The following is a 144,179-nucleotide window of genomic DNA, read 5'->3' on the forward strand; positions in this document are numbered from 1 at the left end:
AAGCATCAGGGAAATACAAATTGAAACCACTTTGAGATGTCATCTCACCCCGGTTAGACTGGCTATTATCAGAAAGGCAGAGAATAACAAATGCTGACGAGGGTGCAGGAAAAGAGGAACCCTGCTACAGTGTTGGTGGGACTGTAAATTAGTGAGGCCATTATGGAAAAGAATATGGAGGCTCCTCAAACAACTACAGATAGAACTACCATGTGACTTGGTAATCCTACTGCTGTGTATATACCCAAAGGGATGAAAATCATCATGTGGAAGGGATATTATGTAAATATTTTTATGGACCACAATTAAATAAAATAGGAAATCAAACAAAATAAGAAAGTAGCCAAACTCTCCTCCATTATACTTCCTCATAGACGGAATATTATATGTTAGCCATTATTCTAAGCACTTTTAAATATTTATTCAGTCTATTTTTACAATAATTGTTTAAGGCAGGAACTATTATTTCTCATATTTTATAAATAAGGAAGTCGAGGCACAGAGGATTGAGCAATTTGTCCAAGGTTATTTAGCTAGTAAGTGGTAGAGTGAGACACAAACTCAGGAACTCTGACTCCAGGGTCTGAGTTCCTGATTACTGTATTATATAAACATCTAAATAGTTTGTGAGTTAAAGAAATAAAAATGAAATATCACAATGTGTAATACTACAACCTAACAAAATCACTACATATTAAAACTAAAGTTACCTCTGAAGCAGTTCTCAGAAAGGAGTTTATAGCTTCATGTATTTCCTAGAAAGTAATAAATGAAGATTTTAATTCAAGAAACTTGAGAAAGAATAACAAAATAAGTCCAAAGAAAGTAGAAGCCAATAATAATATAAATTAGTTGAAATACAAAAGAAACCTAAAACAATAGAAACGTTATTTTTAAAAAGTTTAGATCTTTGAAGAATTAATTTAGAAATTATACCTTTACCAATCATGATCAGGAAAAATCAGAAAGACACAATAAACAATCTTGAGCAAAAAGCACCACTACCTGACTTCAAAATATGTTACAAAGCTATGGTCATTAAAACATGTTACTGGCATAAAATCAGACACATGGACCAACAGAACCGAACAGAGGACCCAGGAATCAACCCAGGTATGTACAGCCAACTGATTTTTTGACAAGGGTCCAAGAACATACATTGGGGAAAGAACAGCCTCTTTGGTAAATAGCACTGGGAAAGCTGAATATCCATATGCAGAAGAAAGAAACTGGACCACTATTTCTTATATATACCAAAATCAACCAAAAATGGATTAAAGATCAAAATGTAAGATCTGAAACTATAAAACTACTAGAAAAAAATAGGGGAAACACTCCAAGACATTGGCCTGGGCAAAAATTATATGAAGAAGACTTCTAAAGCACAGGCAGCAAAACAAATATAGACAGATGTGATTACATCAAACTAAAAAGCTTCTGCACAGCAAAAGAAACAATCATTAGGTTGAAAAAGCAACCATCAGAATGGGAAAAAATATTTGCGAACTATTCATTTAACAAGAGGTTAATATGCAGAATATACAAGGAACTTAACAGCAAAAAAATAACCAGATTAAAAACTGGGCAAAATAAGAGCTGAATAGACATTTCTCAAATGAAAACATATAAATGGCAAACAGGTATATGAAAAAAGGCTCAACCTCACTAATCATCAGGGAAATGCAAATAAAAATCACGGTGATACATCATCTCACCCCACTTAGAATGGCTAGCATCAAAAAGACAAAAAAATACCAAATGCTGGTTTGGATGCAAAGAAAAGAGAAGTTTTATAAACTGTTCGTCGAAATGTAAATTAGTACAGCCACTATGGAAAACACTATGGAGATCCCTCAGAAAAACTAAAAAAAGAACTACCATATGATCCAGCAATCACACTGCTGGGTATTTATCCAAAGGGAAGGAAATTAGCATACTGAAGAGATATCTGCCCCCGCATGTTTATTGCAGCACTATTCACAATAGCCAAGATATGGAATCGAACTAGGTGTCCACTGACAGATGAATGAATGAAAAAGTGGTATACACCCAATGGAGTAATACTCAGCCATAAGAAAAAAAATTAAATCCTGTCAGAAAGTCAGATGAACCGGGAAGATGTTCTGTTAAGTAAAACAAGTCACTCACAGAAAGAGAAATGCGTGTTCTCACTCATATGTGGGAGTTAAGGAAAAAGAAATTGGGCTTATAGAAGTAGAGAGTAGCGCTGTGGTTACTAGAGGCTGAGAGGGAGTACAGTGAGATATTGGTTAAGGTATACAAAACCACAGCTAGATAGGACAAATAAGTTCTAGAGGTCTACAGTAGTGCTAGGCATCCAAGTTAACAATAATTTATAGTATGCTCTCAATTGGCTAGGAGAGCTCAAATGCTCTCATAACAAAGAAATGATAAACTTTTGTGATGATGAATTATGTTCATTACCCTGATTTGTTCATCACACTTAGTGGGGACTAAGCTTCAAAGAGTCTGGAGGGACATTCAATCCACTGCAATTATCATGATCAGACCAGCAAGAAATAGAAAGTTTAGTGGAATTATAATCCTAAAATATAGAAATGGCAGTGCTTTATTTTCTAATTTTTTATAGTTTGATTTATCCATATTTATGGGGTACAGAATTGACTATCAGTATTTGTGTACAGTATATGACAATCAAATCAATATTATTAGCATGTTCATCATTACAAATCATAATTACTTTTTGTGTCCCTTACCCAATTACTCCTTAACCACTTTCCCTCTTCCCCTTTCCCACCTAGTAACTATAGGTCTGTTCTTTATTTCTGAAAGTTCAATGTATAATCACAGTCTCTCTTTCTTTCTTTGTTTCTTAACTCCTACTTATGAGTGAGGACATGCAGTCTTTCTCTTTCTGTGCCTGGCTTATTTCACTTAATATAATTTTCTCCAAGCTAATCTATGACGTTGCAAATGGCAGAATTTCCTTCTTTTTATGGCTGAGTAGTATTCCATTATATATATATATGTACTGAATTTTTCTTATCCAGTTATCTGTTGCTGGACATTTACATTGTTCCATATTTTGGCTATTGTAAATAGATCTGCAATGAAGATGGCAGTGCAGGAATCCCTTTGACATGATGATTTCAATTCCTTTGGGTATATACCCAGAAGTGGGATTGCTGAATCTTATGGCAGTTCTCTCTGTAGTTTGAGAAACCTCCATACTGTTTTCCATAAGGGCTGTACTAATTTATAGTCTCACCACAGTGTAGAAGATTTCCCTTTTCTCCACATCCTTGCCAGCATTCTTTACTCTCAGTCTTTTTGATAATAGCCAGTCTAGCTAGAGTGAAATGATACCTCAGTGTGGTTCTGATTTGCATCTCCCTCATGATTAGAAATGTTGAACATTTTTTCTTGTATCTGTTGGCCATTTGTATGTTTTCCTTCGAAAAATGTCTATTTAGTTCCTTTGCCCATTTTCAAAGTGGATTATTTGTTTTTATACTGTGAAGTTGAGTTCCTTGTATATTGTGGAAATTAATATTTTATCAGATGTATGGTTTGCAAGCATTTTCTCCCAATAAGTAGGTTTCTTCACCCTGTTGATTGTTTCCTTTGCCATGCAGAAGCATTTCAGTTTGATATAATCCCACTTGTTTATTTTTTCTATTGTTGCTTGTGCTTTTGGGGTCTTACTCATAGTGTCTTTGCCAGTCCTGCATCCTGAGTGTTTCCCCTACATTTTGTTCTGGGAGCTTTATAGCTTCAGGTTTTACGCTAAAGTCTTTCATCCATTTTGAGTTGATTTTGGTATATGGAGAGAGGTATGAGTCTAGTTTCATTCTTCTACACACGGATATCCAGTTTTCCCAGCACCATTTATTGAAGAGGCTGTCTTTTCTCAAATGTATGTTCTTGGCACCTTTGTCAAAGATCAGTTGGCCATAAATACCTGACCATAAGTACCTTTGATCATGGGTCCTCTGTTATGTTCCATTGGTCCATGTGTCTATTTTTATAACTGTACCATGCAGTTTTGGTTACTATAGCTTTGTAATATAATTTGAAGTCAGGTAGTGTAATGCCTGTGATTTTATTTATTTATTTATTTATTTATTTATTTATTTATTTATTTATTTTGCTCACAATTGCTTTGGCTATTTGGGGTCTTTTGTAATTCCATGTGAATGCTGAGATTGTTTGTTCTATTTCTGTGAAGAATGTCCTTGGCATTTTGATGGGAATTGCATTGAATCTGTAGATAGCTTTGGGTAGTATGGATATGTTTACCATGCTAATTCTTCCAATCCATGAACAAGGAATGTCTTTCTATATTTTAGTGTCCTCTTTAATTTTGTTCAGCAGAATTTTGTAGTTCTCCTTGTAGAGATCTTTCACCTCTCTTGTTAAATTTACTACTAGGTATTTTATTCTTTTTGTAGCTATTGTGAATGGGCTTGCTTTCTTGATTTCTTTTTCTTCTTGTTTATTGTTGGTGTATAAGAATGCTACTGATTTCTCTGTATTAACTTTATATCCTACAACTTTACTGAATTTGTTTATTAGCTCTAGCAGCTTTTCTGGTACAGGTTATGGGTTTTTCTATACATAGAATCATGTCATCTATGAACAATGACATTTTGGCTTTGTCTTTTCCAATTTGGATGCTCTTTATTTCTTTCCCTTGCCTGATTGCTCTGGCTAACACTTCCAATACTGTGTTGATTAGGAGTGGTGAGAGTGGGCATTCTTGTCTTGTTCCTGCTCTTAAAGGACGAGCTTTCATATTTTCCCCATTGAGAAAACCCATTGGCAGTGGGTTTGTCATATATGGATTTTATTGTGTTGAGATCTTTTCCTTCTATATCTAATTTGTTGAGAGTCTCTATCATGAAGTGATGCTGACTTTTTTCAAATGCTTTTTCTTCATCTGTTGAGATAATCATATGGTTTTTGTCCTTGATTTTGATGTGATGTATCACATTTGTTGATTTGTATATGTTGGACCATCCTTGCATCCCTGGGATGAATTCCTCTTGATCATGGTGTATAATTTTCTTCATGTGCTATTGTATTCTGTTAGCTAATAACTTGCTGAGGATTTTTGCATCTATGGTCATCAAGGATATTGGCCTGTAACGTTTCTTTTTTGTTGTGTCTTTGTCCGGTTTTGGTATTAGGGTGACACTGGCATTATAGAATGATTTGGGGAGAATGGCCTTTGTTTCAATTTTTTGGAATAGTTTGAGAAGAACTGGTGTTAAATACTCTTTAAATATTTGATAATCCAGTGGTGAAGCTGTCTGGTCCTGGACTTTTCTTTGCTGGGAGACTGCTGATAACTACTTCAATCTCATTGCTTGTTACTGGTGTGTTCCAGCTTTCTATTTCTTCTTGGTTTGGTCTTGGTAGTTGGTATGTGTCCAGAAATTTATCCATTTCCTCCAGGTTTTCAAATTTGTTGGCCTATAGTTTTTCATAATGGTCTCTAATGATTCTTCATATTTCTGTGGTATCAGTTGTAATGTCTCCTTTTTGATTTCTGATTTTTGTTACTTAGGTCTTATCTCTTCTTTTTTTAGTTAATCTGGCCAATGGCTTGTCTATTTTGTTAATCCTCTCAAAAAACTAACTTCTTTGTTTTGTTTATTTTTTGTATCATTCTTTTGGTCTCTATTTCATTTAGTTCTGGTCTAATCTTAACTACTTCTTTCCACCTACTAATTTTGGGATTGGGTTGTTCTTGCTTTTCTTGTTCTTTGAGATTTATTATTAAGTTGTTTATTTGAAGTCTTTCTATTCTTTTGATGTAAGTACTTATTGCAATAAACTTCCATCTTAGTACTGTTTTTACAGTATTCCATAGGTTTTGGTAAGTTCTACTTGTATTTTCATTCATTTCAAGGAATTTGTTTATTCCTTGACTTATTTCTTATTTAACCCACTGGTCTTTCAGGAGCTTGTTGTTTAATTTCCATGAATTTTTATAGTTTCCAAAGTTTGTTTGTTGTTAATTTCTAATTTGATTCAATTTTGGTCTGAAAATAACTTGACATGATTTCAATCTTTTTAAATTTGTTGAGACTTGATTTGTCACCTAACATGTGGTCTATCCTGGAGAATGATCCATGTGATGAGAAGAATGTATATTCTGCTGTTGTTGGATGAAATGTTCTGTATATATCTGTCAAGTCCATTTGGTCTGAGGTGCTGTTTAAATCCAATATTTCTCTGCTGGTTCTTTGTTTAGATGATTTATCCAATGCAGGCAGTGGTGCATTAAAGTCCCCAACTATTACAGTGGTGGGATCTATTTCTCCCATTAGATCCAAAAATAGTTGTTTTATATATACGGGTGCTACGATGCTGGGGGCATATATATTTATGGTCTGTAATTACCATAATTAGACCAGGAAGAAATAGAAAATTTACTAAAATGACAATCCTAAAATATGGAAATGGGATCCTGAATTGACTTCCGATCAAGATGACAGAATAGACAGTATCCAGCATCACCATTTCCGACAATCAACCAATTTACAACTATTAGAAAGCAATGACTGCCAAGCTGGGGCCACTAGAGCTCAGGGGAAGAGGAAGAGAGACCTACAGAGTTTATGAATGCAGGAGGAACCACCATGAGATAAAGAAAGGACTGTTCTGACCATTTTGGGCCCCAACCACTTCAAGGCTGGCCCTGGTGAACACATAGAGCGAGAGCTGGCAAAAGCAGCTGCTATGCCCTTTGTATGAAGTTGCAAGGAGACTGCAGGGGAGAAGAGGGCCTTGGTGGTCACCAGGTCAGCAATACCACTTAGGAGCCACATAGGAGCGAGGGGCCATAGACAACTGAAATAAAGGAGCCACTCAGAGGCCAGTGAGACATCACAAGGGACCAGCACATGGCCCATCCCATGGGAAGTGTTTGGAGTACAGGCAGTAGGGGAGATTGACCCACTGGGGGAACATTGGAGTAGAGCACAGACAGCTGATCTGCCCTCCAATCAGCGCAGGCCCACTCATGGGAGACTGGTCAGGAATATAGAACTACAGGGGATGCAGTTTGCTGAGAAGACTCAGGCCCAGACCAGAGTTTCCATACAACCCAGGTGTACCATATCTCACAAGACTTGGAAGTGCTTACAGGGTCAACAGTTAAACCCTGAGCTGCACAAAAAGCCTTTCCCAGAGAATCAGCAGCAAAGCAGCAATTTAGCTCAACCACAGGGCTCCAGTGCTGGTTCCCACAGGAAGTTCCCCCATTTTAGAAATAATCAAAAGACAACAAATTAGTTCCAGTGCAGAGTTTAAGTGGTGAGAATAGTGAATGATCAAACACAGAACTGAAAGTAAAAAAAAAAAAAACAGAGATAAAGTTCTGGTATTGACCAGTAAAGGTCTAAGACCACCAACGAACACCTATAACACCTAGAAAGACCGAAAACACCCTGGCTCCCAAGGCAGGTCAGGCAGGCACTGAGGGCCTCAGCCACACCCCTCCAACATCAGCATCCAGCCCAGCTACAACCACCAGGCCACCACTGGAAGCACCTCAGCCTTCGAAGGCAGAGTATTAGGGGGCCGAGGGCCTCAGCTACACCCCCAATGTCAACATCCAGCCCAGCAATGACCACTGAGCCATCACCAGAAACACCCTGGGCTCCCAAGCTGAGATGGTGGGGCATCGAGGGCATCAGCCATGCCTCCCGAGTCTGCATCCAGCCCAGCAATGTCCAACAAGCCACCACTAGAAGGCCCCTGGACTCCCCTGTTGGAATGAGAGGGGTGACACAGGCCTCAACCACACCTCACTCTCCCTCCTTCTTCCTCTTCCCACCCTATCTCTCTCCCTTTTTCCATCTTCCCCTCTCCCCCAACTGCTCTGCAACAACTTAGAATGTAAAAATAATAATAATAAATTAATTAATAAATTTAAAAAGAAAACATATACATGGAAATGGGAGTGTTGAGAAACCTATTCTTAAAAAAAAAAAAGGCATCAGTCTCAGAACACAGAAAGGTGTAAAATTTCCCCAGCATTTATAGAGGTTGTTAATTGCAAACCTTTGGTACCAAAAATAGACAAACTAGGAAAGGTAATTATCAGCCAATAATGAACAAAGGAAAAAATAGTAAATTGAATGCAACACTATATAAAAAGACCAAATAGGGTTTGCTTTAAAAACATAGGAATGAGGCGGTATGAAGATGGCGGTGGCTGCGGCGGTTGGTGCGGAGTAGCTGAGGTGGAAAAGGCAGCCACTGGGCCTCAGGCAGCCGGGAAACTTGTGGATCTTCCTCTCGCCATCTCTTAAGGGAGGACCATTGCTGCTGGCTGGTCGTGGGGGCTGACCGCCACTTTGGCCCCGGCAGGAGAGGCTGCCTCATTTACAGGCAACAGCTTTGAAGTGTGGAGCAGGAAAAGAACTGTTTCTTAGCTGCAAAAGCGAGTCTCTAAACAGGGCACTTGGCACCAGGGCTGATGTGGATGCAGACAGGATCCCGGAGGCCAGGGTCATGCTGAAGGCAGCCTGCTGCCCTATTCAGGATTCGAGGTTTCAGGCCGGCATAAAAGAAGATTCCTGGGAGCGCCGGAGCCGCACCGCGGGACAGACTGAACAGCCGAGGCGGCAGCGGCCTGGAACGGGGAAGGCGACAAACCAGAGGCAGAGAGTGAGTGCCCGACCTGGCACAGCCCTGTGAGTGACCCTTGGCTTAGCCCTGCTCGGGGGGCTGACGCCCACCCGGCTTCCGCCTGCATCACCGGTTCACTCACCGCCCCGGGGCTGCCTCCATTTTCCGAGGTGCTGGCAGCTCCGCCCGGCTCGGCCCCTCACTGAGCCTTCCCACTTGCTTGCCCCGGCGTGGGGCTTCCCGGGGCCTGCGATCCGGCCTCCCCTCCCACTTCCTCCGCGGTTCTCTGGTGGGGCTGGTGGCGTGGGGTGGCCCCGACCAGTGTTGGGAGGGCAAGGAAGTACGGGCGGGGCCGACTGTCACTCCACCACACCCTGGACTGCAGCCACGGTAAACTTCCTGTTACTGGGAGGCAGATACCATCTCTGCGGCCACCAGTTCAGAAAAAAGCCTAACCAATTTCTGGTTGGGAATAGTGTGGTAGGAGAGTTCCCAGGTCCACTTGAACCTGCTGGAGAGCTGGCTGCACGTGGGTGCTAGATTTGGTCCATGCCGGGGGGATACAAAGGTGAACAAGTCCGGAGAAAGATCTACACAGTGCAACAAAGGCACCCAGAGCGACCGGTCATCTGTACCTACCAGAAACCAGGTAGACTTCCTGGGCGAGGCAGTGCTGAACTGGGTCTTGAAGGCCCAGCTGATAGAAAAGGGTTGCAGAAGACACGTCCCAGCCCAGCACACTGTGCACAGAGTGGGGAGATGTGCGGCCAGGGAGGCGGAGACTCGACAGAAAGCACACGCCCTGCGGGGTCACCACTGCACGATCCAACAGCCCGGGCCAGAGCGCAAGGAACAGGGAGAAGTCCTGCACGGGAAGTGAAAGCTCAACAGAGATCACACACCCTGCGGTACGTGACCCACCAGCCCAGCAGAGTCCAAGCTGACCAGAAAGGTGGCTCCCAGGAGAGGCCCAAGATCCAAGGCAACCATACACACAAGGCACTAGAGGTCAACTGAGCAGTCACGGAAGTAGCCATACGAAATTGGCAACCACAGCAACATCTTAGTTAGTCATTAGTCTCAAACCAGTGGACTGTGAAACCCCTGCCACAATGAATAAACATCAAAAAAAAGATACCAGAAATACAAAAAATCAAGAAAGTACAGCACCAAAAGTTAATAATCTCAAACTCTAGATCCTATAGAACAAGAAGCCCTTGAAATGACTAACAAGGAATTTCAAGTGATAATTCTAAGGAAACTGAATGAGATACAAGAAAATTCAGCTAGACATCATGATGAAAAGTATACAGGACCTGAAAGAAGAAATGTACAAGGAAATCAATGTCCTGAAAAAAAATGTAGCAGAACTTGCTGAACTGTAGAAGTTATTCAGTGAAATAAAAAACACAACGGAGAGTTTAACCAGCAGGCTTGTCGAAGTTGAAGAGAGAACCTCTGAACTTGAAGATGGGCTGTATGAAATAACACAAGTAGACAAAAAGAAAGAAAAAAGAATCAAAGACATTGAAGAAAATCTGAGAGAGATATCAGAAAACCATAAGCGCTCAAATATCCGAGTCATGGGTATCCCAGAAGAGGAGAAAAATGGAGATTCCATTGAAAACATATTCAACAAAATAGTGGCAGAAAATTTCCCAGGTATACAAAAAATCACAGATCTTCAGATCTGGGAAGCTCAATGATCTCCAAACTTATTCAACCCAAAAAGGCCTTTTCCAAGACATGTTATAGTCAAATTGGCAAAACTCAAAGACAAAGAGAGAATCTTAAAAGCTGCAAGAGAGAAGCATCAAATCACCTATAAGGGAGCCCCAATCAGGCTAACATCAGACTTTTCATCACAAACCCTAAAAGCTAGAAAGGAATGGGATGATATATTCAAAATACTAAAAGACAAACATTGCCAGCCAAGAATACTCTACCCTGCAAGGCTATCCTTCCGAAATGAAGGGCAAATAGTATATTTCTCAGACAAACAAAAACTGTGGGAGTTCACTACCACACGACCACCCTTACAAGAAATCCTCAAGGGAGTACTAGGTTTGGTTCCTGAAAAATGGCTACGACTGCCATAAAAACCCAATAAAAATCAAAACCCACTAGTATCATAAAAATGGCATCCATGAAGAGAAAACAAGCAAACAAAAACACTATCTACAACCTAAGGAACCAAGAAACACAGAAACCAAACAGTAAATCAGAAAGCAAGGAACAAAAGACACCTAAGACAACCAAACAACCAATAAAATGCTAGGAATAAATCAACACCTTTCAATAACAACTCTTAATGTAAAAGGCTTAAATTCCACAATCAAAAGACACAGACTGGCTGACTGGATCAAAAAGCAGGACCCAACTATATGCTGCCTACAAGAGACCCACCTCAGCCATAAAGATTTACACAGACTAAGAGTGAAAGGATGGAAAAAGATTTACCATGCAAACAGAAATGAAAAACGAGCTGGAGTAGCTATTCTTATATCTGACAAAATAGACTTTAAACTAAAAACCATAAAAAGAGACAATGAGGGACACTACTTAATGATAAAAGGACTGATCCATCAAGAAGACATAAAAATCACAAATATGTACGCAACCAATGTTGGAGCAGCCAGATTTATAAAACAAACTCAATTAGACCTAAAGAAGGAAATAGACACTTATACCATAATAGCAGGGGACCTGAACACCCCACTGTCAATATTAGACAGATCATCTAGGCAAAGAAGCAGTAGAGAAACACAAGATCTAAACAAGACTCTAGACCAATTGGAATTGGCAGATATCTACATAACATTCCATCCAACAACCTCAGAATATTCATTCTTCTCATCAGCACATGGATCATTCTCCAGGATAGATCACATATTAGGTCACAAATCAAGTCTCAATAAATTCAAAAAAATTGGATTTATCCCATGTATCTTCTCAGACCATAATGGATTAAAACTAGAAATTAATAACAAACGAAACTCTGGAAACTATACAAACACATGGAAATTAAACAGCATTCTACTTAGTGACATATGGGTCGAAGAAGAAATCAAGCAGGAAATCAAAAAATTTATTGAGACTAATGAAAACAATGATGAATCATACCAAAACCTGTGGGATACTGCAAAAGCAGTATTGAGGGGGTAATTTATTGCATTAAATGCTCACTTCAGAAGAATGGAAAGATGGCAAGTGAACAACCTAACACTTCACTTTAAAGAACTAGAAAAACAGGAACAATCCAAACCTAAAGTTAGCAGACGGAAAGAAATCATTAAGATCAGAGCAGAACTGAATGAAATTGAAAACCAAAAAACAATTCAAAACATCAATGAATCAAAAAGTTGGTTTTTTGAGAAGATAAATAAAATTGACAAACCATTAGCATGGCTAACAAAAAAAGAAGAGAGAAGACTCAAATAACAAAAATTAGAAATGAAAAAGGCGATATTGCAACTGATTCATCTGAAATACAAGGAATCATTCGAGACTACTATAAACAACTATACGCCAACAAATTTGAAAATCTGGAGGAAATGGATAAATATCTGGACACACATAACCTCCCAAAACTGAACCATGAAGACGTAGAAAATTTGAACAGACCAATAAAAATAAAGAAGATTGAAGCTGTTATCAGAAGGCTCCCAACAAAGAAAAGTCCAGGACCAGATGGATTCACAGCAGAATTTTACCAAACATTCAAAGAGGAATTGACACCGATTCTTTACAAACTATTCCAAAAGATTGAAACGGACGCACATCTCCCAATCTCATTCTATGAAGCAAACATCATCCTGATACCAAAACCAGGTAAAGATATAACCAAAAAAGAAAACTACAGGCCGATATCCTTGATGAATATAGATGCAAAAATCCTCAGTAAAATACTAGCAAACATAATACAGCAACACATACCTAAAATTATTCACCACGATCAAGTGGGATTCATCCCAGGGATGCAAGGTTGGTTCAACATATGCAAATCAATAAAAGTGATACACCATATCAATAAACTCAAACACATGGACCATATGATCATCCCTATAGATGCTGAGAAATCATATGATAAAGTTCAGCACTAATTCATGACAAAGACCCTCTATAAGTTAGCTATAGAGGGAAAGTATCTCAACATAATTAAAGCCATATATGACAAACCCACTGCCAATATCATCCTGAATGAGGAAAATCTGAAAGCTTTTCCTTTAAGAACAGGAACTGGACAAGGATGCCCAGTCTCACCACTCCTATTCAACATAGTGTTGGAAGTACTAGCCAGAGCAATCAGAGAAGAGAAGTAAATAAAGAGCATCCAGATTGGAAAAGATGAAGTCAAACTGTCCCTCTTTGCAGATGACATGATCCTGTATATCGAACAGCCTAAAACCTCTACAAAAAAACTCTTGGAATTGATAAATGATTTCAGCACAGTAGCAGGATAAAAAATCAACACACAAAAATCAGTAGCATTTCTTTTCTCCAATAGTGAACTTGCAGAATGAGAAATCAAGAAAGCCTGCCCATTTACAATAGCCATCAAAAAAATAAAATACTTAGGAATTGAGTTAACCAAGGAGGTGAAAAATCTCTATAATGAGAACTACAAACCACTGCTGAGAGAAATTAGAGAGGATACAAGAAGATGGAAAGATATCCCATGCTCTTGGATTGGAGGAATCAACATAGTGAAAATGTCCATACTACCCAAAGTGATATACAAATTCAAAGCAATCCCCATCAAAATTCCAAAGACATTTTTCTCAGAAATGGAAAAATCTATCCAGATATTTATATGGAACAATAAAAGACCACGCATAGCCAAAGCAATGCTGAGAAAAAAAAATAAAGCTGGAGGCATAACACAACACTACCTGACTTTAAGCTATACTACAAAGCTATAATAACCAAAACAGTATGGTACTGGCATAAAAACAGACACACTGACCAATGGAATAGAATAGAGAATCCAGAAATCAACCCACACTCTTACTGCCATCTGATCTTTGACAAAGGCACCAACCCTATTCACTGGGGAAGGGACTGCCTCTTTAGCAAATGGTGCTGGGATAACTGGATATCCATATGCAGGAGAATGAAACTAGAACCATACCTCTCACCGTATACTAAAATCAACTCAAAATGGATTAAGGATTTAAATATACACCTGAAACAATAAAACTTCTTAAAGAAAACATAGGAGAAACACTTCAGGAAATAGGACTGGACACAGACTTCATGAATATGACCCCAAAAGCACAGGCAACCAAAGGAAAAATAAACAAATGGGATTATATCAAACTAAAAAGCTTCTGCACAGCAAAAGAAACAATTAACAGAGTTAAAAGACAACCAACAGAGTGGGAGAAAATATTTGCAAACTATACATCTGACAAAGGATTAATATCCAGAATATATAAGGAACTCAAACAACTTTACAAGAAGAAAACAAGCAACCCAATTAAAAAATGGGCAAAAGAGCTAAATAGGCATTTCTCTAAGGAAGATATACAAATGGCCAACAGACATATGAAAAAATGTTCAACATCACTCAGCATCCGGGAAATGCAAATCAAAACTACACTGAGATACCATCTGACCCCAGTGAGGATGGCTAAAATCCAAAAGACCCTGAACGATAAATGCTGGCGAGGTTGCGGAGAAAAAGGAACTCTCATACATTGTTGGTGTAACTGCAAAATGGTGCAGCCTCTATGGAAAATGGTATGGAGGTTCCTCAAACAATTGCAGATAGATCTACCATACGACCCAGCTATCCCACTGTTGGGAATATACTCAGAGGAATGGAAATCATCAGGTCGAAGGTATACCTGTTCCCCAATGTTCATTGCAGCACTCTTTACAATAGCCAAGAGTTGGAACCAGCCCAAATGCCCATCATCAGATGAGTGGATACGGAAAATGTGGTACATCTACACAATGGAATACTACTCAGCTATAAAAACGAATGAAATACTGCCATTTGCAACAACATAGATGGACTTTGAGAGAATTATATTAAGTGAAACAAGTCAGGCACAGAAAGACAAATACCACATGTTCTCACTTATTGGTGGGAGCTAAAAATTAATATAAAATTCACACACACACACACACACACACACACACAAAAGAAAAAAACCGGGGGGGGGGGAAGAAGATATAACAACCACAATTACTTGAAGTTGATACGACAAGCAAAGAGAAAGGACATTGTTGGGGGAGGGGGGGGAGGGAGTGAGGTTTTGGTGATGGGGAGCAATAATCAGCCACAATGTATATCGACAAAATAAAATTTAAAAAAAATAAAAAATAAAAAATAAATAAAAACATAGGAATGAGCCAACATTAGAAAAATCTATTAATGTACTTCACCCCTAACCAATTACAGAATTAAAGCATATAATTACATAAATGGATGTAGAAATGGAACCACCTGAAAATTTAACAGCCTGTTCATGATAAACTTGCAAACAAACCAGTAATAGAAGAGAACTTCCTTATTCTGATAAAGGGTATCTCTGCCAGAGACATATAGCAAGCATAACTTTTAAAGGTGAATGATACATGAGAAACATTTAAATTAAAATATGGCAAAAGAGAAAAATGCATCTATAACTTCTAGTATTTAATTTTATATTTCATAACCAAATGCAATAAGAGAAATAAATGAGATATAAAAATCATAATGGAAAAGACAAAACTGCCAAAATATGCAGATGATGTAATCATTAATATATTTTGTCCCTTTTCAAAGAAAACTCCATTCGCTCCAGATTTTATCAGCGTTTTTCAGCCTAAACTGATCTTATTCCAAATAAACATAAATAGAAATCATTTTTTAAAAATCAGCCAATTTTTAGTTCATAATTTCAGTATCTGGGTTTTCTTTCCTTTCTCACAGGTTTCAACTCTATTCTATTTCTAATTTCGATAAGCTATAGATTTAAATAGAGCTACCAAAGAAACTGTGAAGAAGGGACATTGTCAAATAAGGTCCAAGATCAATTGATTATTTCAAGGTCTTGATAAGACGTGCTACTTTCCTTCAGCTGCTCCCTAAAGGATTTCAAACATTTTGAATAAGGTTTGCATTGGCCATTCTGAAGAAGTGATAAATATACTATATATTGATCTCTCAGCTGTGGGACTCTGGATCTTAACGGCTTATGAGCTCAAGTATTCCAGTTTCTCCTGGGTAAATGTTTGAGGGCCTTGAAAGAGATTATGTGGAATTGAACTGAATGCCTGACAACTATTCCATGCTTGTCCAGTCTCTCCCAGTTTCCTGGACTTGTCAAAACAGCACAATAAACCGTCTTGCTTTCAAGTATTCACTTCTCAGTATCCTGGTACTTACATAGGGAATCTTTCCTGTGTTTTGAATCTCTAAGAGAAGGTCATAAATTGGGCACCAGAATGAGGAATTACTGGAGAGCCAAAATCCCAAGGGAACCTTGATACCTGATTATCCTCCAACCTTTGGGAAGGCCTATGTCGAGCTCACATTATGAAAGGGAAACAAGGCTGAGTCTGCTGACTGACTAAATGCTGGGAGAGAGGAAGAGGGGGCTATAGGAACAACCCCATTGAAAGCCTTCCTTCTGCTCTTCCTCAAGGAGAAGGTAATACACAGTGATGCACAGATAGTGCAAAGCCACCAGAACTGGCATGCTACATCCCCAGTTTCTGCTATATTCCATGTACTGGCAGGTGAGAGACATGAGTTCAATGAGTATTTGTTGAAGGAATCAATAAATAAATGAGTCACAGGTCCCTAGAAGGGACCTCAGAGATGGATCCTTCAGCTCTTAGGGCAGAGAGACCCTGGGGTGTGAGTCTTGCCTAATGAAGATGCATCCTTAAATGTGATTGGGTTCTGGGGCCCTCTCTGTCAGATGATTTTGAGGCCTTCTTCACCCACTAAGCAGGGCAAGGCCATGTCCTGATGTGAAGGCTTTGTTCCTGTGGAAAACCCCTAATTGTCTAAGTACTATCTATGTGATTGGGTTGATGAGCCACTTTTCTAATGAGATCCCCAGGCATCATGGTGTTTGAATCTTGCTATTACTGCCTTGGGGACACTCACTGTGGCCTTGGGGAGACAGGCCCCGGAGTCCTGGGGCATAGGAGAACGGTCCTCTCTGACAGCCTGCAATCCAGACTTAAAGGGACAGAGCTATGGAGAGACACAGGAGAGCACGGCGCCACTTTCTCTATGTCTGTTACTCCCAGATGTGACCAATCCAGGAGACGAATTAAATGAAAGACCCTTGTGATTTCTGTTTTTCTTCCCGTCCTCTCCTTCGGAAGATTCTGAGTGCTGTGTCTGCCGCAGCACGACAGGAGTCCTGGAAATCATGGTTTCCAGCTTCTCTCTGTTGAATTCTGAATGAGCCTCAGTTCTGCCCACTGAGGTGTAAGTGACATTCCACAACTCAGTGAAGCAGGCATTCTCGTTCTGTCACTGAATATGGCCTTACGCCCCTTTTCTCATGGGACACCACTTTTTCTGTTTCTTTTATCTCCCAGGAATATTGTCAAGTGGAAAAACTGAATATACAGTGGTGCCCTAACAATTAGGGATCAAAAAGCATAAATACTGAGAAAGTCACCCAGAAAATATTATTTTCTCTAAGAATATTAAAAATAATATTTTTATATAAAAGTAATATTTTAGAAGAATATTATTTTCACCCAGGAGCTCTAGCCTTGGAAAATTTCAGGTGGAGATCTCAAAGCCTATCTGCCTTATACAGCCATATTTCCATGGAATCCTCTCATCAGTCCTCTGAGGTAGATATTAGTACTCTCTGCAACTGACAAGTGAAGAAACTGAAGCCCGAAGAGACGAAAGACATTTCCAAGGTAACACATGAAAGAAGTGGAGCTGGGGTTTGATCACAGAGGGGTTTAATCACAGACCACCCCCAAGCCATCCCTGCACATTTCAGAATCTAGAGCAGGAAGGGAGGTGGGTGTGGAAAATGAAGATCGGACTTTGCAATCAATACTGATTAGAGAAATTAATGACAATAACTATCTATGATCATGAAAAAGAGAAAAAGAAAAAGAGAGAGAGAGAGTGTGTGTGTGTGTGTGAGTGTGTGTGTGTGTGTGTGTGTGTGTGTCTGTGTGTGTGTGTGTTTGAGTGGCCCTAATATACAAGTAGAACCCAGTGTTATGGAGAGTGGGGATGGGGAAGAAAGATTAAGGGAGGCAAGCAAAAATTTAATGTGTTGTTTGACTGTTATGTATCAAGAACTGCACTTGGCAATTTACATACAGTAATTCATATGCTCTCCATAGCAACACTATGGAGTAGATATTATTATTCTCATGATTTTATAGATGAGCAAATGGAGACAAATGGAATGAGCAAAGAAAATCAGGCATTCCTCCATTCACACAGGGGTTAAAGCCAGAGATTTCTATAAACTTAAATATTTTGTGTTTTTTGTCACTGTTGTCTTATAGTTACTAGTATTTCTATCCCATAAAAAGTTTCAGAGCCTTTATTGAGTAAAGGCAGGAAAATAGAAGAAACCACCCTCCACACAGTAGAAGAGTAACTCAGGAATTGAAATATTTGGGGGCCATAGAAGGGAAACAAGACTGAAAAAAGAGTTGGCTCTGGACTATGCAATGTTCTGGGTTTACACAGCAGACTCCCCTCAAGGAAAAAAAAACGGTGTCTCTCTCACTGCCTTATTCCAGACATTAGCCACCTTGAATTTGGACTGTGAGAGAAGGCAGTGTTTTCTACCTCGATTTACCAAATGGAAGCCCTTCAGAACAGAGTTGGAGCTAGCCTATTACCTCCCAGGAGTGTGCTTCACATAGTGATCTGTTCCTGGCTTGAAATAATTCACTCTTTAGGTGTATCCCTTTACACTGGGCTTTTTACACATAATAGGCCATTGCCAGTTTAACCGGGTGAGTTTGGATAGAGTTTCAGGGCTGTGCACACTCTTTCTAGTGGCTTCTCTGGCCTGCATTTCCTTCTAGCCAATCTAGTTAGCGGGTTCCAATACAGACAGTCTCCATCTCACAATGGTTTAACTCTTACAAGTTTTCATCTTTACAGTGGTGTGAAAGTGATATGCATTCAGGAGAAACTGTACTTTGAGAACCCACATGACTATTCTGTTTTTCACTGTCAGTTCAGGATTTAATAAATAACATAAAATATTTAACACTTTATTAGGAAATAGGCTTTGTGTTAGATGGTTTTACACACTTAAGGTTGACTAGGTTAAGTTATGATGTTTGGTAGGTTAGGTATATTAAATGCATTTTCTGCTTAATGATATTTTTGATTTGTAATGGGTTATTGGGAGCTAACTACATCTTAAGTAGAGGAGAATCTGTACTCCCTGTACGTATTTACTCCCTCCTCCTGCCTCACTATATCTGCCCCCAGTACCAGGTCCCTGAGAAACTTGAAAGATCTTTCAGCATTTGGCCAGTGGCTGAATGTTGAGAGCTTCTGAAACCCAGAGATGCAGCCCTTTTGAGTCCCTGCACATGTCTACTGATGACCCTGGACCAGCCTACTATTTCTAACCTCAAAGCTCAACCTTCCCACTTCATCTCTTTCAGACACAGATTCTCCTCAATGCCAAAACCCAATTTCACAGCGGTGAAGGAGTTTACCTTTGAAGGTTTCTCCATTTTTGAGTGGCATCACAGATTCATCCTTTTTGTGGTCCTTTTGGTCTTGTACATGTTGACCCTTGCCAGCAATGCTATCATCCTGACAGTTATCTACCTCAGTCGTCAACTTCACACACCCATGTACTTCTTTCTGAGCGTGCTGTCCATTTCTGAGACCTGTTATACTGTGGCCATCATCCCACGAATGCTGTCTGGTCTCCTCAGCCCCCAACAAGCCATCTCCATTCCAGACTGTGCCACCCAGCTCTTCTTCTATCTCACTTTTGGTGTCAACAACTGCTTCCTGCTCACAGCCATGGGGTACGACCGCTATGTGGCCATCTGCAACCCCCTACGGTATTCAGTCATCATAGGCAAAAAGGCTTGTGTACATCTGGCGAGTGGATCCTGGATCATTGGCCTGAGCACAGCTATAATTCAGGTGTCTTCTGTGTTTAGCCTGCCCTTCTGTGATGCCAGTGTCATCTCCCACTTCTTCTGTGATATCCGTCCCTTAATGAAGCTCGCATGTGCTGACATTACCATCAAAGAACTTATCACTTTGCTCATCAGTCTCTGTGTCCTTGTTCTGCCCATGGTCTTGATCTTTATCTCCTATGTCCTGATTGTCACCACCATCCTTAAGATTGCATCTGCTGAAGGCAGGAAAAAGGCCTTTGCTACTTGTGCCTCACATCTCACAGTGGTCATTGTCCACTATGGCTGTACATCTTTCATCTACTTAAAGCCCAAATCCCAAAATTCTCTTCAGGACAGACTTATCTCTGTGACATACACTGTCATCACCCCCCTGCTGAATCCTGTTGTTTACAGCCTGAGGAACAAGGAGGTCAAGGATGCCATGCTCAGAGCTTTGGGCAGAAAGCCTCTCTCCTAGGTACTGCTCAGTCTCTTAGGTGATGTTTCATAGTGATAGAGCCAATGATATAAGAGATAGTGTGAGGGCACCAGGTGCCTCATTTGGGAAGCATCTGAGAATGAGGGGAACAGAGTGAAACAAGAAAGGAAAATATCAATAAAAGAAGAGATGGATGGATTTGCTAAGGCATACAGATGGGTTTACCAAGTTTGATAGTAATCCAATAAGATAAAGCATATCCATGGACTGTAGTATAATGTTAGACATTATTCCTGTTACTCTTGGCATAAGGTACTCTAAACCAGCAGAGAAGGTGAGAAGAATATATAATAACATATCACAGGAATTTATGTAAACTGAACCCAGCCTCAGCATGAAAATTAGGGCACTAAAATGGCAGATTGTCCATTGTTTACACATGACACTTGTGTTTTTTGGTGGCTGGCCAGTACAGGGGTCTGAACCCTTGACCTTGGTGTTATAACACCCCACTCTAACCACCTGAGCTAACTGGTCAGCCTCTACACATGACACTTCTAATGCTACAGTTTATACTATAGCATTTTAACAAAAAATCCTTTCCTTTAATTATTTATCTTGCGCCTATTACTACATATATGAACTCTAGACAGCTACGCCAGACACAGACTCTGATCGTCAGTTTACAAGCTGGTTAGGAAGCTTAAGCAAAAACCATAAAAATGTCTTCCTCCATATTTGAGAATTGCATAAAAAGAGCCCCCATCTTTTATACCTCGTCCCCTCCCCCAGACACCCTGGGTAGTATAATGTACTCTGTTGTTGCTCTGCCCAGACCTTATTTGCTGGGCTGGTGCACCTATCCCCAGTCGATGTGAATGTTGAAATGCTAACTTCTCATAGTTGCCCTTTTCTATGAGAATTGCCATTGTCCAAAAGGGAGCTAAGGTAACACATACCCCATAGACCATAACAAATGCTTGAATGACACAGAAGGTACAAAGGCCACTTGCCTTGCCTCAAGATGTACCAACTCTAGGGTACAATTCTAGAGCCCTCCATTAAATCAGGCTCAACTTGGACTCCAGCTACGACTACCTCCTTGCTTAGTCCTTCCCCTGTCCACACCTGCTTCTCTCACTCCCCTTTCTCTGAGGGTACTCCCTTTAATAATCACTTGTACCCAAGACCTTGTCTCAGGCTCTGCTTCTAGGGAATATAACCTGAACAAGGCTGTGTCCATGTCTATCGGGCAATCACTGAGTGCTCTCTTTGCCTCTGTTGCACTTAGAACAGTACCTGGTACATAGTAGATACAAAATAATCATTAAAACAAAGAAGGAAGGAAGGAAAGAAAAAGGAAGGATGACAGCTGTGGGCAGCTAATCTAAAATACAATTAGCATCAGCAGGCAGCCCTTTTCCCTTTTTCCTTTTATTATTTTAATACTTTCAGGCAATTGTTTATTCCCTTTCTGACATCCCCTTTGGGCACATTTATTGAAATATAAATTTATTTATTTAGTTCCTTTGCCCATTTTCAAAGTGGATTATTTGTTTTTATACTGTGAAGTTGAGTTCCTTGTATATTGTGGAAATTAATATTTTATCAGATGTATGGTTTGCAAGCATTTTCTCCCAATAAGTAGGTTTCTTCACCCTGTTGTTTCCTTGCCATGCACAAGCATTTCAGTTTGATATAATCCCCTTTATTTTTTCTATTGTCGCTTGTGCTTTTGGGGTCTTACTCATAGTGTCTTTGCCAGTCCTGCATCCTGAGTGTTTCCCCTACATTTTGTTCTGGGTGCTTTATAGTTTCAGGTTTTACACTAGTCTTTCATCCATTTTGAGTTGATTTTGGTATATGGAGAGAGGTATGAGTCTAGTTTCTTTCTTCTACACACGGATATCCAGTTTTCCCAGAACCATTTATTGAAGAGGCTGTCTTTTCTCAAATGTATGTTCTTGGCACCTTTGTCAAAGATCAGTTGGCGATACGTACCTGGCCATGAGTACGTTTGATCCTGGGTCCTCTATTATGTTCCATTGGTCCATGTGTCTATTTTTATAACTGTACCATGCAGTTTTGGTTACTACAGCTTTGTAGTATAATTTGAAGACAGGTAGTGTAATGGCTATGATTTAATATATTTATTTATTAATTTTTCATTTTTTTCTTAATTTTAATTTGTCGATATACAATGTGGTTGATTATTGTGGCCCATTACCAAAACCTCCCTCCCTCCTCGCTCTCCCCTCTCCCTCCCAACAATGTCCTTTCTGTTTGCTTCTTGTATCAACTTCAAGTAATTGTGGTTGTTATATCTTCTTCCCCTGCACCCCAGTTTGTGTGTGTGTGTGTGTGTGTGTGTGTGAGAATTTATTTATTTATTTTTAGCTCCCACAAATAAGTGAGAACATGTGGTATTTCTCTTTCTGTGCCTGACTCATTTCACTTAATATAATTCTCTCAAGGTCCATCCATGTTCTTGCAAATGGCAGTATTTCATTCGTTTTTATAGCTGTGTAGTATTCCATTGTATGGATATACCACATTTTCCATATCCACTCATCCGATGATGGACATTTGGGCTGGTTCCAACTCTTGGCTATTGTAAAGAGTGCTGCGATGAACATTGGGGAACAGGTATACCTTCAACTTGATGATTTCCATTCCTCTGGGTATATTCCCAACAGTGGGATAGCTGGGTCATATGGCAGATCTATCTGCAATTGTTTGAGAAACCTCCATACCATTTTCCATAGAAGCTGCACCATTTTGCAGGCCCACCAACAATGTATGAGAGTTCCTTTTTCTCCGCCACCTAGCCAGCATTTGTCATTCAGAGTCTTTTGGATTTTGGCCATCCTCACTGGGGTCAGATGGTATCTCAGGGTAGTTTTGATTTGCATTTCCCGGATGCTGAGTGATGTTGAGCATTTTTTCATATGTCTGTTGGCCATTTGTATATCTTCCTTAGAGAAATGCCTGCTTAGCTCTTTTGCCCATTTTTTAATTGGGTGTCTTGTTTTTTTCTTGTAAAGTAGTTTGAGTTCCTTGTATATTCTGGATATTAATCCTTTGTCAGATGTATATTTTGCAAATATTTTCTCCCACTCTGTTGGTTGTCTTTTAACTCTGTTAATTGTTTCTTTTGCTGTGCAGAAGCTCTTTAGTTTGATATAATCCCATTTGTTTGTTTTTCCTTTGGTTGCCCGTGCTTTTGGGGTCGTATTCATGAAGTCTCTGTCCAGTCTTTTTACTGAAGTGTCTCTCCTATGATTTCTCTAAGAAGTTTTATTGTTTCAGGGTTTATATTTATTCTTTAATCCATTTTGAGTTGACTTTAGTGTATGGTGAAACGTATGGGTCTAGTTTCATTCACCTGCATATTGATATCCAGTTATCCCAGCACCATTTGCTAAAGAGGCAGTCTGTTCCCAATGTATAGGCTTGGTGCCTTTGTCAAAGAACAGATAGCTGTAGGTGAGTGGGTTGATTTCTGCATTCTTTATTCTATTCCATTGATCTGTGTGTCTGTTTTTATGCCAGTACCATACTGTTTTGGTTATTATAGCTTAGTAGTATAGTTTAAAGTCAGGTAGTGTTATGCCTCCAGCTTTATTTTTTTTGCTCAGCATTGCTTTGGCTATGCATGGTCTTTTGTTATTCCATATAAATGTCTGGATAGTTCTTTCCATTTCTGAGAAAAATGTGTTTGGAATTTTGATGGGGATTGCATTGAATTTGCCTATAACTTTGGGTAGTATGGACATTTTCACTATGTTGATTCTTCCAATCCAAGAGCATGGGATATCTTTCCATCTTCTTGTATCCTCTCTAATTTCTCTCAGCAGTGGTTTGTAGTTCTCATTATAGAGATTTTTCACCTCCTTGGTTAACTCAATTCCTAAGTATTTTATTTTTTTGGTGGCTATTGTAAATGGGCAGGCTGTCTTGATTTCTCTTTCTGCATGTTCACTATTGGAGAAAAGAAATGCTACTGATTTTTGTGTGTTGATTTTTTATCCTGCTACAGTGCTGAAGTCATTTATCACCTCCAAGAGTTTTTTTGTAGAGGCTTTAGGCTGTTTGATATATAGGATCATGTCATCTGCAAACAGGGACAGTTTGACTTCATCTTTTCCAATCTGGATGCCCTTTATTTCCTTCTCTTCTCTGATTGCTCTGGCTAGTACTTCCAACACTATGTTGAATAGGAGTGGTGAGAGTGGGCATCCTTGTCCAGTTCCTGTTCTTAAAGGAAAAGCTTTCACCTTTTCCCCATTCGGGATGATATTGGCGGTAGGTTTATCATATATGGCTTTAATTATGTTGAGATACTTTCCGTCTATACCTAGCTTATAGAGGGTCTTTGTCATGAATGAGTGTTGAATTTTATCAAATGCTTTTTCAGCATCTATAGAGATGATCATATGGTCCTTGTGTTTGAGTTTATTGATATGGTGTATCACATTTATTGATTTGCATATGTTGAACCAACCTTGCATCCCTGGGATGAATCCCACTTGATCGTGGTAAATAATTTTACATATGTGTTGCTGTATTCTGTTTGCTAATATTTTAGTGAGGATTTTTGCATCTATATTCGTCAAGGTTATCGGCCTGTAGTTTTCTTTTTTTGTTATATCTTTACCTGGTTTTGGTATCAGGATGAAGTTTGCTTCATAGAATGAGTTTGGGAGATGTGCGTCTGTTTCAATCTTTTGGAATAGTTTGTAAAGAATCGGTGTCAATTCCTCTTTGAATGTTTGGTAAAATTCTGCTGTGAATCCATCTGGTCCTGGGCTTTTCTTTGTTGGGAGCTTTCTGATAACAGCTTCAATCTCCTTTATTGTTATTGATCTGTTCAGATTTTCTATATCTTCATGGCTCACTTTTGGGAGCTTTTGTGTGTCCAGAAATTTATCCATTTCCTCCAGATTTTCAAACTTGTTGGAATATAGTTGTTTATAGTAGTCTTGAATGATTCCTTGTATTTCAGATTAATCAGTTGTAATATCGCCTTTTTCATTTCTAATTTTTTTTATTTGAATCTTCTCTCTTTTTTTTTTTAAGCCATGCTAATGGTTTGTCAATTTTATTTATCTTTTCAAAAAGCCAACTTTTTGATTCATTGATCTTTTGTACTGTTTTTTGGGTTTCAATTTCATTCAGTTCTGCTCTGATCTTAATGATTTCTTTCCGTCTGCTAACTTTAGGTTTGGATTGTTCTTGTTTTTCTAGTTCTTTAAGGTGAAGTGTTAGGTTGTTCACTTGCCATCTTTCCATTCTTCTGAGGTGAGCATTTAATGCAATAAATTTCCCCCTTAATACTGCTTTTGCAGTATCCCACAGTTTTTGTTATGATGTATCATTATTTTCATTAGTTTCAATAAATTTTTTGATTTCCTGCTTGATTTCTTCTTGGACCCATTTGTCATTAAGTAGAATGCTGTTTAATTTCCATGTGTTTGTATAGTTTCCAGAATTTCGTTTGTCATTGATTTCTAGTTTTAATCCATTGTGGTCTGAGAAAATACATGGGATAATTCAAATTTTTTTGAATTTGTTAAGACTTGATTTATGACCTAATATGTGATCTATCCTGGAGAATGATCCATGTGCTGATGAGAAGAATGAATATTCTGAGGTTTTTGGGTGGAATGTTCTGTAGATATCTGCCAAGTCCAATTGGTCTAGAGTCTTGTTTAGATCTTGTGTTTCTCTGCTCATTCTTTGCCTAGATGATCTGTCCAATATTGACAGTGGGGTGTTCAGGTCCCCTGCTTCTATGGTATTAGTGTCTATTTCCTTCCTTAGGTCTAATAGTGTTTGTTTTATAAATCTGGCTGCTCCAACATTGGGTGCGTACATATTTATGATTGTTATGTCTTCTTGATGGATCAGTCCTTTTATCATTATGTAGTGTCCCTCGTTGTCTCTTTTTATGGTTTTTAGTTTAAAGTCTACTTTGTCAGATATAAGAATAGCTACTCCAGTTCGTTCTTCTTTTCTGTTTGCATGGTAAATCTTTTTCCATACTTTCACTCTTATTCTATGTGAGTCTTTGTGGGTGAGGTGGGTCTCTTGAAGGCAGCATATAGTTGGGTGCTCCTTTTTAATCCAGTCAGCCAATCTGTGTCTTTTGATTGGGGAATTTAAGCCTTTTACATTAAGAGTTGTTATTGAATAGTGTTGATTTATTCCTAGAATTTTTTTGATTGTTGTTTGGTTGTCTTAGGTGTCTTTTGTTCCTTGCTTTCTGATTTACTGTTTGGTTTCTGTGTTTGTTGGTTCCTTAGGTTGTAGATAGCCTTTTTGTTTGTTTGTTTTCTCTTCATGAATGCCATTTTTATTATACTAGTGGCTTTAGATTTTTCTTGGGTTTTTATGGTAGTGGTAGTTATTTTTCAGGAACAAAAACCAGTACTCCTTTGAGGATTTCTTATAAGGGTGATCGTGTGTTGGTGAACCCCCGCAGTTTTTGTTTATCTGAGAAATATAGTATTTGCCCTTCATTTCGGAAGGATAGCCTTGCAGGGTAGAGTATTCTTGGCTGGCAATGTTTGTCTTTTAGTATTTTGAATATATCATCCCATTCCTTTCTGGCTTTTAGGGTTTGTGATGAAAAGTCTGATGTTAGCCTGATTGGGGCTCCCTTATAGGTGATTTGATGCTTCTCTCTTGCAGCTTTTAAGATTCTCTCTTTGTCTTTGAGTTTTGCCAATTTGACTATAACATGTCTTGGAGAAGACCTTATTGGGTTGAATACATTTGGAGATCGTTGAGCTTCCTGGATCTGAAGATCTGTGATTTTTCCTATACCGGTGAAGTTTTCTGCCACTATTTTGCTGAATATGTTTTCAATGGAATCTCCATTTTCTTCCCCTTCTGGAATACCCATGACTCAGATATTTGAGCCCTTAAGGTTATCTGATATCTCTCTCAGATTTTCTTCAATGCCTTTTATTCTTTTTTCTTTTTTTTGTCTGCTTGTGTTATTTCAAACAGCCCATCTTCAAGTTCAGAGGTTCTCTCTTCAACTTCCCCAAGCCTGTTGGTTAAGCTCTCCGTTGTGTTTTTTATTTCGCTGAATAACTTCTTCAGTTCAGCAAGTTCTGCTACATTTTTTTTCAGGACATTGATTTCCTTGTACATTTCCTCTTTCAGTTCCTGTATACTTTTCCTCATTTCATCATGATGTCTAGCTGAGTTTTCTTGTATCTCATTCGGTTTCCTTAGAATTATCAGTCAAAATTCCTTGTCAGTCATTTCAAGGGCTTCTTGCTCTATAGGATCTAGAGCTTGAGATTTATTATGTTTTGGTGTTGTACTTTCTAGATTTTTCGTATTTCTGGTATGTTTTCTTTGATGTTTATTCATTGTGGCAGGGGGTTTCACAGTCCACAGGTTTTACACTATTGACTGACTAAGATGTTGCTGTGGTTGCCAATTTGGTATCACTACCTCAGTGACTCCCTGTTCCTTGCGCTCTGGTCTGGGCTGCTGGGATGCGCTGAGGCACCGCAGTGCGTGTGGTCTCTGCAGAGCTTCCCCTTCCCCTGCAGGATGTCTCCCTGCTCTGTGCACACTAGGCCGGGCTTTAGATGGAGCCCGGTGGGGGTGGTGAAGCCTACCTGCTGCTGGATTGTGCGGGAGCAGCGTGGACTCTGTAGAGTTCCCGCCTCCCCTGCTGTACGTCTCCCCGCTCTGTGTGCACTGGGCTGGGCTTGGAATGAAGCCGGGTGGCGGCAGCGAAGCCTACCTGTTGGACCACACGGTGGTGGCCATGCAGGGCGTGTGGTCTCCGTGGAACGTCTGCCTCTCCCGCTGGACGTCTCCCTGTCTCGGCCGTGGGTTGATTCGCTTCCAGCTCCAGGGACGGGCGGGTGGGGGCGGGGGTCAGAAGCCGTGGTCACCGCTGCACCCCGGGGTGACACACGCCAGCTCAGGCCTCCATGTTTCCACCTCTGTGGCTGCGGCTGCGACACGGACTGCGGCGCACCGGCAGGTCATGTGAACGGGTTGGGGGAAGATTCCCAGTTCTCAGTAGGGTAAAGACACCCTTTCAAAGCCGTTCCTTTGCGCCGATTCTGCTACAGCTGCATCTGGCACGGGCCTCAGGCTGCCTCTACTCCTGGCGGAAAAGCGGCAGGCAGCTCTCCTCTTCCGCCATCTTGACCTCCAGTCTCTATTTATTTATTGATTTTGCTCACAATTGCTTTGGCTATTTGTGGTCTTTTGTAATTCCATGTGAATGTTGAGATTGTTATTTCTATTTCTGTGAAGAATGTCATTGGCATTTTGATGGGAATTGCACTGAATCTGTAGATAGCTTTGGGTAGTATGGATATGTTTACCATGCTAATTCTTCCAATCCATGAACAAGGAATGTCTTTCTATATTTTAGTGTCCTCTTTAATTTTGTTCAGCAGAATTTTGTAGTTCTCCTTGTAGAGATCTTTCACCTCTCTTGTTAAATTTACTACTAGGTATTTTATTCTTTTTGTAGCTATTGTAAATGGGCTTGCTTTCTTGATTTCTTTTTCTTCTTGTTTATTGTTGGTGTATAAGAATGCTACTGATTTCTCTGTATTAATTTTACTTCCTACAACTTTACTGAATTTGTTTATTAGCTCTAGCAGTTTTTCTGGTACAGGTTATGGGTTTTTCTATACATAGAATCATGTCATCTATGAACAATGACATTTTGGCTTTGTCTTTTCCAATTTGGATGCTCTTTATTTCTTTCCCTTGCCTGATTGCTCTGGCTAACACTTCCAATACTGTGTTGATTAGGAGTGGTGAGAGTGGGCATTCTTGTCTTGTTCCTGCTCTTAAAGGACGAGCTTTCAGAATTTCCCCATTGAGAAAACCCATTGGCAGTGGGTTTGTCATATATGGATTTTATTGTGTTGAGATCTTTTCCTTCTATATCTAATTGTTGAGAGTCTCTATCATGAAGTGATGCTGACTTTTTTCAAACGCTTTTTCTGCATCTGTTGAGATAATCATATGGTTTTTGTCCTTGATTTTGATGTGATGTATCACATTTGTTGATTTGTATATGTTGGACCATGCTTGCATCCCTGGGATGAATTCCTCTTGATCATGGTGTATAATTTTCTTCATGTGCTATTGTATTCTGTTAGCTAATACCTTGCTGAGGATTTTTGCATCTATGGTCATCAAGGATATTGGCCTGTAACGTTTCTTTTTTGTTGTGTCTTTGTCCGGTTTTGGTATTAGGGTGACACTGGCATTATAGAATGATTTGGGGAGAATGGCCTTTGTTTCAATTTTTTGGAATAGTTTGAGAAGAACTGGTGTTAAATACTCTTTAAATATTTGATAATCCAGTGGTGAAGCTGTCTGGTCCTGGACTTTTCTTTGCTGGGAGACTGCTGATAACTACTTCAGTCTCATTGCTTGTTACTGGTGTGTTCCAGTTTTCTATTTCTTCTTGGTTTGGTCTTGGTAGTTGGTATGTGTCCAGAAATTTATCCATTTCCTACAGGTTTTCAAATTTGTTGGCCTATAGTTTTTCATAATGGTCTCTAATGATTCTTCATATTTCTGTGGTATCAGTTGTAATGTCTCCTTTTTGATTTCTGATTTTTGTTACTTGGGTCTTATCTCTTCTTTTTTTAGTTAATCTGGCCAATGGCTTGTTTATTTTGTTTATCCTCTCAAAAAGCTAACTTCTTTGTTTTGTTTATTTTTTGTATCATTCTTTTGGTCTCTATTTCATTTAGTTCTGGTCTAATCTTAACTACTTCTTTCCACCTACTAATTTTGGGATTGGGTTGTTCTTGCTTTTCTTGTTCTTTATTATTAAGTTGTTTATTTGAAGTCTTTCTATTCTTTTGATGTAAGTACTTATTGCAATAAACTTCCATCTTAGTACTGTTTTTGGAGTATTCCATAGGTTTTGGTAAGTTCTACTTGTATTTTCATTCATTTCAAGGAATATTTTTATTCCTTGATTTATTTCTTATTTAACCCACTAGTCTTTCAGGAGCTTGTTGTTTAATTTCCATGAATTTTTATAGTTTCCAAAGTTTGTTTGTTGTTAATTTCTAATTTGTTTCAATTTTGGTCTGAAAATATACTTGACATGATTTCAATCTTTTTAAATTTGTTGAGACTTGATTTGTCACCTAACATGTGGTCTATCCTGGAGAATGATCCATGTGAAGAGAAGAATGTATATTCTGCTGTTGTTGGATGAAACGTTCTGTATATATCTGTCAAGTCCATTTGGTCTGAGGTGCTGTTTAAATCCAATATTTCTCTGCTGGTTCTTTGTCTAGATGATTTATCCAATGCAGGCAGTGGTGCATTAAAGTCCCCAACTATTACAGTGGTGGGATCTATTTCTCCCATTAGATCCAAAAATAGTTGTTTTATATATACGGGTGCTACGATGCTGGGTGCATATATATTTATGGTCTGTAATTACCATAATTAGACCAGGAAGAAATAGAAAATTTACTAAAATGACAATCCTAAAATATGGAAATGGGATCCTGAATTGACTTCCGATCAAGATGACAGAATAGACAGTATCCAGCATCACCTTTTCCGACAATCAACCAATTTACAACTATTAGAAAGCAATGACTGCCAAGCTGGGGCCACTAGAGCTCAGGGGAAGAGGAAGAGAGACCTACAGAGTTTATGAATGCAGGAGGAACCACCATGAGATAAAGAAAGGACTGTTCTGACCATTTTGGGCCCCAACCACTTCAAGGCTGGCCCTGGTGAACACATAGAGCGAGAGCTGGCAAAAGCAGCTGCTATGCCCTTTGTATGAAGTTGCAAGGAGACTGCAGGGGAGAAGAGGGCCTTGGTGGTCACCAGGTCAGCAATACCACTTAGGAGCCACATAGGAGCGAGGGGCCATAGATAACTGAAATAAAGGAGCCACTCAGAGGCCAGTGAGACATCACAAGGGACCAGCACATGGCCCATCCCATGGGAAGTGTTTGGAGTACAGGCAGTAGGGGAGATTGACCCACTGGGGGAACATTGGAGTAGAGCACAGACAGCTGATCTGCCCTCCAATCAGCGCAGGCCCACTCATGGGAGACTGGTCAGGAATATAGAACTACAGGGGATGCAGTTTGCTGAGAAGACTCAGGCCCAGACCAGAGTTTCCATACAACCCAGGTGTACCATATCTCACAAGACTTGGAAGTGCTTACAGGGTCAACAGTTAAACCCTGAGCTGCACAAAAAGCCTTTCCCAGAGAATCAGCAGCAAAGCAGCAATTTAGCTCAACGACAGGGCTCCAGTGCTGGTCCCCACAGGAAGTTCCCCCATTTTAGAAATAATCAAAAGACAACGAATTAGTTCCAGTTCAGAGTTTAAGTGGTGAGAATAGTGAATGATCAAACACAGAACTGAAAGTAAAAAAAAAAAAAAAAAAAAACAGAGATAAAGTTCTGGTATTGACCAGTAAAGGTCTAAGACCACCAACGAACACCTATAAAACCTAGAAAGACCGAAAACACCCTGGCTCCCAAGGCAGGTCAGGCAGGCACTGAGGTCCTCAGCAACACCCCTCCAACATCAGCATCCAGCCCAGCTACAACCACCAGGACACCACTGGAAGCACCTCAGCCTTCTGAGCCAGAGTATTAGGGGGCCGAGTGCCTAAGCTACACCCCCAATGTCAGCATCCAGCCCAGCAATGACCACTGGGCCATCACCAGAAACACCCTGGGCTCCCAAGCTGAGATGAGGGGGCATCGAGGGCGTCAGCCATGCCTCCCCGAGTCCGCATCCAGCCCAGCGATGTCCAACAAGCCACCACTAGAAGGCCCCTGGACTCCCCTGTTGGAATGAGAGGGGTGACACAGGCCTCAACCACACCTCACTCTCCCTCCTTCTTCCTCTTCCCACCCTCTCTCTCTCCCTTTTTCCATCTTCCCCTCCCCCCCAACTGCTCTGCAACAACTTAGAATGTAAAAATAATAATAATTAATTAATTAATTAATTTTAAAAAAAACATATACATGGAAATGGTAGTGCTGAGAAACCTATTCTTAAAAAAAAAAAAAAAAAAAAAAAAAAAAGCATCAGTCTCAGAACACAGAAAGGTGTGAATTTCCCCAGCATTTATTCAGGTTGTTCATTGCAAACCTTTGGTACCAAAAATAGACAAACTAGGAAAGGTAATTATCAGCCAATAATGAACAGAGGAAAAAATAGTAAATTGAATGCAACACTATATAAAAAGACCAAATAGGGTTTGCTTTAAAAACATAGGAATGAGCCAACACTAGAAAAATCTATTAAGTACTTCACCCCTAACCAATTACAGAATTAAAAGCATATAATTACATAAATGGATGTAGAAATGGAACCAGCTGAAAATTTAACAGCCCGTTCATGATAAACTTGCAAACAAACCAGTAATAGAAGAGAACTTCTTTATTTTGATAAAGGGTATCTCTGCCAGAGACCTATAGCAAGCATAACTTTTAATGGTGAATGATACATGAGAAACATTTAAATTAAAATATGGCAAAAGAGAAAAATGCATCTATAACTTCTAGTATTTAATTTTATATTTCATAACCAAATGCAATAAGAGAAATAAATGAGATATAAAAATCATAATGGAAAAGACAAAACTGCCAAAATATGCAGATGATGTAATCATTAATATATTTTGTCCCTTTTCAAAGAAAACTCCATTTGCTCCAGATTTTATCAGCGTTTTTCAGCCTAAACTGATCTTATTCCAAATAAACATAAATAGAAATCATTTTTAAAAAATCAGCCAATTTTTAGTTCATAATTCCAGCATCTGGGTTTTCTTTCCTTTCTCACAGGTTTCAACTCTATTCTATTTCTAATTTCGATAAGCTACAGATTTAAATAGAGCTACCAAAGAAACTGTGAAGAAGGGACATTGTCAAATAAGGTCCAAGATCAATTGATTATTTCAAGGTCTTGATAAGACCTGCTACTTTCCTTCAGCTGCTCCCTAAAGGATTTCAAACATTTTGAATAAGGTTTGCATTGGCCATTCTGAAGAAGTGATAAATATACTATATATTTATCTCTCAGCTGTGGGACTCTGGATCTTAACGGCTTATGAGCTCAAGTATTCCAGTTTCTCCTGGGTAAATGTTTGAGGGCCTTGAAAGAGATTATGTGGAATTGAACTGAATGCCTGACAACTATTCCATGCTTGTCCAGTCTCTCCCAGTTTCCTGGACTTGTCAAAACAGCACAATAAACCGTCTTGCTTTCAAGTATTCACTTCTCAGTATCCCGGTACTTACATAGGGAATCTTTCCTGTGTTTTGAATCTCTAAGAGAAGGTCATAAATTGGGCACCAGAATGAGGAATTACTGGAGAGCCAAAATCCCAAGGGAACCTTGATACCTGATTATCCTCCAACCTTTGGGAAGGCCTATGTCGAGCTCACATTATGAAAGGGAAACAAGGCTGAGTCTGCTGACTGACTAAATGCTGGGAGAGAGGAAGAGGGGGCTATAGGAACAACCCCATTGAAAGCCTTCCTTCTGCTCTTCCTCAAGGAGAAGGTAATACACAGTGATGCACAGATAGTGCAAAGCCACCAGAACTGGCATGCTACATCCCCAGTTTCTGCTATATTCCATGTACTGGCAGGTGAGAGACATGAGTTCAATGAGTATTTGTTGAAGGAATCAATAAATAAATGAGTCACAGGTCCCTAGAAGGGACCTCAGAGATGGATCCTTCAGCTCTTAGGGCAGAGAGACCCTGGGGTGTGAGTCTTGCCTAATGAAGATGCATCCTTAAATGTGATTGGGTTCTGGGGCCCTCTCTGTCAGATGATTTTGAGGCCTTCTTCACCCACTAAGCAGGGCAAGGCCATGTCCTGATGTGAAGGCTTTGTTCCTGTGGAAAACCCCTAATTGTCTAAGTACTATCTATGTGATTGGGTTGATGAGCCACTTTTCTAATGAGATCCCCAGGCATCATGGTGTTTGAATCTTGCTATTACTGCCTTGGGGACACTCACTGTGGCCTTGGGGAGACAGGCCCCGGAGTCCTGGGGCATAGGAGAACGGTCCTCTCTGACAGCCTGCAATCCAGACTTAAAGGGACAGAGCTATGGAGAGACACAGGAGAGCACGGCGCCACTTTCTCTATGTCTGTTACTCCCAGATGTGACCAATCCAGGAGACGAATTAAATGAAAGACCCTTGTGATTTCTGTTTTTCTTCCCGTCCTCTCCTTCGGAAGATTCTGAGTGCTGTGTCTGCCGCAGCACGACAGGAGTCCTGGAAATCATGGTTTCCAGCTTCTCTCTGTTGAATTCTGAATGAGCCTCAGTTCTGCCCACTGAGGTGTAAGTGACATTCCACAACTCAGTGAAGCAGGCATTCTCGTTCTGTCACTGAATATGGCCTTACGCCCCTTTTCTCATGGGACACCACTTTTTCTGTTTCTTTTATCTCCCAGGAATATTGTCAAGTGGAAAAACTGAATATACAGTGGTGCCCTAACAATTAGGGATCAAAAAGCATAAATACTGAGAAAGTCACCCAGAAAATATTATTTTCTCTAAGAATATTAAAAATAATATTTTTATATAAAAGTAATATTTTAGAAGAATATTATTTTCACCCAGGAGCTCTAGCCTTGGAAAATTTCAGGTGGAGATCTCAAAGCCTATCTGCCTTATACAGCCATATTTCCATGGAATCCTCTCATCAGTCCTCTGAGGTAGATATTAGTACTCTCTGCAACTGACAAGTGAAGAAACTGAAGCCCGAAGAGACGAAAGACATTTCCAAGGTAACACATGAAAGAAGTGGAGCTGGGGTTTGATCACAGAGGGGTTTAATCACAGACCACCCCCAAGCCATCCCTGCACATTTCAGAATCTAGAGCAGGAAGGGAGGTGGGTGTGGAAAATGAAGATCGGACTTTGCAATCAATACTGATTAGAGAAATTAATGACAATAACTATCTATGATCATGAAAAAGAGAAAAAGAAAAAGAGAGAGAGAGAGTGTGTGTGTGTGTGTGAGTGTGTGTGTGTGTGTGTGTGTGTGTCTGTGTGTGTGTGTGTTTGAGTGGCCCTAATATACAAGTAGAACCCAGTGTTATGGAGAGTGGGGATGGGGAAGAAAGATTAAGGGAGGCAAGCAAAAATTTAATGTGTTGTTTGACTGTTATGTATCAAGAACTGCACTTGGCAATTTACATACAGTAATTCATATGCTCTCCATAGCAACACTATGGAGTAGATATTATTATTCTCATGATTTTATAGATGAGCAAATGGAGACAAATGGAATGAGCAAAGAAAATCAGGCATTCCTCCATTCACACAGGGGTTAAAGCCAGAGATTTCTATAAACTTAAATATTTTGTGTTTTTTGTCACTGTTGTCTTATAGTTACTAGTATTTCTATCCCATAAAAAGTTTCAGAGCCTTTATTGAGTAAAGGCAGGAAAATAAAAGAAACCACCCTCCACACAGTAGAAGAGTAACTCAGGAATTGAAATATTTGGGGGCCATAGAAGGGAAACAAGACTGAAAAAAGAGTTGGCTCTGGACTATGCTGTCCCGACCCGCGGGATATTCAACGCAGACCCTGGATGGGGGAGTGGGAATTGGATGGGACAAGAGACGCGAGAAATGGAGACAAGACAGTATTCTGATCAAGTCTCGTTTATTAGCCAGAAGGTCACAGCTTATGTAGACAGCAGGAGGGAATCAGTAGATAAGGAAGTATGCAGAAGTTTTCTGGAAAAAATCACAGGGCAAATCTTTCCAGGAAATGGAACATTTCTCAGCTATCTAAAGCAAAGCAGCAGTGATCTATGCCTATGGCTGTGCAAGCAGTAAGAAGAGAAAAAGGAGGAAAGGTCACAGCATTTGTATCTTTAGTGTCAGAGGGCTATTGGCAGGGCTTCATGACCCTGGGCAGGGTATGACCGGGCTCTTTGGCCCCGGACACTATGCAGTGTTCTGGGTTCACACAGCAGACTCCCCTCAAGGAAAAAAAAACGGTGTCTCTCTCACTGCCTTATTCCAGACATTAGCCACCTTGAATTTGGACTGTGAGAGAAGGCAGTGTTTTCTACCTCGATTTACCAAATGGAAGCCCTTCAGAACAGAGTTGGAGCTAGCCTATTACCTCCCAGGAGTGTGCTTCACATAGTGATCTGTTCCTGGCTTGAAATAATTCACTCTTTAGGTGTATCCCTTTACACTGGGCTTTTTACACATAATAGGCCATTGCCAGTTTAACCGGGTGAGTTTGGATAGAGTTTCAGGGCTGTGCACACTCTTTCTAGTGGCTTCTCTGGCCTGCATTTCCTTCTAGCCAATCTAGTTAACGGGTTCCAATACAGACAGTCTCCATCTCACAATGGTTTAACTCTTACAATTTTTCATCTTTACAGTGGTGTGAAAGTGATATGCATTCAGGAGAAACTGTACTTTGAGAACCCATATGACTATTCTGTTTTTCACTGTCAGTTCAGTATTTAATAAATAACATAAAATATTTAACACTTTATTAGGAAATAGGCTTTGTGTTAGATGGTTTTACACACTTAAGGTTGACTAGGTTGAGTTATGATGTTTGGTAGGTTAGGTATAATAAATGCATTTTCTGCTTAATGATATTTTTGATTTGTAATGGGTTATTGGGAGCTAACTACATCTTAAGTAGAGGAGAATCTGTACTCCCTGTACGTATTTACTCCCTCCTCCTGCCTCACTATATCTGCCCCCAGTACCAGGTCCCTGAGAAACTTGAAAGATCTTTCAGCATTTGGCCAGTGGCTGAATGTTGAGAGCTTCTGAAACCCAGAGATGCAGCCCTTTTGAGTCCCTGCACATGTCTACTGATGACCCTGGACCAGCCTACTATTTCTAACCTCAAAGCTCAACCTTCCCACTTCATCTCTTTCAGACACAGATTCTCCTCAATGCCAAAACCCAATTTCACAGCGGTGAAGGAGTTTACCTTTGAAGGTTTCTCCAATTTTGAGTGGCATCACAGACTCATCCTTTTTGTGGTCCTTTTGGTCTTGTACATGTTGACCCTTGCCAGCAATGCTATCATCCTGACAGTTATCTACCTCAGTCGTCAACTTCACACACCCATGTACTTCTTTCTGAGCGTGCTGTCCATTTCTGAGACCTGTTATACTGTGGCCATCATCCCACGAATGCTGTCTGGTCTCCTCAGCCCCCAACAAGCCATCTCCATTCCAGACTGTGCCACCCAGCTCTTCTTCTATCTCACTTTTGGTGTCAACAACTGCTTCCTGCTCACAGCCATGGGGTACGACCGCTATGTGGCCATCTGCAACCCCCTACGGTATTCAGTCATCATAGGCAAAAAGGCTTGTGTACATCTGGCAAGTGGATCCTGGATCATTGGCCTGAGCACAGCTATAATTCAGGTGTCTTCTGTGTTTAGCCTGCCCTTCTGTGATGCCAGTGTCATCTCCCACTTCTTCTGTGATGTCCGTCCCTTAATGAAGCTCGCATGTGCTGATAATACCATCAAAGAACTTATCACTTTGCTCATCAGTCTCTGTGTCCTTGTTCTGCCCATGGTCTTGATCTTTATCTCCTATGTCCTGATTGTCATCACCATCCTCAAGATTGCATCTGCTGAAGGCAGGAAAAAGGCCTTTGCTACTTGTGCCTCACATCTCACAGTGGTCATTGTCCACTATGGCTGTCCATCTTTCATCTACTTAAAGCCCAAATCGCCAAATTCTCTTCAGGACAGACTTATCTCTGTGACATACACTGTCATCACCCCCCTGCTAAATCCTGTTGTTTACAGCCTGAGGAACAAGGAGGTCAAGGATGCCATGCTCAGAGCTTTGGGCAGAAAGCCTCTCTCCTAGGTACTGCTCAGTCTCTTAGGTGATGTTTCATAGTGATAGAGCCAATGATATAAGAGATAGTGTGAGGGCACCAGGTGCCTCATTTGGGAAGCATCTGAGAATGAGGGGAACAGAATGAAACAAGAAAGGAAAATATCAATGAAAGAAGAGATGGATGGATTTGCTAAGGCATACAGATGGGTTTACCAAGTTTGATAGTAATCCAATAAGATAAAGCATATCCATGGACTGTAGTATAATGTTAGACATTATTCCTGTTACTCTTGGCATAAGGTACTCTAAACCAGCAGAGAAGGTGAGAAGAATATATAATAACATATCACAGGAATTTATGTAAACTGAACCCAGCCTCAGCATGAAAATTAGGGCACTAAAATGGCAGATTGTCCATTGTTTACACATGACACTTGTGTTTTTTGGTGGCTGGCCAGTACAGGGGTCTGAACCCTTGACCTTGGTGTTATAACACCCCACTCTAACCACCTGAGCTAACTGGTCAGCCTCTACACATGACACATCTAATGCTACAGTTTATACTATAGCATTTTAACAAAAAATCCTTTCCTTTAATTATTTATCTTGTGCCTATTACTACATATATGAACTCTAGACAGCTATGCCAGACACAGACTCTGATCGTCAGTTTACAACCTGGTTAGGAAGCTTAAGCAAAAACCATAAAAACGTCTTCCTCCATATTTGAGAATTGCATAAGAAGAGCCCCCATCTTTTATAACTCGTCCCCTCCCCCAGACACCCTGGGTAGTATAATGTACTCTGTTGTTGCTCTGCCCAGACCTTATTTGCTGGGCTGGTGCACCTATCCCCAGTCGATGTGAATGTTGAAATGCTAACTTCTCATAGTTGCCCTTTTCTATGAGAATTGCCATTGTCCAAAAGGGAGCTAAGGTAACACATACCCCATAGACCATAACAAATGCTTGAATGACACAGAAGGTACAAAGGCCACTTGCCTTGCCTCAAGATGTACCAACTCTAGGGTACAATTCTAGAGCCCTCCATTAAATCAGGCTCAACTTGGACTCCAGCTACGACTACCTCCTTGCTTAGTTCTTCCCCTGTCCACACCTGCTTCTCTCACTCCCCTTTCTCTGAGGGTACTCCCTTTAATAATCACTTGTACCCAAGACCTTGTCTCAGGCTCTGCTTCTAGGGAATATAACCTGAACAAGGCTGTGTCCATGTCTATGGGGCAATCACTCTGAGTGCTCTCTTTGCCTCTGTTGCACTTAGAACAGTACCTGGTACATAGTAGATACTCAATAATCATTAAAACAAAGAAGGAAGGAAGGAAAGAAAAAGGAAGGATGACAGCTGTGGGCAGCTAATCTAAAATACAATTAGCATCAGCAGGCAGCCCTTTTCCCTTTTTTCCTTTTATTATTTTAATTCTTTCAGGCAATTGTTTGCTCCATTTCTGACACCCCCTTTGGGCACATTTATTGAATGTATCCTAGGTAGTAGGCATTGTTTTAAGTACTTTATTCACTTAATCCTTACTAGAAATCTATCAGGTAGGTATTCTGTTATTTTTACTTGACAGATGAGGAAACTGAGACCTGAAAGATTAAGTAAATTTCTTAAGGCCCCACAGCTAGAATGTGGCAGAATCAAAATTTAAACACAGGTAATCCAGCCCCAGGGTCTGCAGTTGTATAATAAACTCATGATAATTGTTTTAACCAGCATCCTCCTTTGTAATAACTAAACTAGACTACTCAATATTACTCGGAGAAGAAAAAGCTCCTAAAATCATGGATTTATACATATCTCAAATTGTATTCGGAATGTCCTTGGACTTGGGAAATCAGTCTGGAAGTTCTGAAATTGTGTATTGTAGTATACTTTTATTTCTCAAATCTCTTGGCATGTCTTTCTCCAGTCAATACAGCTACAAAGAGGAAAGGAGAAAAGAAGTCTAAAGTGAATCAAAGGCTACCAGGGAATGATAGGTCTTGGGATCCATCAGATTACTAACCTCTGTTCCTATTCTCTTTCCTACAGCTCTTGTTCACCCTGACCCCCTTCCCCGAACCAATGACCTTGAGTAGAAGATACTTAAACACTATGGTACTGGAGACAAGCACAGGTTTTAAACCCAGAGAGACATGCTCCCAGTCATATTTCACCATTATAAGCATGTATTTTAGGGAAAGTTACCTAACCTCTCTGGGCTTTGTTTCCTATCTGCATGGTGGGACCGACAATATCAACCTCCCAGGCTCACTATGAGGAGTCAGCAATGCTATGGGCATAACATTCCCTGGCAGATGGAAAGCAAAAGTAGCTGTTCGTGCCTCCTCCCCCCTGCCCCCCTCATCCCCCCAAGACACACATCGCTCCTTAGGTCACTCTGAGGTCAACATCAGGTCATCCTTGATATGGACGTAGAGCTCCAGCTTTAACAGGATTCTTATTTGTAGAGTGAGTTCCCTGTTCCCAGGAGGTCCTGACTTTTAAGTGGGCTTCTCCTATAGTCCCTGATCCCATGTTCTAGTAAAAGGAACCTAACTATTCTTTCAGAATCTTCCAGGTATTACTTTCTGGATATACCCGCCATGTGTTAGTAAACCACTCAGCATCTGTCTGCATTTCTCCTCCAGATTTCCTTCCCCAGTGCTCTACTTACTTACTGGCCTACCAAATACATCTCATAGTATTATTGCCTCTTCTCTCCTAGTTTGCCTTAGAGTCAATGCCAGGAGTCCTAGGGTTCCTGTATGCATCAATCCTCATATGCAGTCTGTGTAAATACTCACAAAAGCTTGTGCAACTATTTCTGAATATACCACAATTCACTTGAAAGCACCAATCACTAAATTGATAGTTCGATTCTTCAGCCTTTTTTTGTCTTTCAATAGGTATAAATAGTACTATTATTATTGAATTATTATCAGGTTGGAGAGCCATGAAATACTTTGAAATTAAAAAAGACTTTTTACACACAGAAAAGTTGGATACCCCAGCTCTAGGTGACAGAAACAGGGTAGAAGAAGTACGGGAGGAGACATAACTTCAGGAACTTACGTTAAATCTGTTGTGAGCTCTATTCAGGCTCTGGAAAGTCCCGCTGACAATTCCAAAGCATTCTTAGGAGGTCCAGGCCTGGGATACTAACCTAAATCAAATGCCGTGAATGAACTCTAGTAAGAACTACAAGATTCCAGCCCCCAAATGAAGCAGCCTACAGAACTAGGAAAGTTTACCGCAGCTTCATCTCCATGTCACACCTCATGTGTTCATTTCTTTCTAGCACCAAATCCCAATATATTTACTATTGATGGCAGAGCGGGCTTCTTACAGATCTCTCAACTGTAAAATGGAATAAGATTCCTGACTTCATAGGGTCACTTTGAGGATTAAGTGAGACAAAAATCTGTGAAAGTGTACAATAAATATTAGTTGCCACTGAGCTGAACACCTCTCCTTTTCACCAGGCACCACACCCAAAATCTTCCTAATTTGTCACAAAGCAATGACATCATAAAGCCTTGAGCTCTTTTGCCCAGCTCTACTCCTTTCCTGTTGAGGTCCCATAGCCACCAATCATATCTAATGATGGACCATTAATATAGAGATCATTTTATTTGATTCATCTATTTCCATAGGAAGCTTTACATATTTGTGAATAATCAGGGAGCTGGCATGAATGAACCCAATGAAAATAGTTTACAAAATGATTGGTTCTTTCCTCTCCTTTGATCTACACATTGATTCAGTTACAAGCCCTATTGACTTGCCTCAAATGTCTCTCACATCTGTCCGTCCTCTCTGGGCCCATTGCCACCTCTCTAGATCATTATCTCTGTTACATCAGCAGCTGGTTTTCCTGCCTCTCTTCACCAATCTCAAATCCATCTTCACACTGCTACCAGATGTATCCATGAAATCCCATTGCTGAGTATGTCTTTTTCTAACAAGGAGGCAAAATCACCAGATAGACAGGAAAAGAGCACATGGTGGCTGGTGGTGAAGAAATTCATTTCCTTAAGAGGCCAGTTCTAAGGAATTTTGAAGTCTATAAGCAGGAGGGATAAGTGAGAATCACGTGAGAGACCCTTAAAAGTGATAAAATCCAAATACTCTAAAAACCTTTTGTAATCTGGTCTCACTTTACCTACACAACGCAATTTTCTGTAACCAACCTGAGTCTAATTGAAGATGTTTCACTCACCTGTGATATTCATTTCAGTTTATTACAATTGCCTATTGCCTGACATAAACCATGAGCTCCTCAAAGCTCGGTGCAACATCTCATTTATTTTGCATTCTAGGCAACTAGCACAGGGCCTGGCATGTACTAAGTGCTTGAAAACTGAATGGGCACAGCATGTTAGACTGAAAAAAAATGCTTAAGAAGCAATAAACTGAATCATGAAAAGTTTTCAGCGGGAAGTAAATTTGGAGTTGGGTCTTGACAGACTACTAGAAGTCTGCCCAATGGAGAAGGGAAGGAAATTCTGGGTAAAGAGGAAGGAATGTCCAAAGGCTCATCTGTTTCCTAGCCCTCAAGAGAGGATCCTTGGGTCTAAAGACTGTGTACTTCCAATACAGAATGTCAAAGGGCAAAGACAGGCAATATGAACTGCCTCTGCAGATCCATGACCACATTTGACTATTTTTATTCCAAAAACAAAAAAAAACAGATTCTTACACAGGGTACAGTTACTGTCTATAAATAAGAGGGACTAACTTTCCTGAAATTCAAATTGGTATGTCTCTAAGCTTGAGCTGCCTAGATTTGTCATTATGGATTTCTAAGGCATAGCTGTAAAAAAAAAAAAAAAATGAATGAAAAAAAGAACACAATGTGCTTATTCAAATACATATGTAAAACTCAATTAAATAAACCAGCTTCCTCTAATGTTGTCTTATTTGAAGCAAAAACTTCCCCTAGGTTCCCAAAGTGCTACCCCTGGGTTTGGGTAAATGAGCCCTACACATAACAAGCCCCCAGGTACCTGCTGTTTGCATCTTCCTTGCCCCAGGATGGTTCTCAGAGTGTCTTCAGGGAATGACCACCTAGAAGCCCAACTGGCTGACGCTTGGAGAGCATCTTCTCTGCCTTCAAAGACTTTTCCACACACAGTGGCTTGCTGAGAATGCCTATGATTCCCAAGGCTGACCAGTGGGTTTTTTTTTTTTTTTTTTTTGCTACAGTGTGTTTATCTACTGCCTGCTTGGCCTCAGCCCCTGTCACAGGCCCTCTTGGTCACCTTGCTCTTCCCTGCATCTGCACATTGTGGCCAACGGAGACCAACATCTCAATCTTTACTCCTTGACCTTTTCCCACCCAGCTTGCCTGTTGTTCCTTAGTACTAGGCAGAATCATATAAGTGCTCTTTAGTAAAGGGAATAAAACAGGACTTGTTGAAATGGGCTGACTTTGATTTACTGTAGTATAACAGTTCTTATCACAGCTGGGGAGGCCTTCATAAGGATATTTGCTATTCCTTGCCTTGCTTTCCTTTGAAGAATTATAGGCTTCCAATGGTAGAGGATGCTAACTAGGTCATAATAGCTATTCTTCTACCTCAAAACAGACAGACTTCAGCCAGATCAGATGACATTCTAGCCCAGTGTGTCTCAAGAGAAACTCTATTGGTATTTGGAATAGGACAATTCTTCCTTGGGTCGGACTGTCACATGTATTGCAGGACATTTAGCATCATTAATTGCCAGTAGTAACTGTGCCTATCATTATAACAATCAAAAGCTCTGCAAAGCATTTCTGATATCACTGTAAAGGTGCCATACTACCCATGGCTGGACTACTGCCTACTTTATACTCAGAAGCCTCACAGAAGATAAACGTCTTTAGACACATATTTTAGTGTCAGATAATTTTCGTTATTAGGAAATATTCTCTATTGCAGCTTTACTCCCTTTTAGCATTCTTAGTGTAAATGATTAACAGCTGGTCATCAACTTCTTTTAAATAGATTTTTATAAACTTGAAGAAAATGTCCATGCCTACTAACCTTCATCACTGATGTGATTTACTTTATGCAAAAAATCTCTTTCTGAATATGAATAAGCAAATCAGAACATAATTTAAATACCCTACAGGAGCTTACTGTTTAAAGAGACAAAAATGTGAAAAATTACATAAATTGGACTGATTCCCATCCTTCAACAAAATGATATATCTTTAGTGTAGTTCTTTTTTTTTTTTTTTTATATTCAGGGTCTGCTTTTGCTTTGGGTGAGGGACACTTGAATTTGCTGCATCTTTCCTGATATAATTGCTTATGTCTGCAGAGTAGGTGTATGCCTACTCACAAAGTTGTATTGACTGTAAATTTGCCTTCTAGTTTAGGGAAGGTGAAGATCTAGCCCAGTTTATAACATGCGTTAATCAGTGCTGTGAACTCTCAGCAGATTTCCATCATTCAGACAGCAGTGGGGAGAGCTTGGTGGTTGGTTACGATTTGCCTTTTCTTTCTTGAAAACAAGATGAACCTTTCTGCGTCTACTTTGCTTTTTACTTCTTAAAGGATGTGCAAGGAGGATTCACACTCTTGAAGGAAAAGTCTCTAGTTCGTCCCTCAACAAGTCATTTTCAAGCATCTAATTCGTGCATCATCCTGAGCTAGTGAGATATGAAAAGATGTAAAAGGTATTATTAGGTCTCTGAGTGTTTGTGTGAGGAGAAGCAGGAATGAGAGGTATAAAATAACCCAAATAAATGTGAGAACATCAGAGTATAAAATAATTCTGTGGAAGACTGAAAACTTGCATTGGTCTCTAAACCATGGGGAAGAATTAAATAAGAGAAAAGGAGAAAGGCCATTCCAGATGTCAGGAAGGAAGAGTAGGAGTGAAGTAGAAACATGTATAGTTATACAGTGAGAATAAAGAGACTATATGATTCTGGGATGCGTAGGAAATTGTAATAGATGGCCACAGAGTGAAAACATTTTAAGTAAAGCTAAATAAACTCAGGGATTAATCTGAAACCACCAGGACGTGTATCTCCGGATTTATATGTGAGAACTAAGTTCAATCAATTTCAGAAATGTGCTTAAACTGCTTTAATGAAACCATGTCACTTTCATTCTTCTACATTTCGGATTTGGTGACCACTCAGTGAAGAGAGAGAACTACACTCTTATCACTGAGTTTATTTTACAAGGTTTCTCCAGCTTCCATGAGCACTAGCTCATCCTTTTCATGGTGTTTCTTGTACTATATATCTCAACCCTAACAGGTAACGTAATCATTGTAACCATCATTTGAATTGATTGTCATCTTCACACACCCATGTACTTCTTCCTTAACGTGCCGTCCACTTCAGAGACTACATATGTATTGGTCATTCTCCCAAGGATGCTCTCCAGCCTCTTAGGTATGGGTCAGTCCACATTAACAGCAGGTCGTGCCACACGGATGTTCTTTTCCATAACCTCTGGCATCACTCACTGCTTCCTGCTCACAGAAATGAGATATGACTGCCTTGTGGTCATCTGCAACCCCCTGAGATACACGGTGACTATGAACAAAAGGGTGTGTGCTCATCTGGTGTTGGGGACTTTCATCATTGGGCTGATTGTGGCAATGATACAGGTGACATCTGTATTCAAGCTGCCCTTCTGTGCTACAAGGTGGCCCACATCTGACCTGTGATGAAGCTCTCCTGCATTGACACCACTGTCAATGAGATCTTTGCTTTGATCATCAGTGTTTGGTGCTTATACTTATGGGCCTGTTTTTCATCTCTTATGTTCTTATCATCTCCACCATCCTGCAGATTGCTTCAGCTCAGGGCCAGAAAAAAGGCCTTTTCCATCTGTGCCTCCCGCTTCACTGGGGTCATTGTCCACTATGGCTGTGCCTCCACTGCCTACCTCAAGCCCAAGTCAGAGATCAAGGCCAGATGATCTCTGTGACTTACACAGTCATCACCTCCCTACTGAACCCTGTAGTGTACGCCCTGAGGAACAAAGAGGTCAAGGATGCCCTGTGCAGGGCTATTGGTAAGAAGCTTTCTTGACAATTAGGGGAGAGTTCCCCTGAGGCTCTTACCATCCAATCTAGGCAGGAAGATGAGGAATAGAGTCATATGCCCTTGGCTCCTAGAGATCTGCCCTTCAGGTAGGATGCAAAAAAGAGAAATAGTAGCATCATACAACTAAGAGTCTGAAGCTTTCAATAAAGGTCTTCTATGAAGCATCAGCCCTATTTCTATGGATAAATAGACAAACATGGATAAGATATGTCTGAAGAAAAGGTCAGGAAGCAGTGTGGGCCAAGGATGTTTTACTGACCTTTTGGTTTCCTTGTGAATGTCCACCTAATGAAGACAGTAGAGTGCCCCTTTGAGAAAACAAACTCCGGGGTACACTTTAAATTTTTTCCTACATGCCTTTCTTCCTATTTAAGATCATGAAGGTCTCTCAAACTAGAATCCCTACTGGAATTTGTTTACATACGACATATCGAGGTTAAGTCACTGCGTGGACAGGGAGGGTGGCTCAGGATGAGATAGCCCAGGGGAAACAGATTTTCTCTCCTGTCTGTTTTTATTCACCCCAGGCTCTAGCAAGACTTCTTTTTAAAGACAGTGATCACAAAGATTTCAATTAAAGATCCTGGCAATGCAAGATCATGTCAGTCATAACGACAAGTGTGTTGGGGGCACATTCCACGATCCTCCTGGGTCAGTTCAACAGTTGTTAATTCATAAAGTATATAATGAGCAGAAGCAATGAACTAGGCTTTGTGCTGGATCCTGGTGAAATAAAGATGAAAAAGCCTGGCTCCAGGAAGCTAAAAGTCTAGTGACAAAGAAAGACATTTAAAAATGTGGTTTCAATGCTTTATGATAAGTGTTATATACAAAAGATTAAAAGAGAACTGAGAGAGAGACTCTGTTGGAGATATCAGGGAAGTCTTCAGAGAGGAAGTGATCTGTGATCTGGACTGGTTTTTTTTTTTTTTTTTTTTTTTTGTCTTTTTCGTGACCGGCACTCAGCCAGTGAGTGCACCGGCCAGTCCTATATAGGATCCGAACCCGGCGGCGGGAGCGTCGCCGTGCTCCCAGCACTGCACTCTCCCGAGTGCGCCACGGGCTCGGCCCTGGACTGGTTTTAAAACACTGATGAGAGATTGTCTGACAGACAAGATGGGGAAAAAGAATTCCAAAGAAAAGAAACAATACAGCTACAGGTATGAAAGCAAGAGGAGTGTGCAGGGAAAGAAAAAAGATTCTGTGCATTCACTCTAGATCATGAGGGGAGAAATGGAAGGAGATTCAGAAGAGTAGGTTAGGGTCAGATTGTGAAAATCTTGTATGCCAAACTAAGGAAATTTGGCTTTAACTTTTAGACAATGGGAATCACCCAGGACTCAGACAAACCAGGATTCAGATTATGAGGCATCTATGTGAATACTTGACCACATTTAGTCCTTAGTTCCCCTGAGACATCTAAAAAGCTGTATGGAGCTATAGACTCCAAGCCAAGAAAATCATGGGAAAAAGGGAATGTGACTAAGATATTTGGAGGAAATACACAGAAATAATTATGTACTTAAATCGAAGTTGAATCAGATAGTCAGAAAGAGCATGGAAGAGAGGCTGACCAAGGTGTATCGGGTAGATTTGGGCTTTAAGGTGCAGATAAGCACTCAGTGATGGAAAACAAGGACTTGCTGTCAAGTGAGTGACTAGGCAGGACCTAAGACCTGGAGGCACCACAACCCCAGGACAAACCTTTCATTAGAACTAATGGGTGGACCTATTAATCAGAAAAGCCTTCAAAAGAAGATACAGAGACCCAAAGGGCACATGTGTCTGCACTCCAGACCATAACAGAACTGCCTGGCCCTCTCTCAGAATTAGCAGAGGCAATGGAAAAAATAAAACCATACCTAAAGTTCTACAAGAACATAAGATAGCCAAAAGTAATTAAGAAAAATTGTTAACTGGCAAAGAAAAAACTGAATAATTAAATGCAAAGCATTGCAGGCCAAGATTTCGACAACCATTTGATAAACATTCATGTAATCTTTACTATATGCCAGATTCTATGCTAGACAGAAAATGTCAAAATAAACTTTGTGCTATCCCCTGAATAAAGGAGTTCCCAGTCTTGCAGGGGAGACAGGCTTATGAAGAATTCACCATAATGCGATATGGTAGAGAAGTGGACAAAGCATGATTACTATTTAACGAAAAAGATGTAAACGTTTCTCCTGATCTGTATAAAGCTAAATCTCATCAAGCCGAGAATGGCTTTGCATGCTGGAGTTCAGTGAAATAAATGCCTGTTATCTGGACAATAAGGCTGCTTTAACCCACGTGTGAGGCCATCGCCTAGGCCAAGGGCTATGTGGCCCCGATGGGCATCACTCAGAACACTTTATCACCATAGCCTTCTAGAACAAGTATCATCCACATTTTTCAGAAACCTTGTTAGAACAGAATATCCTAACAGTCAGACATTATGGAATCAAATATTTTCAACATCCCGTCTCACCCCATCAAGGAAGTGACTTAAAACTTTTTCTCTCCTGCTGAACAACAGTTCCAGCCCCTCACAGAATATTTGGCTGGATCAAGAGGAATACCCTCCCTTCCTTGGGATTATTTTGGTTACTACTCATCTTCAGTTTCACTTCACAGTAAACACCTCTTCCATACTGTGGCCCCTTTCCCCTTGAGAAGGCCCATTCCTAACCATTATCTCACTAGGTCCTCTGAACAATCCAGAGGGAGGCAGGGATAAGGCTCTCCATTATACAGACAGTAATAGTAAGATAGAAACAGGGGTGAAGGCAGAACTTGATTTTTTACTAGTTGACTGGCATTTTCTGTCTACCCAGAGTATACCATCACTCAAGAGTAACTCACAGTTCAAACAATAATGTAGTAGAGAACTCAAGCTAAGCAAAATTCAATTCTCCAGGGCTCAAACTTCCCCAATAAAATGAAACCTCATTCCCAAGCCTCATTCGAGAGAGGGAAATCTGGATCCTGTATGGAAGGACCACCTGGGATTCTCACTCTAGCCAGTGGAGACCTGAGAGGAAGAGCATCTCCAGCACAGCTCAAGCTGGAAAGTCCTATTCTCGAATCACCAGCTAAGATTTTAGGGGACATGAATATCCACCTTATCCAATGTTAAAGCAAATTGTAGAAAAGCATTTAGAGTTCCACAAGCAAACCTGGCCCTTACTTAAATGGATTTAAGAACTCAGTAGAGACCGAGTTGTGTTACATCCAGTATCAGGTGCTGGGAATACAGTGGTGAATTAGGCTAAGTGCCTGGCCTCTGGACAGGGAGATAGACATATGTATATATACACATTATGCTAATTTTGGCAGACTAATAAATGCTTAACTAGAGCTTCAAATGACAGTGGGAACATAGAAGAAGGAAATATTTAGTTCCAATTAATGTGTTTAAATTATAAGTAAAGGAAAACACATCTATCCTCAATCATATATCAAACCCTACTAATAACAGAAGGTGAGACCATGCACTAGAGAGATTTGAGGTCTCTATGGTGGTCCATGACTCTTCTTTGGAAGAAAGCCTCCAGCAACTATTATTTCCACAGGAGCCACCTTATATTTCAGAAAGCATGAGCACCTCACACACTGCCAGTAAAGGTGAGGTCAGGATGTGTCAAACGCCTTTGCAATATTCCTTTGGGGCACCTTCTCCCTCTTCTTCTAAGGCCCATAGACATATATTTCTGAGATATATGTAAGCCCAAAGGGAAACCTATATACCTGGAGGGGACACAATGCAAATAATCCAGTACCCCTGAACTAAGATGGTGGCTGATGATTCAACTACAAAAACCTCATGAAATCGAGTCAGGAAACTTAAGTGACTCCACTACGAAAAGAGAGCTAGTAAGTGAGAGAGCCAAGGCTTGACTCCAGCCTACTGACTTCAAGTCTTCCCATTCCTTATGTTGCAGCTACAATGTGGGACTGGTAAAAATGAGCTCCTACCCGAATTCCACACTGGGAACCCAGCATTCACAAAAAGAAAACTCTCCTTTAAGGAAAGTAGATTTGGCCAAGTATATAGAAAGCTCTGCCCAATAGGATTAGGAAAATAGAGGAAGGATATTTGTTTTTCTTTGATGATGGAATTGAGTTTCTTACCAAAGACTAGAAAGTGGATGTTGTGGTTTCTAGATGTCACCCTAAAAGCTTCCATGGATCCTCAAGGTAGCTGCAGGATAGACTGTACTCTAACCAGAGTCTGGACTTTCTTCCTGTCTGCTCATTCTCCGTTTCCAGGCCATCTCGTTTTTTCCTCATTCACTTCTGGACCTTCAGCCTCAACAACTCTCTCACTCTTGCCCTGGAAATGAACTTACTGTAGGCCCTTATGGCCCATGGATCCATAATGCAATGTATTAGCAGCATCAGCATAGTTTATCAACTTCTTTTATTTGATCCTCACCATAGGCCTGTGATATCAGCAGAGGCAATATCATTTGTACTTTATCTGTTAGGAGACTGTGGCTCAGAGGAGATAGGTAGCCTCTGGTAGATAATCAGCTAGTGATTGTCAGAATTTAAACCCTGTTAGTTGCCCCAAATTCACCCTCTTGCATTGTTCTTTTCTTGACTGATGTCACTTTCATATATTTTGTAGAAACTGAGGTTTAGCTCTAGCATACCTCCAACCTGATAAGCCAACCCTTCTGGATTTAAATAGTTTCTGCTTTCCTTGGCAATGACAGTAGGCATGTCCCCAGGCAGCTGTGTTGTTCCACTACAGTGGCTCAGTGAAAGGGGAGATTTTTCCTGTCCCAGCTTGCCTAAATATAAGGGCTCCCTTTTCCACCCTGCTCCGACTTTCTGCTAATCTTCTTCTTCTACAGCCTCTTCTATCCTAGAGGCCTCACGGTTGCCTTTGATCTTTTATGAGGGACGTCTACACAGGTGTTTTGGATGGGAGAATTGCTAAGCCATTATTGATCAATGAGCTCCCAGCTGAATGTTGTCAATAAACCTAATTAATCAGCAACAGAAAGGACATCTAGCTTTGCAACTTGCTTTCTAACTCTCAGGAGCCTCCCTACATTGCTCAGACAAGACTGGTCAGTGTTTCATTGCTAATTTCATTCCTGTACGGTTCCTCCCTTTGACCTTGACCAACCCAAAGAGATTTCTCTAGCTTAGGAAATTAGAAAATATGCTAGGTCTGGATGCAAATCTTTCTATCTCATACCTTTTAGAACTTAAAAGTGAAGGATTTTCCACTTTTATATCTGTAGTACTTTAACAGTCACATTATTCAGCTTTTGGAGGAAGAGTGGTGCTCTTGTGGCCTCTTCTTGAATTTGCTGACGATTTCAAATACTTATTTGGGGAGAGAAGAGGAGCTGCACTTTTCGCCACCGGCACTTAAATTTTCCATCTTTTATTAAGCAGGGAGAGTTGGAGAGGCTGCCTCGTTTACAGGCAACAGCTTTGAAGTATGGAGCAGGAAAAGAACTGTTTCTTAGCTGCAAAAGCGAGTTTCTAAACAGGGAACACGGCGCCAGGGCTGCTGTTGAAGCAGCCAGGATCCCGGAGGCCGGGGCCACGCTGAAGGCGGCCAGCTGCCCTATTCAGGATTCAAGGTTTCAGGCCGGCATAAAAGAAGATTACTGGGAGCACCCGAGCCGCGTCGCGGACCGACTGAGCAGCCTGAGGCGGCAGCGGCCCAGAACGGGGAGGGAGCCGCCAACCTGGCACAGCCCTGTGAGTGACCCCCGACCCAGCCCTGCTCGGGGTGCAGATGCCCGCCCAGCTTCCGCCTGCCCCACTGGGCCACTGACCGCCCCCGGGGCTGCCTCCATTTTCTCATGTGGTGGCAGCTCCGGCCCTGCTCAGCCAAGCCTGTGCTCCTTGCCCAGCTCGCCTCCTCACTGAGCCTTCCCACCTGCTTGCCCCCGCGCGGGGCTTCCCGGGGCCTGCGGGCGGCATCCCATCCCACTCCCTCCACGGTTCTCTGACGGGGCTGGTGGCGTGGGGCATCCCTGACCAGCGTCGGGAGGGAAAGGAAGTATGAGCTGGGCCGACTGTCACTCCACTGCACCCTGGGCTCCGGCCCCTGGTAAACTTCCTGTTACTGGAAGGCAGATACCATCTCTGTGGCCACCAATTCGGAAAAATAACTAACCGATTTCTGGTTAGGAATAGTGTGGTTGGAGAGTTCCCAAGTCCGCTTGAACCTGCCAGAGAGCTGACTGTGGGCGGGCACCGAACTTGGTCCACGCCGGGGGGGATAGAAAAGTGAACCATGTGCTGCGGGCTCCTCCCCCGAGGAGCTCACGCTCTGGTGTGGGAGATAAGACAAGTACACAAATAACCGCAATACCAGGAGGAAGGTGAAAAGTCCCTAGAAAGATCTACACAGTGCTACAAAGGCACCCAGAGCGACCGGTCGTCTGTGCCTAGCAGAAACCTGGTAGACTTCCCGGGTGAGGCTGTGCCGAGCAGGGTCTTGAAGGCCTAGCTGATAGACGAGGGTTGCAGAAGACACGTCCCAGCCCAGCCCAGTGCGCACAGAGTGCGGAGACGTCTGGCTAGGGAGGCGGAGACACGACAGAAACCACAAACCCTGTGGGGTCGCCACTGCACGATCCAACAGCCCGGGCCAGAGCGCAAGGAACAGGGAGAAGTCCTGCACGGGAAGTGAAAGCTCAGCAGAGACCACACACCCTGCGGTACCGCCCCGTTATCAAGCAGCCCAGAAGAGTCCAAGCTGACCAGAGAGGTGGCTCTCTGGAGAGGCCCAAGACCCGAGGCAACCACACACACAAGGCACTAGAGGCCAACTGAGCAGTCACAGAGGTAGCCATACCAAATTGGCAACCACAGCAACATCTTAGTTAGTCAATAGTCTCAAACCGGTGGACTGTGAAACCCCTTGCCACAATGAATAAACATCAAAAAAAGATACCAGAAATACAAAAAATCAAGAAAGTACACCACCAAAAGTTAATAAATCTCAAACTCTAGATCGTATAGAACAAAAAGCCCTTGAAATGACTGGCAAGGAATTTCGAGTGATAATTCTAAGGAAACTGAATGAGATACAAGAAAACTCAGCTAGACATCATGATGAAATGAGGAAAAGTATACAGGACCTGAAAGAGGAATTGAACAAGGAAATCAATGTCCTGAAAAAAAATGTAGCAGAACTTGCTGAACTGAAGAAGTTATTCAGCGAAATAAAAAACATAACGGAGAGTTTAACCAGCAGGCTTGTCGAAGTTGAAGAGAGAATCTCTGAACTTGAAGATGGGCTGTTTGAAATAACACAAGCAGGGCTGAGCCGGTGGCGCACTCAGAAGAGTGCGGCACTGGGAGCGGGGCGACGATCCCACCGTGGGTTCGGATCCTATATAGGAAGGGCGGGTGCACTTACTGGCTGAGTGCCTATCACGAAAAAGGCAAAAAAAAAAAAAAAAAAAGAAAAGAAAAGAAATAACACAACCAGAGAAAAAGAAAGAAAAAAGAATGAAAGACATTGAAGAAAATCTGAGAGAGATATCAGACAACCTTAAGCGCTCAAGTATCCGAGTCATGGGTATTCCAGAAGGGGAGGAAAACGGAGATTGCATTGAAAACATATTCAACAAAATAGTGGCAGAAAACTTCCCAGGTACAGGAAAAATCACAGATCTTCAGATCCAGGAAGCTCAACAATCTCCAAACGTATTCAACCCAAAAAGGCCTTCTCCAAGACATGTAATAGTCAAATTGGCAAAACTCAGAGACAAAGAAAGAATCTTAAAAGCTGCAAGAGAGAAGCATCAAATCACCTATAAGGGCGCCCCAATCAGGCTAATGTCAGACTTTTCATCACAAGCCCTAAAAGCTAGAAAGGAATGGGATGATATATTCAAAATACTAAAAGACAAAGATTGCCAGCCAAGAATACTCTACCCTATAAGGCTATACTTCTGAAATGAAGGGCAAATAGTATATTTCTCAGACAAACAAAAACTGTGGGAGTTCACTACCACATGACCACCCTTACAAGAAATCCTCAAGGGAGTACTAGGTTTGGTTCCTGAAAAATAGCTATCACTGCCATAAAAACCCAATAAAAATCAAAACCCACTAGTATAATAAAAATGGCATTCATGAAGAGAAAACAAATAAACAAAAACACTATCTACAACCTAAGGAACCAACAAACACAGAAACCAAACACTAAATCAGAAAGCAAGGAACAAAAGACACCTAAGACAACCAAACAACCAATAAAATGCTAGGAATAAATCAACACCTTTCAATAACAACTCTTAATGTAAAAGGCTTAAATTCCCCAATCAAAAGACACAGACTGGCTGACTGGATCAAAAAGGAGGACTCAACTATATGCTGCCTACAAGAGACCCAACTCACCCATAAAGATTCACATAGACTAAGAGTGAAAGGATGGAAAAAGATTTGCCATGCAAACAGAAAAGAAAAATGAGCTGGAGTAGCTATTCTTATATCTGACAAAATAGACTTTAAACTAAAAACCATAAAAAGAGACAATGAGGGACACTACTTAATGACAAAATGACTGATCCATCAAGAAGACATAACAATCAAAAATATTTACGCACCCAATGTTGGAGCAGCCAGATTTAAAAAACAAACTCTATTAGACCTAAAGAAGGAAATAGACACTAATACCATAATAGCAGAGGACCTGAACAGCCCACTGTCAATATTAGACAGATCATCTAGGCAAAGAATCAGTAGAGAAACACAAGATCTAAACAATACTCTAGACCAATTGGAATTGGCAGATATCTACAGAACATTCCATCCAACAACCTCAGAGTATTCATTCTCTCATCAGCACATGGATCATTCCCCAGGATAGATCATATATTAGGTCACAAATGAAGTCTCAATAAATTCAAAAAAATTGGAATTATCCAATGTATTTTCTCAGACCACAATGGATTAAAACTAGAAATTAACAAAAAACGAAACTCTGGAAACTATACAAACACATGGAAATTAAACAGCATTCTACTTTATGACATATGGGTCCAAGAAGAAATCAAGCAGGAAATCAAAAAATTTATTGAAACTACTGAAAATAAGGATACATCCTACCAAAACCTGTGGGATACTGCAAAAGCAGAATTAAGGGAGAAATTTATTGCATTAAATGCTCACCTCAGAAGAATGGAAAGATGGCAAGTGAACAACCTAACACTTCACCTTAAAGAACTAGAAAAACAAGAACAATCCAAACCTAAAGTTAGCAGATGGAAAGAAATCATTAAGATCAGAGCAGAACTTAATGAAATCGAAACCCAAAAAAGAATACAAAGGATCAATGAATCAAAAAGTTGGTTTTTTGAAAAGATAAATAAAATTGACAAACCAATAGCATGGCTAACAAAAAAAAGAAGAGAGAAGACTCAAATAACAAAAATTAGAAATGAAAAAGGCGATATTGCAACTGATTCATCTGAAATACAAGGAATCATTCGAGACTACTATAAACAACTATACGCCAACATATTTGAAAATCTGAAGGAAATGGATAAATTTCTGAACACACACAAGCTCCCAAAACTGAACCATGAAGACGTAGAAAATCTGAACAGACCAATAACAATAAAGGAGATTGAAGCTGTTATCAGAAGGCTCCCAACAAAGAAAAGGCCAGGACCAGATGGATTCACAGCAGAATTTTACCAAACATTCAAAGAGGAATTGACACCGATTCTTTGCAAACTATTCCAAAGGATTGAAACAGACGTAAATCTCCCAAACTCATTCCATGAAGCAAACATCATCCTGATACCATAACCAGGTAAAGATATAACCAAAAAGGAAAACTACAGGCCGATATCCTTGATGAATATAGATGCAAAAATCTTCACTAAAATACTAGCAAACAGAATACAGCAACACATACCTAAAATTATTCACCACGATCAAGTGGGATTCATCCCAGGGATGCAAGGTTGGTTCAACATACGCAAATCAATAAATGTGATACAGCATATTAATAAAGTCAAACACAAACACCATATGATCATCTGTATAGATGCTGAAAAAGCATTTGATAAAGTTCAGCACTCATTCATGACAAAGACCCTCTATAAGTTAGGTATAGAGGGAAAGTATCTCAACATAATTACAGCCATATATGACAAACCCACTGCCAATATCATCCTGAATGGGGAAAAGCTGAAAGCTTTTCCTTTAAGAACAGGCACTAGACAAGGATGCCCACTCTCACCACTCCTATTCAACATAGTGTTGGAAGTACTAGCCAGAGCAATCAGAGAAGAGAAGGAAATAAAGGGCATCCAGATTGGAAAAGATGATGTCAAACTGTCCCTGTTTGCAGATGACGTGATCCTATATATCGAACAGCCTAAAACCTCTACAAAAAAAACTGTTGGAATCGATAAATGATTTCAGCACAGTAGCAGGATACAAAATCAACACACAAAAATTAATAGCATTTCTTTTCTCCAATAGTGAACATGCAGAACGAGAAATCAAGAAAGCCTGCCCATTTACAATAGCCACCCAAAAAATAAAATACTTAGGAATTGAGTTAACCAAGGAGGTGAAAAATCTCTATAATGAGAACTACAAACCACTGCTGAGAGAAATTAGAGAGGATACAAGAACATGGAAAGATATCCCATGCTCTTGGATTGGAAGAATCAACATAGTGAAAATGTCCATATTACCCAAAGTGATATACAAATTCAATGCAATCCCCATCAAAATTCCAAAGCAATGCGGAGCAAAAAAGTAAAGCTGGAGGCATAACAGAACACTACCTGACTTTAAGCTATACTACAAAGCTATAATAACCAAAACAGTATGGTACTGGCATAAAAACAGACACACTGACCAATGGAATAGAATAGAGAATCCAGAAATCAACCCACACACTTACTGCCATCTGATCTTTGACAAAGGCACCAAGCCTATTCACTGGGGAAGGGACTGCCTCTTCAGCAAATGGTCCTGGGATAACAGGATATCCATATAAAGGAGAATGAAACTAGATCCATACCTCTCACCGTATACTAAAGTCAACTCAAACTGGATTAAGGATTTAAATATACACCCTGAAACAATAAAACTTCTTAAAGAAAACATAGGAGAAACACTTCAGGAAATAGGACTGGGCACAGACTTCATGAATACGACCCCAAAAGCATGGGCAACCAAAAGAAAAATAAACAAATGGGATTATATCAAACTAAAAAGCTTCTGCACAGCAAAAGAAACAATTAACAGAGTTAAAAGACAACCAACAGAGTGGGAGAAAATATTTGCAAACTATACATCTGACAAAGGATTAATATCCAGAATATATAAGGAACTCAAACAACTTTACAAGAAGAAAACAAGCAACCCAATTAAAAAATGGGCAAAAGAGCTAAGTAGGCATTTCTCTAAGGAAGATATACAAATGGCCAACAGACATATGAAAAAATGCTCAACATCACTCAGCATCCTGGAAATGCAACTGGAAACCACGCTGAGATACCATCTAACCCCAGTTAGGATGGCTAAAATCTTAAAGACTCTGAACGATAAATGCTGGCGAGGTTGCGGAGAAAAAGGAACTCTCATACATTGTTGGTGGGACTGCAAAATGGTGCAGCCTCTATGGAAAATGGTATGGAGGTTCCTCAAACAATTGCAGATAGATCAACCATACGACCCAGCTATCCCACTGTTGGGAATATACCCAGAGGAATGGAAATCATCAAGTCGAAGGTATACCTGTTCCCCAATGTTCATTGCAGCACTCTTTACAATAGCCAAGAGTTGGAACCAGCCCAAATGTCCATCATCAGATGAGTGGATACGGAAAATGTGGTACATCTACACAATGGAATACTACTCAGCTATAAAAACGAATGAAATACTGCCATTTGCAACAACATGGATGGACCTCGAGAGAATTATATTAAGCAAAACAAGTCAGGCACAGAAAGAGAAATACCACATGTTCTCACTTATTGGTGGGAGCTAAAAATTAATATATAAATTCACACACACACCCACCCACACACACACACACACACACACACACACAAAATAAATAAATAAAAATAAAAAGTACAAATCTTTTTCAAAATTTCTCAATTTTAATTTTTTCTATTGTAAAATAATATAGACAAAAGTTCACAGGGTCCTCAATAATTTTTAAGAGCTGATACGTTTCTCATGATCAAAAAGTTTGGGAGAGTACCAGTCTTCTAAGAGTCAGCCTTAACCCATTAATATAAACAGGTAATAAAGCGCTAAATAAATATCACTTGAATAAAGGAGTGAATAAAAGAATTGATATACTAAGACTTGGAGAATACAAGTCAAGTTTCAATTAGATAATGTGTATAAAATTTCTAGCACAGTGCTTGTTACACAGTGAATATTTAATTTATTATGATTGTCTTCTTCATTGATTCTAGTACAAAAACCACGAGGCTTAGAACTCGGAATTTGACAGCAGGGTCCCTGTGTGTGTAAGCTTTGGATAGGAAGACATCCTAGGGTGCTAGTAGGGTTAGTTACCATGAGCTCTACCATGATGCATGTAAATATGTGCCTCTAGCTCTTGGAAGAATTTGGGATGGGTCTGGTTCACACTAGACACAGTGGGGCTGGCTCAGTCTAGGATCCCCTGTGTTGGGTCCCACCTTGTAATAACTCCAGAATTTATGTCTTAAACACTCTTTTGGTTAGACCTGAGTTAGGAAAGTGAAGGTATTCCAGCCAATAATAGAAGTCAGTGTCTTTAGCCTTTCAGACAATCCAGGAGTGAATGAAGACTCCGGGGGAGGAACTAGGCATTCATTTATTTCTAGTATCACTTTTCATACCTATGGTCATAATTGCAGCATAATATTCTATAGGTTGTGCAGTGCATGACAGTGCCACATCCAAGGAAGTGCCATTCACATCTCAGAGATCCAAGATTTATAACAATTTCCAAAGAAAGGACAGTAAAATTATTATGGCAAACTTGGACAGAAGTGCCTGGAGGAAGAAATGCTTTCTTCCTTAAATGCACAGAAGCACCCTACAGAGCAGTGACAGTCCTACCAAAACTATTCAATGATGGCCTTCCCTTTGCTCAAGAAGTTTCTGCTTCTCAGAACCCTATTCTTTATTTTTTTTTTTTTTTTTTTTTTTTTACAGCAGGTTTTGAGGTGGTCCTGAGACCTTCCCTTTTTTTTTTTTTTTTTTTTAAATTTTATTTTGTCGATATACATTGTAGCTGATTAATGCTCCCCATCACCAAAACCTCCCACCCTTCTCCCTCCCCCCCTCCCCCCCAACCATGTCCTTTCTGTTTGTTTGTTGTATCAACTTCAAATAATTGTGGTTGTTATATCTTCTCCCCCCCCCCCCGGTTTGTGTGTGTATGTGTGTATGTGTGTGTGTGAATTTATATATTAATTTTTAGCTCCCACCAATAAGTGAGAACATGTGGTATTTCTCTTTCTGTGCCTGACTTGTTTCACTTAATATAATTCTCTCGAGGTCCATCCATGTTGTTGCAAATGGCAGTATTTCATTCGTTTTTATAGCTGAGTAGTATTCCATTGTGTAGATGTACCACATTTTCCGTATCCACTCATCTGATGATGGGCATTTGGGCTGGTTCCAACTCTTGGCTATTGTAAAGAGTGCTGCGATGAACATTGGGGAACAGGTATGCCTTCGACTTGATGATTTCCATTCCTCTGGGTATATTCCCAACAGTGGGATGGCTGGGTCGTATGGTAGATCTATTTGCAATTGTTTAAGGAACCTCCATACCATTTTCCATAGAGGCTGCACCATTTTGCAGTCCCACCAACAATGTATGAGAGTTCCTTTTTCTCCGCAGCCTCGCCAGCATTTATCGTTCATAGTCTTTTGGATTTTAGCCATCCTAACTGGGGTTAGATGGTATCTCAATGTGGTTTTGATTTGCAATTCCCGGATGCTGAGTGATGTTGAGCATTTTTTCATATGTCTGTTGGCCATTTGGATATCTTCCTTAGAGAAATGCCTACTTAGCTCTTTTGCCCATTTTTTAATTGGGTTGCTTGTTTTCTTCTTGTAAAGTTGTTTGAGTTCCTTATATATTCTGGATATTAATCCTTTGTCAGATGTATATTTTGCAAATATTTTCTCCCACTCTGTTGGTTGTCTTTTAACTCTTTTAATTGTTTCTTTTGCTGTGCAGAAACTTTTTAGTTTGATATAATCCCATTTGTTTATTTTTCCTTTGGTTGCCCGTGCTTTTGGGGTCGTATTCATGAAGTCTGTGCCCAGTCCTATTTCCTGAAGTGTTTCCCCTATGTTTTCTTTAAGAAGTTTTATTGTCTCAGGGTGTATATTTAAATCCTTAATCCATTTTGAGTTGATTTTAGTATATGGTGAGAGGTATGGATCTAGTTTCATTCTCCTGCATAACGATATCCAGTTATCCCAGCACCACTTGCTGAAGAGGCAGTCCCTTCCCCAGTGAATAGGCTTGGTGCCTTTGTCAAAGATCAGATGGCAGTAAGTGTGAGGGTTGATTTCTGGATTCTCTATTCTATTCCATTGGTCAGTGTGTCTGTTTTTATGCCAGTACCATACTGTTTTGGTTATTATAGCTTTGTAGTATAGCTTAAAGTCAGGTAGTGTTATGCCTCCAGCTTTATTTTTTTTGCTGAGCATTGCTTTGGCTATTCGTGGTCTTTTATTGTTCCATATAAATGTCTGAATAGTTTTTTCCATTTCTGAGAATAATGTCTTTGGAATTTTGATGGGGATTGCATTGAATTTGTATATCACTTTGGGTAGTATGGACATTTTCACTATGTTGATTCTTCCAATCCAAGAGCATGGAATATCTTTCCATCTTCTTGTATCCTCTCTAATTTCTCTCAGCAGTGGTTTGTAGTTCTCATTATAGAGATTTTTCACCTCCTTGGTTAACTCAATTCCTAAGTATTTTATTTTTTTGGTGGCTATTGTAAATGGGCAGGCTTTCTTGATTTCTCCTTCTGCATGTTCACTATTGGAGAAAAGAAATGCTACTGATTTTTGTGTGTTGATTTTGTATCCTGCTACTGTGCTGAAATCATTTATCAATTCCAACAGTTTTTTTGTAGAGGTTTTAGGCTGTTCGATATATAGGATCATGTCATCTGCAAACAGGGACAGTTTGACTTCATCTTTTCCAATCTGGATGCCCTTTATTTCCTTCTCTTCTCTGATTGCTCTGGCTAGTACCTCCAACACTATGTTGAATAGGAGTGGTGAGAGTGGGCATCCTTGTCTAGTGCCTGTTCTTAAAGGAAAAGCTTTCAGCTTTTCCCCATTCAGGATGATATTGGCAGTGGGTTTGGCATATATGGCTTTAATTATGTTGAGATACTTTCCCTCTATACCTAACTTATAGAGGGTCTTTGTCATGAATGAGTGCTGAACTTTATCAAATGCTTTTTCAGCATCTATAGAGATGATCATATGGTCCTTGTGTTTGAGTTTATTAATATGGTGTATCACATTTATTGATTTGCGTATGTTGAACCAACCTTGCATCCCTGGGATGAATCCCACTTGATCGTGATGAATAATTTTTCGTATGTGTTGCTGTATTCTGTTTGCTAGTATTTTAGTGAGGATTTTTGCATCTATATTCATCAAGGATATCGGCCTGTAGTTTTCTTTTTTGGTTATATCTTTACCTGGTTTTGGTATCAGGATGATGTTTGCTTCATAGAATGAGTTTGGGGGATTTGCGTCCGTTTCAATCTTTTGGAATAGTTTGTAAAGAATCGGTGTCAATTCCTGTTTGAATGTTTGGTAAAATTCTGCTGTGAATCCATCTGGTCCTGGGCTTTTCTTTGTTGGGAGCCTTCTGATAACAGCTTCAATCTCCTTTATTGTTATTGGTCTGTTCAAATTTTCTACATCTTCACGGTTCAGTTTTGGGAGCTTGTGTGTGTCCAGAAATTTATCCATTTCCTCCAGATTTTCAAATTTGTTGGCGTATAGTTGTTTATAGTAGTCTCGAATGATTCCTTGTATTTCAGATGAATCAGTTGTAATATCGCCTTTTTCATTTCTAATTTTTGTTATTTGAGTCTTCTCTCTTCTTTTTTTTGTTAGCCATGCTAATGGTTTGTCAATTTTATTTATCTTTTCAAAAAACCAACTTTTTGATTCGTTGATCTTTTGAATTGTTTTTTGGTTTTCAATTTCATTCAGTTCTGCTCTGATCTTAATGATTTCTTTCCGTCTGCTAACTTTAGGATTGGATTGTTCTTGTTTTTCTAGTTCTTTAAGGTGAAGTGTTAGGTTGTTCACTTGCCATCTTTCCATTCTTCTGAAGTGAGCATTTAATGCAATAAATTTTCCCCTCAATACTGCTTTTGCAGTATCCCACAGGTTTTGGTATGATGTATCATTGTTTTCATTAGTTTCAATAAACTTTTTGATTTCCTGCTTGATTTCTTCTTGGACCCATATGTCATTAAGTAGAATGCTGTTTAATTTCCATGTGTTTGTATAGTTTCCAGAGTTTTGTTTGTTATTAATTTCTAGTTTTAATCCATTGTGGTCTGAGAAGATACATGGGATAATTCCAATTTTTTTGAATTTATTGAGACTTGATTTGTGACCTAATATGTGATCTATCTTGGAGAATGATCCATGTGCTGATGAGAAGAATGAATATTCTGAGGTTGTTGGGTGGAATGTTCTGTAGATATCTGCCAATTCCAATTGGTCTAGAGTCTTGTTTAGATCTTGTGTTTCTCTACTGATTCTTTGCCTAGATGATCTGTCTAATATTGACAGTGGAGTGTTCAGGTCCCCTGCTATTATGGTATTAGTGTCTATTTCCTTCTTTAGGTCTAATAGAGTTTGTTTTATAAATCTGGCTGCTCCAACATTGGGTGCATACATATTTATGATTGTTATGTCTTCTTGATGGATCAGTCCTTTTATCATTAAGTAGTGTCCCTCATTGTCTCTTTTTATGGTTTTTAGTTTAAAGTCTATTTTGTCAGATATAAGAATAGCCACTCCAGCTCGTTTTTCTTTTCTGTTTGCATGGTAAATCTTTTTCCATCCTTTTACTCTTAGTCTGTGTGAATCTTTATGGGTGAGGTGGGTCTCTTGTAGGCAGCATATAGTTGGGTCCTACTTTTTGATCCAGTCAGCCAGTCTGTGTCTTTTAATTGGGGAATTTAAGCCTTTAACATTAAGAGTTGTTATTGAAAGGTGTTGATTTATTCTTAGCATTTTATTGGTTGTTTGGTTGTCTTAGGTGTCTTTTGTTCCTTGCTTTCTGATTTACTGTTTGGTTTCTTTGTTTGTTGGTTCCTTAGGTTGTAGATAGTGTTTTTGTTAGCTTGTTTTCTCTTCATGAATGCCATTTTTATTGTACTAGCGGGTTTAGATTTTTCTTAGGTTTTTATGGCAGTGGTAGTTATTTTTCAGGAACCAAACCCAGTACTCCCTTGAGGATTTCTTGTAAGGGTGGTCTTGTGGTAGTGAACTCCCGCAGTTTTTGTTTGTCTGAGAAATATACTATTTGCCCCTCATTTCGGAAGGATAGCCTTGCAGGGTAGAGTATTCTTGGCTGGCAATCTTTGTCTTTTAGTATTTTGAAAATATCATCCCATTCCTTTCTAGCTTTTAGGGTTTGTGATGAAAAGTCTGATGTTAACCTGATTGGGGCTCCCTTATAGGTGATTTGACGCTTCTCTCTTGCAGCTTTTAAGATTCTCTCTTTGTCTCTGAGTTTTGCCAATTTGACTATGACATGTCTTGGAGAAGGCCTTTTTGGGTTGAATACGTTTGGAGATCGTTGAGCTTCCTGGATCTGAAGATCTGTGATTTTTCCTATACCTGGGAAGTTTTCTGCCACTATTTTGTTGAATATGTTTTCAATGGAATCTCCATTTTCCTCCCCTTCTGGAATACCCATGACTCGGATATTTGAGCGCTTGAGGTTGTCTGATATCTCTCTCAGATTTTCTTCCATGTCCTTGATTCTTTTTTCTTTCTTTTTGTCTGCTTGTGTTATTTCAAACAGCCCATCTTCAAGTTCAGAGGTTCTCTCTTCAACTTCGACAAGCCTGCTGGTTAAACTCTCCGTTGTGTTTTTTATTTCGCTGAATAACTTCTTCAGTTCAGCAAGTTCTGCTACATTTTTTTTCAGGACATTGATTTCCTTGTATATTTCCTCTTTCAGATCCTGTATACTTTTCCTCATTTCATCATGATGTCTAGCTGAGTTTTCTTGTATCTCATTCAGTTTCCTTAGAATTATCACTCGAAATTCCTTATCAGTTATTTCAAGGGCTTCTTGTTCTATAGGATCTAGAGTATGAGATTTATTAACTTTTGGTGGTGTACTTTCTTGATTTTTTGTATTTCTGGTGTCTTTTTTTTGGTGTTTATTCATTGTGGCAGGGGGTTTCACAGTCCACCGGTTTAAGACTAATGACTAACTAGGATGATGCTGTGGTTGCCAATTTGGTATGGCTCCCGCCGTGACTGCTCAGTTGGCCTCTAGTGTCTTGTGTGTGTGGTTGCCTCGGGTCTTGGGCTTCTCCGGGGATCCACCTTTCTGGTCAGCTTGTACTCTGCTGGGCTGGTGGGTCACGTACCACAGGGTGTGTGATCTCTGTTGAGCTTTCACTTTCTGTACAGGACTTCTCCCCGTTCCGTGTGCTCTGGCCCAGGCTGTTAGATCGTGCAGTGGCGACCCCACCGGGTGTGTGGTTTCTGTCGAGTCTCCGCCTCCCTGGCCGCGCGTCTCCCCCCTCTGTGCACACTGTGCTGGGTTGGGGCGTGTCTTCTGCACCCCTCGTCTATCAGCTGGGCCTTCAAGACCCTGCTCAGCACCGCCTCGCCCAGGAAGTCTACCAGGTTTCTGCTAGGCACAGACGACCAGTCTCTCTGGGTGCCTTTGTAGCACTGTGTAGATCTTTCTCGGGTCTTGTTCACCTTTGTATCTCCCCGGTATAAACCGAGTCTAGTGCCCGCCTGCAGCCTGCTCTCCGGCAGGTTCAAGCGGACCTGGGAACTCTCCTACCACACTATTCCCAACCAGAAATTCGTTAGGCTTTTTTCCAAACTGGTGGTCGCAGAGATGGTATCTGCCTCCCAGTAACAGGAAGTTTACCGGGGCCGGAGTCCAGGGTGTGGTGGAGTGACAGTCGGCCCGCCCGTACTTCCTAGCCCTCCCAAAACTGGTCGGGACGCCCCACACCCCCAGCCCTGCCAGAGAACCGTGGAGGGAGTGGGAGAGGAGGTCGGCCGGCAGGGTCCGGAAAGCCCCGTGCCAGGCCAAGCAAATGGGCTCAGTGATGGCCGAGCAGGGCGGAGCTGCCCGCACCTGGGAAAATGGAGGCAGCACCGGGGCAGTGAGTGGCCTGGTGGTGCAGGCGGGCAGCCGCGTGGGCATCCACCCCCCGAACAGAGCTGTGCCAGGGATCACTCACAGTGCTGTGCCAGGTCGGGCGCTCGTTCTGTCTCTGGTTTGTTGCCTTCCGTGTTCTCGGCGCTGCCGCCTCGGGCTGTTCAGTCGCGGCGCCGCTCGGGCGCTCCCAGGAGTCTTCTTTAATGCCGGCCTGAAACCTCGAATCCTGGATAGGGCAGCTGGCCGCCTTCAGTGCGGCCCCAGCCTCCGGGATCCTGGCTGCATCCACAGCAGCCCTGGCGCCGTGTTCCCTGTTTCAAGACTCACTTTTGCAGCTAAGAATCAGTTCTTTTCCTGCTCCACACTTCAAAGCTGTTGCCTGTAAATGAGGCAGCCTCTCCTGCCGGGGGCAAAGTGGCGTTGAGCCCCCACGACCGGCCAGCAGCAGCAGTCCTCCCTTAAGAGATGGCCAGAGAAAGGTCCACAAGTTTCCCGGCTGCCTGAGGCCCAGTGGCCACCTTTTCTACCTCAGCTACTCCGCGCCAGCCGCCGCAGCCGCCGCCATCTTGAAACCTCAGAACCCTATTCTTTAGAAAGAGCAAGAGACAATAATAGGAGAACAAGATCCAAATTCTGACTCTACAACTGTCTATTTTTATGTGCCTGGGCAAATCAATTCTACCGATATGTGCCCTAGTTTCTTCATTTACAAAACAGGGATGACTACCCTGCAGGGTTCACTGAGGATCAAGTGAAATCTTGTATGTGAAGGTTTCTTATAAACTGTCAAATGGTATACAAACATAACAAACTTACTATACACATGGTATTAAGTCCCAATGTTTACACCCAGTGGTAATAGCAATGTAGGAAATGAAGGAGCACTAGAGAGGAGAAACAGCATAGAGTCACGGCTCACTATGTGTTTCATGGGGGTGAGGGTGATGCCTAATCCAATGAAAGAAGAACCAGCAAACTTGGGCCAAAGTTTGTGAACAAATAAAACCATGAGCGGAAAAAGGGGGTCTAAGGGAAAACTGTACAAGGAACAACTAAATGGATACATCCCAGTTTCCCCTCTGAATGTTCCCTGGCCTCAAAGCAGAATAAAATTTCCGGATTTTTTAAAAGTTGTTTTACACAAATCTTTCCTTTATTTTTTCCTGTTTGGCAAGTAAGGACTGACCAAACATTTAGGCTCTTTTACCTGGTATCGCTGGAATATAACAGACATCCGAGAGAAGGTATCTCCAGTGATGACATTCCAGCAGCAGGCTTCTTAGGAGGCTCTGTGGTACTGTGGAGAACCACAATGTCCTGACTGCCAATGCTTTGGAGGAATGAGTACATAAAGAGAAGCCATAAATACTGCATGTATTCACATATATGTGGGAGCTAAGAGAGAAAGAAGGGAGGAAAGAAAGACCACAGTAGTGCGTTAGACTTGCACAAGGAGAGCACATTCCTTGGGCTACAAAGTGGAGTGGGGGGTCAGGGGGGAGGAGGAGGGAGGTTGGGATAATTGGGTGGGGGACACAGGGTACAAATGCAGTTTGTAGTAATGGGTATATAGCCAATAAGAATCCGGCCCTCACATCATGGGCACGAGGGGTGACAATCAGGTTTGACTCTCATGAATATTCATAACTGATTAAAAAAAAGGAGAAGCCATCACTATCTGATGCACCGGGGGTTGAATAGTTCCTTCACCATGGCTCTGCACAGAGCATCTCTGACTTCCTTGTTCCTTAGGCTGTACACGACAGGGTTCAGCAGGGGAGTGATGGCAGTGTAGGTCACTGAGACGAGTCTGTCCTGCCCCAGGGAACTCTGAGACTTAGGCTTGAGGTAGATGATGGAGGCGCAGCCATAGTGGATAATGACCACTGTGAGGTGGGAGGCACAGGTGGCAAAGGCCTTCTTCCTACCTTCAGCTGAGGCAATCTTGAGGGTGGTGGAGATGATGAGGACATAGGAGATGAAGACCAAGCCCATGGGTAGGACAAGGACACAGACACTGACTACAAAGTTGATGATCTCATTAACAGTGGTATCTGTGCAGGCCAGCTTCAGCAGGTATCCCATGTCACAGAAGAAGTGGGAGATGACAAAGGCATCACAGAAAGACAGGCCAAACACAGATGTCACCTGGACAATGGCCATGACCAGGCCAATTTTCAGTGACTCAGATGCCAACTGGACACAGGCTGTCTTACCCATGATGACTAAATACCATAGGGGGTTGCAGATGGCCACTTAATGGTCACATTGCATGGCCACAAAGAGGAAACAGTTGTTGACTGCACAGGTGGTATAGTTGAAGAGCTAGGTGGCACAGCCTTGGATGGAAATGGACCCATGAGGACTCAGGAGGCCAGAAAGAAAGTGGGGAATGATGGCCATAGTATATCAGTTCCCAGACAGGGAGAGCATGCTTGGGAAGAGTTCATGGGAATATAGTGATGATGGTCCATTTAAATGATGGTCATGATGATGCTGATGATGATATTGCCAAACAGTCAGCAAATACAAAGTTAGAAGAACAAGAAAGAGGATAAGCCTGTGCTAATACCCAAATCTAGAGACACTTTCAAAGAGCTCAGTCATGGCAGCAGAGTTTGACTGACACTGAGGAATGTCTGAATCTGAAAGAAATGCACAATGGAAAAGAGAGTTTTGTTAATAAATCAAGAAATTTCTTATGATTTACTGAATTGAGAGCAGGGATCAGAGGGAGGGAAAGTTTCAACATAAAGTGAACAGTGGAATTACTAACTGCTCTACTAGACCATTAACGAGGTGGGTCCAGGTTAAAGAGGAGGCAGGTGTTGAGCTGGCCTGGCATTAAGCTCCCTCTGTTCTCATCCTTGATTGTGGCCTTTGAGGACACAATGAGGAGGCAGAGACACAGTGAAGGATGATGGCTATCTGGGATTGATCTATTTCTATCTTCCAGCATGAATTGAAAGCACAGAGGGTTCCAGAACTGGTGTTCTCTCCAGATACCCAGAGTCCTGGGCATTCCTTTCCTCAGTACTACTCCTTTATGTAGGGGAGATGACTAGCATAAGGACAGGCTTGGGAGGGCAATTCAGGCTATCATATTGGCCATGTTTCCATAAATGGAAGTCAATGTTTTAGTTTTTTATTTTTCCCAGTTATCGCCATTATAAACAATTCTACAATAGAAAACTTTGTAAGCACTTCATTTCACACACAAGTGAATACCAGGAAGTGAAAATGCAAAGTCAAAGGCTATGAGCATTTTCAACTTTGATAGAGTGCCATGTTTTTCTCTATAAAATTTTTACCAAGTGGTCTCTCACAAAGAATATGTCAAAATGCAATTTCCCATTGTCATGCCTCAAAAAGGAAATAGACTGTAATGGCAGGCAGTTAAAAGCACGGACTCTGGAGCCACACTGCCCAAGATTGGATCCTGTTTCCTCCAGTTCCTAACTACATGGCCATGGGCAAGTTACTTAACTTCTCTGTGTCTTAGTTTCTTTAACTCTAAAATTGGCTTAATGACAGCACCTTCTTCACAGAGTTGTTGTGAGGATTAAACTAGTTAATATATCAAAGTGCTTAGAAAAGTGTCTGGCACCTATTAAATGCTATACTTGTCAAATAAACTCTAAGTGTATGTAAAGTTTGAGGCATACCACCAGCAGAGATTCTAACGGTGAAGTGCTTAACCAGGAAGGCTTCCAATGATAATTTATAGAGAGAATTGGAAGCTAAAGATAAAGGGCAATTTTGCATCTATGTAATCAATTGTATAACTTATTCAATGTGGTTATTTAATTAGCTCCTCTTTTTCCTCTGCGGTATTAGCAATAAAATTCACAACTGATCTTAAGGGAGAGAAGAATCCCAAAGAAGAGCATTAATTCATTTATTCGTTCATCAAATATTTCTTGTTCCCTTACTATGTGTTAAGGTCTATGGATTCAATGGCTAGTATATACTAATTGCTCTATAATTATTTACTGAATGAACAATGAATTGGAAAGAGTCTCTTATGTTAAATAACTCACATCATTGGAGGAGAGTGGTAAATGGGAATGACAGTACAGACTAAGGGGTGCTATGATGGATATCAGTACAGAAGGCTATGGAAGCATAAAGAATGAGCACCTAACTCAGTCTTCGGGTAGGAGAATATTACAAAGGAGGCATTATCCAAGAGAGTAAAGGAAAGGTGAATGATGCATGTGTCTCAGGGGACATCAAGTTAGAGGAATCCACATTCATAAGAGCCAGATGAAGCAGCAAGAGAATCACTACAGCCCAGTGGTTAGGTACAGAGACCCTGGAGACAGAGGGCCCTACAATTGACTCTTATTTCACCTTGGGCAAGGTCTGAACCTCTCTGTAACACACTTCCCCCATTTATGAAAAGAATAACATTAGTGCTTAACTCATAAGAATATTGTGAAGCTCAAATGAGTTAATGAATAACTAATGAACAGTGACTGACACATGGTAACATCTCAAAATTTGTTGGCCTTGCTTACTACTATCCTTATTAGAGAACATTAGAGTGGTTCTGAATAGACCTAGAGCTGTGTGGTTCATAGCAAATTTAAAGAGGCTGAATCTTTGGGACGTGCTATAAAGAAGAAAAAGAAACCCAGCTATGACCCTGGGATTGAAAAGTATCTTGGTGTGTGGCATTTTCAAAAACACAAATGTTGACTTTGATTGAACTGAATATGTCATCATGTACTTACCAGTATTGTGTGATCTGAATGAGACTATATTAGCTCTGTTCACACCATTCATAATTGTATTGAAGTGAATCACATCCCTTTTCTGCTTCTGCCACTGCAGACTTCAGAGTGTCTTCTTATCAAACTACTTACACTTGGGAGCCCTTGCCACTCTCACTAGGGCATTTCCCCAGCCCTTCCCTGGACCTTCTCTAGAAGCATGGATGAAGAGTTCACCTGCACTCCATGAAGGTGACCAAGAATTTGCATGAGGGTTCTTGCTTTTCTTTTTACGGCTACCTGGTTAAACTCGTGTCCTTTTTTAAAAACCTTTTAGGCTTATGTACTTAGAAATATTCCACTGCGGTTTCAAATTTCACTTTCTTTTTATTAATATCTTAGAACACTTTGTGATTTTAGCATTCTCAATGCCCTCTTTTTCTAATGCTTACTTTTGCATTTTGTTACTGAAACTTACCTGTCTGTTCCTGCCAGCTGCAAAGAGATTCCTGCCATGTATTTCCATTGACTGCGTATCTTCACAAACTTTGAGGCTTCTATCCATTTTCATCAAGATAAGTAACCATTTATCTATACATTATTGTCTATATCTGTCTATAATAATAAACATTCTTCATTATTTTAATGGCTCAAATGTTGGAGCTCTTCCAATTTTTTCAAACCAAAAATACATTGTTATTTTCAATACAGCAAATGGTTCGTATAGCCTGTTAAGGAATGTATCTCCCTCATTAAAGCCATGCTGCCTTTCTCCCATAGGTGATGCCTAATGAGTTTAGATTTTATTACAAAGGCCAGTATCCCCATCCACTGTCACACACAGTACATCTTCCTTCCCTTTTAGCTTTTGCTATACATGTTTGAACTGACTGTGACAATTCTTCGTGGGTCTCTTGCATTTCTGCACATATTGTTGACACAGACACTGACAGCTTTTGATCTAGATGGTTATTTCAAGGATATGTGTATAGTGAACAGCCTTGGAAGATAGAGATAATATCTCCTTCTGGAGCAAACAGCAGGCAGACTTACTGAACACTATAGCAAATTCAGGTCCCTAAGCCAAGAATTCCACTTTTCTAATGCAACTCACTGTGGTGAATGCACCTGCCCCCCACCATATTAAAGTGAAATACTGGACCTTTACTTTTTCCAGGGAGATTTACAAACTGAAAGGGAAGTGTTATGTAGAAAATGAGGGGATTAAAAAAATTCCACACACCAAGTAGAGAAAATCCCTCCCAACCCAGTCTTCTCCTCCTTTGTTTTCCATAATCCTGGCAACAAGGTCTACAGCCACCAGAAGAACATGAGAGCAATCTTTCCTGGGGAAATGGAGAATCTCAGGAGACTACACCTGTAGATACTGACATCTGAAGCATTTGTGTGCTTCCCAGTGAAAAACTACTTGTCATTTTATTGCTCTGTAAAGTGCTCACAGACATACACCCAGAACTTCCAATTGGCTTATTAGAGCTTCTTTCTTACATATGAATGTAAAACCAATGTGGTTCTTAACATGAAAAATCACACTGGAACAAACAAACAAACAAACAGAAAAAATATTTTAAAATGAAAAAAACAAATAAATAAAAAGGAGATGCAATGCATGAAAGAAGATATATATATATATAGATATAGATATAGATATAGATATATATAGATATATATAGATATATATATATATATCTCCATGTGTATGTATACATATGAGTATTTAATATCCTCAAAGTGATGGGAGAAGAGAGTGTGTCCATAAAGTAAAAGTAGATTTATATAAAAAGAAAAATTTCGAAAGTAAGACAATTTCTTTCTTTAATAAGTTCACAAATCAATAGAGAATTTTGAGGAAGTCTTCCAGAAAGTGTAGGAAAATAGAAAAAAAAGTTAGAAACAAAGAGACACAATATGTTATGTGAGGACTGATAAAGAGGTATAATGTCCAACAAATGAGTTCTGGAAGAAAGAAATAGAGAAAATAGAGGAGAACCAACATCAATCAAAATAACATTTTAAAATGCTGACGAACATGAATTTCCAGATTGAGTGACTAGCATAGTGGGGGAAAAAATAAAAAAGAACACACACTGAAGGCCATCCTCATGCGAAATCAAAACTCTAGGGATAAAAGAAACTGCCTAAAGCTTCCAAAAAAGAAAGGCAGAAGGACACATCATATTAAAAAAACTGAGTTTTCAATAAAATTAGACTTCTTAACAACTACACTGGAAGACAGAAAACAGCAAAGCAATGCCTTCAAAATTATGAGGGTAAATTATTTCTAAGCTAAATCAATACACTCAGCGAACTATTCACAACACATGTGGATATAATAAACCTACTTTCAGAGAAGTAATATTTCAAGGAATTTACATAACCCATTCATGTTCTCGGGAACTTATTGAAGAGGTGCTGGACTCTATCAAAATCAGGGATCCAGGAAAAAGGGAAGCTAACACAGGTGAGAGACGAGAGAATCCCAGAATGCTGCTGGTGAAGAAAAGCTCCAGGATTGTAGCCCTATAGCAATTCTAGAGAGCAACCCAATCCAGACTGGAGAAGGGGGAAAAAGAACTCCAGAATAGTGGTCTTAAGATAAAAACAAATTAAATAAAACAGAGAACCCAGAAATCAATCCAAGTACTTAAGCCAAGTGATCTTTGACAAAGGCACCAAAAACATACATTGGAGAAAAGACAGCCTCTTCAAAAAATGGTGCTGGGAAAACTGGATATCCATGTGTAGTAGAATGAAACTGGACCCATACCTCTCACCATATACCAAAATCAACTCAAAATGATTTAAAGACTTAAATATAAGTCTAGACTTAAGACTTAAATGTAGTCCTAAACTACAAAAATCCTAGAAGAAAACATGGGGGAAACACTTCAGGATGTAAGATTGGGCAAAAACTTTATAAGACCTCAAAAGCACAGGCAACAAGAGAAAAAATAAACAGATGGGATTATATCAAACTGAAAAGCTTCTGCACAGCAAAGGAAACAACCAACAAAATGAAAAGAAAACCTACAGAATAGGAGAAAATATTTGCAAACTATGAATCTTGCAAGGGATTAATATCCATAATTTTATATACAAGGAACTCAAACAACTTAACAGTGAAAAACTAAAAACCCAATTAAAAAATGGGCAAAGCTAAAAAGCTTCTGCACAGCAAAAGAAACAATTAAAAGAGTTAAAAGACAACCAACAGGGTGGGAGAAAATATTTGCAAAATATACATCTGACAAAGGATTAATATCCAGAATATATAAGGAACTCAAACAACTTTACAAGAAGAAAACAAGCAACCCAATTAAAAAATGGGTAAAAGAGCTAAGTAGGCATTTCTCTAAGGAAGATATCCAAATGGCCAACAGACATATGAAAAAATGCTCAACATCACTCAGCATCCGGGAAATGCAAATCAAAACCACATTGAGATACCATCTAACCCCAGTTAGGATGGCTAAAATCCAAAAGACTATGAACGATAAATGCTGGCGAGGCTGCGGAGAAAAAGGAACTCTCATACATTGTTGGTGGAACTGCAAAATGGTGCAGCCTCTATGGAAAATGGTATGGAGGTTCCTTAAACAATTGCAAATAGATCTACCATACGACCCAGCCATCCCACTGTTGGGAATATACCCAGAGGAATGGAAATCATCAAGTCGAAGGTATACCTGTTCCCCAATGTTCATCGCAGCACTCTTTACAATAGCCAAGAGTTGGAACCAGCCCAAATGCCCATCATCAGATGAGTGGATACGGAAAATGTGGTACATCTACACAATGGAATACTACTCAGCTATAAAAACGAATGAAATACTGCCATTTGCAACAACATGGATGGACCTTGAGAGAATTATATTAAGTGAAACAAGTCAGGCACAGAAAGAGAAATACCACATGTTCTCACTTATTGGAGGGAGCTAAAAATTAATATATAAATTCACACACACATACACCCATACACACACAAACCGGGGTGGGGGGGGAAGAAGATATAACAACCACAATTATTTGAAGTTGATACAACAAACAAACAGAAAGGACATGGTTGTGGGGGAGGGGGGGAGGGAGAAGGGAGGGAGGTTTTGGTGATGGGGAGCATTAATCAGCTACAATGTATATCGACAAAATAAAATTTAAAAAAATAAAAAATGAAAAATAAAAAAAATAAATAAATAAAAATAAAAAATGGGCAAAGGAGCTGAATGGGCATTTCTCAAAGGAAGACATCAAATGGACAACAGATACATGAAAAAATGGTCGACATCACTAAGCATCAGGGAAATACAAATTGAAACCACTTTGAGATGTCATCTCACCCCGGTTAGACTGGCTATTATGAGAAAGACAGAGAATAACAAATGCTGACGAGGATGCAGGAAAAGAGGAACCCTGCTACGGTGTTGGTGGGACTGTAAATTAGTGAGGCCATTATGGAAAAGAATATGGAGGCTCCTCAAACAACTACAGATAGAACTACCATGTGACTTGGCAATCCCACTGCTGTGTATATACCCAAAGGGATGAAAATCATCATGTGGAAGGGATATTATGTAAATATTTTTTATGGACCACAATTAAATAAAATAGGAAATCAAACAAAATAAGAAAGTAGCCAAACTCTCCTCCATTATACTTCCTCATAGACGGAATATTATATGTTAGCCATTATTCTAAGCACTTTTAAATATTTATTCAGTCTATTTTTACAATAATTGTTTAAGGCAGGAACTATTATTTCTCATATTTTATAAATAAGGAAGTCGAGGCACAGAGGATTGAGCAATTTGTCCAAGGTTATTTAGCTAGTAAATGGTAGAGTGAGACACAAACTCAGGAACTCTGACTCCAGGGTCTGAGTTCCTGATTACTGTATTATATAAACATCTAAATAGTTTGTGAGTTAAAGAAATAAAAATGAAATATCACAATGTGTAATACTACAACCTAACAATATCACTACATATTAAAACTAAAGTTACCTCCGAAGCAGTTCTCAGAAAGGAGTTTATAGCTTCATGTATTTCCTAGAAAGTAATAAATGAAGATTTTAATTCAAGAAACTTGAGAAAGAATAACAAAATAAGTCCAAAGAAAGTAGAAGCCAATAATAATATAAATTAGTTGAAATACAAAAGAAACCTAAAACAATAGAAACGTTATTTTTAAAAAGTTTAGATCTTTGAAGAATTAATTTAGAAATTATACCTTTACCAATCATGATCAAGAAAAATCAGAAAGACACAATAAACAATCTTGAGCAAAAAGCACCACTACCTGACTTCAAAATATGTTACAAAGCTATGGTCATTAAAACATGTTACTGGCATAAAATCAGACACATGGACCAACAGAACAGAACAGAGGACCCAGGAATCAACCCAGGTATGTACAGTCAACTGATTTTTTGACAAGGGTCCAAGAACATACATTGGGAAAAGAACAGCGTCTTTGGTAAATAGCACTGGGAAAGCTGAATATCCATATGCAGAAGAAAGAAACTGGACCACTATTTCTTATATATACCAAAATCAACCAAAAATGGATTAAAGATCAAAATGTAAGATCTGAAACTATAAAACTACTAGAAAAAAATAGGGGAAACACTCCAAGACATTGGCCTGGGCAAAAATTATATGAAGAAGACTTCTAAAGCACAGGCAGCAAAACAAAAATAGACAGATGTGATTACATCAAACTAAAAAGCTTCTGCACAGCAAAAGAAACAATCATTAGGGTGAAAAAGCAACCATCAGAATGGGAAAAAATATTTGCGAACTATTCATTCAACAAGAGGTTAATATGCAGAATATACAAGGAATTTAACAGCAAAAAAATAACCAGATTAAAAACTGGGCAAAATAAGAGCTGAATAGACATTTCTCAAATGAAAACATATAAATGGCAAACAGGTATATGAAAAAAGGCTCAACCTCACTAATCATCAGGGAAATGCAAATAAAAATCACGGTGATACATCATCTCACCCCACTTAGAATGGCTAGTATCAAAAAGACAAAAAATACCAAATGCTGGTTTGGATGCAAAGAAAAGAGAAGTTTTATAAACTGTTCGTCGAAATGTAAATTAGTACAGCCACTATGGAAAACACTATGGAGATCCCTCAGAAAAACTAAAAAAAGAACTACCATATGATCCAGCAATCACACTGCTGGGTATTTATCCAAAGGGAAGGAAATTAGCATACTGAAGAGATATCTGCCCCCGCATGTTTATTGCAGCACTATTCACAATAGCCAAGATATGGAATCGAACTAGGTGTCCACTGACAGATGAATGAATGAAAAAGTGGTATACACCCAATGGAGTAATACTCAGCCATAAGAAAAAAAATTAAATCCTGTCAGAAAGTCAGATGAACCTGGAAGATGTTCTGTTAAGTAAAACAAGTCACTCACAGAAAGAGAAATGCGTGTTCTCACTCATATGTGGGAGTTAAGGAAAAAGAAATTGGGCTTATAGAAGTAGAGAGTAGCGCTGTGGTTACTAGAGGCTGAGAGGGAGTACAGTGAGATATTGGTTAAGGTATACAAAACCACAGCTAGATAGGACAAATAAGTTCTAGAGGTCTACAGTAGTGCTAGGCATCCAAGTTAACAATAATTTATAGTATGCTCTCAATTGGCTAGGAGAGCTCAAATGCTCTCATAACAAAGAAATGATAAACTTTTGTGATGATGAATTATGTTCATTACCCTGATTTGTTCATCACACTTAGTGGGGACTTCAAAGAGTCTGGAGGGACATTCAATCCACTGCAATTATCATGATCAGACCAGCAAGAAATAGAAAGTTTAGTGGAATTATAATCCTAAAATATAGAAATGGTAGTGCTTTATTTTCTAATTTTTTATAGTTTGATTTATCCATATTTATGGGGTACAGAATTGACTATCAGTATTTGTGTACAGTATATGACAATCAAATCAATATTATTAGCATGTTCATCATTACAAATCATAATTACTTTTTGTGTCCCTTACCCAATTACTCAACCACTTTCCCTCTTCCCCTTTCCCACCTAGTAACTATAGGTCTGTTCTTTATTTCTGAAAGTTCAATGTATAATCACAGTCTCTCTTTCTTTCTTTGTTTCTTAGCTCCTACTTATGAGTGAGGACATGCAGTCTTTCTCTTTCTGTGCCTGGCTTATTTCACTTAATATAATTTTCTCCAAGCTAATCTATGACGTTGCAAATGGCAGAATTTCCTTCTTTTTATGGCTGAGTAGTATTCCATTATATATATATATGTACTGAATTTTTCTTATCCAGTTATCTGTTGCTGGACATTTACATTGTTCCATATTTTGGCTATTGTAAGTAAATCTGCAATGAAGATGGCAGTGCAGGAATCCCTTTGACATGATGATTTCAATTCCTTTGGGTATATACCCAGAAGTGGGATTGCTGAATCTTATGGCAGTTCTCTCTGTAGTTTGAGAAACCTCCATACTGTTTTCCATAAGGGCTGTACTAATTTATAGTCTCACCACAGTGTAGAAGATTTCCCTTTTCTCCACATCCTTGCCAGCATTCGTTACTCTCAGTCTTTTTGATAATAGCCAGTCTAGCTGGAGTAAAATGATACCTCAGTGTGGTTCTGATTTGCATCTCCCTCATGATTAGAAATGTTGAACCTATTTTCTTGTATCTGTTGGCCATTTGTATGTCTTCCTTTGAAAAATGTCTATTTAGTTCCTTTGCCCATTTTCAAAGTGGATTATTTGTTTTTATACTGTGAAGTTGAGTTCCTTGTATATTGTGGAAATTAATATTTTATCAGATGTATGGTTTGCAAGCATTTTCTCCCAATAAGTAGGTTTCTTCACCCTGTTGATTGATTCCTTTGCCATGCAGAAGCATTTCAGTTTGATATAATCCCACTTGTTTATTTTTTCTATTGTTGCTTGTGCTTTTGGGGTCTTACTCATAGTGTCTTTGCCAGTCCTGCATCCTGAGTGTTTCCCCTACATTTTGTTCTGGGAGCTTTATACTTTCAGGTTTTACGCTAAAGTCTTTCATCCATTTTGAGTTGATTTTGGTATATGGTGAGAGGTATGAGTCTAGTTTCATTCTTCTACACACGGATATCCAGTTTTCCCAGCACCATTTATTGAAGAGGCTGTCTTTTCTCAAATGTATGTTCTTGGCACCTTTGTCAAAGATCAGTTGGCCATACGTACCTGGCCATAAGTACCTTTGATCCTGGGTCCTCTATTATGTTCCATTGGTCCATGTGTCTATTTTTATAACTGTACCATGCAGTTTTGGTTACTATAGCTTTGTAGTATAATTTGAAGTCAGGTAGTGTAATGCCTGTGATTTTATTTATTTATTTATTTATTTATTTTGCTCACAATTGCTTTGGCTATTTGGGGTCTTTTGTAATTCCATGTGAATGTTGAGATTGTTTGTTCTATTTCTGTGAAGAATGTCCTTGGCATTTTGATGGGAATTGCACTGAATCTGTAGATAGCTTTGGGTAGTATGGATATGTTTCCCATGCTAATTCTTCCAATCCATGAACAAGGAATGTCTTTCTATATTTTAGTGTCCTCTTTAATTTTGTTCAGCAGAATTTTGTAGTTCTCCTTGTAGAGATCTTTCACCTCTCTTGTTAAATTTACTACTAGGTATTTTATTCTTTTTGTAGCTATTGTGAATGGGCTTGCTTTCTTGATTTCTTTTTCTTCTTGTTTATTGTTGGTGTATAAGAATGCTACTGATTTCTCTGTATTAACTTTATATCCTACAACTTTACTGAATTTGTTTATTAGCTCTAGCAGCTTTTCTGGTACAGGTTATGGGTTTTTCTATACATAGAATCATGTCATCTATGAACAATGACATTTTGGCTTTGTCTTTTCCAATTTGGATGCTCTTTATTTCTTTCCCTTGCCTGATTGCTCTGGCTAACACTTCCAATACTGTGTTGATTAGGAGTGGTGAGAGTGGGCATTCTTGTCTTGTTCCTGCTCTTAAAGGACGAGCTTTCATATTTTCCCCATTGAGAAAACCCATTGGCAGTGGGTTTGTCATATATGGATTTTATTGTGTTGAGATCTTTTCCTTCTATATCTAATTTGTTGAGAGTCTCTATCGTGAAGTGATGCTGACTTTTTTCAAATGCTTTTTCTGCATCTGTTGAGATAATCATATGGTTTTTGTCCTTGATTTTGATGTGATGTATCACATTTGTTGATTTGTATATGTTGGACCATCCTTGCATCCCTGGGATGAATTCCTCTTGATCATGGTGTATAATTTTCTTCATGTGCTATTGTATTCTGTTAGCTAATACCTTGCTGAGGATTTTTGCATCTATGGTCATCAAGGATATTGGCCTGTAACTTTTCTTTTTTGTTGTGTCTTTGTCCGGTTTTGGTATTAGGGTGACACTGGCATTATAGAATGATTTGGGGAGAATGGCCTTTGATTCAATTTTTTGGAATAGTTTGAGAAGAACTGGTGTTAAATACTCTTTAAATATTTGATAATCCAGTGGTGAAGCTGTCTGGTCCTAGACTTTTCTTTGCTGGGAGACTGCTGATAACTACTTCAATCTCATTGCTTGTTACTGGTGTGTTCCAGTTTTCTATTTCTTCTTGGTTTGGTCTTGGTAGTTGGTATGTGTCCAGAAATTTATCCATTTCCTCCAGGTTTTCAAATTTGTTGGCCTATAGTTTTTCATAATGGTCTCTAATGATTCTTCATATTTCTGTGGTATCAGTTGTAATGTCTCCTTTTTGATTTCTGATTTTTGTTACTTGGGTCTTATCTTTTCTTTTTTTAGTTAATCTGGCCAATGGCTTGTTTATTTTGTTTATCCTCTCAAAAAACTAACTTCTTTGTTTTGTTTATTTTTTTGTATCATTCTTTTGGTCTCTATTTCATTTAGTTCTGGTCTAATCTTAACTACTTCTTTCCACCTACTAATTTTGGGATTGGGTTGTTCTTGCTTTTCTTGTTCTTTGAGATTTATTATTAAGTTGTTTATTTGAAGTCTTTCTATTCTTTTGATGTAAGTACTTATTGCAATAAACTTCCATCTTAGTACTGTTTTTGGAGTATTCCATAGGTTTTGGTAAGTTCTACTTGTATTTTCATTCATTTCAAGGAATTTTTTTATTCCTTGCTTTATTTCTTATTTAACCCACTGGTCTTTCAGGAGCTTGTTGTTTAATTTCCATGAATTTTTATAGTTTCCAAAGTTTGTTTGTTGTTAATTTCTAATTTGATTCAATTTTTGTCTGAAAATATACTTGACATGATTTCAATCTTTTTAAATTTGTTGAGACTTGATTTGTCACCTAACATGTGGTCTATCGTGGAGAATGATCCATGTGAAGAGAAGAATTTATATTCTGCTGTTGTTGGATGAAATGTTCTGTATATATCTGTCAAGTCCATTTGGTCTGAGGTGCTGTTTAAATCCAATATTTCTCTGCTGGTTCTTTGTCTAGATGATTTATCCAATGCAGGCAGTGGTGCATTAAAGTCCCCAACTATTACAGTGGTGGGATCTATTTCTCCCATTAGATCCAAAAATAGTTGTTTTATATATACGGGTGCTACGATGCTGGGGGCATATATATTTATGGTCTGTAATTACCATAATTAGACCAGGAAGAAATAGAAAATTTACTAAAATGACAATCCTAAAATATGGAAATGGGATCCTGAATTGACTTCCGATCAAGATGACAGAATAGACAGTATCCAGCATCACCTTTTCCGACAATCAACCAATTTACAACTATTAGAAAGCAATGACTGCCAAGCTGGGGCCACTAGAGCTCAGGGGAAGAGGAAGAGAGACCTACAGAGTTTATGAATGCAGGAGGAACCACCATGAGATAAAGAAAGGACTGTTCTGACCATTTTGGGCCCCAACCACTTCAAGGCTGGCCCTGGTGAACACATAGAGCGAGAGCTGGCAAAAGCAGCTGCTATGCCCTTTGTATGAAGTTGCAAGGAGACTGCAGGGGAGAAGAGGGCCTTGGTGGTCACCAGGTCAGCAATACCACTTAGGAGCCACATAGGAGCGAGGGGCCATAGACAACTGAAATAAAGGAGCCACTCAGAGGCCAGTGAGACATCACAAGGGACCAGCACATGGCCCATCCCATGGGAAGTGTTTGGAGTACAGGCAGTAGGGGAGATTGACCCACTGGGGGAACATTGGAGTAGAGCACAGACAGCTGATCTGCCCTCCAATCAGCACAGGCCCACTCATGGGAGACTGGTCAGGAATATAGAACTACAGGGGATGCAGTTCGCTGAGAAGACTCAGGCCCAGACCAGAGTTTCCATACAACCCAGGTGTACCATATCTCACAAGACTTGGAAGTGCTTACAGGGTCAACAGTTAAACCCTGAGCTGCACAAAAAGCCATTCCCAGAGAATCAGCAGCAAAGCAGCAATTTAGCTCAACCACAGGGCTCCAGTGCTGGTTCCCACAGGAAGTTCCCCCATTTTAGAAATAATCAAAAGACAACGAATTAGTTCCAGCGCAGAGTTTAAGTGGTGAGAATAGTGAATGATCAAACACAGAACTGAAAGTAAAAAAAAAAAAAAAAAAACAGAGATAAAGTTCTGGTATTGACCAGTAAAGGTCTAAGACCACCAAAGAACACCTATAAAACCTAGAAAGACCGAAAACACCCTGGCTCCCAAGGCAGGTCAGGCAGGCACTGAGGGCCTCAGCCACACCCCACCAACATCAGCATCCAGCCCAGCTACAACCACCAGGCCACCACTGGAAGCACCTCAGCCTTCTGAGCCAGAGTATTAGGAGGCCGAGTGCCTAAGCTACACCCCCAATGTCAGCATCCAGCCCAGCAATGACCACTGGGCCATCACCAGAAACACCCTGGGCTCCCAAGCTGAGATGGGGGGGCATCGAGGGCATCATCCATGCCTCCCGGAGTCCGCATCCAGCCCAGCGATGTCCAACAAGCCACCACTAGAAGGCCCCTGGACTCCCCTGTTGGAATGAGAGGGGTGACACAGGCCTCAACCACACCTCACTCTCCCTCCTTCTTCCTCTTCCCACCCTATCTCTCTCCCTTTTTCCATCTTCCCCTCCCCCCCAACTGCTCTGCAACAACTTAGAATGTAAAAATAATATTAATTAATTAATTAATTAATTTTAAAAGAAAACATATACATGGAAATGGTAGTGCTGAGAAACCTATTCTTAAAAAAAAAAAAAAAAAAAGCATCAGTCTCAGAACACAGAAAGGTGTGAATTTCCCCAGCATTTATTCAGGTTGTTCATTGCAAACCTTTGGTACCAAAAATAGACAAACTAGGAAAGGTAATTATCAGCCAATAATGAACAGAGGAAAAAATAGTAAATTGAATGCAACACTATATAAAAAGACCAAATAGGGTTTGCTTTAAAAACAAAGGAATGAGCCAACATTAGAAAAATCTCTTAATGTACTTCACCCCTAACCAATTACAGAATTAAAAGCATATAATTACATAAATGGATGTAGAAAAGGAACCACCTGAAAATTTAACAGTCCGTTCATGATAAACTTGCAAACAAACCAGTAATAGAAGAGAACTTCCTTATTCTGATAAAGGGTATCTCTGCCAGAGACCTATAGCAAGCATAACTTTTAAAGGTGAATGAAACATGAGAAACATTTAAATTAAAATATGGCAAAAGAGAAAAATGCATCTATAACTTCTAGTATTTAATTTTATATTTCATAACCAAATGCAATAAGAGAAATACATGAGATATAAAAATCATAATGGAAAAGACAAAACTGCCAAAATATGCAGATGATGTAATCATTAATATATTTTGTCCCTTTTCAAAGAAAACTCCATTCGCTCCAGATTTTATCAGCGTTTTTCAGCCTAAACTGATCTTATTCCAAATAAACATAAATAGAAATCATTTTTTAAAAATCAGTCAATTTTTAGTTCATAATTTTAGTATCAGGGTTTTCTTTCCTTTCTCACAGGTTTCAACTCTAATCTATTTCTAATTTCGATAAGCTACAGATTTAAATAGAGCTACCAAAGAAACTGTGAAGAAGGGACATTGTCAAATAAGGTCCAAGATTAATTGATTATTTCGGGGTCTTGATAAGACCTGCTACTTTCCTTCAGCTGCTCCCTAAAGGATTTCAAACAGTTTGAATAAGGTTTGCATTGGCCATTCTGAAGAAGTGATAAATATACTATATATTTATCTCTCAGCTGTGGGACTCTGGATCTTAACGGCTTATGAGCTCAAGTATTCCAGTTTCTCCTGGGTAAATGTTTGAGGGCCTTGAAAGAGATTATGTGGAATTGAACTGAATGCCTGACAACTATTCCATGCTTGTCCAGTCTCTCCCAGTTTCCTGGACTTGTCAAAAACAGCACAATAAACCGTCTTGCTTTCAAGTATTCACTTCTCTGTATCCTGGTACTTACATAGGGAATCTTTCCTATGTTTTGAATCTCTAAGAGAAGGTCATAAATTGGGCACCAGAATGAGGAATTACTGGAGAGCCAAAATCCCAAGGGAACCTTGATACCTGATTATCCACCAACCTTTGGGAAGGCCTATGTCGAGCTCACATTATGAAAGGGAAACAAGGCTGAGTCTGCTGACTGACTAAATGCTGGGAGAGAGGAAGAGGGGGCTATAGGAACAACCCCTTTGAAAGCCTTCCTTCTGCTCTTCCTCAAGGAGAAGGTAATACACAGTGATGCACAGATAGTGCAAAGCCACCAGAACTGGCATGCTACATCCCCAGTTTCTGCTATATTCCATGTACTGGCAGGTGAGAGACATGAGTTCAATGAGTATTTGTTGAAGGAATCAATAAATAAATGAGTCACAGGTCCCTAGAAGGGACCTCAGAGATGGATCCTTCAGCTCTTAGGGCAGAGAGACCCTGGGGTGTGAGTCTTGCCTAATGAAGATGCATCCTTAAATGTGATTGGGTTCTGGGGCCCTCTCTGTCAGATGATTTTGAAGCCTTCTTCACCCACTAAGCAGGGCAAGGCCGTGTCCTGATGTGAAGGCTTTGTTCCTGTGGAAAACCCCTAATTGTCTAAGTACTATCTATGTGATTGGGTTGATGAGCCACTTTTCTAATGAGATCCCCAGGCATCATGGTGTTTGAATCTTGCTATTACTGCCTTGGGGACACTCACTGTGGCCTTGGGGAGAGAGGCCCCGGAGTCCTGGGGCATAGGAGAACGGTCCTCTCTGACAGCCTGCAATCCAGACTTAAAGGGACAGAGCTATGGAGAGACACAGGAGAGCACGGCGCCACTTTCTCTATGTCTGTTACTCCCAGATGTGACCAATCCAGGAGACGAATAAACTGAAAGACCCTTGTGATTTCTGTTTTTCTTCCCGTCCTCTCCTTCGGAAGATTCTGAGTGCTGTGTCTGCCGCAGCACGACAGGAGTCCTGGAAATCATGGTTTCCAGCTTCTCTCTCTTGAATTCTGAATGAGCCTCAGTTCTGCCCACTGAGATGTAAGTGACATTCCACAACTCAGTGAAGCAGGCATTCTCGTTCTGTCACTGAATATGGCCTTACGCCCCTTTTCTCATGGGACACCACTTTTTCTGTTTCTCTTATATCCCAGGAATATTGTCAAGTGGAAAAACTGAATATACAGTGGTGCCCTAACAATTAGGGATCAAAAAGCATAAATACTGAGAAAGTCACCCAGAAAATATTATTTTCTCTAAGATATTAAAAATAATATTTTTATATAAAAGTAATATTTTAGAAGAATATTATTTTCACCCAGGAGCTCTAGCCTTGGAGAATTTCAGGTGGAGATCTCAAAGCCTATCTGCCTTATACAGCCATATTTCCATGGAATCCTCTCATCAGTCCTCTCAGGTAGATATTAGTACTCTCTGCAACTGACAAGTGAAGAAACTGAAGCCCGAAGAGACGAAAGACATTTCCAAGGTAACACATGAAAGAAGTGGAGCTGGGGTTTGATCACAGAGGGGTTTAATCACAGACCACCCCCAAGCCATCCCTGCACATTTCAGAATCTAGAGCTGGAAGGGAGGTGGGTGTGGAAAATGAAGATCGGACTTTGCAATCAATACTGATTAGAGAAATTAATGACAATAACTATCTATGATCATGAAAAAGAGAAAAAGAAAAAGAGAGAGAGAGAGAGAGAGAGTGTGTGTGTGTGTGTGTGTGAGTGTTTGTGTGTGTGTGTGTGTGTGTGTGAGTGTGTGTGTGTGTGTGTGTGAGTGTGTGTGTGTGTGTGAGTGTGTGTGTGTGTGTGTGTGTGTTTGAGTGGCCCTAATATACAAGTAGAACCCAGTGTTATGGAGAGTGGGGATGGGGAAGAAAGATTAAGGGAGGCAAGCAAAAATTTAATGTGTTGTTTGACTGTTATGTATCAAGAACTGCACTTGGCAATTTACATACAGTAATTCATATGCTCTCCATAGCAACACTATGGAGTAGATATTATTATTCTCATGATTTTATAGATGAGCAAATGGAGACAAATGGAATGAGCAAAGAAAATCAGGCATTCCTCCATTCACACAGGGGTTAAAGCCAGAGATTTCTATAAACTTAAATATTTTGTGATTTTTGTCGCTGTTGTCTTATAGTTACTAGTATTTCTATGCCATAAAAAGTTTCAGAGCCTTTATTGACTAAAAGCAAGAAAATAGAAGAAACCACCCTCCACACAGTAGAAGAGTAACTCAGGAACTGAAATATTTGGGGGCCATAGAAGGGAAACAAGACTGAAAAATGAGTTGGCTCTGGACTATGCAATGTTCTGGGTTCAGACAGCAGACTCCCCTCAAGGAAAAAAAAAACGGTGTCTCTCTCACTGCCTTATTCCAGACATTAGCCACCTTGAATTTGGACTGTGAGAGAAGGCAGTGTTTTCTACCTCGATTTACCAAATGGAAGCCCTTCAGAACAGAGTTGGAGCTAGCCTATTACCTCCCAGGAGTGTGCTTCACATAGTGATCTGTTCCTGGCTTGAAATAATTCACTCTTTAGGTGTATCCCTTTACACTGGGCTTTTTACACATAATAGGCCATTGCCAGTTTAAACCGGGTGAGTTTGGACAGAGTTTCAGGGCTGTGCACACTCTTTCTAGTGGCTTCTCTGGCCTGCATTTACTTCCAGCCAATCTAGTTAGCGGGTTCCAATACAGACAGTCTCCATCTCACAATGGTTTAACTCTTACAATTTTTCATCTTTACAGTGGTGTGAAAGTGATATGCATTCAGGAGAAACTGTACTTTGAGAACCCATATGACTATTCTGTTTTTCACTGTCAGTTCAGGATTTAATAAATAACATAAAATATTTAACACTTTATTAGGAAATAGGCTTTGTGTTAGATGGTTTTACACACTTAAGGTTGACTAGGTTAAGTTATGATGTTTGGTAGGTTAGGTATATTAAATGCATTTTCTGCTTAATGATATTTTTGATTTGTAATGGGTTATTGGGAGCTAACTACATCTTAAGTAGAGGAGAATCTGTACTCCCTGTACGTATTTGCTCCCTCCTCCTGCCTCACTATATCTGCCCCCAGTACCAGGTCCCTGAGAAACTTGAAAGATCTTTCAGCATTTGGCCAGTGGCTGAATGTTGAGAGCTTCTGAAACCCAGAGATGCAGCCCTTTTGAGTCCCTGCACTTGTCTACTGATGACCCTGGACCCCCCTACTATTTCTAACCTCAAAGGTCAACCTTCCCACTTCATCTCTTTCAGACACAGATTCTCCTCAATGCCAAAACCCAATTTCACAGCGGTGAAGGAGTTTACCTTTGAAGGTTTCTCCAATTTTGAGTGGCATCACAGACTCATCCTTTTTGTGGTCCTTTTGGTCGTGTACATGTTGACCCTTGCCAGCAATGCTATCATCCTGACAGTTATCTACCTCAATCATCAACTTCACACACCCATGTACTTCTTTCTGAGTGTGCTGTCCATTTCTGAGACCTGTCATACTGTGGCCATCATCCCACGAATGCTATCTGGTCTCCTCAGCCCCCAACAAGCCATCTCCATTCCAGACTGTGCCACCCAGCTCTTCTTCTATCTCACTTTTGGTGTCAACAACTGCTTCCTGCTCACAGCCATGGGGTATGACCGCTATGTGGCCATCTGCAACCCCCTACGGTATTCAGTCATCATAGGCAAAAAGGCTTGTTTACAGTTGGTGAGTGGATCCTTGAGCATTGGTCTGAGCACAGCTATATTTCAGGTGTCTTCTGTGTTTAGCCTTCCCTTCTGTGATGCCAGTGTCATCTCCCACTTCTTCTGTGATGTCCGTCCCTTAATGAAGCTCGCATGTGCTGACACTACCATCAAAGAACTTATCACTTTGCTCATCAGTCTCTGTGTCCTTGTTCTGCCCATGGTCTTGATCTTTATCTCCTATGTCCTGATTTTCACCACCATCCTCAAGATTGCATCTGCTGAAGGCAGGAAAAAGGCCTTTGCTACTTGTGCCTCACATCTCACAGTGGTCATTGTCCACTATGGCTGTCCATCTTTCATCTACTTAAAGCCCAAATCCCCAAATACTCTTCAGGACAGACTTATCTCTGTGACATACACTGTCATCACCCCCCTGCTGAATCCTGTTGTTTACAGCCTGAGGAACAAGGAGGTCAAGGATGCCATGCTCAGAGCTTTAGGCAGAAAGCCTCTCTCCTAGGTACTGCTCAGTCTCTTAGGTGATGTTTCATAGTGATAGAGCCAATCATATAAGAGATAGTGTGAGGGCACCAGGTGCCTCATCTGGGAAGCATCTGAGAATGAGGGGAACAGAGTGAAACAAGAAAGGAAAATATCAATGAAAGAAGAGATGGATGGATTTGCTAAGGTATACAGATGGGTTTACCAAGTTTGATAGGAATCCAATAAGATAAAGCATATCCATGGACTGTACTATAATGTTAGACATTATTCCTATTACTCTTGGCATAAGGTACTCTAAACCAGCAGAGAAGGTGAAAAGAAAATATAATAACATATCATAGGAATTTATGTAAACTGAACCCAGCCTCAGCATGAAAATTAGGGCACTAAAATGACAGATTGTCCATTGTTTACACATGACACTTGTGTTTTTTGGTGGCTGGCCAGTACAGGGGTCTGAACCCTTGACCTTGGTGTTATAACACCCCACTCTAACCACCTGAGCTAACTGGTCAGCCTCTACACATGACACTACTGATGCTACAGTTTATACTATAGCATTTTAACAAAAAATCCTTTCCTTTAATTATTTATCTTGTGCCTATTACTACATATATGAACTCTAGACAGCTATGCCAGACACAGACTCTGATCGTCAGTTTACAAGCTGGTTAGGAAGCTTAAGCAAAAACCATAAAAACGTCTTCCTCCATATTTGAGAATTGCATAAGAAGAGCCCCCATCTTTTATACCTCGTCCCCTCCCCCAGACACCCTGGGTAGTATAATGTACTCTGTTGTTGCTCTGCCCAGACCTTATTTGCTGGGCTGGTGCACCTATCCCCAGTCGATGTGAATGTTGAAATGCTAACTTCTCATAGTTGCCCTTTTCTATGAGAATTGCCATTGTCCAAAAGGGAGCTAAGGTAACACATACCCCATAGACCATAACAAATGCTTGAATGACACAGAAGGTACAAAGGCCACTTGCCTTGCCTCAAGATGTACCAACTCTAGGGTACAATTCTAGAGCCCTCCATTAAATCAGGCTCAACTTGGACTCCAGCTAAGACTACCTCCTTGCTTAGTTCTTCCCCTGTCCACACCTGCTTCTCTCACTCCCCTTTCTCTGAGGGTACTCCCTTTAATAATCACTTGTACCCAAGACCTTGTCTCAGGCTCTGCTTCTAGGGAATATAACCTGAACAAGGCTGTGTCCATGTCTATGGGGCAATCACTCTGAGTGCTCTCTTTGCCTCTGTTGCACTTAGAACAGTACCTGGTACATAGTAGATACTCAATAATCATTAAAACAAAGAAGGAAGGAAGGAAAGAAAAAGGAAGGATGACAGCTGTGGGCAGCTAATCTAAAATACAATTAGCATCAGCAGGCAGCCCTTTTCCCTTTTTTCCTTTTATTATTTTAATACTTTCAGGCAATTGTTTACTCCCTTTCTGACACCCCCTTTGGGCACATTTATTGAATGTATCCTAGGTAGTAGGCATTGTTTTAAGTACTTTATTCACTTAATCCTTACTAGAAATCTATCAGGTAGGTATTCTGTTATTTTTACTTGACAGATGAGGAAACTGAGACCTGAAAGATTAAGTAAATTTCTTAAGGCCCCACAGCTAGAATGTGGCAGAATCAAAATTTAAACACAGGTAATCCAGCCCCAGGGTCTGCAGTTGTATAATAAACTCATGATAATTGTTTTAACCAGCATCCTCCTTTGTAATAACTAAACTAGACTACTCAATATTACTCGGAGAAGAAAAAGCTCCTAAAATCATGGATTTATACATATCTCAAATTGTATTCGGAATGTCCTTGGACTTGGGAAATCAGTCTGGAAGTTCTGAAATTGTGTATTGTAGTATACTTTTATTTCTCAAATCTCTTGGCATGTCTTTCTCCAGTCAATACAGCTACAAAGAGGAAAGGAGAAAAGAAGTCTAAAGTGAATCAAAGGCTACCAGGGAATGATAGGTCTTGGGATCCATCAGATTACTAACCTCTGTTCCTATTCTCTTTCCTACAGCTCTTGTTCACCCTGACCCCCTTCCCAGAACCAATGATCTTGAGTAGAAGATACTTAAACACTATGGTACTGGAGACAAGCACAGGTTTTAAACCCAGAGAGACATGCTCCCAGTCATATTTCACCATTATAAGCATGTATTTTAGGGAAAGTTACCTAACCTCTCTGGGCTTTGTTTCCTATCTGCATGGTGGGACCGACAATATCAACCTCCCAGGCTCACTATGAGGAGTCAACAATGCTATGGGCATAACATTCCCTGGCAGATGGAAAGCAAAAGTAGCTGTTCGTGCCTCCTCCCCCCTGCCCCCCTCATCCCCCCAAGACACACATCGCTCCTTAGTTCACTCTGAGGTCAACATCAGGTCATCCTTGATATGGACGTAGAGCTCCAGCTTTAACAGGATTCTTATTTGTAGAGTGAGTTCCCTGTTCCCAGGAGGTCCTGACTTTTAAGTGGGCTTCTCCTATAGTCCCTGATCCCATGTTCTAGTAAAAGGAACCTAACTATTCTTTCAGAATCTTCCAGGTATTACTTTCTGGATATACCCGCCATGTGTTAGTAAACCACTCAGCATCTGTCTGCATTTCTCCTCCAGATTTCCTTCCCCAGTGCTCTACTTACTTACTGGCCTACCAAATACATCTCATAGTATTATTGCCTCTTCTCTCCTAGTTTGCCTTAGAGTCAATGCCAGGAGTCCTAGGGTTCCTGTATGCATCAATCCTCATATGCAGTCTGTGTAAATACTCACAAAAGCTTGTGCAACTATTTCTGAATATACCACAATTCACTTGAAAGCACCAATCACTAAATTGATAGTTCGATTCTTCAGCCTTTTTTTGTCTTTCAATAGGTATAAATAGTACTATTATTATTGAATTATTATCAGGTTGGAGAGCCATGAAATACTTTGAAATTAAAAAAGACTTTTTACACACAGAAAAGTTGGATACCCCAGCTCTAGGTGACAGAAACAGGGTAGAAGAAGTACGGGAGGAGACATAACTTCAGGAACTTACGTTAAATCTGTTGTGAGCTCTATTCAGGCTCTGGAAAGTCCCGCTGACAATTCCAAAGCATTCTTAGGAGGTCCAGGCCTGGGATACTAACCTAAATCAAATGCCGTGAATGAACTCTAGTAAGAACTACAAGATTCCAGCCCCCAAATGAAGCAGCCTACAGAACTAGGAAAGTTTACCGCAGCTTCATCTCCATGTCACACCTCATGTGTTCATTTCTTTCTAGCACCAAATCCCAATATATTTACTATTGATGGCAGAGAGGGCTTCTTACAGATCTCTCAACTGTAAAATGGAATAAGATTCCTGACTTCATAGGGTCACTTTGAGGATTAAGTGAGACAAAAATCTGTGAAAGTGTACAATAAATATTAGTTGCCACTGAGCTGAACACCTCTCCTTTTCACCAGGCACCACACCCAAAATCTTCCTAATTTGTCACAAAGCAATGACATCATAAAGCCTTGAGCTCTTTTGCCCAGCTCTACTCCTTTCCTGTTGAGGTCCCATAGCCACCAATCATATCTAATGATGGACCATTAATATAGAGATCATTTTATTTGATTCATCTATTTCCATAGGAAGCTTTACATATTTGTGAATAATCAGGGAGCTGGCATGAATGAACCCAATGAAAATAGTTTACAAAATGATTGGTTCTTTCCTCTCCTTTGATCTACACATTGATTCAGTTACAAGCCCTATTGATTTGCCTCAAATGTCTCTCACATCTGTCCGTCCTCTCTGGGCCCATTGCCACCTCTCTAGATCATTATCTCTGTTACATCAGCAGCTGGTTTTCCTGCCTCTCTTCACCAATCTCAAATCCATCTTCACACTGCTACCAGATGTATCCATGAAATCCCATTGCTGAGTATGTCTTTTTCTAACAAGGAGGCAAAATCACCAGATAGACAGGAAAAGAGCACATGGTGGCTGGTGGTGAAGAAATTCATTTCCTTAAGAGGCCAGTTCTAAGGAATTTTGAAGTCTATAAGCAGGAGGGATAAGTGAGAATCACGTGAGAGACCCTTAAAAGTGATAAAATCCAAATACTCTAAAAACCTTTTGTAATCTGGTCTCACTTTACCTATACAACGCAATTTTCTGTAACCAACCTGAGTCTAATTGAAGATGTTTCACTCACCTGTGATATTCATTTCAGTTTATTACAATTGCCTATTGCCTGACATAAACCATGAGCTCCTCAAAGCTCGGTGCAACATCTCATTTATTTTGCATTCTAGGCAACTAGCACAGGGCCTGGCATGTACTAAGTGCTTGAAAAATGAATGGGCACAGCATGTTAGACTGAAAAAAAAAATGCTCAAGAAGCAATAAACTGAATCATGAAAAGTTTTCAGTGGGAAGTAAATTTGGAGTTGGGTCTTGACAGACTACTAGAAGTCTGCCCAATGGAGAAGGGAAGGAAATTCTGGGTAAAGAGGAAGGAATGTCCAAAGGCTCATCTGTTTCCTAGCCCTCAAGAGAGGATCCTTGGGTCTAAAGACTGTGTACTTCCAATACAGAATGTCAAAGGGCAAAGACAGGCAATATGAACTGCCTCTGCAGATCCATGACCACATTTGACTATTTTTATTCCAAAAACAAAAAAAAACAGATTCTTACACAGGGTACAGTTACTGTCTATAAATAAGAGGGACTAACTTTCCTGAAATTCAAATTGGTATGTCTCTAAGCTTGAGCTGCCTAGATTTGTCATTATGGATTTCTAAGGCATAGCTGTAAAAAAAAAAAAAAAAATGAATGAAAAAAAACCACAATGTGCTTATTCAAATACATATGTAAAACTCAATTAAATAAACCAGCTTCCTCTAATGTTGTCCTATTTGAAGCAAAAACTTCCCCTAGATTCCCAAAGTGCTACCCCTGGGTTTGGGTAAATGAGCCCTACACATAACAAGCCCCCAGGTACCTGCTGTTTGCATCTTCCTTGCCCCAGGATGGTTCTCAGAGTGTCTTCAGGGAATGACCACCTAGAAGCCCAACTGGCTGACGCTTGGAGAGCATCTTCTCTGCCTTCAAAGACTTTTCCACACACAGTGGCTTGCTGAGAATGCCTATGATTCCCAAGGCTGACCAGTGGGTTTTTTTTTTTTGTTTTTTTTTTGCTACAGTGTGTTTATCTACTGCCTGCTTGGCCTCAGCCCCTGTCACAGGCCCTCTTGGTCACCTTGCTCTTCCCTGCATCTGCACATTGTGGCCAACGGAGACCAACATCTCAATCTTTACTTCTTGACCTTCTCCCGCCCAGCTTGCCTGTTGTTCCTTAGTACTAGGCAGAATCATATAAGTGCTCTTTAGTAAAGGGAATAAAACAGGACTTGTTGAAATGGGCTGGCTTTGATTTACTGTAGTATAACAGTTCTTATCACAGCTGGGGAGGCCTTCATAAAGATATTTGCTATTCCTTGCCTTGCTTTCCTTTGAAGAATTATAGGCTTCCAATGGTAGAGGATGCTAACTAGGTCATAATAGCTATTCTTCTACCTCAAAACAGACAGACTTCAGCCAGATCAGATGACATTCTAGCCCAGTGTGTCTCAAGAGAAACTCTATTGGTATTTGGAATAGGACAATTCTTCCTTGGGTCGGACTGTCACATGTATTGCAGGACGTTTAGCATCATTAATTGCCAGTAGTAACTGTGCCTATCATTATAACAATCAAAAGCTCTGCAAAGCATTTCTGATATCACTGTAAAGGTGCCATACTACCCATGGCTGGACTACTGCCTACTTTATACTCAGAAGCCTCACAGAAGATAAACGTCTTTAGACACATATTTTAGTGTCAGATAATTTTCGTTATTAGGAAATATTCTCTATTGCAGCTTTACTCCCTTTTAGCATTCTTAGTGTAAATGATTAACAGCTGGTCATCAACTTCTTTTAAATAGATTTTTATAAACTTGAAGAAAATGTCCATGCCTACTAACCTTCATCACTGATGTGATTTACTTTATGCAAAAAATCTCTTTCTGAATATGAATAAGCAAATCAGAACATAATTTAAATACCCTACAGGAGCTTACTGTTTAAAGAGACAAAAATGTGAAAAATTACATAAATTGGACTGATTCCCATCCTTCAACAAAATGATATATCTTTAGTGTAGTTCTATTTTTTTTTTTTTTTTTTATATTCAGGGTCTGCTTTTGCTTTGGGTGAGGGACACTTGAATTTGCTGCATCTTTCCTGATATACTTGCTTATGTCTGCAGAGTAGGTGTATGCCTACTCACAAAGTTGTATTGACTGTAAATTTGCCTTCTAGTTTAGGGAAGGTGAAGATCTAGCCCAGTTTATAACATGCGTTAATCAGTGCTGTGAACTCTCAGCAGATTTCCATCATTCAGACAGCAGTGGGGAGAGCTTGGTGGTTGGTTACAATTTGCCTTTTCTTTCTTGTAAACAAGATGAACCTTTCTGCGTCTACTTTGCTTTTTACTTCTTAAAGGATGTGCAAGGAGGATGATTCACACTCTTGAAGAAAAAGTCTCTAGTTAGTCCCTCAACAAGTCATTTTCAAGCATCTAATTCATGCATCATCCTGAGCTAGTGAGATATGAAAAGATGTAAAAGGTATTATTAGGTCTCTGAGTGTTTGTGTGAGGAGAAGCAGGAATGAGAGGTATAAAATAACCCAAATAAATGTGAGAACATCAGAGTATAAAATAATTCTATGGAAGACTGAAAACTTGCATTGGTCTCTAAACCATGGGGAAGAATTAAATAAGAGAAAAGGAGAAAGGCCATTCCAGATGTCAGGAAGGAAGAGTAGGAGTGAAGTAGAAACATGTATAGTTATACAGTGAGAATAAAGAGACTATATGATTCTGGGATGCGTAGGAAATTGTAATAGATGGCCACAGAGTGAAAACATTTTAAGTAAAGCTAAATAAACTCAGGGATTAATCTGAAACCACCAGGACGTGTATCTCCGGATTTATATGTGAGAACTAAGTTCAATCAATTTCAGAAATGTGCTTAAACTGCTTTAATGAAACCATGTCACTTTCATTCTTCTACATTTCGGATTTGGTGACCACTCAGTGAAGAGAGAGAACTACACTCTTATCACTGAGTTTATTTTACAAGGTTTCTCCAGCTTCCATGAGCACTAGCTCATCCTTTTCATGGTGTTTCTTGTACTATATATCTCAACCCTAACAGGTAACGTAATCATTGTAACCATCATTTGAATTGATTGTCATCTTCACACACCCATGTACTTCTTCCTTAACGTGCTGTCCACTTCAGAGACTACATATGTATTGGTCATTCTCCCAAGGATGCTCTCCAGCCTCTTAGGTATGGGTCAGTCCACATTAACAGCAGGTCATGCCACACGGATGTTCTTTTCCATAACCTCTGGCATCACTCACTGCTTCCTGCTCACAGAAATGAGATATGACTGCCTTGTGGTCATCTGCAACCCCCTGAGATACACGGTGACTATGAACAAAAGGGTGTGTGCTCATCTGGTGTTGGGGACTTTCATCATTGGGCTGATTGTGGCAATGATACAGGTGACATCTGTATTCAAGCTGCCCTTCTGTGCTACAAGGTGGCCCACATCTGACCTGTGATGAAGCTCTCTTGCATTGACACCACTGTCAATGAGATCTTTGCTTTGATCATCAGTGTTTGGTGCTTATACTTATGGGCCTGTTTTTCATCTCTTATGTTCTTATCATCTCCACCATCCTGCAGATTGCTTCAGCTCAGGGCCAGAAAAAAGGCCTTTTCCATCTGTGCCTCCCGCTTCACTGGGGTCATTGTCCACTATGGCTGTGCCTCCACTGCCTACCTCAAGCCCAAGTCAGAGAACACCAGGGATCAAGGCCAGATGATCTCTGTGACTTACACAGTCATCACCTCCCTACTGAACCCTGTAGTGTACGCCCTGAGGAACAAAGAGGTCAAGGATGCCCTGTGCAGGGCTATTGGTAAGAAGCTTTCTTGACAATTAGGGGAGAGTTCCCCTGAGGCTCTTACCATCCAATCTAGGCAGGAAGATGAGGAATAGAGTCATATGCCCTTGGCTCCTAGAGATCTGCCCTTCAGGTAGGATGCAAAAAAGAGAAATAGTAGCATCATACAACTAAGAGTCTGAAGCTTTCAATAAAGGTCTTCTATGAAGCATCAGCCCTATTTCTATGGATAAATAGACAAACATGGATAAGATATGTCTGAAGAAAAGGTCAGGAAGCAGTGTGGGCCAAGGATGTTTTACTGACCTTTTGGTTTCCTTGTGAATGTCCACCTAATGAAGGCAGTAGAGTGCCCCTTTGAGAAAACAAACTCCGGGGTACACTTTAAATTTTTTCCTACATGCCTTTCTTCCTATTTAAGATCATGAAGGTCTCTCAAACTAGAATCCCTACTGGAATTTGTTTACATACGACATATCGAGGTTAAGTCACTGCGTGGACAGGGAGGGTGGCTCAGGATGAGATAGCCCAGGGGAAACAGATTTTCTCCCCTGTCTGTTTTTATTCACCCCAGGCTCTAGCAAAACTTCTTTTTAAAGACAGTGATCACAAAGATTTCAATTAAAGATCCTGGCAATGCAAGATCATGTCAGTCATAACGACAAGTGTGTTGGGGGCACATTCCACGATCCTCCTGGGTCAGTTCAACAGTTGTTAATTCATAAAGTATATAATGAGCAGGAGCAATGAACTAGGCTTTGTGCTGGATCCTGGTGAAATAAAGATGAAAAAGCCTGGCTCCAGGAAGCTAAAAGTCTAGTGACAAAGAAAGACATTTAAAAATATGGTTTCAATGCTTTATGATAAGTGTTATATACAAAAGATTAAAAGAGAACTGAGAGAGAGACTCTGTTGGAGATATCAGGGAAGTCTTCAGAGAGGAAGTGATCTGTGATCTGGACTGGTTTTTTTTTTTTTTTTTTTTGTCTTTTTCGTGACCGGCACTCAGCCAGTGAGTGTACCGGCCAGTCCTATATAGGATCCGAACCCGCGGCGGGAGCGTCACCGTGCTCCCAGCACTGCACTCTCCCGAGTGCGCCACGGGCTCGGCCCTGGACTGGTTTTAAAACACTGATGAGAGATTGTCTGACAGACAAGATGGGGAAAAAGAATTCCAAAGAAAAGAAACAATACAGCTACAGGTATGAAAGCAAGAGGAGTGTGCAGGGAAAGAAAAAAGATTCTGTGCATTCACTCTAGATCATGAGGGGAGAAATGGAAGGAGATTCAGAAGAGTAGGTTAGGGTCAGATTGTGAAAATCTTGTATGCCAAACTAAGGAAATTTGGCTTTAACTTTTAGACAATGGGAATCACCCAGGACTCAGACAAACCAGGATTCAGATTATGAGGCATCTATGTGAATACTTGACCACATTTAGTCCTTAGTTCCCCTGAGACATCTAAAAAGCTGTATAGAGCTATAGACTCCAAGCCAAGAAAATCATGGGAAAAAGGGAATGTGACTAAGATATTTGGAGGAAATACACAGAAATAATTATGTACTTAAATCGAAGCTGAATCAGATAGTCAGAAAGAGCATGGAAGAGAGGCTGACCAAGGTGTATCGGGTAGATTTGGGCTTTAAGGTGCAGATAAGCACTCAGTGATGGAAAACAAGGACTTGCTGTCAAGTGAGTGACTAGGCAGGACCTAAGACCTGGAGGCACCACAACCCCAGGACAAACCTTTCATTAGAACTAATGGGTGGACCTATTAATCAGAAAAGCCTTCAAAAGAAGATACAGAGACCCAAAGGGCACATGTGTCTGCACTCCAGACCGTAACAGAACTGCCTGGCCCTCTCTCAGAATTAGCAGAGGCAATGGAAAAAATAAAACCATACCTAAAGTTCTATAAGAACATAAGATAGCCAAAAGTAATTAAGAAAAATTGTTAACTGGCAAAGAAAAAACTGAATAATTAAATGCAAAGCATTGCAGGCCAAGATTTCGACAACCATTTGATAAACATTCATGTAATCTTTACTATATGCCAGATTCTATGCTAGACAGAAAATGTCAAAATAAACTTTGTGCTATCCCCTGAATAAAGGAGTTCCCAGTCTTGCAGGGGAGACAGGCTTATGAAGAATTCACCATAATGCGATATGGTAGAGAAGTGGACAAAGCATGATTACTATTTAACGAAAAAGATGTAAACGTTTCTCCTGATCTGTATAAAGCTAAATCTCATCAAGCCGAGAATGGCTTTGCATGCTGGAGTTCAGTGAAATAAATGCCTGTTATCTGGACAATAAGGCTGCTTTAACCTACGTGTGAGGCCATCGCCTAGGCCAAGGGCTATGTGGCCCCGATGGGCATCACTCAGAACACTTTATCACCATAGCCTTCTAGAACATGTATCATCCACATTTTTCAGAAACCTTGTTAGAACAGAATATCCTAACAGTCAGACATTATGGAATCAAATATTTTCAACATCCCGTCTCACCCCATCAAGGAAGTGACTTAAAACTTTTTCTCTCCTGCTGAACAACAGTTCCAGCCCCTCACAGAATATTTGGCTGGATCAAGAGGAATACCTTCCCTTCCTTGGGATTATTTTGGTTACTACTCATCCTCAGTTTCACTTCACAGTAAACACCTCTTCCATACTGTGGCCCCTTTCCCCTTGAGAAGGCCCATTCCTAACCATTATCTCACTAGGTCCTCTGAACAATCCAGAGGGAGGCAGGGATAAGGCTCTCCATTATACAGACAGTAATAGTAAGATAGAAACAGGGGTGAAGGCAGAACTTGATTTTTTACTAGTTGACTGGCATTTTCTGTCTACCCAGAGTATACCATCACTCAAGAGTAACTCACAGTTCAAACAATAATGTAGTAGAGAACTCAAGCTAAGCAAAATTCAATTCTCCAGGGCTCAAACTTCCCCAATAAAATGAAACCTCATTCCCAAGCCTCATTCGAGAGAGGGAAATCTGGATCCTGTATGGAAGGACCACCTGGGATTCTCACTCTAGCCAGTGGAGACCTGAGAGGAAGAGCATCTCCAGCACAGCTCAAGCTGGAAAGTCCTATTCTCGAATCACCAGCTAAGATTTTAGGGGACGTGAATATCCACCTTATCCAATGTTAAAGCAAATTGTAGAAAAGCATTTAGAGTTCCACAAGCAAACCTGGCCCTTACTTAAATGGATTTAAGAACTCAGTAGAGACCGAGTTGTGTTACATCCAGTATCAGGTGCTGGGAATACAGTGGTGAATTAGGCTAAGTGCCTGGCCTCTGGACAGGGAGATAGACATATGTATATATACACATTATGCTAATTTTGGCAGACTAATAAATGCTTAACTAGAGCTTCAAATGACAGTGGGAACATAGAAGAAGGAAATATTTAGTTCCAATTAATGTGTTTAAATTATAAGTAAAGGAAAACACATCTATCCTCAATCATATATCAAACCCTACTAATAACAGAAGGTGAGACCATGCACTAGAGAGATTTGAGGTCTCTATGGTGGTCCATGACTCTTCTTTGGAAGAAAGCCTCCAGCAACTATTATTTCCACAGGAGCCACCTTATATTTCAGAAAGCATGAGCACTTCACACACTGCCCAGTAAAGGTGAGGCCAGGATGTGTCAAACGCCTTTGCAATATTCCTTTGGGGCACCTTCTCCCTCTTCCTCTAAGGCCCATAGACATATATTTCTGAGATATATGTAAGCCCAAAGGGAAACCTATATACCTGGAGGGGACACAATGCAAATAATCCAGTACCCCTGAACTAAGATGGTGGCTGATGATTCACCTACAAAAACCTCATGAAATCGAGTCAGGAAACTGAAGTGACTCCACTACGAAAAGAGAGCTAGTAAGTGAGAGAGCCAAGGCTTGACTCCAGCCTACTGACTTCAAGTCTTCCCATTCCTTATGTTGCAGCTACAATGTGGGACTGGTAAAAATGAGCTCCTACCCGAATTCCACACTGGGAACCCAGCATTCACAAAAAGAAAACTCTCCTTTAAGGAAAGTAGATTTGGCCAAGTAAATAGAAAGCTCTGCCCAATAGGATTAGGAAAATAGAGGAAGGATATTTGTTTTTCTTTGATGATGGAATTGAGTTTCTTACCAAAGACTAGAAAGTGGATGTTGTGGTTTCTAGATGTCACCCTTAAAGCTTCCATGGATCCTCAAGGTAGCTGCAGGATAGACTGTACTCTAACCAGAGTCTGGACTTTCTTCCTGTCTGCTCATTCTCCGTTTCCAGGCCATCTGGTTTTTTCCTCATTCACTTCTGGACCTTCAGCTTCAACAACTCTCTCACTCTTGCCCTGGAAATGAACTTACTATAGGCCCTTATGGCCCATGGATCCATAATGCAATGTATTAGCAGCATCAGCATAGTTTATCAACTTCTTTTATTTGATCCTCACCATAGGCCTGTGATATCAGCAGAGGCAATATCATTTGTACTTTATCTGTTAGGAGACTGTGGCTCAGAGGAGATAGGTAGCCTCTGATAGATAAATCAGCTAGTGATTGTCAGAATTTAAACCCTGTTAGTTGCCCCAAATTCACCCTCTTGCATTGTTCTTTTCTTGACTGATGTCACTTTCATATATTTTGTAGAAACTGAGGTTTAGCTCTAGCATACCTCCAACCTGATAAGCCAACCCTTCTGGATTTAAATAGTTTCTGCTTTCCTTGGCAATGACAGTAGGCATGTCCCCAGGCAGCTGTGTTGTTCCACTACAGTGGCTCAGTGAAAGGGGAGATTTTTCCTGTCCCAGCTTGCCTAAATATAAGGGCTCCCTTTTCCACCCTGCTCCGACTTTCTGCTAATCTTCTTCTTCTACAGCCTCTTCTATCCTAGAGGCCTCACGGTTGCCTTTGATCTTTTATGAGGGACGTCTACACAGGTGTTTTGGATGGGAGAATTGCTAAGCCATTATTGATCAATGAGCTCCCAGCTGAATGTTGTCAATAAACCTAATTAATCAGCAACAGAAAGGACATCTAGCTTTGCAACTTGCTTTCTAACTCTCAGGAGCCTCCCTACATTGCTCAGACAAGACTGGTCAGTGTTTCATTGCTAATTTCATTCCTGTACGGTTCCTCCCTTTGACTTTGACCAACCCAAAGAGATTTCTCTAGCTTAGGAAATTAGAAAATATGCTAGGTCTGGATGCAAATCTTTCTATCTCATACCTTTTAGAACTTAAAAGTCAAGAATTTTCCACTTTTATATCTCTAGTTCTTTAACAGTCACATTATTCAAACGAGTTGGAGGAGTCGAATGACTGATGTTTAATTCTAAGAACTAGAGCTGGGAGATAGGGAGAGAAAAGGCCTTTAGGATGAATGTAAAATATGAGATGGGATGAAGACAAGGACGGAAAGAATTTTGAAATATTTTTCTGAGTTATTTGTCTAGCCTTTCACTTGATTAGTAACTTCTTGATTTAGTTGGTTTATACCACAGAACAATTCAGACTCCAGGCTTTCCCTTCCTGGGCAATTTTAGCTAAATTTCTTATTTCTAATCAAACTAGAAATAAATAAATGTTGCAGTTAGTGTTCACTCTGTATAAATTCTTATTTAAGATTTCACAGGAAAAAGGGCTTAGAAGTTGTCATTCCATTCTTATAACAGGAAAAACCTGGACAAACTACAAGTCAAAAACTTTTTTTGAACTTATCAGAGAACTGAGATTGCAGGTCAAACTGTCACCTGGCTATCTGGAGAGGCATATACACAGCTGAGATCGTATGTGGATCAGGGAACACTGGGGCCATAAACTGAAATTTTAATTCTGATGAATTTCTGGAGGCTGAGTGTGGAATAGCTTGAGAGTGTGAAACTCCTGGGGGCTGCAGTCTTAGAGAAGCTGCCACACTTGCATGGGCCTTGCATCAGGAACCTCATCAGATTCTCATGGTGAATATTCAAGAAGGATCCCCTCATGGCTCTGGCAGTAAGGTGGGGGGAGGGTACAGGGTAAATCATCGTGAAATACACCCAGATCTTTCTGCATAACAAAGGCATATACTGCAAGGGAAACAAGGTTGCCAGAAACTTATGTCAGCTCAGGGGAAGGAATTCCCCCCACCCAGTCACCTCGTCTTCCCATCTCAACTGAGGTGGGTAAAATAGTCAACAGGGGTCAGTACTTCAAATAAATAAGTGTAAAATAACCATACTACTGAAGAAACACATGTGAAAGTTACAACCCTGAGACATAGGTGTAAAGCTACATGACTGTGCCAATTGTCAGGTTGAGGCAATTCATAACTAAAGCCTAGTTACGCTAAGTTTTCCATTTGTCTTGTCCAAGCTAGGCTCAGACTCTTCAAACCCATTGTACAGACTGGGTCACCAGACCCCTCACATACGTGGCTACTCTCTAGGTAATTGGGACAGATCCCAGGAGCCATTGGCAGACAACAGGAGTTCAGTCCTCAGTCCTCAGCTGCATCGGCAATGGCTTACAGCAGATCCAGCAGCAGTGCGGTGGTGGTCTCTCGGGGCATCCAGGGGCACTGGCAGCAACAGCCTCCAGCAGCAGTAGCGGACCCCCGTGTCCCCCTGGGGACATCCTGGTAGTGGGCAGCTCCATGGATCAGAGCCACTCATCCTTTATACTTAATCATAACCCAGGATACATGGGTGCACATGCGCAATTACATTAAATAATAAACAAGGAACCCTAGGCACACGTGCATATTTACATCAAATGCTGGGCAAGATTTTGAACACCTGAGGGGCCCTGACCATTTTCCTGTATTTTCCCACCAATAGGCCAACTAGAAGACTGAGAATAATAGGAATAGAACACTCCTCCCCCTCATACCTTATCTCCATACCAACAGGGCTTCAGTATAATAACAGTGAATTAAAACTGAAAGGGCTCTAAGTAACAGACTCTCTGAAGACAAGTACTTAGTGAAACCCAAAGTTAAGAGGGGAGACAAAAACAAGAACACTAGAGGTATTTAAAGCCTCTGACAGTTCCTGGCCACATTAACATAATCCTCAAATTAAATACCTATTTATATTACCTCCTATTACAACTTAGCCTGCTCTAGCCATGGCTAACTTGGCCCCAGTTGCTACTTGACCTGCTGCTTCAGAAGACTTGGCAGCATCCACATGGTGTTACATAAGCAGGCTCTCAGAATGCAAGAGCTGTGGAAGTCTCAGAGCCTCCACCCAGATTTCAAAAAACATATGGAAAAACACAGGGGCCCAGGAAGAAATCTGTCACAGGGGCAGAGTCATCTCAGAGACTCTGCAATAAAGAGCAAAAATATAGAGTCAGAATTGCTGCAGAAACCCCCCACTAGGGCCATGCTTAAGTGGAGCTGTGGGAACAGGACCTCCACTAGGAACCCAGAACTGTGAAGCTACCAACATGTAATGCTATCCTGGGAGATCTGAAGCATGGGCTTAGACCAGGAAATCTCTTGGGGCAGAAAGCTGGAATAGGAACCAAGGGGGTATAATATAGTCACCACCACACCTACTGTCACTGCAAGGACAGTTCGCTACCACAGTAGCAGCCAGGGCTACTCTACAGGCAACCTGACACTCACTCAACTACGTTTATATAAGAGGAGTCAACAGTAGAGCCTGCATATAGAAAAGGAAATCTTAATCCTCATGATCAAACCCAGAGTAATAGAAGAAGCAAGTCCTCTACCAGATGACCAAACATCAACAAAAAAAATACTAGAACTACAAGCAAATAAGAAGATTTGATTCCACCAAAGGAATATAGTAATGCAGAAATTCCAGACTCCATAGAACAGGGAATTCTTGAAATGTCTAAAAAGTAATTCTGACCAATGATCTTAAGAAAACATGAAGAAATAAAAGAAGACTCAATTACAGAACACAAGGAAACAAGAAAAAATACCCAGAATCTGAAGGAGGAAATTTACAAAGAGATTAATACCTTAAAAAAGAGTGTATCAGAACTCCTAGAAATGAAAGATTCACTCAGTGAAACAAAAAACACAATCAAGAGCTTGAGCAGCAGGCTAGAGCAAGCAGAAGAAAGAATTTCAGATCTCAAAGATGGTCTTTTTGAAATAACCCAGGCAGAAAGGAAAAAGGAAAAAAGAATTAATAATAATGAAGAAAATCTAAGAGAGATAGCAGACAACTTCAAGTGCTCTAACATCTGAATTGTGAGTATTCCAGAAGAGGAGAAAGGGAAAGGTATTGAAAACCTATTCAAGGAAATAATAACAAAAAATTTCCCAGGTGTGAGGAGAGATGCAGACCTTCAGGTCCAGGAAGCTGAAAGGTCTTCAAACAGATTCAATCCAAAAAGATCCTCTCCAAGACACATTATAGTTAAATTTGCAAAGCTCAAAGACAAAGAGAGAATTCTATAAGCAGCGAGAGAAAAGCATCAAGTCACCTACAAGGGAAACCCCAGAAGACTAACAGTATACTTCTCAACTGAAACCCTACAGGCCAGAAGAAAGTGGACTGTTATATTCAAAACACTAAAAGAAGAAATTGCCAGCCATGAATTCTTCACCTAGCAAGGCTCTCCTTCAGAAATGAGAGAGAAATAGTATATTTCCCAGACAAACAAAACTTGTGGCAGTTCACCACCACACAACCAGCCCTACAAGAAATTCTCAAGGGAATCCTTCATCTAGAATCTGAATAATGATGATTACTATCACGGATACACAAAGAAGAACAAAACTCACCATTAAAACAAAAATGCCAGTGAAAGAGAGAAAGAAGTTAAATTATACCACCTCAAATTTCCAACTAACTTTGAAGAAGAGAAATAAGAGAAGAAGTAATTATCAAAAGATACTTAAATCATCTAAACAAAAAGCAGTTTAATGACAGGAATTAAACAGTACCTGACAATAACTTCCCTAAATGTGAATGGATTAAGACATTCAAAAGACATAGAATGACTGGTTGGATTAAAAAGCTAAACCCAAGTATATACTGTTTTCAAGAGACCCATCTCACCTGTAGAGACACACACAGACTAAAAGTGAAGGGATGGAAAAAGATATACCATGCAAATGGAAACCAAAAATAAGCAGGAGTAGCTATTCTTATATCAGATAAAATAAAGTTTAAAGCAAAAGCCGTAAAAAGAGACAAAGGAGGCCACTATATAATGATAAAAGGATCTATCCAGCTAGAAGACATAACGATAATAAATATGTATGCACCCAATACTGGAGCACCCAGATATATAAAGCAAACACTCTTAGACCTAAAGAAAAAAAAGTCCCTAATATATTAATAGTAGGTGACCTGAACACCCCTCTCAGTATGCAACAGATCTTCCAGGCAACAAATCAACAAAGAGACACAGGATTTAAACTACGCCTTAGACCAACTGGATCTGGCAGATATGTACAGAACATTTCACCCAACAACTAAAGAATATGCTCTCTTCTCATCAGCACATAGGACATTCTCCAGGATAGACCACATGTTAGGTCACAAATCTATTCTCAGCAAATTTTTTAAAATTGAAATAATTCCAACTAACTTTTCAGACCACAATGGACTAAAACTGGAAATCAATAACAAACAAAACCCTGGAAACTATACAAAAGCATGAAAACTAAATAATAGGTACCTGAATGACCAATGGGTCTGAGAAGAAATTAAACAGGAAATCAAAAAAATTCTTGAAAATTATGAAAATAATGAGAAATCATACCAAAACCTGTGGGATAATGGAAAAGCAGTACTAAGAGGCAAACTTATTGCAATAAGCACTTACATCAAGAAAACTGGAAATACTTCAAGTAAATGACCTAACATTATGTCTCAAAGAACTTGAAAAACAACAACAATCCAATCCTAAAGGTAGGAGACAGAAAGAAGTAATTAAGATCAGAACACAACTAAATGAAATAAGGACCTAAAAAATGGTAGGAAAGATCAACAAAACAAAAAGTTTTTTTTTTTTTTTGGCAAAGATAAATAAAAGAGACAAACCATTAGCTGGGTTAACAAAAAAAAAAAAAAAAAAAAAGGACCCAAATAACAAAAATAAGAAATGAAAAGGGAAACATTACAACTGATACCATGGAAATATGAAGAATCATTAGAGACTATTATAAACAACTGTGTGACAACAAATATGAAAACCTGGAAGATATGGATAAGTCTCTGGACACATACAAACTACCCAGACTGAACCAAGAAGAAATATTAAATATGAACAGAGCAATAGCAAACAACAAGACTGAAGTGGTAATCAGCAATCTTCCAACTAAGAAAAGCCCAGGCCCAAATGGCTTTACAGCTGAAATTTATCAAACTTTTAAAGAGGAATTAATACCAATTCTCCTCAAACTATTCCAAAAAATTGAAACAGAAGCCATTCTCTCAAACTCATTTTTATAACTCATAGTTCTCAAACTCAGTCCAAAATAACTCTGATACCAAAACCAGATAAAGACACAACATTAAAATAAAATTACAGGTCAATATCCTTGATGCACAAAGATGCAAAAATCCTCAAAAAAATATTAGCAATCAGAATACAGCAACACATCAAAGAAATTATATACCATGATCAAGTGGGATTCATCCCAGGGATGCAAGGATGGTTCAATAAATAAAGCCAATAAATGTGATACATCATATCAACAAAATCAAGGACAAATACCATATGATTTTCTCAATAGATGCTGAAAAACATGTGACAAAATTCCATATTACTTCATGATAAAGACTCTCAACAAATTAGGTATAGAAGGAAAGTATCTGAACAGGATAAAAGCCATCTATGACAAGCCCACCACCAGTATCATTCTGAATGGGGAAAAACTGAAGACTTTTCCCTTAACAAGAACAAGACAAGGATGCCCATTCTCACCATTTCTATTTAACATAGTACTTGAGGTACTAGTCAGAGCAATTAGGCAAGAGAAATAAATAAAGGGCATCCAGATTGGAAAAGATGAAGTCAAACTATCCCTATTTGCAGATGACATGACACTCTATGTAGAAAAACCTAAAGACTATCAAAAAACTCCAAGAGCTGATTAATAATTTCAATAACACTGCAGAATACAAAATGAATGCCCCCAAATCAGTCACATTTTATATTCTCCAATAATGAATTAACGGAAAGACAAATCAAGAAAGTAAGCCCATTTACAAAAGTCACACACAAAAAAATAAAATACCTACTAATCAATGTAACCAAGGAGGTGAAAATCTCTACAATGAGAAATACAAATGACTGCTGCAATAAGTTAAATAGACACAAAAAGATGAAAAGGCATTCAATGCTCTTGGATAAAGAATTAACATTCTGAAAATGTCTATACTACCCAAAGCAATCTACAGATTCAATGCAATCCCCATCAAAATAGCAATGACATTCTTCACAGAAATGGAATAAATGATCTAACATTTATATGGAAAACAAAAGAACCTGATTAGCCAAAGCAATCTGAGCAAAAAATATAAAGCCACAGGCATAACACTACCTAACTTCAACGTATACTACAAAGCTTTAGTAACCAAAACAGCAAGGTACTGTCATATAAGTAGACACTTAGACAAGTGGGGCAGAATAGGGAAGCCATAAATCAACCCTCAGGATTACAGCCATCTCATATTTGACACAGGCAACAGAAACATCCACTGGGGAAAAGATTGCCTTGTCAATAAGTGGTGCTGAAAAAATTGGATATCCATATGCAGAAGAATAAAATTAGACATGAACCTCTTTCCACAAACTAAAATAAACTCAAAATGGATTAAAGACTTAAGTATAAGAACAGAAACTGTAAAATTATTAAGGGAAAATATAGGTGAAACACTTCAGGTACTAGGTCTGGGCCCAGACTTTATGAACATAAGCCTGAATGCACAGGCAACAGAAGAAAAAATAAACAAATATCAAACTAAAAGTATATCAAACTGAAAAGCTTCTGCACAGCAAAGGAAACAACCAACAGAGTGAAATGATAACCTACAGAGTGGGAGAAAATTTTTGCAAACTATGCATCTGACAAGGGATTAATATCCATAATATACAAGGAACTCAAGCAATTACCCAGTAAAAAAACAAATAACCCAATTAAAAATGGGTGAAGCTGCTGAATAGACATTTTTCAAAGGAAGACATACAAATGGCTGAGGTACATGAAAAAATGTTCAGCATCATTAGTCATCAGGGAAATGCAAATTAAAACCACATTGAGATATCAGTGTTAGAGTGGCTATAATCAAAAGTACAGGAGAGGAACAAATGCTGGTGAGGGTGTGGAGAGAAGATACACTCCTAAACTATTGGTGGTACTGTAAATTAGTACAACCACTATGGAAAATAGTATGGAAGTTTCTCAAACAACTACAGTAGATCTTCCATATGATCCAGCAATCCCACTTCTGGGTATATACCCAGAGGAATGGAAATCATCATGTTGAAAGAATACCTGCACTCCAAATTTCATCACAGCTCTGTTTATGAGAGCCAAGATATGGAACCAAACTAAATGTCCATCGATGGACGATTAGATAAGGAAAATGTGGTACATATACAACATGGAATACTATTCTGCCAGAAAAAAGAATGAAATTCTCCCATTTACAGCATGGATCAGCTTGGAGAAACTTACGCTGAGTGAAATAAGCAAAGCACAGAGGGATCAATACCACATGGACTCACTCATAAGAGGGAGCTAAGAGAAAAAGAAGGAAGGAAAGAAAGACAACAGTGTTGTGTTGAACTTGCAGAGGGAGAGAGCATGCCTAAGGATATAAAGTAGAGTGAGGGAAAGGTGGATGGGCAAGGAAGTTGGGGATAATTGGGTGGGGGACACGGAGTATAATCACAATTTGTGGTAATGGGCATGCTGCCAGTATGGATCTAACAATCACATCTTGGGCATGAGTGGTGACAATCAGCTTTGTATCTCATGAATACCCATAAGCAATATAATATATATATATATATATATATATATATATATATATATATATATATATATATATATATATATATATATATATATATATATTATGTTTATATATATAAATAAAAAGATTAAGTGAAAATATCAAGATAAAAATAGCATATTTAGAACATAGGTAATATAGCAGGATTAAGCTTTGGTCTAAAACTTACTACCTTGGACAGATGACTTGCTCTGCATGTCTAATCAGACAAGTAAATGATGTATCTTCTCTCCTCAATTTCTTTATCTGTGAAATAGGAAGACAATTATAATGAAGATTAAATGATTTCATATTAGTAAAGCATTTAGAATAGGGCATAGCACATAGTAACTTTTCAAGAACTCATTTTCATCTCCACTATAAAAAGATAAATAAAAAACTAGGAGAAAATAAATATATATATATAATATTTTATTTCTCCTATTCTTAATTTAAGATAACTGTTTCTTTAAAGAAATTATAGGAGAAATGTACTAGGTTAGTGAAATAAATGACAGCAATGTCATAAAGAATATGAGGGAGGAATTGGGAGTACTCTATTATAAGGTATCTACACTCCATGTAAAACAGTATAGTGTTTTTTGTAAGTGGACTTAGATTAGTTTCAAATGTATGTTGTAAATTTCAGACTAACTATTATTTTTTTAAAGGAGGGAAAATGGTATCTTAATAGAAGAGACAAAATTGAATTATATAAAATGCTTAGTTAAAACCACAGAACACTCAGAAATGGAAAATAAAAAACAAAGGACAAATGCAATGAATAAAACAACAGTTACAAATATGGTAGATACTAACCCAGATATATCAAATCACTTTAAATGTGAATGACCTAAATGCACCAATTGAAAGACATTGTCAGGGTGAACAAGAAACAAGACTCACCTATAGGTTGTTTACAAGTTCTATCTGAACAGAAACCCATTCAGATGGATTAAAAGTAAAGAGGAAAAAGATACGCCATACTAACACTAAGCCAAAGAAAATTGCAGCAAGTATATTAATTTTAGATAAATCTGAATTCAGAAACAGGATAAAGGATAAAGAAGGCTATTACACAGTGTTAAAGGATTCAATTCTACAAGAACACAAAAATTTTTTAAAAAACATAAATGAATATAACTAATGAAAGAGCATCAAGATGAGTGAAGCAAAAACTACTAGAACTGAAATGGGAATGAGACAAATCTTTATAGTTGAACACTTCAATGCTGTCAATAATTGATAGATTAAGCAGGCAGGATGTCAGTAAAGATATAGAGGAATTAAACAGAACTATCCATCACTTTATCTAATTGACATTTATATAACACACCAACCAAAAACTGGAATACATACATTCTTTTCAAGCTCTAATGGAACATCCACCAAGATACACATTCCGGGCCATAAAATATACATTAGCAAGTTTAAAAGAGTAGAAATCACACAGTGTGTGTTCCCAGACCACAATAAAATTAAACCAGAAATCAATAACAGGAGAATAGCTGAAAATTCCAAAATATTTGGAAATTTTTAAGTAATCCATGGGTCAAAGAAGACATCTGAAATAAATTTTTAAAATGTATTTTGAACTGAATAAAAATAGAAATCAACTTGTCAAAATGTGGGGGATGCAGAGAAAGCAGTGTTTGGAGGAACACTTAATAGTATTAAATACATACCTTAGAGAAAAAGAAATATCTAGAATCAATAATTTAAGCCTTATCTTAGGAAACCAGAGAAAGAAGAGAAAGTTAAGACCACAGCAAGCAGAAGAAAAATAAATAAATATTAGAGCAGAAAACAGTAAAATTTAAAGTAGAAAAACAATAGAGAAATTCAACAAATTCAAAAGCTTATTCTTTGAAAAGATCAATAAAATTTGTAAACCTCTAGACAGGCTAACCAAGAAAAAAAATACAGAAAACACAAATTAGCAATACCATAAATGAAAAAGTGGTCATAATTACTGAGCTATGGACATTAAAAAGATTATTTAAAAATATGAAAACTCTATGACAAGGAGTCTGGTAACTTAGATTAAATAGGTCAATTCTTTAAAAGATACAAAGTTGCACAACTCATGCAAACAGAAATAGATAAACTAAATAATCTTGCATATATTTTTAAGGGAATTAATAATAATTAACCTTCAAGAAATTAAATTACCTTGTTTAGATGTTTTTACTGTTGAATTCTACCAAATAATTAAGGAAGAAATAATACCAATTCTTCACAATCTCTTTTAGAAAGCAGAAGCAGAGAGAACACTTCCTAAGTAATTTTATGAGGTCAGAATTTAAGAGCCCTAATACTAAAACCAGATGCAAATATTTTTAAAAAGAATAAACAGACCAATACATCTCATGAATATTAATGCAAAAACCTCAACAAAATATGAGAAAATCAAGGCCAGTTGAAGATTTGAGAATCAATCAATGTAATCCACCAAATCAATAGGCTAAGGAAGAAAAATCATATGGCCATATCAGTTGAAGCAGTAAAAGCATTTGACAGAGCCCAATATCCATTCCTGCCTTTAATAAAGTAAAATTCTCAGCAAATTATAAATAGAGAAGAACTTTTGTCAGCTTGATAAAGAACATTTTAAAAACCTAAAGCTAACATCATACTTAATGGTGAGAAACTGGATGCTTTCCCCCTCAGATCAAGAACAAGGCAAGAATGTTTCTTCTCAGCACTCATATTCAACATCTTACTAGAAATCCTAGCTCATGCAATAAGATATGAAAAAGAAATAAAAGGTGCACAGATTGCCAGGAAGAAACAATAATGTCATTATCCACAATTGACATATTTATTTAGCAAACCCAAAGTCTCTACAAAAAAACTTCTATAACTAATAAGTGAATATGACAATGACAGAATATAAGGTCAATGTACAAAAGTCAATTGTTTTACTACACACTAGCAAGAAAAATTTGAAATTTGAAATTAAAACAATAATATTTGCAAAAGTGCCAAAAATAATAAAATGTATATAAATCAAACAAAAATTTATAGGATCTTTATATATAAAAAAACTACATCACACTGATTAAGAGAAGTAAAAGATGATCTAAACAAATTGAGAGATGTTCCATGTTCCTGGATTAAAACATTCAATATTGTTAAGATATTAATGTAAATTGCACAGCAATTTTGTGTGTTTGGTTATTCAATACTGAATACTTGGCAAGCAACAGTTTTCAATTTCAATTAAATACAGTAAATTTAAAAAACCAATGTCCACTGAGTGGACCAGTCTCCACTGAGTGAGCCTGTGCTGATTGAAGGGCAGATCGGCTGCCCATGCTGTGCCCCAATGTTCCCCCAGTGGGCCTGTCTTCCCCACTACCTGCACCCCAGACACTTCCCATGGGATGGGACATGCACTGGTCCCTTGCAATGACTCACTGGCCTCTGAGTAGCTCCTTTTTTCAGTTGTCTGTGGCCCCTTGCTCCAACATGTGGGTCTGCAGGAACCCTATTAGTGGTCTTGTTGGCCTGGGGGTCACCAAGGCCCTTTTCTCCCCTGAAGCTTCCAAGCAACTTCATACAAAGGGCACAACTGTGACTTTTGCCAGCTCTTGCTCCATGTGCTCATTAGGGCCAGCTTTGAAATGGATGAGACTCGAAATGTGCAGAGAGGTCCTTTCTCTCATTGTGACTTCTCTTGCCTTTATGAACTCCATACGTCTCTGTTCCTGTTCCTCTGAGCCCTAGCAGCCCCAGCTTGGCAGTTCAGTTTGTCACTTTTTAAGAGTTGTAAATTGGTGGATTGTAGAAGAAGATGATGCTAGGTACCATCTATTCTAGCATCTTGATTGGAAGTCTCATGCAATTCATTTAAAGTAAAACAAAGTACTTTCATTTTTTTCAACTTTGAACAAATTTGTCTTTGATACTGTTCAAAAGGTCTTGTATTCTATGAGTAAATATTTGTTCACTTAATTGAATAATTGAAGATTTTGCACTTTTTGTAGAATACAGTTTTTATCAATTTTCTCACAATTTTATAACAAAATTCTATACTGAAATTATGATCACTTTTGACCTCTCTCTCCTTAAAATTGTGTGTGTGTGTATAGTGCAGGTGTGTGTAAAACTCAAAAACATTTTATAGCTGAGAAAAATTACAAGGTCAAATACTTTTTAAAAATTGAATTATGCCATGGATTAAATGCATCACCAAAATTTCAGGTATTGGAAACTTGACCCCCATTGTAACAGTGTAAAGAGGGTGGAAAATCTAACTATGGTATTTGAAAGGTGAGGTCTTTAAGAGGTGATTAGATCATAAGGACTGTGCCCTCACAAATGAATTGATACATTCGTGGAGTATTAGGCATGGTTCTGAAGGCTTCAAAAGCACAGCAGGTAAGGTTAGCTCTCTTGTTCATGCAATTTTCTCACCAACTGATAAGCTCATCACCACTGGACTCTTTGTAAATAGTTCCCACCAAGAAGACAATCCTCACCAGATACGTTCTCTAGACTTTGGACTTCCCAACCTCCAAACTGTAAGAAATATACTTCATTTCCTTATAAATCTCTCAGATTCAGGTATTGTTACAAGCAAAAGAAATGGACTAATACAAACTTTTTATTGAGGGAATCATAGCCTCATATATAGGTGCAAAGAAATAAGACAGAAAGATTCTATATACCCTTTACCCAGTTTTCCACAATGGTAGCATCTAGCAAACTATAATACTATATCACAATTAGGATATTGACATTGACACAATCAAAGTACAAAACATTTTTGTCACCACAAGGACCCCTCATGTTGCACTTGTATAGCTACACCTACTTTCTTCCCACCCCATACTCTTTATACTCCAAGGCAGCCATTATTATATTCTCACTTTCTGAAAAAGGAACTCTCATACACTGTTGACAGGGCTGAAAAATGGTGCAGCTTTTATGGAAAATGGTATGGAGGTTCCTCAAACAATTACAGATAGATATACCATATGACCCAGCTATTCCACTGTTGGGAATATACCCAGAGGAATGGAAATCATCAGGCTGAAGGGTACCTGTACTCCAATGTTCATTGTGGCTCTATTCACAATAGCCAAGAGTTGGAACCAGCCCAAATGTCCATCATCTGATGACTGGATAAGGAAACTGTGGCATATCTACACAATGCAATACTACTCTGCTATAAAAAAGAATGAAATACTACCATTTGCAAAAACAAGGATGGACTTAGAGAAAATTATATTAAGTGAAACAAGTCAGACACAGAAAGAGAAATACCACATGTTTTCACCTATATGTGGGAGCTAAAAATAAATAAATAAACACACAAACAAATCAAGGGTGGGGGGCAGGTAAGAAGACAGAATAACCACAAAAATTCCTTGAAATATTTAAGTCAAGTGAACAGATATGATATGGGGGGGTAGGGAGGGGTGGAGAGGAACGGGTAAAGGGGCACAAAAATCAACTACAATGTATTTTGAGAAGTAAAAGAAAAAAAGACATATATAATCTTTCTCTAGTTGAATTCAGCAAGGGAAGAGGAGATTATTACTGTAGATTTTTGGTCATTGAAAAGATGAAAAAATAAAAATCCTTTTTGGTTAAAAAATATGTTCTCACTTTCTATAATTTTTGTCATTTCAGGAATGTTATATAAATGAAATATACAATATGAAACTTTTTGCAATTTTTTAAATTAAAACATGATTGTATATATCTGTCAGGTACAGCATTGAATATCCATATCTATCTGCAATATGTGATGCTCAAGTCCGGATAATTACAGTATTCAACATTACACACTGTAATCATTTTTTCATTTTTTGTGGCCCTTTATCGATTTCTTTTTTTTTTTTTTAATTTAATTTTATTTTATTTTTTTATTTTTATTTTTTTTAAATTTTATTTTGTCGATATACATTGTAGCTGATTATTGCTCCCAACACCAAAACCTCCCTCCCTTCTCCCTCCCCCCCTCCCCCCCAACAATGTCCTTTCTGTTTGCTTGTTGTATCAACTTCAAATAATTGTGGTTGTTATATCTTCTTCCCCCCCCCCCCCCCGGGTTTGTGTGTGTGTGTGTGTGTGTGTGTGTATGTGTGTGTGTGAATTTATATATTAATTTTTAGCTCCCTCCAATAAGTGAGAACATGTGGTATTTCTCTTTCTGTGCCTGACTTGTTTCACTTAATATAATTCTCTCGAGGTCCATCCATGTTGTTGCAAATGGCAGTATTTCATTCGTTTTTATAGCTGAGTAGTATTCCATTGTGTAGATGTACCACATTTTCCGTATCCACTCATCTGATGATGGACATTTGGGTTGGTTCCAACTCTTGGCTATTGTAAAGAGTGCTGCGATGAACATTGGGGAACAAGTATACCTTCGACTTGATGATTTCCATTCCTCTGGGTATATTCCCAGCAGTGGGATAGCTGGGTCATATGGTAGATCTATCTGCAGTTGTTTGAGGAACCTCCATACCATTTTCCATAGAGGCTGCACCATTTTGCAGTCCCACCAACAATGTATGAGAGTTCCTTTTTCTCCGCAGCCTCGCCAGCATTTATCGTTCAGAGTCTTTTGGATTTTAGCCATCCTAACTGGGGTTAGATGGTATCTCAATGTGGTTTTGATTTGCATTTCCCGGATGCTGAGTGATGTTGAGCATTTTTTCATATGTCTGTTGGCCATTTGTATATCTTCCTTAGAGAAATGCCTACTTAGCTCTTTTGCCCATTTTTTAATTGGGTTGCTTGTTTTCTTCTTGTAAAGTTGTTTGAGTTCCTTATATATTCTGGATATTAATCCTTTGTCAGATGTATATTTTGCAAATATTTTCTCCCACTCTGCTGGTTGTCTTTTAACTCTTTTAATTGTTTCTTTTGCTGTGCAGAAGCTCTTTAGTTTGATATAATCCCATTTGTTTATTTTTCCTTTGGTTGCCCGTGCTTTTGGGGTCGTATTCATGAAGTCTCTGCCCAGTCCTATTTCCTGAAGTATTTCTCCGATGTTTTCTTTAAGAAGTTTTATTGTCTCAGGGTGTATATTTAAATTCTTAATCCATTTTGAGTTGATTTTAGTATATGGTGAGAGGTATGGATCTAGTTTCATTCTCCTACATATCGATATCCAGTTATCTCCGCACCACTTGCTGAAGAGGCAGTCCCTTCCCCAGTGAATAGGCTTGTTGCCTTTGTCAAAGATCAGATGGCAGTAAGTGTGTGGGTTGATTTCTGGATTCTCTATTCTATTCCATTGGTCAGTGTGTCTGTTTTTATGCCAGTACCATACTGTTTTGGTTATTATAGCTTTGTAGTATAGCTTAAAGTCAGGTAGTGTTATGCCTCCAGCTTTATTTTTTTTGCTCAGCATTGCTTTGGCTATGCGTGGTCTTTTATTGTTCCATATAAATGTCTGAATAGTTTTTTCCATTTTTGAGAAAAATGTCTTTGGAATTTTGATGGGGATTGCATTGAATTTGTATATCACTTTGGGTAGTATGGACATTTTCACTATGTTGATTCTTCCAATCCAAGAGCATGGAATATCTTTCCATCTTCTTGTATCCTCTCTAATTTCTCTCAGCAGTGGTTTGTAGTTCTCATTATAGAGATTTTTCACCTCCTTGGTTAACTCAATTCCTAAGTATTTTATTTCTTTGGTGGCTATTGTAAATGGGCAGGCTTTCTTGATTTCTCTTTCTGCATGTTCACTATTGGAGAAAAGAAATGCTACTGATTTTTGTGTGTTGATTTTGTATCCTGCTACTGTGCTGAAATCATTTATCAATTCCAACAGTTTTTTTGTAGAGGTTTTAGGCTGTTCGATATATAGGATCATGTCATCTGCAAACAGGGACAGTTTGACTTCATCTTTTCCAATCTGAATGCCCTTTATTTCCTTCTCTTCTCTGATTGCTCTGGCTAGTACTTCCAACACTATATTGAATAGGAGTGGTGAGAGTGGGCATCCTTGTCTAGTGCCTGTTCTTAAAGGAAAAGCTTTCAGCTTTTCCCCATTCAGGATGATATTGGCAGTGGGTTTGGCATATATGGCTTTAATTATTTTAAGATACTTTCCCTCTATACCTAACTTATAGAGGGTCTTTGTCATGAATGAGTGCTGAACTTTATCAAATGCTTTTTCAGCATCTATAGAGATGATCATATGGTCCTTGTGTTTGAGTTTATTAATATGGTGTATCACATTTATTGATTTGCGTATGTTGAACCAACCTTGCATCCCTGGGATGAATCCCACTTGATCGGGATGAATAATTTTTCGTATGTGTTGCTGTATTCTGTTTGCTAGTATTTTAGTGAGGATTTTTGCATCTATATTCATCAAGAATATCGGCCTGTAGTTTTCTTTTTTGGTTATATCTTTACCTGGTTTTGGTATCAGGATGATGTTTGCTTCATAGAATGAGTTTGGGAGATTTGCATCCGTTTCAATCTTTTGGAATAGTTTGTAAAGAATCGGTGTCAATTCCTCTTTGAATGTTTGGTAAAATTCTGCTGTGAATCCATCTGGTCCTGGGCTTTTCTTTGTTGGGAGCCCTCTGATAACAGCTTCAATCTCCTTTATTGTTATTTGTCTGTTCAAATTTTCTACGTCTTCACAGTTCAGTTTTGGGAGCTTGTGTGTGTCCAGAAATTTATCCATTTCCTCCAGATTTTCAAATTTGTTGGCGTATAGTTGTTTATAGTAGTCTTGAATGATTCCTTGTATTTCAGATGAATCAGTTGTAATATCGCCTTTTTCATTTCTAATTTTTGTTATTTGAGTCTTCTCTCTTCTTTTTTTTGTTAGCCATGCTAATGGTTTGTCAATTTTATTTATCTTTTCAAAAAATCAACTTTTTGATTCGTTGATCTTTTGAATTGTTTTTTGGTTTTCAATTTCATTCAGTTCTGCTCTGATCTTAATGATTTCTTTCCGTCTGCTAACTTTAGGATTGGATTGTTCTTGTTTTTCTAGTTCTTTAAGGTGAAGTGTTAGGTTGTTCACTTGCCATCTTTCCATTCTTCTGAAGTGAGCATTTAATGCAATAAATTTTCCCCTCAATACTGTTTTTGCAGTATCCCACAGGTTTTGGTATGATGTATCATTGTTTTCATTAGTTTCAATAAACTTTTTAATTTCCTGCTTGATTTCTTCTTGGACCCATATGTCATTAAGTAGAATGCTGTTTAATTTCCATGTGTTTGTATAGTTTCCAGAGTTTTGTTTGTTATTAATTTCTAGTTTTAATCCATTATGGTCTGAGAAGATACATGGGATAATTGCAATTTTTTTGAATTTATTGAGACTTGATTTGTGACCTAATATGTGATCTATCCTGGAGAATGATCCATGTGCTGATGAGAAGAATGAATATTCTGAGGTTGTTGGGTGGAATGTTCTGTAGATATCTGCCAATTCCAATTGGTCTAGAGTCTTGTTTAGATCTTGTGTTTCTCTACTAATTCTTTGCCTAGATGATCTGTCTAATATTGACAGTGGAGTGTTCAGGTCCCCTGCTATTATGGTATTAGTGTCTATTTCCTTCTTTAGGTCTAATAGAGTTTGTTTTATAAATCTGGCTGCTCCAACATTGGGTGCGTACATATTTATGATTGTTATGTCTTCTTGATGGATCAGTCCTTTTATCATTAAGTAGTGTCCCTCATTGTCTCTTTTTATGGTTTTTAGTTTAAAGTCTATTTTGTCAGATATAAGAATAGCCACTCCAGCTCGTTTTTCTTTTCTGTTTGCATGGTAAATCTTTTTCCATCCTTTCACTCTTAGTCTGTGTGAATCTTTATGGGTGAGGTGGGTCTCTTGTAGGCAGCATATAGTTGGGTCCTGCTTTTTGATCCAGTCAGCCAGTCTGTGTCTTTTAATTGGGGAATTTAAGCCTTTTACATTAAGAGTTGTTATTGAAAGGTTTTGATTTATTCCTAGCATTTTATTGGTTGTTTGGTTGTCTTAGGTGTCTTTTGTTCCTTGCTTTCTGATTTACTGTTTGGTTTCTTTGTTTGTTGGTTCCTTAGGTTGTAGATGGTGTTTTTGTTAGCTTGTTTTCTCTTCATGAATGCCATTTTTATTGTACTAGCGGGTTTAGATTTTTCTTAGGTTTTTATGGCAGTGGTAGTTATTTTTCAGGAACCAAACCCAGTACTCCCTTGAGGATTTCTTGTAAGGGTGGTCTTGTGGTAGTGAACTCCCGCAGTTTTTGTTTGTCTGAGAAATATACTATTTGCCCCTCATTTCGGAAGGATAGCCTTGCAGGGTAGAGTATTCTTGGCTGGCAATCTTTGTCTTTTAGTATTTTGAAAATATCATCCCATTCCTTTCTAGCTTTTACGGTTTGTGATGAAAAGTCTGATGTTAACCTGATTGGGGCTCGCTTATAGGTGATTTGATGCTTCTCTCTTGCAGCTTTTAAGATTCTCTCTTTGTCTCTGAGTTTTGCCAATTTGACTATGACATGTCTTGGAGAAGGCCTTTTTGGGTTGAATACGTTTGGACATCGTTGAGCTTCCTGGATCTGAAGATCTGTAATTTTTCCTATACCTGGGAAGTTTTCTGCCACTATTTTGTTGAATATGTTTTCAATGGAATCTCCATTTTCCTCCCCTTCTGGAATACCCATGACTCGGATATTTGAGCGCTTGAGGTTGCCTGATATCTCTCTCAGATTTTCTTCAATGTCCTTGATTCTTTTTTCTTTCTTTTTGTCTGCTTGTGTTATTTCAAACAGCCCATCTTCAAGTTCAGAGGTTCTCTCTTCAACTTCGACAAGCCTGCTGGTTAAACTCTCCATTGTGTTTTTTATTTCGCTGAATAACTTCTTCAGTTCAGCAAGTTCTGCTACATTTTTTTTCAGGACATTGATTTCCTTGTATATTTCCTCTTTCAGATCCTGTATACTTTTCCTCATTTCATCATGATGTCTAGCTGAGTTTTCTTGTATCTCATTCAGTTTCCTTAGAATTATCACTCGAAATTCCTTGTCAGTTATTTCAAGGGCTTCTTGTTCTACAGGATCTAGAGTATGAGATTTATTAACTTTTGGTGGTGTACTTTCTTGATTTTTTGTATTTCTGGTGTCTTTTTTTTGGTGTTTATTCATTGTGGCAGGGGGTTTCACAGTCCACCGGTTTGAGACTAATGACTAACTAGGATGTTGCTGTGGTTGCCAATTTGGTATGGCTCCTGCCGTGACTGCTCAGTTGGCCACTAGTGCCTTGTGTGTGTGGTTGCCTCGGGTCTTGGGCTTCTCCGGGGATCCACCTTTCTGGTCAGCTTGGACTCTGCTGGGCTGGTGGATCACGTACCACAGGGTGTGTGATCTCTGTTGAGCTTTCACTTTGTGTACAGGACTTCTCCCCGTTCCGTGTGCTCTGGCCCAGGCTGTTAGATCGTGCAGTGGCGACCCCACCGGGTGTGTGGTTTCTGTCGAGTCTCCGCCTCCCTGGCCGCACGTCTCCCCCCTCTGTGCACACTGTGCTGGGCTGGGGTGTGTCTTCTGCACCCCTCGTCTATCAGCTGGGCCTTCAAGACCCTGCTCAGCACCGCCTCGCCCAGGAATTCTACCAGGTATCTGCTAGGCACAGACGACCGGTCTCTCTGGGTGCCTTTGTAGCACTGTGTAGATCTTTCTCGGGTCTTGTTCACCTTTGTATCCCCCTGGTATAAACCGAGTCTAGTGCCCGCCTGCAGCCTGCTCTCCGGCAGGTTCAAGCAGACCTGGGAACTCTCCTACCACACTATTCCCAGCCAGAAATTCGTTAGGCTTTTTTCCAAACTGGTGGTCACAGAGATGGTATCTGCCTCCCAGTAACAGGAAGTTTACCAGGGCCGGAGTCCAGGGTGTGGTGGAGTGACAGTCGGCCCGCCCGTACTTCCTAGCCCTCCCAAAACTGGTCGGGACACCCCACACCCCCAGCCCCGCCAGAGAACCGCGGAGGGAGTGGGAGAGGAGGCCGGTCCGCAGGGTCCGGAAAGCCCCGCGCCAGGCCAAGCAAATGGGCTCAGTGATGGCCGAGCAGGGCGGAGCTGCCCGCACCTGGGAAAATGGAGGCAGCACCGGGGCAGTGAGTGGCCTGGTGGTGCAGGCGGGAGCCGCGTGGGCATCCACCCCCCGAACAGGGCTGTGCCAGCGTTCACTCACAGTGCTGTGCCAGGTCGGGTGTTCGCTCTGTCTCTGGTTTGTTGCCTTCCGTGTTCTCGGCGCTGCCGCCTCGGGCTGTTCAGTCGCGGCACCGCTCAGGCGCTCCCAGGAATCTTCTTTAATGCCGGCCTGAAACCTCGAATCCTGAATAGGGCAGCTGGCCGCCTTCAGTGCGGCCCCAGCCTCCGGGATCCTGGCTGCATCCACAGCAGCCCTGGCGCCGTGTTCCCTGTTTCAAGACTCGGTTTTGCAGCTAAGAGTCAGTTCTTTTCCTGCTCCACACTTCAAAGCTTTTGCCTGTAAATGAGGCAGCCTCTCCTGCTGGGGGCAAAGTGGCGTTGAGCCCCCACGACCGGCCAGCAGCAGCAGTCCTCCCTTAAGAGATGGCCAGAGGAAGGTCCACAAGCTTCCCGGCTGCCTGAGGCCCAGTGGCCACCTTTTCCACCTCAGCTACTCCGCGCCAGCCGCCGCAGCCGCCGCCATCTTGAAAACTCCCCCTTTATCGATTTCTTGTTAACCCTCGCTTCCCCCCTCTCTTTTCTACCTTTAGAGGCCTAAGTTCTATTCTCTCCTTTTGAAACATGAATGAAATATTGTGATTGCTGTATCTTTCTCTTTTGTTTGTTTATATTTTGGAGCTACCACTTATGTGGTATTTCTTTATCTGTGTCTAGCTTATTTCACTTAATACAATCTTCTCTAAGTTCATGCATGTTGCTGTGAATGGTAGAATTTCATTACTGTTTATGGCAGACTAGTGTTCTATTGTGAGTATATAACATTTGTTGGCATATAGTTGTTGGTAATAGTCTCTAACGATTCTTTGTATTTCTGTGGTATCAGTTGTAATGTCTCGCTTTCATTTCTGATTTTTGTTATTTGGTTCTTCTTTATTTTTAGTTAGTCTGGCTAACAGTTTGTCTATTTAGTTTATCTTCTCAACCAAAAAGAAAACAACTTTTTGTTTCATTGGTCTTTTGTTTCACTTGGCGCCGGGTGTCTCTGTTTCATTGAATCCTGCTCGGATCTTAATTATTTCTTTCTGTCTACTAATTTGGGGGTTTTATTGTTCTTTTTTTCTAGTTCTTTGAGGTGTGGCATTAGGTGGTTTATTTGAAATCTTTCTATTCTTTAGTTGTAAGCATTTATTGCAATAAACTTCCCTCAGTACTCTTTTTGCAGTATCTCACAGGTTTAGGTATGATGTGTCTTTATTTTCATTAGTTTCAAGAAATTTTTGGATTTTCTGCATAATTTCTTCTTGGACCCATAGGTTGTTCAGGAGCATGTTGTTTAATTTCCATGTATCTGTATAGTTTCCAAAGTTTATCTTGTTATTGATATCTTGTTTTAATCTGTAGTGGTCTGAAAAGATATTTGTTTGCTTGTTTGTTTGTTGTCTTTGTCTTTGCTTTTATTGATGTGGTGTATCACATTTATTGATTTGCATATGTTGAACCAACCTTGCATCCCTGGGATGAATCTCACTTGATCATGGTGTATAATTTTGTGCATGCGTTGTTGTATTCTGTTAGTTGGTATTTTATTGAGGATTTTTGCATTTATATTCATCAAGGATATTGGCCTGTAGTTTTCTATTTTTGATGCATCTTTGTCTGGTTTTGGTATCATGGTGATGTTTGCCTCATAGAATGAGTTTGGGAGAATGGCTTCTGTTTCAATCTTTTGGAACAGTTTGTACAGAATTGGTATCAGTTCCTCTTTGAAGGTTTGGTAGAACTCTGCAGTGAACCCATCCAGTCTTGGGCTTTTTTTTGTTGGGAGCCTTCTGATAACAGCTTCAATCTCTTTTATTGTTATTGGTCTATTCAGATTTTCTATATCTTCTTGCCTCAGTTTTGGTAGTTTGTATTTGTCCAAAAATTTATCCATTTCCTCCAGCTTTTCAAATTTGTTGGCATATAGTTGTTTATAGTAGTTTCTAATGATTCCTTGTTTTTCTGAGGTGTCATTTGTAATATCACTTTTTCATTTCTAATTTTTGTTATTTGGGTCTTCTCTCCTCTTAGTTAACCTTGTGATGGAGTTTGGATGCGTTGTCCCCTCCAAAACTCATGTGGAAATTTGATCCCCAATGTGGCAGTGTTGGAAACTGATGGAGTCATGGGGGCAGATCCCTTATGAATAGATTAATGCTCTCCCTGGGGGAGAGGGGAGTAATGAGTGAGTTCTCTATTAGTTCCCATGAGAGCTTATTTTTTATAGAACCCTGGCACCTCTTGCTTCTCTCTCTTGCTTCCTTTCTCTTGCTTCATGTACCTGCCGGCTGCCTGCCACCTTCCTACATGAGTAGAAGCAGCCTGAGGCCTGTGCCAGATGCAGCTGCCCCAGAATCATAAGTAAATAAACCTCTATTCTTTATAAATTACCCAGTCTCAGGTATTTCTGTTATAGCAACACAAAATGGACAAAAACACCTTGCTAAAGGCTTGTCAATTTTATTTATCTTTTCAAAAAAAAACTTTTTGTTTCACTGATTTTTTGCATTGTTTTCCAGGTTTCTATTTCATTTAGTTCTGCTCTGATTTTAATTATTTCTTTCCATCTACTAACTTCGGGTTTGGATTGTTCTTGTTTTTCTAGATCTTTAAAGTAAAGTGTTAGGTTGTCTATTTACCATCTTTCCATTCTTCCAAAGTGAGCATATAATGCAATAAATTTCCCCCTTAATACTACTTTTGCAGTATCCCACAGGTTTTGGTATGATGTATCATTATTTTCATTAGTTTCAAGAAATTTTTTAATTTCCTATTTAATTTCTTCTTGGACCCACATGTCATAAAGTAGAATGTTGTTTAATTTCCATGTGTTTGTATAGTTTCCAGAGTTTCATTTATTATTGATTTCTAATTTAAATCCATTGTGATCTGAAAAAATACATGGAAAAATTCCAATTTTTTAAAATTTGTTGAGACTTGCTTTGTGACCTAACATGTGGTCTATCCTGGAGAATACTCCATGTGCTGATGAGAACAATGACTATTCTGAGGTTGTTGGATGGAATGTTCTATAGATATCTGCCAAGTCCAATTGGTCTAAAGTGTTGTTTAGATCTTGTGTTTCTCTTTTCATTTTTGCCTAGATGATCTGTCCAATATTGACAGCGGGGGTGTTCAGGTCCCCTGCTATTATGGTGTTAGTGTCTATCTCATTCTTTAGATCTAATAGTGTTTGCTTTATAAATCTGGCTGCTCCAACATTGGGTGCGTATATGTTTATAATTGTTATGTCTTCTTGGTGGATAGATCCCTTTTGTCATTATATAGTATCCAGGGCCGAGCCCATGGCACACTCGGGAGAGTGCGGCGCTGGGAGCGCGGCAACGCTCCTGCGGCGGTTTCGGATCCTATATAGGAATGGCCGGTGCAGTCACAGGCTGAGTGCCGGTCACGACAAAGACAAAAAAAAAAAAGAAGAAGAAGAAAAAAAATCTCAAATCTGTAATATAAACTTCTACCTTAAGAAAATAGAAAAAGAAGAGCAAACTAAACCAAAAAAGAGTCATTATATAGTATCCATCTTTGTCTCTTTTTATGATTTTTGCTTTAAAGTCTATTTTATCTGATATAAGAATAGCTACTCCAGCTCATTTTTCATTTCTATTTGCATGATATATCTTTTTCCATCCTTTCAGTCTTAGTCTATGTGTGTCTTTACAAGTCAGGTGAATCTCTTAAAGGCAGCATATTGTTGGGTTCATCTTCTTAATCCAGTCAGTCAATCTGTGTCTTTTGAGTGGGGAATTTAATCTTTCTACATTAAGAGTTGTTATTTAAAAGTGTTGATTTACTCCTAGCATTTTACTGATTTTTGTTTAGATGTCTTAAGTATATTTTGTTTCTTTCTTTCTAATTTTCTGTTTGTCTTCTGTATTTGTTGGTTTCTTGGGTTGATAGATAAACTTTTTTTTTCTTTTGTTAGAATTTTTGTTTTGCTGGTAAGTATTGTTCTTTCTTAAGTATTCATGGCAGTGATGGTTGTTTTTGTGGTATCAAACCCAATACTTCTTTGAGAATTTCTTGCAGGGCTGGTCGTGTGCTAGTAAACTCCCACAGTTTTTGTTTGTCTGAGAAATATACTATCTGTCCTTTGTTTTGGAAGGATAGTCTTGCTGGGTAAAGTATTCTTGGCTGGCAATTTTTGTCCTTTAGTGTTTTGAATATATCATCCCATTCTTTTCTCGCTTTTAAGGTTTCTGATGAAAAGTCTTATGTTATTCTAATTGGTGCTCCCTTACAGGTGACTTGCCGCTTCTCTCTTGCAACTTTTAAGAGTCTCTATTTGTCTTTGAGTTTCGCCAGGTCTTGGAGAGGATCTCTTTGGGTTGAGTGTTTCTGGGGATCTTTGGGCTTCCTGAATCTGAAGATCTGTGACTTTCCCTATACCTGGGAAGTTTTCTGCTATTATTTCATTGAATATATTTTCAATGCCATTTCCTTTTTCCTTCCCTTCTGGAATACCCATGATTCAGATATTTGAGCACTTAAGGTTGTCTGTTATCTCTCTTAGATTTTCTTCAATTTTTTAAATTCTTTTTTTCATTTTTCTGGTCTGCCTGTGTTAATTCAAACAGCCTGTCTTCAAGGTGAGAAATTCTCTCTTCTGCTTGTTCTAGTCTGCTGGTTAAACTCTCTGTTGTGTTTGTCTATTTCATTGAATGAGTCCTTCAGCTCCACAAGCTCTGCTACACTCTTTTTCAAGGTATTGATTTCTTTGTACATTTCTTCTTTCAGGTCCTGTATATTTTTTTCTCTTTTCATTGTGTTGTCTAACTGAGTGTTTTTGTATCTCACTTAGTTTCCTTAGAATTGTTACTCTAAATTCCTTGTCAGTAATTTCAACGACTTACTGTTCTATAGAATCTAGCACTTGAGAGTTATTATTTTCCTTTGGTGGTGATGTACTTTCTTGATTTTTCATATTTCTGGTATCTTTCCTTTGGTGTTTTGTCATTGTGGCGGGGAGTATCACAGTCCACTCATTTCACCCTGATGTCTGACTTGGATCCTGAAGGGACTGCCAATTCTGGGAAGCACGAACTAGCCTGGGCTGGGGGTCCCATGGTGCCTGCCTATTCTGGGACAGCTGGCTCAGGGCGTGGGGGCCCAGAGGCTCTTAAGTCTCTACCTGCAGTGGGGACATGCCTGGGCTGGAGGTCCTGCCCCACCTGCCTTCTCTGGCTCAAAAGATATTTGAAGTGATTTCAATTATTTAAAATTTGTTGAGACTTGATTCATGACCTAAGATTTGGTTTAACCTGGAGTATGTTCCTTATGCTGATGAGAAGAATGTATATGCTGTAGCTTATGGATTAAATGTTCTATAGATAACTGTCAGGTCCAGTTGGCCTAAAGTATAGTTTAAAACCTGTGTTTCTCTGTAGATTTGTCACCTAGATGATCTGCTTAGCACTGGGAGAGGGGCATTCCCATCGTATTGGGATCTATCTCCTTCTTTAGGCCTAATTATGTTTTTTTTATATATCTGGGTGCTTTGATATTGGGTGCATATATATTCATGAATGTATTGTCTTCTTGCTGGATAGATCTTTTTTTGATTATATAATGGCCTTGTCTCTTTTTATGTTCTTTGTTTAAAGTGTATTTTATCCAATATAAGAGTAGCTACTCTTGCTCATTTTTGGTTTCCATTTGCGTGGTATATCTTTTTCCATCCCTTCACTATTACTCTGCATGTGTCTTTACAGTTGAGGTGAGTCTCTTGAAGACAGCATATAGCTGGGTCTAGCTTTTTAATCCAGTCAGTTTGTGTCTTTTGAGTAATTTAATCCATTTATATTTAGGGTTATTATTGAAAGGTAGTATCTTACACCTGACATTTTATCAAGTTTTGTTTGGATATTTTAAATATCCTTTGTTCCAGGAAGAAAAGAGAATGGAGGTTACCAGAGATGGGAAAGGGGGAGAGTGAAAGGGGGAAAAGAGGAATTGGTAAAGGGCTATAAAAATTGATTTCATTGTATAATGAAGAATATACTAATTATCCTGATTTGATCAGCACATATTGCACACAGGTATTGATATTCAATGCTGTGTACAATCAGACATGTACAATCTGCTGTGTACAGATATGTACAATCAACTATGTTCTTTTCTTGTTTGTTTGCTTTTAATTTAATTTTATTTAACAATATTCAATGAGGTTGATTATTGTGGCCTATTACCGAAATCTCCCTCCCCGCCTCCCCCCTCCCTCCCAACCACCTCATATCTGTTCGCTTGTCATATCAACTTCAAGGAATTGAAATCAACTATGTTCTAATAATTAATTAATTAATTAAAAACAAGTTGGACAAACCTCAAAAACATTATGCTGGGTGAAAGAAGCCAGAAACAAAAAATCACGTATCGAATGATTCTTTTTATATGAAATATCCAGAATGGATAAATCCATAGAGACAGAAAGCAGATGGGTGGTTGTCAGGGGCTGGGGAAAGGGAAACCAAGAGTCACTGCTTAATTGGGTTTCTTTTTGGGGTTTTGAAAAAGGTTTTGGTAGTAGAGGTGGTCATTGAACAACATTGCGAATGTACTGTCACTGATTTTCTCACTTTAACCATAAAATAATTAAATTTATGTTACGTGAATTTCATCTCAATAAAAAAATTTAAATATAAAAATAAATAAATAAATAAATATATTTTGTTCCTTTCTTCACCTTTTATTGTTTGTCTTTGGTGTTTGTTCATTTTTTAGGTGATAAGATATAGTTTCTTTTCCTTTCTCTTGACATTTTTGTTCTACCAGTGGGTTTTGTTCTATCTTGTGTATTCATGGTAGTGATTATCATTTGTTTGATTCCAGATTCAGGACTCCCTTGAGGATTTCTTGTAGGGCTGGCCATGTGGCGGTGAACTCCTGCAGTTTTTGTTAGGTTGAAAAATACACTATTTCTCCCTCATTTCCGAGGCATAGCCTTGCTGAGTATAGTATACTTGCCTGGCAGTTTCTTTCAGTATTTTGAATATCTCATCCTATTCTCTTCTGGCCTGTAGAGTTTCTGTTGAGAAGTCTGCTGTTAGTCTGATAGGGATTCTGACTTGACACAATTATTTCTGTTTTTAAGATTTTTCTCTTAGTCTTTAGTTTTGCCAGTTTGACTATAATATGTCACAGAGAGAACATTTTTGGACTGAATCTGTTTAGGGATCTTTGAGCCTCCTGTATCTGAAGGTCCAGATCTCTCCCTATACCTGTAAAGTTTTTCATTATTACTTGGTTGAATAGGTTTTGGATCCTTTTCCTTTCTACTCCTCTTCTGGAACACTCACGATTGAGATGTTTGTGCACTTAATGTTTTCCACTATCTCTCTTAGATTTTTCTTCATTTTTTAAAATTCTTTTTTCTTTTTTTGTCCACCTGGTTTATTTCAAAAAGACTATCTTCAAGATCAGAAATTCTTTCTATGCTTGCTCTAACATGCTGCTTAAGCTCTCAGTTGTGTTTTTTATTTCCATGAATGAGTCATCAGCTCCAGAAGTCTGCTATATTCTTTTCTGATGTATTAATCTCTTTGTAAACTTTCTCCTTCATATCCTGGATACTTTTTCTGATTTCATCGTGTTTTCTAACAGAATCTTCTTGTATCTCATTGAGTTTCCTTAAAATTGTTGCTTGGAATAACTTTACAGTCATTTCAAGGGTTTTCTGCTCTATCAGCTCTGGTTTTTGAGAAATACTGCATTCCTTTGGTTCTGTCATATTTTCCTGTTTTTTGGTTTTCAGCTTCTGGTTTTTTGTATTTCTAGTGTCTTTATGTTGACATCTAGTCATCTGATAGAGCAGTTGCTTCTTCTCTTACTCTGGTGTGGGCTCTGAGGAGAGAGACTTCCTCCTGTTGAGTAGAGTGTTTTAGTATTGGTTCTGGGTAGGTACAGTATGTAGTCTCTGAGTGAGTACTTTGGCTATATTCGTTGCTGGAGTTGCATGTGAGTGCCTCTGTGGCCTAGACACTGGGGTAGTTATTCATTCCTTGCTGAGGTTAGTGACACTGTGTTTAGTCATTGAGGACATATGCAAGCTCTTGGATTCTTGGGAGATGCACTTGTGTGTCCTGTCACTCTGGCTTGGGTGGGTGCCCCTGGGTGGGCTTGTTGGCACCCCAGCCAGCATCCTGTGACCCTGATGGGTGCACTGAGATTTCCTCGAACTCCTCAGTTTGAATGGGTGAAATGGGTGAGGATTCTCTTTCTTCTTTCCTACAGGCAGGGACTCCTCCTGGGTCCTTGCGTCCCGGGAAGGTTTGTTGTTGATGACTGGAAATTTTCTTTCTTACTCTCTTTGGGTATACTGGGTTTCTGAACCTTCAGGGTGTTCCCCAAATACCTCTCCCTGAATCAAAGTAGTCACGTGGGCTGCAAATGTACCTCCTACCCCCAGGTGTGCTACCGTGTGTGGCAGCATAATTCCGTCTACAGGTTGGGCTGCTGGATCACAGGACTGTGCTCACTTACCTCTTTCCCTGAGCTCCACTGTTGATTCTCCTTGTATTGATGCAGTCTAGTGTGTTGGCAGGCCACCTGTATGGTGGCTATGGCTAGTGCTGTGGCATTGAGCCGCCCTTGTGGCAGCAGTGGCTGTGGCAGACCACCTGCACAGAAGCAGTGTCTGTGGCAGTGGCAGGAGCTGTCCATGGTAGCTCCTGAGGTCTCTGTGTGTCCTCCTGTCATCTGTCATGTGGGGGCTGTTGTAGCAGCTCCTGAAGTTCCCAGATATGCTCCTGCTATCTCAGTTTTTTTTTTCACTCAAAAGTATTTTCTAAAGATTCATCCAGCTTGCCACATATACCATTTTTTGTTGTTCCTTTTAATTCCTGAGTAGTATTCCATGGTATGGATGCACCATAGTTAAACATTCATCCACTGAAGGAAATTTGGGTCATTCCCAGTTTTTAGCCATTATAAACAAAACTTCTATAAGGATTTATAAGATGTTTTTTGCATAAAAAATAAGTTTTTATTTCTCTGGGAAAAATGCCCCAGGAGTACAACTGCCACACTGTCGTTGGGTAGTTGTATTTCTAGATTTTAAAGATACTGTCAAGCTATTTTCCTAAGTGGCTGTACAGTTTTACATTCCCAAAACTAATGTATGAGTGATCCAATTTCACCACCTCCTTGTCGGCATTTGGTGTTGTCAATATTTTCTATTTCTGATGGATATGTTATGATATATTTTTATGATTTTAGTTTGCTTTTTCCTAAAGTTAATAAAGATCAATATCTTTTCCTGTTTATTTGTCACCTGTATATCTTCTTCAATGAAATGTCTCTTCAGGTCTTTGAGCCTGATGTGATTAAATTGGTTTTTCACTGTTGAGTTTTGAGAGTACTATTTATATTCTAGATACGAATTCTCACTTACGTGATTTAAAAGTATTTTCTCCCAGTCTGTAGCTTTTTTTCCATCCACTTAACAGGGTTTTTCACAGAAAAGTTTTTTAATTTTTATGAAGCCCAGTTTATCAATTTTTTCTTTTGTGGATCATATGTTTAGGATTAAATTTAAGAATTCTGCCTTACTCTAGGTCCTAAAGATTTTCTTTTATGTTTTGCTTTACAAGTTTTAAATGTTTTATATTTAGGTCTGTGATTCATTTTGGCTTGATTTTTGCATAAAATGTGAAATTTAGGTTTGAGCTCATTTTTCCATGTAAATCTCCAAGTTCTCCAGCACCATTTGTTGAAATGGCTATTTTCTCCCCACTGAATTGATTACAACCTTTGTCAAAAATAATCAGGGTATATTTTGCCCATTTTAAATTTTCTATTCTGTTCCATTGGCCTGTTTGTCTATCCCTCTACCAATACCTCACAGTCTTTATTATTGTAGGTACATAATAAGTCTTGAAATTTGGTAGGTGGGTTCCTCCATTTTATTTTTCCTTTCTAAAACTATTCTAGCAATTATAATTCCTTAAATTTTTCATATAAATTTTAGAATAATTTTGTCTATATCTACAAAAAATCAGAAATTTTGATAGAAATTATATCATTATATGAATTTTGGATGAAGTAACATATTTACTATGTGAGTCTCCAATACACAAATGCAATATGTCTTTCCACTTACTTAGATATTCAATTTTTTTCATAGGCACTTATAGCTTTCAGCATACAAGTCCTGTACATGTTTTGTTATAGCTACACCTATTTTATTTTTTTGGCAATAATAAGTGTCACTTTGTTATTGATTTCAGTGTCCAGGTGTTCATTACTACTATGTGAAAATGCAATTAATTTTTTTACTTCGTATTTTGTGACCTTACTGAATTCACTTATTAAATAGAGATTTTTGTAGACTCCTTGGGATTTCTACCCAGACAATCATGTTTTCTGCAAAGAAACACAATTTTTTAAAAATTTTATTTTAGTCTGTGTGCTTTTTATTTCATTTTCTTGCCTTTCTGAGCTGGGTAGGTCTTCCATAACTATGTTAATAAAAGAGATAAGAGTGGACATATTTACCTTGTTCCCAAACTTTTGGGGAAAGTATTCAGTTTTTCACCATTAAGTATCATCTTAACCATAGAATTATCATTATATTATGTCTCTCTCTCTGGTATTTTATTTTCATCTGAAGTTTACTTTAACTGGTTAATATAGCCACTCTTGCTTTCTTTTACTGTTTGCATAATTATTAATTTTTATTCTTTCATTTTTGACCTGCTTCTATCATTGTATTTTTTAATTTTAATTTTTATATATATATTTATTATTATTATTATTATTTATTAGCATATTCATTCTTACAAATTGTGATATTTCTTTATGCCCTTTATCTTACCTATCACTTCCCAACCCCTCTCTCTTTATCCCCCCATCTCTAGTATACTCAGGCTTGTTTTCTCCTTCTGAAAGGTCAACATAGTGTTGTGGTCTTTTCCTCCTTCCCTTCCTTCCTGGAATTAATTTCTTTTAGACAGCATATAGTTGAGTCATGTTACTAAATACATTCTGCGATCTGTTCTAATTGTTATATTTAGACCGTTTACATTTAATGTAATTATTAATATGCTAGGGCTGAAGTTTACTATATTATTTTTGTTCTGTTTTATCTTTGTTTTCTGATTTTTTTTTATTTTTCATGCCTTCTTGTAGGTAAGGCAAACATATTTTAGAATTACATTTTTATTTTTCTATAGCATTTTTAAAAATTTGTTTATTTAATTATAAATATTCATGAGATACAATGCTGATTGTCACCCCTCATGGCATGAGGTGAGGGCTAGATTCATACTGGCAGCATACCTATAGCATTTTGAGTGTATCTTTTGATATAATTTTTTCAGTGGTTTCTTTAAGCATATAGAAAATCCAAGAGGAGAAGGTAAGTCTATTTTATTTGCCCATATTTTTATTTTATATGTTCTTTTTACTTCCCAGATATTGCAAGGTTTCTTCTTGCATTGTTTCCTTTATGAGGGAACTTCCTTTAGACATTCTTTTAGGATACATCTGCTGGCAACAAATTCTCTAACCTTTTTTTTTTTTTGTCTGAGACTCTCTTGTTTTCTCTTCTTTCCATTTGTATATTTTTATTGAATATAGAATCCACAGGGTTTTTTTTTTTTCAGCACTTGAAAAAATGTTGTGTTGCTTTCTTCTAGTCCCTATAGTTACTGATAAGACATCATCCACATCTGAGTTGTCTTTCCTGCATAGGTAAATTGCTGTTTCTCTCTAACTGCTTTCAAGGCTTTTCCTTTATTTATAGTTTTTTCAACTCTAATGGGTCTTGCTGTTAATTTCTTATGATTTATCTTGTTTTGGGTTTTCCCAGCTCCTTGAATATTTAGCTTAATGTCTCCCACCCAATCTGGGAAGTTTTCAACCTTTAATATTTTGAATATCTTTTCAGCCCTCTTCCACTCCTTCTTTAGTTCCAGATCTCCAGTGACACAAATAATAGCTCTTTTCTCATATTCCTTCAGGTCCCCGAAATAAGAAATGAAGAGCATCCCTGAGGCTCTGATCATTTTCTTAGTCTATTTTCCTCTGTTGTTCATATTGGATAATTTCTAGTTTTTCTTTCTTTATTTTTAAAGATAGTTTATTATGTATATATGTGTGGAACAAACTTGATTTCAGTGGTTATGTACAATGTGTAATGGGTAGGTCAGGATAGTTACCTTATTCATCATTAAAATACATAGTCATTTTTTTGTGTCCACTAACCAATTTCTCATTAACCTGCCTCCCTCTCCCTCTCCCCTCCCCTTTTCTACCCCTAGTAACCACAGTTGTATTATTGTGATTGTTCTCTCTCTCTCTCTCTCTCTCTCTCTCTCTCTCTCTCTCTCTCTCTCTCTCTCTCTCTCTCTCTCTCTCTCTCTCTCTCTCTCTCTCTCATTTGTTTATTTATGGAGTCAGCTCCTGCCTATGAGTGAGAATATGTGGTATTTCTCTTTGTGAACCTGGGTTGTCTCACTTAGGATAATTTTCTCCAGACTCACCTATGTTGCTGCAAAAGGCATGATTTCATTCTATTTTATGGATGAGTAGTATTCCATTGTGTGTATATGCCACATTTTCCTTATCCAGTCATCTGTTGATGGACATTTAGGGTGGTTTCAACTCTTGACTATTGTAGACAGAGCTACAATAAACATGGGAGCAGGGAGTGTAGGCATCCCTTCAACATGATGTTTCCATTCCTTTGGATATATAACCAGCAGTAGAATTGCTGGATCATATGGCAGTTTCATCTGTAGCTGTTTGAGGAAACTCCGTGCTGTTTTCCATAATGGCTACAATAATTTACAGTCCCACCAACTGTAGGAGGGTTCCCCTTTCTCCACATCCTCACCAGAATTTGTTGTTCTCTGTGTTTTTGATAATGGCCAGTCTAAGTGGGGTGCAATGTTATCTCAGTGTAGTTCTGATTTGCATTTATGTGATAATTAGCGGTGCTGAGCATGTTTTTGTGTGTCTGTTGGCCATTTATATATCTTCCTTTGAGAAATGTCTATTCAGTTCCTTTGCCCATTTTTTAATTGAATTATTTATATTTTTGCTGTAAAGTTGTTTGAGCTCTTTGTATATTATGGATATTAATCCCTTGTTTCATTTATAGTTTGCAAATATTTTCTCCCATTCTGCAGGTTGTCTTTTTACTTTGTTGACTATTTCCTTTGCTGTGCAGAAGCTTTTTAATTTGATGCAATCTCATTGTTTATTTTTTCTTTTGTTATCTGTGCTTTGGAGTCTTATTCATAAAGTCTTTGCCTAGTCTTACATCCTGGAGTGTTTCACCTATATTTTCTTCTAGGGAGTTTTAAAGGCTCAGGTCTTATATTTAAGTTTTTAATCAATTTTTATTTGATTTTGGTAAACAGTGAGAGCTACGGATCAAACTTCCTTCTTCTACATATGGATATCCAGCACTATTTATTGAAGAGGCTGTCTTTTCTTCATTGTATGTTCTTGGTGCCCTTGTTGAAGATCAGTTGACTGTAAATACATGGGTTAATTTCTGGGTTCTATATTCTGTTCCATTGGCCTGAGTGTCTGTTTTTTATGCCAGTACCATGCTGTTTTTGTTACTATAAATTTGCAATATAGTTTGAAGTCAGGAAATGTAATGCCTCTGGCTTTACTTTTTTTGCTCAGGATTACTTTGGCAGAGAAATTAGAAAAGAGAAAGAAATAAAAAGCATCCAAAAATGAAAAGAAAAAATCAAATTGTCCCTGTTTGCAAATGACATGATTCTTTATAGAGAAAACCCAAGAGACTAGCAAAAAACTCCTACAGCTAATAAGCAGATTCAATAAGGTTGCAGTATACAAAATCAATATACAAAAATCAGTAGCATCTTTATATTCCAACAACAAACTAGAAGAAAAAGGAAGCAAGAAAGCAAGCCCATTTATGATACTCATCAAAAAAAATTAAATACCTGGGAATAAATTTAACCAAGGAGGTGAAAGATCTCTACAATGAGAACTAGAAATCACTGCTGAAAGATATTAAAGACAAATTCATCATGTCTAAGGGATACCTGCACTCCCATGTTTATCACAGCTCTATTTCCAATAGCCAGGCAATGGAATCAACCTAAATGTCCATCGAGAGATGACTGGATAAAGAAATGTGGTATGTACATACAATGGAATACTACTCATCCATAAAAAAGAAAGAAATCATGCCATCTGCAGAAACATAGATGAGCCTAGATAAAATTTTCCAGATGAAACAACCCAGGTACACAAAGAGAAACACCACATATTCTCACTCATAAGTATGAGCTGAATCCATAAGTAAACAAACAAATAATAAAGAGAGACAGAGAGAGAGAAAGAAAGGAAAAACTATCGCAATAATATATTGAACTTTTAGAAGGAGAGGAAAGAACCATGGTTACTAGAGGTGGAAAATAGGAGGGAAGGATGAAAGGGTGGCAGGTTAATGAGACGTTGGTTAGTGGGCACAAAGAATAATTATGTATTTTAGTGATGAATAAGCTAACTATCCTGATCTAACCATTACACATTGTACACAACTACTGAAAACCAACTTTGTACCCCACATATATATATATATATATATATATAATAGATTATATATTTTTTAAATTCCTAGATAATTTTTAAGGATAATAATGCATAGTCTTGGTTTGTGGATGGTGAAATGAACATCAGAAAGAGAGAACCTGAGTGTAAATTGAGACAACTTTTCTTGACAGCATTTGTACTGAAATATGCAATTCCCTTTGACCAATGATTCAACTTCTTGAGAAGTTGAGAGTGTGTGTAACAATTTGACTACACGAATATTTATTATATTGCCATTCATGTTAGTGACAAGGCTAAATCAGCACAGAAAGCTAATAATAGGGAATTTAGTAAGTAGTCTATTATATATTTAAATAATTTAAATACTATGCGGTCTTTAACATATTAATTGAGATCAACAATGGATATTAGTTTCATAGGTGGTTTTAAATATCTTTTTGTCTATCTTTCATATCTAATTTTCTACAAGAAACATTCATTTCTTGTGTAATTTTTTTAAAACATGCTTTAAAAAGTATGTGCTGTGAAAAAGAAAAAAAGAAAGGACACCAAAAGATGGAAAAACATTCTGTGCTCATGGATTGGAAGAATCATCATAATGAAAATGTCCATACTTCCCAAAGCCATATGCAAATTCAATGCAATCCCCATCAAAATACCAATGACATTCTTCACAGAAATAGAAAAAATATTCTTAAAATTTGTATGGAACAACAAAAGACCTCAAATAGCCAAAGCAATCCTGAGCAAAAAAAGTAAAGCCATAGATATTTTTCTCCTTCAATTCACTCTTTCCTCTGCCTCCTCCATTCTAGTGCTGAGCCCATACACTGAAATTTTTCAATCCTAAAATTTCCAGTTGATTCTGCTTTAGGTCTTTTATTTCTTTGTTGAAAATTCCTATTCTTTCATTTATTTTGAGGATGTTCACAATTGCTCATAAAGCATTTTTATGATGGCTGCTTTAAAATCTTTATTGGATAATTCTCTCATCTATCTCAGTATTGGCATCTATTGATTGTCTTTTATCATTCAGTTTGAGGTCTTCCTGGCAAGATGATTTTTTAATTGCAACTCAGATATTTTGTTTTATGTTATAAGACTTCATGTGGTTTTTTAAATGTTTTGTTTTAGCTGGCTTCCTCTGATGCTGCTATGGCAGAGGAGATGCCGCCTCATCAATGACAGGTAAGAATAAAAATCCAGGTTACCTACATGCTGAAGTGGGGTCAGTCTGCTCATTACTGCTGGGTGAGGGCGGAAGTCACATCTCCTCACTAGGCCTCCACTGAAACCATCATGGCTGTGCCTTGTTACCACTCCCATGTGACCTCCACTAACACTGTGAGGGTGGTAACCTTAACAGTTTGAATTACATTCAGGCAAGCAAAATAATAATTTTGTTTATTTTGAGTGACACTTTTGGGCTACTTTCTCAATAATGGATTTGCTGAATTTTTCCAATTCACTTGTTGAGTTTTCACCAAAGTTCATATTGTCCACTTAGCACTTCTTAAAAATAAACAATGACATCATTTATTTGAGGGTATATGCATATCTGTAATATTACAATAGAGTTGCAAACCCATAACTTCATTATTAAGATTCTAAGCTGCTGAAATCAATCAACAATAAATAGCAAGGAATGAGATCGCTAGATCGTATGGTGTGTGTATGTTTAATTTGATAAGAAACTGCCAAACTGTTTACAATTTTTTACTATAATTTTTGAGTTTTTAATTGTTATTTTTTAAATTATCACACAGAAAAATTTGCATTTTTTTGTGTACTGATTTACAAGGGCACTTCAAATAGTTTGTAGAAAAATAGAATTAAAAGATAATATGAATCTTTCCATGAACTATTTGAAGTACCCTAGTAAGAATTCTAACGTGTATAGATTTGTACAATCAGCACAGCAATTAAGATACAGAACCACTTTATCACCCCCAAAACCTCTCTTATTCTAACTTTTTATAGTTATAACTCTTTTCTGCCCTTAACTCTGGCAACCACTGATCTGTTGTTTTCCATTACTGTAGTATTTAGCCTCTTCAAGAATGTCATGTAAATGGCATCATACATTATGTTACCTTTTGAATACAGCTTTTTACACTCAGTCTAATACTATTGAGATTCATTCAAGCAGTTGAGTATATTAATAGCTTGTTTCTTTTCAATATGGTGTGGTATTCCACTGTACAGATGTACCTCTTTTTGTATATCTATTCACCCAATGAAAGAGATTTGTGTTGTCTATAGTTTGGGGCAATTATAAATAGAGCTGATATAATCATTAGTGTATAGAGTTTTGTGTGAACATAAGTTTTTATCTCATTTGGGTAAATAGCAAGGAATAAGATTGCTAGATTATACAGTGAGTGTAAGAAACTGTCAGACTTTTCCAGAATGACTGTACCATTTTGCTTTCTCAGTATGAGAATTCCAGTTACTCTGCATCCCTATCCGTAGTTGGTATTGTCAGTATTTTTTACTTTAGCCATGTAGATAGATATGTAACTGTATTATAGTGGTTTCATCTTATATTTCTCTAATGGCTAATAATTTTGAACAACTTTTTATGTGTTTGTTTGTCTTCCTTATATTTCTTTGGTGAAGTGTCTTTTAAAATATTTTGCCACTTTTAACTGGATTATTTGTTTCTCTACTTTTGAATTTTGAGAGTTCTTTATATAAGTTTACTGTCAGATATATTATTTGAAAATACTGTATCCCACTCTATTGCTTGTCTTTTCATTCTCTTTACAGTCTCTTTTACAAAGCAAAAGTTTTCAAGTTTGATGTTCAATTCATTAGTTTTGTCATTTATGGTTGTGTTTTCAGTATCATGTCTGAAAAGTCTTTGCTTAACTCCAGTTTAGGAAGATTTTCTTCTAAAAGATTCATAGTTTTAGGTATTACATATAGATTTGTGGTACATTTAAGTTTATTTTTGGATAAGATGTGAGGTTTAAGTCAAGGTTCATTGTTTTTACACATGAATATCAGTTTGTCCCAACATTCTTTGTTGGAAAGATTACCCTTCCTCCACTAAATTATTTTGCACCTTTGTTAAAAATCAGTTGTATATATGCGTGTGATATGACTATTCCCATTCAGGAATATAGTATGCCCTTTTTAAGATTCCCTCACACCCACCACATACCTTTGTATTGCTTCATTTTGTCTTCATTCTGTTCAGTTATTTCTAGGAATTTCAACAACAAACAAGCTTTCTGCTGACTTCCACTGTTTCTTTACAGTCTTTTCAAAAGAATGGAGAACCCCCCAAGCTATATTGCTCTTTAGCACACAGCAGCAGAGACAGATGTGCTTATTCCTAACAGAGCCCCTCATGAAACCAGCTTGAATTGCAGCCCCTCTTCCAGACATCACAATCAGAAACAAAAACTATTCTGTCCCTTCACAGAAGTTTTTCACATACGAGCTATTTTATTCAAATGGACAAGTCTGAATCCCAGCAGAAGCACAACTTAGCCTCAAACTGAGACCCTCATACTACGTTCAGAATATGCTTCCATGTTTTCAAAATGTCACCAGCAATTAGATGTCCGGAACCTGCATCAAAGTGATGACAGTAGGAATGGAAAATAAAAGTCATTAAAAAGGATAAATCATAACTCTGTCCCAGACTCAATATGGAGCATAAGGAAAAAGGTGGAATAAAAGATAACTCATCATCTGAGTGCAAAAAGCATGGAGTGATTTCAAAAAATAGGAAATATGAGTGAGTTCAGCTGTAAACGTGTTGAGTTTGAGATGATTATAAAGCCTTTAAGTGGAAATACTCAGCAGAAAGTTGAAGATGTGAGTGAGAACCTCTTAGAATATATAATAGGGATCTATCAATAGAAGGTGAAAAAGTTAAGCTAGGAGAATGAGTAATACCCCTGACAGAGATTATATAGAGAGAAAAGTGAAAGATTGAGGGCTGCACCTTGAAATTAATGAGTAGCTTTCAAGCGGCTGGCTGTAAAGACCAGGTGGGAAAGGTGTCAATGTAAACAGGAAAGTGTTAATTGAAAAGGTTCAAGGAGCTTTTCTTTGCTGAAGTCATTAAATTAATTTTCGTTTTAGTGGAAGGAGTTTTTTATTTATTTGTTTTGTGTCATTTGCTATTGTTTTTGTTTTTGTGTGTTTGTTCTGCTAACTGATGCTCAAGTAGCATCACTGTCTTCCTTGCCTTCCTAAATCCTCTTAAATAAGGAAGAAAATATTCTCTGCTATCTGTGGTGTGGGAAAGCCAGAAGACTGAAATTTTACACTATCATCAACAATATGATATCCCATAATAATTATTTTCTAATTTTATTCTTTTAAAAAATAGAGCATCCCTGCTTTCTGTAATTATTTTTCTACCAAATATTTTCCAATTAATTACTTGCATCTACAGACATTTTTTTTTTCAAAACAGCCTAATAGGTTTGTTAACATCCAAGAATTCCTCAGATTCTATACAAACACGGTTGTAAAAATAAGTATTTAGTTTTCCAATTATAAATTAATATATAGCCATTCTGGAAAATATTTTTTTTATTTATCTAATGAATTTATTTTTATTGATCTAATGAATAATATTAAAAATACATAAGGAAGACTATACTAATGACTCAAAATTCAACTAATTGAGCATTATATTAAGCACATTTCCTGTAACCATTTTTTTAAATTTTTGAGATAGAATTTTATATAAAAAGTTACATTTTGCTTACAAAAAATTACATTTTCCTTTTCTCTTAATATAATAAAAAATAATAGTATTACAGACTCTTCATAAACATATTTTTAAATATTCTGTCATATGCATGTTCAGTATTAATTTAGTTATTAACCAGTTTTTAGCATTTGGATTGCCATCTACTTTTTCTTCAGTACAAAAAAATGGTAGAAAACTGTGCCTTCTAATTTTTTAAATAATTCATTTTTTTACTCATTCTCATATGAAAAAGATTTAATATGTGCATCAATTTTAGTTAGATGCAAAATGGTAATGTTTCATTGGATTCTAATATGGTTAGGTCCTCTCTGCATGTGAAATTCCAACAGTGCACAAAAGTGGTCATACGACATTTTCTGGGTAATGACTACAAATGTAGAGTTAATTCTTTTCCGCTAGTGTATTAACCCCAAATCTCTCTTCTAATAGCTCTTCCTTTCCCATTAAAAAAATCATCCTAATAATTTTCAATAACTTTATGACATAAAGTTCACAAGGTTTTTGTTATCCACAGGTACCTATACAAGGATGAGAGAAGAATGTGTATCTTTATTACATGTACGTATCCACATCAAAAAGCCTGTTGCTGCAAGGTATTCTCTTAAGGCTTTTCCAATATTTTCTACTAGTACTTGCTTCTAATGAAATGTGAACACTGAGGCTGGGGTACATGGAGTCTGATGCAGAGAGTTATTATTGTGGGTCAAAAATTTGTTGACCAACAATTTATAAAAATTTTTTCAAACAAGGCAATTTTTGAAAACCTGTAATCTGAGTATCCATCTTTGCCTCCAAAGTTATGTTGCAGATCTGCAGTTTAGTCCTTTTGTGGAATCACTGAGCATGAGACATGGGAATTACCTAGTACAAAGGACTCATTTTATCAATGAGGTATTTGGTTGTACAAAATTTAAAGGAACCTGCTCGACATCTCCAACATCATGCAGCTAGCTAGTCCATGGGAGATATGAAACTAGTACATTTTCTCAAATACTATGCTTCATTATAAAGATGGGTAATTGAAAGTTAGCTGAAAACATATTTCCCTTTGGGGGTAAATCATTCAGTGGGAAAAATTGGGATGACTTAGGCTTAATTTAAAAATTGTTTGAAACTAACTACAAATGCAGAACAAGAGCAAGAACATAAGTGTGACACATGATTTATTCACCCACTCCCGCCATGGTGGTCTTCCCTACAGTGATGGATGGCAAGAGGAGATCTTGAATCTGTCTTACCAAATGACCTCAGATGAGACCATTTCAATCATTGTGAATATTTTAATAGCCTTATCCTCAGCAATATTCTTAGGCTTCATATTTACAAGGATTGTGGGTTGAGACATCTTTCTCAGACCATGAAAACTTGTGCATATTCTCCCTTACCCCAGGATAAAACTTCCAATATATGTTTAGAAACAATGGCATTCCTTAAGTGATTCTTCTGAAACTAAGGAGATCTTCTCCAAAGTGACTTTTTCTCCATCATTACTCATATAAATTTCTAGGACTTTAAAGTAGCAGATTGTATTACAAACAAAAAAAAAATAGAGAAAGAAAAGTAAAACAAAAAGGAAAATATTAGGTTCTACATTTTTTAGGCACCCAACCACACAAGTCAATAAATGTTTAAAAAGATATCTCTGTCTCCTAGTGTGATTAAGTACTAAGTATTGTGTTTTGCACAAACCAGGTCACCATTAAATATCTATAAAAGGAAAAAATATCCATGAAAAGGAGAAAAAAAGGAAGGAGAGAAGGAAGGAGAAAGTATTTGAGCTATAGACAAAGAAGAGAAAAAGAACATAATTGACAGCTTACCATGTGTTGGACATTTTACTTATAGTCTTATTTTATCCTAACAAATAAAATAGGAATTTTATCTGTACTTAGCCTATGAAGGAAATGAAGCTCAAAGTTTACATGGAGAAGGAACCGTGGAGAGATGGATTTGAACTGCTGCCCTGTGGTTCTCCCTGTCCTTACTACCATATTTCCCTTGGATTCCTGTAACAGCTTCCTGAGAGAACTCCTTGCTTTCACTCTTGCTGTCCTCAAAATAGTCACTATTCAGTAACCAGAGACTTTTTAAAAATATAAAACAGATTGTGTCACTGTCCTCTGTTTGAATCATTCTGGTGGCTTCCCTCTGCACTTAGAATAAAATGCAAGCATTTCCCCAGGTCTACAAAACCCTACCTGGCTTGACCTGCACCTATGTCTCCAACCTCATACCCTGTCACTATTACTCTCACCACCCTCCAGCTGCACTACTTTCCTTCTGTCTCAGAGTCCAAAGCCTAAACCCAGGTTTGGCCTTTCAACTGCTATTCCCCCTGCCTGCATGCTCTTTCCCCGAGATCAGGGGATGGCAAGTAATGACCTGCCAGCCAAATGTGACACCCCCATCCCCACCTATTTTTGTAAGTAAAGTGCTACAGTAGCACCCATTCATTTAGATATTGTCTATGGCTGCTGTCACATTACAACAGCAGAGCTGCCCAGTTAAGATAGAGACCAAATGAGCTGCAAAGCTTAAAATATTTACTATTTGGCCTTTTGCAGAAAAAAGTTTGCCAACCCTTGCCATAGATTATGGCCTTTATCATGTCACTCATATGAAGTTTCCCACTCACTTGCTACCTTCAATTACCATAATAGGATTTCCCACCCTCTTAACAGTCACAGTGGGGACCAAGTTTCTAATACACAAAACTTTGGGGACAAATTCAAGCTTCAATGAGTTTTGGGGGGACATAATTCAATCCACTACATTATACTTAAGCAAATTTTGCTCAATTCTGAAAATCTATTTAATGCTCAGTAGAGACAGGCATCATATACCCTCAGGAAAACCATAAACTCTGTGAAATGCAGAGTATACATTTGTAGAGTGCACTCCAACTTAATTGGCAGTGCCATATCACAGATCAATCTATACCAACAACCAGGCAAAAGCATCTGGAAGGTTTCCATAGGGAGAGGATTTTGTTCTGGTTTATTCCTAGAAAACACTTCAAAGCAATCAGTTTATCCTTTGAGCTCAACAACTTCACATTTCTTTTTATAGCATCCCCTCCTTCCACTGATGGAATCACTGTTCTGCTGACTAATCCTGGTATATTCAAGACACTCATTTCAGAGCTACTATGATCTGAATGATTGTGTCCCCCAAAATTCATGTGTTGGAACTTAATACCCAATATGATAGTAATAAAAGGTGGGACCTTTGGGAGGTGATTCAGTCATGAGGGCTCCACCCTCATAAACAGGATTAGTGCCCTCATAAAAGAGGCTTGAAGGAGTCCCTTTTCTGCTTATGCCATGTAAGGATGCAGAAGGTGCTATCTGTGTGGAATAAGCCCTCACCAGACACTGGATCCATTGGCACTTTGATCTTGGACTTACCAGTCTCCAGAACTGTGAGAAATAAATTTCTATTGTTTATGAATTATCCACTCTAAGGTGTTTTGTTAGAATAGCCCAAATGGACTAGGACAAAAGCCTGTAAACAAGACAGCTACCCATGCCCCTGACAGTCGTTTCCTGTTAACGTTTACTCATCTTGAGGTTCATTCCTTAAATATCTGCATCTACTACTGAAAGTCCATCATAATACACTGATCACATAAATAAAGAGCTGGTAGTAAGTCAGCTCATGTGTTGCCCCTCCCTAAGGACTTCATCCAAGAAAATCAACTGCCTTCGTTTAGATGTTTCAAACCCTTTGTAAGCCAAGTTACTAACATTACCTCTTGGATGTCTCTGAATGTGTAATGTACTATCAAGTAATTCTTACTTGGGGTCAGAATGGC

General features: G+C 39.1%; 2 protein-coding genes and 2 pseudogenes across 2 annotated transcripts; 3 read left to right on the forward strand and 1 right to left on the reverse strand.

Annotated features, from left to right (window-relative positions):
• Positions 1-19,261: 19,261 nt before the first annotated feature.
• LOC134384486 (olfactory receptor 10J4-like) lies at positions 19,262-38,055 on the forward strand. Its single transcript, XM_063106021.1, has 2 exons — positions 19,262-19,763; positions 37,118-38,055. The coding sequence occupies exons 1-2, from the start codon at positions 19,262-19,264 to the stop codon at positions 38,053-38,055; spliced, it is 1,440 nt and encodes a 479-aa protein (XP_062962091.1).
• Positions 38,056-43,005: 4,950 nt separating this feature from the next.
• Positions 43,006-87,928, forward strand: LOC134384344 (olfactory receptor 10J4-like). The gene is given in 3 exon segments (XM_063105879.1): positions 43,006-43,033; positions 45,167-45,680; positions 86,983-87,928. Coding segments are annotated over 3 exon segments (1,488 nt in total).
• On the reverse strand, positions 67,131-68,063 carry LOC134383279 (olfactory receptor 10J3-like; annotated as a pseudogene).
• Positions 87,929-92,880: 4,952 nt separating the features above from the next.
• On the forward strand, positions 92,881-95,964 carry LOC134384345 (olfactory receptor 10J1-like; annotated as a pseudogene).
• The last annotated feature ends 48,215 nt before the right edge of the window (positions 95,965-144,179 follow it).

Source organism: Cynocephalus volans, chromosome 8 (assembly GCF_027409185.1).
Source record: "Cynocephalus volans isolate mCynVol1 chromosome 8, mCynVol1.pri, whole genome shotgun sequence".
In the NCBI taxonomy this organism is placed as follows: domain Eukaryota; kingdom Metazoa; phylum Chordata; class Mammalia; order Dermoptera; family Cynocephalidae; genus Cynocephalus; species Cynocephalus volans.

Bases quoted from the DNA above. Each gene is read 5' to 3' on its own strand.
- LOC134384486 (XM_063106021.1), top strand. From the start codon at position 19,262: ATGCCAAAACCCAATTTCACAGCGGTGAAGGAGTTTACCTTTGAAGGT. The intron at 19,764-37,117 runs CCTTCTGTGATG...ACAGATTCTCCT, and splicing joins GTCTTCTGTGTTTAGCCTGC to CAATGCCAAAACCCAATTTC.